At 55.0% G+C, this 138,061-nt stretch overlaps 7 protein-coding genes and 1 long non-coding RNA gene across 10 annotated transcripts in view; 2 read left to right on the top strand and 6 right to left on the bottom strand.

The window, feature by feature from the left end:
- Positions 1 to 1,193, bottom strand: part of Zg16b (zymogen granule protein 16B) — a 2,530-nt gene extending 1,337 nt beyond the window's left edge. Inside the window, exons 1-2 of the mRNA XM_042698143.1 lie at positions 1,139 to 1,193; positions 907 to 1,012 (exon numbers count right to left, since the gene is read on the bottom strand). Of these exons, the coding sequence (XP_042554077.1) occupies positions 907 to 1,012; positions 1,139 to 1,193 (161 nt within the window). The remainder of the gene's footprint in view (positions 1 to 906; positions 1,013 to 1,138) is intronic.
- A 4,907-nt stretch (positions 1,194 to 6,100) lies between these two features.
- On the top strand, positions 6,101 to 7,660 carry LOC122123876. Its single transcript, XR_006150454.1, has 3 exons — positions 6,101 to 6,795; positions 7,176 to 7,301; positions 7,621 to 7,660. It is a non-coding gene; the product is annotated as an uncharacterized LOC122123876 (long non-coding RNA).
- A 3,213-nt stretch (positions 7,661 to 10,873) lies between these two features.
- LOC122123726 (brain-specific serine protease 4-like) lies at positions 10,874 to 16,436 on the bottom strand. Its single transcript, XM_042698144.1, is given in 7 exon segments — positions 10,874 to 11,350; positions 12,258 to 12,415; positions 14,146 to 14,323; positions 14,325 to 14,424; positions 14,586 to 14,757; positions 15,018 to 15,044; positions 16,331 to 16,436. Coding segments are annotated over 7 exon segments (1,002 nt in total). The 3' UTR covers positions 10,874 to 11,089.
- Positions 16,437 to 23,621: 7,185 nt separating this feature from the next.
- On the top strand, positions 23,622 to 28,002 carry Prss27 (serine protease 27). The gene is made up of 7 exons (XM_042698145.1): positions 23,622 to 23,765; positions 24,473 to 24,569; positions 25,562 to 25,588; positions 25,858 to 26,020; positions 26,705 to 26,976; positions 27,395 to 27,564; positions 27,754 to 28,002. The coding sequence occupies exons 1-7, from the start codon at positions 23,622 to 23,624 to the stop codon at positions 28,000 to 28,002; spliced, it is 1,122 nt and encodes a 373-aa protein (XP_042554079.1).
- A 2,232-nt stretch (positions 28,003 to 30,234) lies between these two features.
- Kctd5 (potassium channel tetramerization domain containing 5) lies at positions 30,235 to 48,170 on the bottom strand. Its single transcript, XM_042698461.1, has 6 exons — positions 47,917 to 48,170; positions 39,506 to 39,614; positions 39,099 to 39,190; positions 36,251 to 36,346; positions 35,206 to 35,331; positions 30,235 to 31,773 (listed from the first exon to the last, which is right to left on the bottom strand). The coding sequence occupies exons 1-6, from the start codon at positions 48,166 to 48,168 to the stop codon at positions 31,744 to 31,746; spliced, it is 705 nt and encodes a 234-aa protein (XP_042554395.1). The 5' UTR covers positions 48,169 to 48,170; the 3' UTR covers positions 30,235 to 31,743.
- A 188-nt stretch (positions 48,171 to 48,358) lies between these two features.
- Pdpk1 (3-phosphoinositide dependent protein kinase 1) lies at positions 48,359 to 118,434 on the bottom strand. Of its 3 annotated transcripts, XM_042698459.1 has the most exons (15): positions 118,293 to 118,425; positions 89,034 to 89,093; positions 79,809 to 80,075; positions 74,109 to 74,151; positions 73,736 to 73,873; positions 71,353 to 71,497; positions 70,630 to 70,727; positions 67,026 to 67,101; positions 65,444 to 65,512; positions 65,135 to 65,231; positions 63,347 to 63,520; positions 57,952 to 58,175; positions 54,599 to 54,656; positions 53,835 to 53,987; positions 48,359 to 53,547 (listed from the first exon to the last, which is right to left on the bottom strand). In XM_042698459.1, exons 3-15 carry the CDS (start codon positions 80,016 to 80,018, stop codon positions 53,431 to 53,433), a joined length of 1,602 nt encoding a protein of 533 aa, XP_042554393.1. In that variant the 5' UTR covers positions 80,019 to 80,075; positions 89,034 to 89,093; positions 118,293 to 118,425; the 3' UTR covers positions 48,359 to 53,430. The 3 variants fall into 3 exon arrangements, with proteins under 3 accessions (XP_042554393.1, XP_042554390.1, XP_042554392.1); XM_042698456.1 differs by lacking the exon at positions 89,034 to 89,093 and having other exon boundaries at positions 118,293 to 118,434; XM_042698458.1 differs by lacking the exon at positions 89,034 to 89,093 and having other exon boundaries at positions 79,809 to 80,054.
- Positions 118,435 to 121,748: 3,314 nt separating this feature from the next.
- Positions 121,749 to 130,418, bottom strand: Amdhd2 (amidohydrolase domain containing 2). The gene is made up of 11 exons (XM_042698460.1): positions 130,285 to 130,418; positions 130,048 to 130,184; positions 129,837 to 129,976; positions 124,149 to 124,203; positions 123,819 to 124,031; positions 123,650 to 123,738; positions 123,434 to 123,578; positions 123,248 to 123,355; positions 123,050 to 123,118; positions 122,296 to 122,397; positions 121,749 to 121,977 (listed from the first exon to the last, which is right to left on the bottom strand). Exons 1-11 carry the CDS (start codon positions 130,362 to 130,364, stop codon positions 121,889 to 121,891), a joined length of 1,227 nt encoding a protein of 408 aa, XP_042554394.1. The 5' UTR covers positions 130,365 to 130,418; the 3' UTR covers positions 121,749 to 121,888.
- A 172-nt stretch (positions 130,419 to 130,590) lies between these two features.
- On the bottom strand, positions 130,591 to 135,706 carry Atp6v0c (ATPase H+ transporting V0 subunit c). Its single transcript, XM_042698381.1, has 3 exons — positions 135,487 to 135,706; positions 131,326 to 131,509; positions 130,591 to 131,246 (listed from the first exon to the last, which is right to left on the bottom strand). The coding sequence occupies exons 1-3, from the start codon at positions 135,560 to 135,562 to the stop codon at positions 131,042 to 131,044; spliced, it is 465 nt and encodes a 154-aa protein (XP_042554315.1). The 5' UTR covers positions 135,563 to 135,706; the 3' UTR covers positions 130,591 to 131,041.
- Between the last annotated feature and the right edge of the window lie 2,355 nt (positions 135,707 to 138,061).

Raw genomic sequence — 138,061 nt, forward strand, 5'->3', positions numbered from 1 at the left:
TGGAGCCGAAGACTGCCCTGGGGTGGTCCGGACTGCCGGAGTCCGGCCGTCCCTGCCCTGGCCTGCTAAGACACCCCACGCGGGCTGCCAGATGCCACGCAGGACCTTAGTTCAATTTGAACTTCAGATAAGGAATGATTTTTTATATGAGTGTTACATTAAAAATTAATACAGCTCCAGGCTGGCGCTCTACCTCTTAAGCCACAGCCCTGCTTCTGGCTTTTTGCTGGTTACTTGGAGATAAGAGTCTCACGGACTTTCCTGCCTGGGTTGGCTTTGAACTGCGATCCTCAGATCTCAACCTCCTGAGTCTCTGGGATGACAGATGTGAGTCACAGGCGCCTGGCTACATTTCAGTGTTGTAAGGAGTAAATATGCTCCAAACCCTGCACGCACAGGACACACTCAGATTGAGCGACCACCCCTTGTCGATCTGGGACGCAGAGATGTGGGGTGTCCGGTACTTGTATTTGCTAAATTTAGCACCCACAGTTGGAGCCGCTGTGGATGCTGCGGGCGTGGGCAGGAACTCCCACACTTTAAATCCACACGCAGCCCGGGGGTGATCCATTTCCCCTGCACCCCACACATGGTTTTGGTCACTACCGAGGGACGCTAAGGCCACCAGAGCCACGTCGGGAGGGGACATCAGAGCTTCAGCGGTCCTCTCTGACCAGGGTCCCCTTTCCCGGGGCCTCTCCACCCACCCGCACCGCCCGCCCGCACTGCCGCCCGGGCTGGCATTTCAGCCTGCAGAGGCAGCTTTCAGTCCAGGCGGGGAGCGTTGGATAATCGAGGTCAGGAAGACAGCGTGGCTTTTAAGGGAGCAGCCGCGAGGCCCGGCACATCATGGGCATCGAGGGCTAGGGCAGAGCCTCGTTCACCCCTGGATGGAGCCCCACTCACCCCTTGATGAAGCCCAGGATGCCCACAAAGACGCGGATGGCCCGGATCTCCCCCTGTTCCTCGCCCTGGATGTAGAAGTAGGTGCCGCCTCCCAGGCCCTGCATCTCTGGGAGAAAGCAGCGGACGGTGAGGCAGCGGGAGAGAGCTGGCGCCACGCTGCGGCTTCACACGTGGGCCCAGCTTCCTGGCGGGATGGTGGGGGCCGGGGAGGCCCGGGCGGAGTGGGGCTCACCCTGGGCCTGGCAGGCGGGACTGGCGAGGAGGCCCAGGGTCAGCAGAAACAGCATGGTGGCCAGGCCCGTCACAGCCCCGCAGTCAGGAGCCTCAGGCCGAGGCCAGACTTCAAGGACGTTCTCCTGGGGAGGACACCTCAGAGGTGAGGAACCTGGAAGGGAGAGCCAAGGGTCTTTCAGGAACCTTCCTTTCCCACACAGGCTGTGTGTGTGTGTGTGTGTGTGCGTGTGTGTGTCCGTACTATTGCTTGAACTCAAGGCCTGGTCACTGTTCCTTAGCACCTTCCCTCCAAACTAGATCTCTCTCACTTTTGCCACAGCGCCACTTCTGGCTTTTTTGGTGATCTTATTGGCAATCAGCGTCTTCCAGTCTTTTTGTTGTTGGTGGTGGTTGTGGGGCTTGAACTCTGGGCCTGGGCGCTGTCCCTCAGCTCTTCAGCCCAAGGCGAATGCTCTACTACTTGAGCCACAGCGCCACCTCCGGTTTTCTGGCGGTTTATTGGAGATAAGAGTCTCATGGACTTTCCTGCCCCGGGCTGTCTTTGAACCGCGATCCTCAGATCTCAGCCTCCTGAGTAGCTGGGATTCCACGCGTGAGCCACCTGCGCTGCACTGGCGAAGCCTTTGTGCGCTGACAGGAGAGCCGGTGGCTTTGCTCCCGTGTCGGCGTGGGGAAGGGGAAGTGATCTAACAAGTCTGATCATGGAGCCCCACAGTGTCCTATCCCGGGACCCCCAAAATTGTGGCTGCTCCAGGGAGAGTCCTGAATGGGAAGGGCCCCCTGCTCCCTGACTTAGCTCCTGGCAGTCACCCCACATCCCCCCTTGCCTCTCCTAGATGACAGCCCACCCCTTACCTGCACTGTGTGGCCTGGGCCCTCAGCTGCCCGTTTATATTGGGGTGCCGGGAAGAACCCCCACTACTGTGGCTCCACCCCCAGCAGGGGTACGTGCCGGAGCACAGAACTCCCCATCCTGGGACACTGTTTGCGTTCCCGTCCACAGCCCGGGCACAAACGAGCCCCTCAGGCCAGGCCATGCTTGGCCGGGAGCCGCCACAGGCTGCCCAGGAGCTGGCCGAGGAGGGAGGGGTCACACTTGGTGACATCAAGCAGCCCCGGCCAAGCCAGGGGCCCCGGCCAAGGGGCCGGTGTTGGCTCTGAGTCCAGGCCTAGGCGCGCGGGAGGCAGGAGCGCACATCCCACCCCCGAGGGCCAGGGCCGAGGGCCGGCCTTGGAGACCGGGCAGGGCACCCCCTCATTGGGACAAAGGTGCTGGAAGTCACTTCCAACACCGTCCTCCAAAGGACTCGCCTGCCCACGCCTCCCTGCAGGGACTGCTCACCCCAGCACCCAGGACGCAGGAACCGAGCGCAAACACGGCCAGGACGCTTGCCAAGTTCCCGGGAGCTTCAAGACAGCCTTGAACCTGGCTTCACCCTGGGGCTCGTTTTGTAGCCAAAGACAAGGAAATGCCGAGGGAGACCGAGATTGACTCCAGCTCCACCTGTATTGGTTTTGGTTTGGGAGTCTGATACTGGGGCTTGAACTCGGGGCCTGGGCACTGCCCCTGATCTCTAGGCTCAAGGCTAGCGCTCTACCATCTGAGCCACAGCTCCACTTCCAGATTTTTTTGGGCACTTAATTGAAGAGTCTCTGGAGCTGAGCACCGGTGGCTCATGCCTGTAATCCTAGCTACCAGAAGGCTGAGATCCGAGGATCGCAGTTCAAAGCCAGCCTGGGAGGAAAAGTCCCCAAGAGACTCATCTCCAATTAACCACTGAAAAGAGGGAAGAGTCACTGTGGCTCAAGTAGTAGAGCGCTAGCCTTGAGCACCAAGAGGCTCAAGGACAGCACCCAGGCCCTGAGTTCAAGCCCCACCACCACCAACAGACATGTCTGTGAGATTTGTCTGTCTGGGCTGGCTTCCACTGGCGATCCTCAGATCAGGCAGCTGCTCAGCTTCCTGAGTAGCTAAGATTATAGGCGAGAGCCACTGGCACCTGTGTCCAGGTGTCTGACTTCGGAGCAGCATCTATGGCTCCTGTACCATCCAACTGCTCCTCAGCACCCTCCCTCAGGCATCCAGCACCCCCACACCCTCACCCCGGGGGTCCCCTGACAGCATGCACCCTCTTCCTCTCCCTAGCTCAGGGGCAGCCCTGCCTAGCCCCAGGCCAGCCTGCCCAGGGCCTGGGGAGAGGTGTTCAGTGCTGGGCAGCCCCCCCCCCCCGCCCCACACCTGGCACAGACTCCTGACGGATGCTGCCATGGGAGTGGGGGTGGGGTGAGGCGGAAGAGGAGCTGCGTAGCAGAGCCCTCAGCAAACAGCAAACACCAGGAAAAGGACACGGGAACACCGCACAAAGGGCTGGCGGCCCGGCTACCAGCCTGAGGCGGAAAACCTCATTGCGTTCAGGGCCCTTCCTTCTGCCCAGCCAGGGCAGCTTCCCGGGAGGGGCGGGGGGGGGGCAGGCCTTCTCCCTCCAGCCCCAGCAGGCAGAAGCCACCTGATCTCTGCTGGCCCCGAGGGTCCTGTCTCGGCAGGGAAGCCTCTGCCCAGCCATTCCCGGGCCTGGTCTCCACCAAGAGCTGAAGACCTGCTCTCGGGAGCCGCTAGGCCCAGGGCTGCCAGTTATACCCCATGGCTGCCTTCAAACCTCCATCCTCAGATCTCAGCCTCCTGAGTAGCTAGTGCTTTAGGCTTAACTAGAGAAGACGTGGGGGCGGACGCGCCAGTCTGTGGCACTGAAGCGTCCTGGGCCGGATGGAGTAAGGAGTCAATGTTTGGGTTTTGGTTTTGCTTTTGCTTTTACTTTAGCAATGAGCCATTGAAGTGCCTGTTACATCAGGGTCAGGTAACTGGCTGTGTATGGAGACATTTTGGGGGTCCCACTGGGGGAGGTCCTTGGTCTCCAGAAGACCCCTGGCCTGGGAGGTGGGGTGGGCAAGCAGGCAGGTGCGGAGCTCCAAGCAGAAGTTGGGGGGCTCAGGGCTGGGAAGGTGGCTCAGTGGTAGAGCGCTTGCCTTGCATGCCTGAGGCCCTGGATTCGATTCCTCAGCACCACATAAGCAAAAAGAAAAAAGCCGGAAGTGGTGCTATGGCTCAAGTGGTAGAGCGCTAGCCTTGACCTGAAGAGCTCAGAGACAGTGCCCAGGCCCAGAGTTCAGGACCCATGACTGGACCCCCAAAAAAAAGAAGTTGGGGGGCTCTGAGCCTCTCGGCCTGCCCAGCACCCTGCACGCCCTGCCCCTTCCAGGGCTCTGGTGGGGTGGAGGACGGGCCAGGGACGCAGGACGCTGCGCTCACCCCAACTCGATTAAAAGCACACGGGCATCATGGGGGCTTTGTTGTTGTTTGAGGTTCCCCCCGCCCCTGGTCTCACAGTCCCCTACTGAGAAAGCAGCATCTGACCTTATCTGCCTAACTCCACAGAAAGAAACACCCAGAAACCCAGGGCACAGCAGACTCCTGTGCCCCGGTGACCTCCACGGGGGACGTCGGCCAGGCGACAATGGCAAAGCTGTCACGGGAGAGGGTGAGCCGCCAGCGGCCCGCGAGGGACAACTCTGCGGCCAGGGGCAAGGCCGCGCCTGTGTCTCCGCCGTTGCCCGGTAGCTAGGCCTGAATTCTTTTCCACGTTGGAGGTGAGAATTGTGGGCCCCGAGAATCAAGGCTCCCGCTTTCATGGACCCCTTCAGACAAGGGCAGGTGTTAGGGCAGGGTTTCTTTGGGCCCCAAACCTCAGATTCAGGGATCAGCTTGCCTCCACGGCTTCTCTGTTCTTGGACCCCAATCTCTCTGGGCTGATGCGTGTGACACACACTCTGAGAGATTCCCAAAGACTTTTCCTCCCTGTGGTGGGGATTGAACCTAAGATCTCCTGTTTGCACTGTTCCCTTGAGCCACACTCCCAGCCCTGAAAAGGGAAAAAACAGCTGCAAAACGAGGCCCTGGTGTGGCCCAGGGCCCAGGGCCCCGATTCCAACATTGGCGCATTATTTAGTGCCAGTCTTGGGGCTTGAACTCAGAGCCTAGACACTGGCCCAGAGCTTCTTTTGCTCAAGGCTAGCGCTCTACCACTAAACCACCTTCCCAGCCCTTTTTTGGTTCCTAATTGGAGAATCTCATGGACTTTCTTGTGAGGGCTGGCTGGCTTCGAACTGTGATCCTCAGAACTTAGCTTCCTGAGTAGCCAGGACTACAGGCGTGAGCCACCAGCGCCCAGCTCCATGCTTCTAGCATTGTGTACAAGCAGATCATGTTTTCTGTTGTTAATGAGAGATAGGGATTTTTATTCTGTGTGCAGCCCTGTTTATAGAAATGTCCCTCCGTGCTCACCCGTCCCTCAGCTCCACGGGCGTCCAGTGCCCGCGGTGACTGAGCGAGGGGCACGGGCACGCAGCCCCGGGGGTCAGCAGACCGCCCTGCGATGCAGTCTCAGTGCCAAGATCAAAGGATGTGCGCAGCAGCCCTGGGCCGGCCCAGCAGCTGCCCCGTGCGGCCATACCCCGTCTCCCAGCGCCCCAGCACCAGCCCCAACAACCCTCATTCAGATGTGTGATTTCTGTCTCAGCAGAGCCAAAACCCGAGGCTGAGCTGGGAATGTGAGAGGAGGAGGGAGAGAGGTTCGGACAACAGTGAGAAATTCTGTGCTGCGTGGAGAAATGGGTTTCTACTGGTTGTTTTGGGGTATTTTTGGATGTTTATGCTTGAAATCTGTAGTTTGAATCTTTTTCTTGGAATAAGACGTGTCACTGGGTGGGTGGATGGATGGAGAGATGTGTAGATGGATGATGGATGTGTGGATAGATGGACAGATGAATGGGCGGTTGGATGGATGGGTGGATGGACGGACAGATGGACGTGTGGATGGGTGGGTGGGTGGACAGGTGGATGAACAGAGGAAAGAGTAGGTGGAGGAACACACTAGCATTCATCACACACCTGTGGGGACCGGGCGTGGCGTAACACATTTGCACAATTGTTGCTGGTTTAATTGCCATCAGCCTCGGGCGGCTGTTCTTTTCCAGTGTTTCCAGATGAGGGACGGAGGGCTGGAGGTGGAGTCACTCTCCTGAGTCATTCAGATTTCCACCAAGTCCCACGGCCTTCCCGCTGCCTCGGGCTCCGGTGCCCCTCCCCCGCTTGGCTTTTCTTGCTGTGGAAACCAAGGCCCGGCCCGGGCGCGCCGTGTGACCGTGTGACTCGTGGCCCGCTCTGCGTGCCGAGTGGAGGCGCCCGGCTGGGCCCTGCGCCGCCGGCCGGGGGGAGTCAGGGGCCCGGCGCCCCCTTTGCCTCCCGCCTCTGCCGGTCCTCTCTTCCTGGCCCCATCACCCCTCCACCCCGGTGACAGAAGCCAGCCCGTCTCTCTTCCGGAACATTCGGGTCACCTGTGACCACTTCCTCATCCGTGTTCCGGAGCTCGTCTACGTGCTGGCTGCGGATGGCCTCCTCTTACACAACCTTGCACGCGGCCCGCCCGGCCCGGAACAAACCCGTCACAGTCCAGGGCCTGCAGGGCCGGGTGCCCCAGAGTGCGGCCAGCGGGCGCGGGCGGGGATTGGCTGGACGGGCACCGCTGCTCCGGCTTCCACGCCCTTGATTGGCTCCTGCTGCAGTAGTGAGCTGGGGACGGGTCTTCGTAGGGAGACGGTGTGAGTTCAAGTCCCCCCCCTACCCCGGGTGCCATGTGTACCCCTGTGGGGATCCAGGGTGGGGAAGAGGAGACCAGGAGGCCGGCAAAGGCCGGGTGCTGGCCACGGCTTCGGCCCCCTCCTGTCATCTGAAGGGGGGACAGAGGCGGGGAGGGTGGGTGGGGGAGCCCCCAGGGGGCATCGGTGCCTGCAGTTGTTGGAAAATGGGGTTGGGGGTCTGCCGGGGGCCCGTGGGCCCTGGAACACGCGGTGGCTGGCGTTGGTGCTGGATAGGAGGCTGGGGGTCGAGGCCGGGGAGGAAGACCAGCCGCAGCGTGGCGGCAGAAGCGCAGGGGACGCGAGGAGGAGGCCTGGTGGCTGGAGTCTGCGCGTCCTCTTAGTGTAACAGAGCAGTGGAGAGACGGGCTGGCGGTAGCAAGACAACACTTGGAAGTTACTAGCCAGAGGAAGTCATCAGACAAGGTGGACAAACCGGCAAGCTAGAACCTTCCACAGGCACTCAGAAGGTTGGGGCAGGCCCGTGGGGTGCTGGGAGCCCAGGGGGGAGGGGAGGGCTCGGGGGAGGGAGGGGCCGGGATGGAGGGGAGAGAGGACACAGACCACCCACCGTAAAGGAGAGCCCGCTGGCAAAGCCGTCCTCCTGCGGGAGGCTGGGGGCAGGTGAGATCCTGGCCCGGCCGCACTGCACAGACCCCACGCACAGCCCCAGGGCGGGGACGGCAGGGGGGTGCAGGGGGCGGAGGCTCAGCCCCGGGGGACTCTGTCCTCCCCTGCCCCAAATGAGCAAATACTAGCTGGACAACCACGGCTCCCCCATCATCCTAGCCACTCAGGAGGCTGAGATCTGAGGATCCACAGTTCAAAGCCAGCCCCTGCAAGAAAATCCGTGAGACTCTTCTCTACAGTTAACCACCAAAAAGTCAGCCACGGAGCTGTGGCCTGGAGAGGAGAGTGCCAGCCTTGAGAAAAGGAACACAAAAAAAAAAGCAAAGAAAGGGAAAAGCTCAGGAACAGCGCCTCCCCTATGGCCAATCCCTAGGACCGACTCAGAAACCAGCAACAGGAGCAAATAAAGAAACGCTCGTTGCCATCACCATGATCCGCTCGCGATGCTGTGAATGTTGGGGTCCCGCGGGATTCCTCACGCTGGACTCTCATACTCGAGGTCCTAAGAGGCGGCCAGCTCAAGCGGGCGCCGTGGACGCCCTGCCAGCAGGGGTGCCAGGGGAGGGCGGCTGGGAGGAGGGGAGGGGATGGCTGCCCCAGCTTCCCCAGTGCTGTTTCTGGGCCCCTCGCTGGGCTCCCAGCGCCCTGGGCCCCATGGCTCATAACTGCAACTTCTCAGCCTCCACGCGGCGCCGGCCCGGCTCCCATCAGTGCAGGTGTGCACCGGGACCCGAGCAGAGCACACACCTAGGAAGCTTCCAGAACAAGGCTGCAGGGGCGGGTTGGACCCCGCTGCGCCAGGGGACCCCTCCTGGACAGCACCAGCACCCCGGCCCCATACATGCAGGCCGGGGCACTGGAGGAAGTGCTGGCCGCTCTGGGGGAGGGGCCTCGGCTTCCCACGCCACGGCCCAGCCTGCTTCTCAGGCCTGGGGGCCCCTAAGGCTGAGGTCTCCATCCTGGGGCCCTACCCCTCTACCTGAGATCATTCTGGGCATGGATTCTTCCCCCCACCCCCCCTCAGTCCTGGGGCTTGAACTCAGGGCCTGGGCGCTGTCCCTGAGCCTCTCTGTGTTCAAGGCTAGCACTCTACCACTGGAGCCATAGCACAACTCTGGCTTTTTCTGTGTATGTGGTACTGAGGAATCGAACCCGGGGCTTCATGCATGCTAGGCAAGCACCCTGCCACTGAGCCACCTTCCCAGCCCTCTGGACATGGATTCTCAGGGGCTTCTGCAAAGATCCCTCCTCTGGGAGGGGGGAGAGGAAGGAGGGACCTGGTAAGGAGACTGAGCGATCAAAAACAGAAAATCAATCTGGGACAAGAAAAAACCAGGCACCACAGGAGGGAGACTAGGGGAGGAAGAGAGAGGGGCAGGCCCCGGTGGGAGGAGGCGAGGGCTGGGGGGTTGTTGGGGTGAGAGGCGCAGGTGCTGGAGGAAGCCGCGGTGGAGTGGGGAAGAGGGAGGGAGGGAGGCCAGGAAATGAGGTTTGGAAGAGGAAGGTCAGGGACAGTCACCGGCAGAAAGGGCACTGGGTCACAAGGCCAAGGGCCCGGCACCGCCGCCACCGGTGTGGCCGCCCTGACTCAGGCTCTCCAGCTGCTTCCGCAGCAGCTCGTTTGTTTTTAAAGAAACATTCATTGTTTTCTGAAAATAATCCTAAGGTAATCAAAACAATGTGACTGGGGCCAGGCTGTGACTCCGGGCAGAAGCTCGCTCAGCATGCAAGGCCCCGAGTTCCATCCCGGCTCTGAAGAAATAAAGAGGCCGGGCGGGGCGGCTCACTTCGGCCATCCCCGGGAGAACCACGGCTTGAAGCGCGTGTGGACAAAGCACTCGTGGGACTCCTTCTCCACAAAACAAGCCCGGCGTGCTGGGCCACATTTGCGACCCAGCTCCATCACAGCCCCGCGGTGAGGCCCGCGGCCCTCTATAACTAACCAGAGCAAGCAGGAGCTGGCCGGGCTCCAGCAGGATCTGTCTAGCAAAGGCAAAGTCCTGAACTCAGACCCCAGTATGGGCTGGGAGCTGGCGTCTCGCCCCTGAACTCTGAGCTACTCAGGAGGATGCCATCTGAGGATCTCATTTTGAAGCCAGCCTGGGCATTAATGGCCATGAGATCCTTATCTCCAAAGAACCACCCGAAAGCCGGGAGTGGTCGAGTACCAGCCTTGAGTGGAGAAGCTAAGAGACAGCACCCAGGTTCTGGGTTCAAGACCTAGTTCAGGAACCGGAAACAATAACAACAGAAAAGCAACATCAAAAGTAAATGCGTACATGCATTCATTACATAATGATATATATGAAATACATACGAATCGCATATTGAAATAGACGTAAATTATATATGTGATATACTGTATACGTTTATATATTATATATGTGAAATGCGTGTGAATTCTGTATTATGTATGTATACACGCGGACCGCGAGCCACCCCCAGTCACCCAGGGATTACCCGGGGCCGGGGCGGGGCGCTGAGGCCCCCAGTCACCCAGGGATTACCCGGGGCCGGGGCGGGGCGCTGAGGCCCGGGGGAGGGCATAGCCGGTCCCTGGGCGGGCAGGAAGTCGCACCAGGCTTGACGGAGGCATGGCTGAGGACGGAGGGTGAGGTGAGGGAAGACTGGACCGGCCCTCTGCGGAACTGTTTTGTTCCTTCGTGGTGGGGAGGAACGTGTAAGTCAGGCTGAGTCACTGCATGAATCAGCGCCTGGCAGGGAGGGCACAGGCTCAGATCAGGGAGGGGCTCTGATGGTCCAGACTTGGACCTCTCCATCCAAGCCCCCCTCGCCCCGAGCACTGCCACCAGGAGCGGGTGCCCAGGCCTGGAGAGGGGCACCACCCTTTTCTGCTGGGGCTTCCCGCAGGCATGCCTGCCTCGGTGCCCGAGCCTGGCCTCCAGAGCCTGGCCTCCAGAGCCTGACCTCCAGAGCCTGACCTCCAGAGCCTGGCCTCCAGAGCCTGAACTCCAGAGCCTGGCCTCCAGAGCCTGACCTCCAGAGCTGGACCTCCAGAGCCTGACCTCCAGAGCCTGCCCTCTAGAGCTGGACCTCCAGAGCCTGATCTCTAGAGCCTGGCCTCCAGAGCCTGATCTCCAGTGCCGGGCCTCCAGAGCAGTTTCCAGAGCCCGGTCTCCAGAGCTGGGCCTCTAGAGCTGGACCTCTACAGCTGGACCTCCAGAGCCGGGCCTCCAGAGCTGGATCTCTAGTGCCGGGCCTCCAGGTGGTCACAGCCCCGGCCTCCTCTCCCCTCGGGGACGGAGGGCACCAGGACAAAGGCCTGGTCTGGACGCCTGCAGCCAGGCCACCATGCAACCTCACACGGCCCCCACGGACGCCCCCCCACAGGAAGCACGGGGTCTGGAGCGCATAATTTATTGAAATTGGGAGAATAAATATGGGGCAGGGTCACAAAGCGCTGTAAAAATCAGAGCAACCTATTTACATGGCGGGGACAGCAGCGGCCGGCCAGGGGCGTGGCCAGATCGGGGCGTGGCCAGATCGGGGCGTGGCCGACTCGAAGGGTGTGGCCGGGTCGCTGGGCGGTGGCTCGGTGGGCGTGGCTCTCCCGGTGGGCGTGGCCTCCGCCAGCGCAGCCCGCGCGCGCCCCCCAGAGGCCAACGGCTTACTCACCAGGGAGGAGGCGGCCGCGGTCCCGGGCTCCCGCGCCCCTCCCCGGCCCCCGGGGCCCCGTGGTCCCGCCGCCCCGCGGACGCCCGCGGAGCTGCACCCCCTGCACGACCCTCTGCACCCAGGAGCGGTGCGCCAGGAGGTTGGTGTAGACGCCGGGTCGGTTCCGCTCTGCGCAGCCCTCGCCCCAGCTGATGATGCCCCCGAGCAGCCAGGACCCCTCGACCTGGCACATGAGGGGGCCCCCGGAGTCGCCCTGCGGCCAAGGGAGGAGGTTAGGGCGGGGGGGGGGGGGGTGAGCACAGCGGAGGACGGGGGGGGGGGGGGAGGGAGGACTGGGGAGGGGAGGACTGGGGAGGGGGGACTGGGGAGGGGAGGAAGGGAGGACTGGGGAGGGGAGGACTGGGGAGGGGAGGACTGGGGAGGGGAGGACTGGGGGGAAGACTGCGGAGGGGAGGACTGGGGAGGGGAGGACTGGGGGGACTGGGTGAGGACTGGGGGGAGGACTGTGGAGGGGGGAGGACTGTGGAGGGGGAGACTGGGGAGGGGAGGACTGGGGAGGGGGGGCTTGGGGGGAGGACGGGGCAGCTCAGGACCCCGCACTCCTACAGGACAGGCAGCAGCTGGCCCTCCCCCGCCTGCGGGCGCAGGGATGTGGGAGGAGTAGCTGCTCCAGGGCCCGGCCGGCGCTGGCCAACCCAGGGGCTGACCGCGGGAGCCTCGTGCCATGCCTCGGGACGCCCGGCCTCGGGGGCAAGGGGTTCCCACAGCAGGCCAGCTCCTAACCATGTTGGCAGCCAGGCCAAGGGTGGCTCCTGCCTGCGATCCTAGCCACTCAGGAGGCTGAGACCTGGGAACCGAGGTTCAAAGCCAGCCTGGGCAGGAAGGTATGAGACTCTTGTTGCCAATGAACCAGCAGAGAAGCTGGAGGCTCAAGAAATGGACTGCTAACCTTGAGCAAAAAAACGTTAGGGAACAACACTCAGGGGCCTGAGTTCAAGCCCCAGGGTTGGCACGCACACCCCCCAAAAAAGAATGAGTTGGCGCCTCTGAGCTCTAAGTTGCTTGATGCCCAACGGATAGGCGAACAAGGACCTGGTGTCTGTCACCGGCGACAGGGGAGGGGGAGGGGGTGGCCGGGCAGGGCTGATGCGGGCACTCACCAGGCAGGCATCCCGCTGGCCCTCCAGGTAGCCCGCACACAGCATGTCCTCGGTGATGGCTTCCTGCCCGGCTCCCCGCCAGTACAGGAGGCTGCAGATCCCAGAGTCGATGATGGGCACCCTCAGCTTCTGCAGGGTCTGAGGGTGGGGCAGGGGCACTGGGGAGGGAGGAGGCGGTCAGGCCCCAGCCGTTGCCACAGAAGCAAGCGTTGCTCACAGACCTACGAAGCTCCCACCCCCAGGTGCTTTCATTAAACCCGAATTCCAGGTCTCCATCTCTGGACCCGCTGAATCTGAATCTGAAGGTGCAGCCTGAGATTCGCCATCGTTAATAAGTCCCGGGCTGGGAAGGGCGGTGTGCACTTGGAAACCCAGCGTTTGGAAGGTGGAGGCAGGAGCATTGCAAGTTCAAAGCCAGCGTGGGCTACACAGCGTGAGACGCAGCAGACTCTGTAACTAGTGAGCTGATTTTACAAACAATCTCCTTGGGCTGGGAAGGTGGCTCAGTGGTAGAGCACTCACCTTGTCAAGCATGAGGCCCTGGGTTCGATTCCTCAGCACCATATAAATGGAAAAAGCCGGAAGTGGCGCTGTAGCTCAAGTGGTAGAGCGCTAGCCTTGAGCTGAAGAGCTGAGGGACAGTGCCCAGGCCCAGAGTTCAGGCCCCACAACCATCCAAAATAAAATAATTTTTTTTTTTTTGGGAGGGGGTCCGGTTGTGGGCCTGAACTCTGGGCCTGGGCGCTGTCCCTCAGCTCTTCAGCTCAAGGCTAGCGCTCTACCACTTGAGCCACAGCGCCACTTCCGGCTTTTTTCTTTTTGCTTATGTGGTGCTGAGGAATCGAACCCAGGGCCTCAGGCATGCAAGGCAAGCGCTCTACCACTGAGCCAACTTCCCAGCCCTAAAATAATTTTTTTAAAATCTCCTTTAGGCCCCAAGGGGCTAAGCTGTCAGCCTTTCATTTCCTGTTTCTGACACTACTTTATCCAGCAAAGGATCACGCAGTGTCTTCGATTAATGTCCCATTATGCAACAAATGACACCAGGACCTGGGGGCACCCCCACACCCACAAACTGGTCTGTAGACTCCCCAAGGGGGCTGCAACCTGAGTCCCCACACAACTAAGCAGTTCTAGACCAGGTTAGAGCCCCATTTTCCTTTATCTATATCCAGTCTCCCTCTCCCCCTACTCTGTCTTCCAATCTTCATCATTCCTCTGTTGTAGACTGTTTCTGCCTTTCTTTTGCCCAGCCCAGGTTTGCTCTGCCCATCTTTACCTGCCAATCTGTCTCTTTCTTTTGCTTCTCTCTCTCTCTCTCTTTTTTTTTTTTTGTCGGTGGAGCTTGAACTCTGGGCCTGGGCGCTGCCCCTCAGCTCTTCAGCTCAAGGCGAGCGCTCTACCACTTGAGCCACAGCGCCACTTCCAGTTTTCTGGTGGTTTATTGGAGATCAGACTCTCACGGGCTTGCCTGCCTGGGCTGGCTTTGAACCTTAATACTCAGATCTCAGCCCCCTGAGTAGCTGGGATGACAGGCGTGAGCTACCGGCGCCTGGCTCTTCCGTCTTTTGAACCAGTTTGTGTTTCTAGAACCAAATGTTAATCCGATGCCTGCAATTGTGTCTCGCTGCCTCCAGGGGGTGCTGAGAATCTGCTGATTTCCCTTCCTCCAGGCCCCAGCTTGGCCCACCCAGCCCTCCATGCTTGTCCAGCGGCTGTGGTTACCCCAAACACAGCGGGGCACCTCTGACCTAGAGCGTGCCTCGCTGCCCACCTGGGCTTCTGTGACCCCCCATCTTTGGACCCTGGCCTCTGCCCTCTGGCCTCTGCCCTGCTGGTGGCGGGTGTGTCTGAGGGGCTGGGGCGGCCCTGGCGGTGGGGTCCGCACCTCCGTCACGGATGCTCCCCCAGCCCGCGATCCAGCACTGGGTGTGCGGCGGGAGGCGGACGGAAGCGTCTGGAAGGCAGATGGGCAGGACCCGCTCGGAGAACTGGACGGGGGGATGGAGGCGCAGCAGGGCGATGTCGGCGCCCGCGGCCTCCTTCCAGGAGTAGCGCGGGTGGGGGCAGCACCCAGGCGACGCCCGCCCGCTGCGCGCGGGGCCCGGGGCTCCCCAGCTTCCAGGCCCCCAGCAGCACGGAGAACAGGGAGAGCTGCTCCAGGTAACTGGAAGAGGAGGGGGGGGGTAAGGAAGGGAGGGTGCCGCGAGGGGCGGGGAACACGGGACAATCTCGGCCCGGGGACTCCACGGAGGGGCGGCAGGGTCTGAGGGACGCCTGCGAGCTGAGGGCGGGGACCTCGGCCTCGCTGGGCTGCGCCCCACGTACCCCTTGAAGCAGTGGGCGGCAGTGACCACCCAGCGCCTGGTGAGCAGCGAGCCCGCGCAGTGGTGGGTGCCGTTCTTGCGGATGCTCACCACCCACGGCCACTCGGCGTCGCCGCTGTCCTGGCCGCCCACCACCCTGTCCAGCCGCCGCGGCCGTCCGCACTCCGGGGGCGCTGCGGGGGGGGGGGGCCGGTCAGGCCGCCGGGGCGGCGACGCCCGCCCCTGTGACCCCCCATGACCCCCGGCCCCCGCCCTGCCCGGCACACACGCGCCCTGCCCGGCACACACGCGCCCTGCCCGGCACACACGCGCCCTGCCCGGCACACACGCGCTCCGCTGGCTGCCCCCCCCCCGTCCCTCCCTCCCCCCCCCCCCCTCCAGGGCCCACCGTCTCTGCCCTCTGGTCTTTCCCGCGCCCGCCCGCCCCACTCACCCGAGATGGCGGCTGCACCGAGGGTGGCTGAGGACGAGAGAGGCAGAGTGAGGCGCCCCGTCCCCCCAGCCCCCCCTCCCCCTGACCCCCCTAGCCCCCCAACCCCCCGGCTCCCCAGCCTGCCAACCCCCCCTCCCCCAGTCCCCCCGGCTCCCCCAGCCCCCCCAGCCCCCCCTGCTCCCCCCAGCCCCCCGGAACCCCCCCCAGCCCCCCCCCCCGGCCTCCCAGCCCCCCAATCCCCCACCCCCAGCCCCCCCCCCCCGCTCCCCCAGCCCCCCAACCCCCAACCCCCCGGACCCCCCCAGCTCCCCGGCTCCCCCAACCCCCCCAACCCTCCAGCACCCCCTCCATTCCCCCCAGCCCCCCCCCACTTCCTCAACCCCCCCAGCCCCCCGGCCTCCCCAGCCCCCCCAACCCCAGCCCCCCCTGGCTCCCCCAGCCCCCAACCCCCTGGCTCCCCCAGCCCCCAACCCCCTGGACCCCCCAGCCCCCCGGCTCCCCCCAACCCTCCAGCACCCCCTCCATTCCCCCCAGCCCCCCCCACTTCCTCAACCCCCCCAGCTCCCCCAGCCCCCCGGCCCCCCGGAACCCCCCCAGCCCCCCGGCCTCCCCAGCCCCCCCCAACCCCAGCCCCCCCTGGCTCCCCCAGCCCCAACCCCCTGGACCCCCCAGCCCCCCGGCTCCCCCCAACCCTCCAGCACCCCCTCCACTCCCCCCAGCCCCCCCCACTTCCTCAACCCCCCAGCTCCCCCAGCCCCCCAGCCCTCCAACCCCCCCCCCCCGGACCCCCAGCCCCCCCAGCCCAGCCCGGAGTCCCATTGGGGCAGACAAGCCAAGGCCTGGGGCACCGGGACAGCCGCCACCCCCAGGGCCTCCGCCCCGCCCGTGGCACACCCTGGGATCCCCAACACCGGTCCCAGACGCCGGCCTCCCCGGCCCCGGCCCCGGCTCCGTGTCCACGGGCAGCGGAGGTCAGGGCCTCCGCCTGGGCTCCATGCCGGCGCCGCCCGCAACCCAGGCCCGGCCGAGGCGCTGGCCGCGCGGAGGATGGGGAGAGACCCCAGTGTGCCCCCGAGGAAACTGAGGCAAGGGGTCGTTAGCATGCCAGAGAGAAATCACAGGCGTGCACGCACACGCACAGCGCACGCACGGCACACGCACAGCACACGTACACGCACAGCACACGCACACGCACACGCACGGCACACGCACACGCACGGCACACGCACACGCACGGCACACGCACGGCACACGCACGGCACACGCACGGCACACGCACAGCAGGCCCGGGTTCCAGGCAGGGGGGGGCTCACCTGGGGGAACCAGCAGCAGCAGCAGCAGCAGCAGCAGCCGCCGCCGCGCGGCCAGCGGCCCCCGACGGCCCCCGCCCAGGCCCGGGCGCGCTCCGGAACCCGCCATGCGCGCGAGTGGAGCCGGGGCGGCGCGGCGGGGGCTGAGGTCGGCGGCCGGGCTTTATGCTGGGGGTGGAATGCGGCAGGACCGGTCCCGGCTCGGGCCGGGGGCGGCCGGGGCTGGCGCAGGGCGCAGGCCGCCATGCTAGCTGTGCGTCCACGCGGGGCCGCACCCACGCGGGCCTCGCTCTCGGCCGTGGGGGGCAGGGCTGGCCCTGCGCAGTGTTGGGGTCCCTGAGGCCTGGGGAGGTGGCGGGGGCCAGGGCTCGGTACTGGCCCCAGCCTTCGGGGCTTCGGTGCTGTGACTCGGTCCCGAGCTCCTGCCATGCTGGGGCCCCGGTTCCCCGTTACCCCCCTTCCCGGGACACTGTGACTCAGTGCCGGGCCGCAGCGCTGTCCCTGGGCCGGGGCGCAGGGGGCCCGGCCTGACCGTGCCGGGCTGGGGGTTCTCCATGCAGGGGTCCTGGGGTCGCCCCCGACACCCAGCGCCAGCCTCCGGCCGGAAGCCCCGCCCCACCCGCTCAGCCGGGGGCGGGACCGGCCGAGCCCAGGAAGCGTGCGCGTCCCCTGCGTGGGAGGCGGGCGCGGGGACGGGGCGACCGGCCGCGCAGCGGGGGCCTGGGACCCGCGGACCGGGTGCGTGGCGATCGCTGAGCGGATGGATGGATGGATGAGTGAAGGATGAGTGTGTGAGCGTGGGAGGGGGCGGGCCGCAGCTCTGCGCTCTTCATCCCCCCCCTTCAGCATTTTCTGCCTTTCTTCAGTCCTGGCTCAGGGTGCTGGGGACCCACGGGACAGGCCTGCACCCCACGCGGAGCCGCCCAGCTGACACCAGCAGACGTCCTGAGCGGCCGCCAGACTGGTGGCTCAAGCCCATAATCCACGCTACTCAGGAGGCTGAGATCTGAGGATCCTGGTTCAAAGCCAGCCGGAGGAAGGAAAGGTCTGTGAGACTCGTAGCTCCCATGAATCACCCAAAACACGGAAGTGGAGCTGCGGCTCAGGTGGTTGAGCGCCAGCATGGAGCACAAAAGCTCAAGGACAAAAGTTCAAGCTTTCCTCCCCCCCCACACCCATGCTGGAAAAAATAACGAAGACTTCCTGGCACAGATGCTGGGGGGCCCTGGCTCCCGTTCCCGGGGTGTAAACACTTCTGAGAACGAGGCGGAAACTGGGGTATGACTCAACATCCACTCAGCGAAAAGTATTTGCGGAGTGCACAGCGGGCATCCTGGCCTGGCTTCACCTTTGGGGGGGGGGGAGGGCGGGCCGCTCACAGCTGTTGGGGCTTGATGCCAAAGCCCAGCACCTGACTCACCTGCCGTGGAGGTCCCCCGCAGGCTGGGGTGCAGGGGACTGGGGTTGGAAGTGTTACCCCGCAGCCCAGGCTGTGCTCACTCTTGATTCTCCTGCCCCGGCCGACCGAGTGCTGGCACTACAGGCATGCCGTACCACACCCAGCTGGGACGCACTTTGCACCATCAATCAAAGGCTACAAGCTTCTCCTAGTCCTGTGGAAGGCAATGCTGAGCCCTGGGGTGGAGAAACAAGGCCTGGGGTGGCCTCCTGGAGGCCGTGGACACCGAGCTGGGACTGGACACCTTCCCCAGAGTGCCCACCTACGGTTTATTTACAAACTTGCGGAAAAGTTGGCTGCTGCTGACCGTGGTGGTGCATGCCTGTAATCCCTGCACCGTGTGAGGCCAACCTGAGCTGCACAGCAAGACTCCGGCTCAGAATAATAATAATAATGACCTTAATAAGTTAGCTTTACGCAGATTTGTGTGACATAAAGCACATTTGTCACACTGGTGGTGCTGTTCTCATAAGTAGCACCCCAGTTAGAGAGACCCTGTCTCAAAAACAAAATCCAGCCCAGTGCTGTTGGTTCATACCTCTCATCCTAGCTACTCAGGAGGCTGAGATCTGAGGATCACAGTTCAAAGTCAGCCCAGGCAGGAAAGTCCGTGAGACTCTTAGGTCCAATGAACCACCAGAAAACCAGACTTGGTGCTGTGGGTCAAGTGGTAGAGAGCTGAAGGATGGCACCCAGGCCAGGGCTCAAATGCTAGAGTGCTTACAAGTCCAAGGCCCTGAGCTCAAATCCCAGTATCACAGACAGAAGTAGGTGCTGACCTGCCAACCACCCCCAAGGGAGCAGGCTGTAGATGACCACTCAGGTCAGAGGTCACTCCATGTCTGAGATGTGTGGGTGAGCAAGGGGCTGAGGTTCAGGGCTCCGCTCTCCTGGGGGTGCAGCATTTGGGAGCCCTTCTCGAGCCCCCAGAGTGGCCTGGCCACCAGGGTCACCAGGTCACACCTGCCCTGGAGAGGAAGCTAATGAGGCCCTGCCTGCGGCTCACTTCTCCAGCCAGGAGGCGGAGCTCCGGTGCCGGTGGGTCCCCCCGCCTGTCCCCACCCCCACCCCCACCCCATCTGGACACCAGGGACCCGGATTTCTACCCTGCATCTCCATGGAAACTGGGTCCCCCAAATCCCAGCACCCTTGGACCTGCTGGGTAAGAAAAATGCCTCCCCTCTCTCTCTCTCTCTCTCTCTCTCTCTCACACACACACACACACACACACACACGTGCACACACCCACGTGCACCACGCACAAACCTCAGGCCTGGGAGTCATCGTGACTCATCCTCTTCCTCCCACCCATGCCCAGCCAGCTCACACTCAGGGCACCAAGGCCTAGAACGTTCCAGAAGGTACAGAAACTTCCCTCTCTGTGCACAGATGGGGGGGGAGGGCTGGTGGGCCAGAGGCTGTGAGGGACCCCCGCTGTCCCTCCCCTGCCCCTCCCCCCGGTCCCGCGGCCTCAGCGCTGGGACGCACCCCGGCAGGCGCCGCGGCTCACGCCTGCCCGGAGCTGCTCAGGAGGGTGAGCGCCGAGGAAGCCGCCCAAAGCCAACAGAGCCCGGGAGCCTGACCTCGCTGTGGCTGCGGATCTGTAGACGCAGTTAGAAGCCGAGCGGGTCCGTCCGTCCCTCCGCACGGAGGCTTCCAGCCAGACGCGGTGCGCGGGCCGGGCCCGTGATTCCATCCACGCAGAACCGCGGCTGCTGCGGCCCCACGCCCCTCCAGCCCAGCCTGCACTCTCTCTGGCCTCATTCGCCAATGAATGAAAATCACTGACGCGCACTTGTTCTATATTTACGTGCAGGGCATCTTTTCTTTTTTTTTTTCTGAAAATTACACTTTTCGCAGCAGCTGCACATGCTCGGCGGCCCGCGCCATGCGCTTGCAAGTTTGTCCAATCATGTGACGAACTAGCTGAGTACAAACTCTCCATTTTGCTTAGTGAGACAAACTATGGATCACCTATTATTTGTCAGTCTGGGGCTTGAACTCAGGGCCTGGGCGCTGTCCCTCAGCTCTTTTGCTTGAAGCTAGCGCTCTACCAGTTGAGCCACAGCGCCACTTCGGGTTTTCTGGTGGTTCACTGGAGATAAGAGCCCCACGGCCTTTTCTGCCCAGGCTGGCTTTGAACTGTGATCCTCAGATCTCAGCCTCCTGAGTAGCTAAGATGACAGGCGTGAGCCACTGGCCCTGATACTGCTACATTAAGCCGCTCTTACAGTGTAACACATTCTGACATTCCATTCAGTACTCCATTTATGACCTGATCAATGTGTGTTGTAAGGAAATGGAGAAGCCAACACCTAAGAAGGCAAATTCTGAGTGTTTGTCAGAGAGCTGGGGGACTGCTAGTGGACCCCTGCTCACAGGCCAGCGGCCCCGAGGTCACCAGCACAAAGCTGATGCAGGTCAAAACGGCACAACGTGTGAGGAATCAAACCCGACGACAGTGTTATCCCCGGGCAAAGCAAACCAGATGAGGAAACTTCAAACTAATAGAAAAGCAAACCATCTAGGGAATCACAGGAAATCGAGGGCCAGTTATCCAGAGGAGGCACAGATCCTGTGTTCTTACGTCACGTGCATATAAAATTCCATCGTGTAACTAATTACAATTTACTCAAGCCCGCGACCCTGAAACGGATGTTCACTGTCTTCGCTGTCGTGCATAATGTGTCAATAAAATAACCCTGTTAAGAATCTCTGAAAGGACTTCATTACTTCCTCAGGGGAGATTCTAACAGCAAGGAGAGCGTGAGGAAGTTCGGCTCGGGAAAGGCTGTTTTCTTTCCTCTGCAGTACTGGGGTTTGGTTCAGGGGCTGTGTCTTCTGCGCAGGGACGGAGTCATGCCCCCAGCTCCTTGTTTTTAGGAGGCTTTGCTATTTTTCAGATATTGTCTCACATTTTTTGCCCAGGTCAGCATTGGACCCAAGGTAACCCAACCTCTATCTCCTGTGGAGCTGGGACCGCAGGCTTGAACTGCCACACTCAGCTTGTTTGCTGAAATGGGGTCTGAGTACCTTTTGCCCAGTGTGGCCTAGAAATATGATCCTCAATAGACGCTGGGATTATAGAGGTAAACCACCTGTTTTTTTCCCTTGTCTGTTTGTTGGGTTTGTCTGGAGACAGGATCTTACTATGTAATCCATGATGTCCCTGAAGTTACGTACTAATTAGTCTGATTTTTTTTTTTTTTTGCCAGTCCTGGGGCTTGAACTCAGGGCCTGGGTGCTGTCTCTGAGCTGCTTTTTCAAGGCTAGCACTCTACCACTTGAGCCACAGCGCCACTCCTGGCTGCTTCTGTGTATGTGGTGCTGAGGAATCGAACCCAGGGCCTCATGCATGCAAGGCAAGCGCTCTACCACTGAGCCACCTTCCCAGCCTGACTCTGAACTTTTCCTTTCCTTTCTTGATCACAGGAAAATAGAGGTCAAATATTTCCCCTTACACACCTGTGGGATTTGAAAATTGCTTGTTACCCTTGAGGCAAGAAGTAATTCTTCGTTGGAAACCACTTGGCCCGGCAGGGCTCCGTGTCTGCCCCCAGCATCCGATCCACGCAGCTGCTCTCCGTGCCCGCTTCCACCCAGAGCCCCGGCCACCTCACTAGCCCACGAGGACCATGCAGCTGGCCCCGGCTCACCTGGCCGGCAGGTAGGACCGCCAAGACTCAGACAAGATGCGCTGTATCTGACCCTGCCAAGCCCGGCGCGTCCCCGTATGGTGTCTGCTTCCTCTCTGGGGAAAATGCCTGGCCCTTGATGGTGGGCTTTGAGCTGCCGTTGATGGTGGGGACTGGAAGACCTGGAAGTCCTCCTTGTGAGCCGCACTGTGGTAAGGCTGTGGTACTGCTGTGGGAGCCATGGACTCCAGCATGCCAAGACTCTGGCCTTACTGTGCCGAGTACCGCCCTGCTCCCTGCAGTACCAACCTCCATTTGCCACTGGAGGAAACCAGCACCGGAGGCCCCTGGGTACAGACACCTGAGAAGCCATAGCCTAGTGCAGTGCACACTGGGTGAAGCAGAGTTGTTGGGACTTTACCATTTCAGGAACTCCCTGTCCCGGAAGCCAGAAATCCACCTACAACCACCCCACCAGACTTCTCCACGGCTCACACCAAACACAGCTCCCGCACCTCCTCACCACCCCTACACCAAACTAGTAGTGACCAGCGATCCTGCCTGGTGGACGTGTTTTCCCAGATGGCCCTGGTTCGGGGCTAGCCAGGATACCGCCTTGCAGGTCCCTGGCTGTGACTCACCCCGCGTCTGTCGCCCCCTGCTGGCTGAGTCAAGCACAGCAGCTGGGGAGGGGGTGTGTGGCTGCTCTCTGGTGCCCCCTGCTGACCTGATCAAGAGCCACCAAAACCATCAGAGAAGCCCTAAGTGGTCTCGTGGCTCACGCCTGTCATCCTAGTTACTCAGGGGGCTGAGATCTGAGGACCGTGCTTCAAAGTGAGCCTGGACAAAAAGCTGGAAGTGGGGGGCTGGGAAGATGGCTCAGTGGTAGAGCGGATGCCTTGCATGCCTGAGGCCCTGGGTTCGATTCCTCAGTACCACATGAGCCAAAAGAAAAAAAGCCGGAAGTGGCACTGTGGCTCAAGTGGTAGAGCGCTCGCCTTGAGCTGAAGAGCTGAGGGACAGCGCCCAGGCCCAGAGTTCAGGCCCCACAGCCGGACCAAAAAAAAAAAAAAAAAGCTGGAAGTGGTGCTGTGGCTCAAGTGGTAAAGCACTAGCCGTGAGCAGAAAAGCACAGGGACAGCACCCAGGCCCTGAGTTCAAACCTCAGGACTGGCACACATACAGCAAATATTAGCTGGGTGCCAGGCGCCGGTGGCTCACGCCTGTAATCCTAGTCACTCAGGAGGCTGAGATCTGAGGATCGAGGTTCAAAGCCAGGTTGAAAAATCTGTGAGACTCCGATCTCCAGTTAACCATCAGAAAAAGCTGGAAGTGGCTCTGTGGCTCAAGTGGTAGATTGGCAGCAGTGAACACAAAGCTAAAGGACTGCATCAAGGCCCTGAATACCGGTGCGCACAAACACACACACACACACACACACACACACACACCACAATAAACGAACTTGGGTACCTCATACCCATAATCCTAGCATGCAGGAGGACGGTGGGTTCAAAGCCAGCCTGGGCTGTATAATAAGACCCTGTCTCACAAACAAAAAACAAATCCGCCAAGGACACACGGACTAACAGAAGGGCTGGTCCCATGGGTCCCAGGCCCCCAGCTGACCCACTCATTTCTCCACAGCCCTGACTAGCAGCATTCTTCCCCGCTGTGCTAATAAGCCCATACTACACCTACTAGACAGTTCTGTCTCTGTGCTGTGGCTCTGATTTGCATTTAATTACCACGGCTGCACGTTCACTTCCCAGCAAGTGCATTAGCCAAATTAGTTTCCTTTTTGGCAATTTGTCTATATCCTGCACCCATTCATCTTTAGGATTCAGTGGAAGTTGTGTATTTTGGGATAGTTTTGGGGGTGGGTGCTGGTATTGGGGTTTGAACTCAGGACCCAGGTGCTTTCCCTTAGTTACTTTGTTCAAGGCTGGTACCCTAGTGCTTGAGCCACAGCTCCACTTCTGGCTTTTGGTAAGTGGAGACAGAGCCTCGGGGGCTGGTTTTGAGCCTTGAACCTCAGATCTCCTCGGCCTCCAGTACCTAGGGTTACTGGTGTAATGCCGGGCTTGCATTTGCTAATTTTGAGATAGGGTCTCTCTTTGTGCTCAGGCCGGACTGAACCATGATCCTATTTGTGTTTTTCCCTTTGTTGCTGGGATATCCCGTGTGCCACCATGTCCACATGATCGAGATGGAATCTTTCAGCTTTTATGCCTGGGCTGGCCCCGGGGGCCTGGGAGGCCACAGCCTGGAGCATGTCCAGGATCTGGAACACTGCGGCTCTCACACCACGGGGAAACTGAGGCAGGCCCAGCTGGCCCTGTGGGTGGGAGCGGCCCCGCGTGACATCAGCGCAGTGCCCCAAATAACTTCCTGGCTCCGGGACGGGGACGGTTCAGCCACCGGTCCCCATGGCCTTCCTGGACCCGCAGACCCCGCCCACAGCCTTGCCGCCTCAGGGGGGCCCGGGGCGGGGTCCTGGAGGAGGGGGGACCCACACGCACCCCGCTGTGGTGTACAGCCCCACCCAAGGGCCTTGCAGCCAGGCACACAGCAGGTGTCCCATAAGAACTGAATGAATGAATGAATGAATGGAGTGGGTCAGGGAGGACTCCAGGAAGGCCTCTCGGCCTGAGCAGCTCGTCCCTGGGCAGCTCCTGGCAAGGGGCTGGGGACCCAGAGTCCCCCCACACCCCGCAGCCCCTCCTCAGCCCCGCAGGCCCAGGTGCGGGTGGGGGCTCGGGGGTTCAGGGCTGGGTGGCAGGGCAGCGGAGGAGCGGCGCCTCCTTCCTGCCGGAGGAGCCGGGCGGGCTGGGCTGACAGGTTGGGTGGCATAGCAAGGCGGGCTCACCTCCAGCATAAAACCCCACTTCATGGAGCCCGCACCTGGCTAGCAGCTCCCCGCCGCCTGCCCCCGCCCCGCACCCCTCACCGGCCCACGACCTCAAACGCTCCCCACCGCCTCCCCCACCCCGCCACCTGCCCCCCCCCACCTGCACCCCTTACCGGCCCGTGACCTCGAACTCTCCCCAGCGCCTGCCCCCACCCCCTCACTGGGCCGGGGACATGAGGCGGCCATCGCCACCCACACTGCTGCTGCTGCTGCTGCTGCTGCCGCCGCCGCTGGCTGGTGAGTCCGGGGCCTGGGGTTCCTCCACCTCCAAGGGTCCCCTCTGCCCTTCCTGGGGATCCAACCATACATAGCCCCCCGACTCCCTGCACCTGCCTGGAGCAGCAGAACATGCCCCACCCAATGGCGAAGACCCCCCTCCAACTGTCCAGAAGGTTCTAGAAGTTTCACGGGGGGGGGGGGGTGGAAGTGAGGAGAGCAACGTGGAGTCTGTGGGCCCTGTGCTCAGAGGTCGCCCCTGGCTAAATGTCCCCTGGAACTGTTCCCAGAAAGGACAGGGATTCCATGGGCTGCTAAGCTCTTGGGGTCACCCCGCCTCCTGCTGGGTTAGGGACACCTCCCCCCAACCCCCCGGGGGCTGCTCCCCGACCCTGAGAGCCGCCAGTGGCTGTGGGGGGCAGCGGGGCAGCGGCGGGCGCTGGGTCGGCGGGGTCAGCAGGTTCCTGCAGGTTCCCGCGGGGCAGGAGCCGCTTCACATTCCTGGGCGGCCGGCCGCGCTTCCCGTCCCCAGGCCACCTCCAGCCCTGGCGCTGCCGACCGCAGGCCGGGCAGGGCTCCAGGCCCGGGAGGGGGGGCAGAGAGCACTGGGGCGCCCCTCAGGGAGATGTCCCCAACCCCTCGCAGCCTCCTGGTGCTTGGAAGGGCGCCGCGGTTCCCCAGGGGTGTAATGCCAGGGCGCCCCAGTGGGGGAGCCAGCGAGGTCAAGGCTTGTGTAGTGAGCAGAGGGGGGATCCCTGTGACTGCCCCCCCACCTCAGCTGGGGTAACAGCACCCCACCAGGCAGGCCCTGGCTCTTCACACCTGGGTGTCAGGGGGTGGGCCGCAGCAGGCAGGGCCTCCGACGGCCACTCCCGCAAGCCCCGCAAGCTCAGCCCCAGCCAGAGGCAGCCGAGCACCCACAGAGGCTGCCGGTCTTTATGGGATGTGGGGGGGGGGCTGAGATTACAGGGGTGCAGCGCTACACTCAACAGCTCTCCCTTTCTCATTTCCAGGGGCTCAGGAGGCCAAGTCCCCGAGAGGTGAGTGGCCTTTGCTGAGATGCAGGCCAGGGCCGAGTGCGTGGCCCACGGGAGAAGACTAGAAAGTGCCTGGGGGAAGCAGAGCCAGGAAACGTGGTGGCTTCGTGGAGCTGGAGCCTAGGAAAAGTGGAAGGGGGTGGAGCACTGTCCTGGCAGGACAGGGCCCCGCGGGAGCGCCGGCCGGCATCAGGGGCCACGGGGGCCGGGGTGAGGGTCGGGTCGGGGTGGGGAGCCCAGCGCACCCCGGTGAGGCCTCCCACGCTCCCCAGCCTGCGGACGCCCCAGGATGCGGAGCCGGATGGTGGGCGGGCGGGACGCCCTGGAGCGGGAGTGGCCGTGGCAAGCGAGCATCCAGCGCGACGGCAGCCACTTCTGCGGCGGCAGCCTGCTCTCGCGGCGGTGGGTGCTCACCGCCGCCCACTGCTTCTCCAAGTGAGTCCGCCCCGCCCCGCCCCTTCAGCACCCCGGACAGCGGCCGCGCTCCTGGCCAGGGCGCCCTTTCCACCCCAGCCCAGCCGCTGCCCCAGCCCTGCAGTCCCCCAACCCCGAGGCACAGCGCAGCGGGCTCAGCACCGGGGTGTCCCCTACCCCAGCACTGAAGCCAGCCCTGAGCAAGGGGCCGGCCCCCACAAAGACTCCTGGGGTCCCCACACACCACACCTCCTGCCCCACCACAGAGCTGAAATTCTAAAAAGGACACAGGGGCCGGGAAAGGGGTTCCGTGGTGGAGCGCTCGCCTAGCATGCATGAGGGCCTGGGTTCGATTCCTCAGCACCACACACACAGAAAAAGCCAGGAGTGGCGCTGTGGCTCAAGTGGCAGAGTGTGAGCCCTGAGCAAAAGGAGCTCAGGGACAGCGCCCAGGCCCTGAGTTCAAGCCCCGAGACTTACAAAAACCTTGCACTTTACAGCTAGGGTGGGCGGCCCGTGCAAGGTGCGGCCGGCGGAGCCTCCTGCACCCCGCAGGAGGTCGGTGTCTCCCCAGCTCCTCCCCCCCGCATCCCTTCCCGGCTGGGCTCGAGGTGGCCGGGCAGCGGTGCGAGGCGGTGTGGTGGGCTGGGGGACCCCCCGGCAGCAGGATGGGGTGCCCACACTGCGTTCTGCTCTCCCTGCCAGCACCTCGGACACAGCCCCATACAGAGTCCTGCTCGGGGCCCGCCAGCTGCTGCGGCCAGGGCCCCACGCCGTGTACGCCCGCGTGCGGCGCGTGGAGAGCAACCCGCTGTACCGTGGCATGGCCTCCAGCGCCGACGTGGCCCTGGTGGAGCTGGAGGCGCCCGTGACCTTCTCCGACCACATCCTCCCCGTGTGCCTGCCCGACCCGTCCGTCAGCTTCGCGCCGGGCATGAGCTGCTGGGTCACCGGCTGGGGCAGCCCCAGCGAGCAGGGTGAGGACACGCCGGCAGGCCCGGGGCACAGCCCGGCCCGGCGGCCGCCAGAGGCAAAGGCAGAACTGAGTTCCAGGCCGGCATGGGGAGCAAAGCCCTGTCTCGAAAACAAAACGGGGAGACAGGTGGGGTGGGTGGTCTAGCTCAAGTTGGGGTTGCGCCAGGGGAGCATGGGGCCCTGGGCTCCGCCGCCTGCTGCTGATACATAAATGAGGAAATAAGGCAGGCCCGGGCGGCGAGGACCATCTCTTCCCATGGTTATGGACACAAGCCGTCTTCCTCTCATTCAGACCGGCTGGGGAGGGGGGGAAGGGGCGGCTGCCCAGATGGAAGAGCTGCAGAGATGGGGGGACAGACGGAGCAGGCTGAGGCGGGGCGGAGAGGGGGCTCCGGCTGAGCAGCCCCCCCGACCCCCCAGACCACCTGCCCAGCCCTCGGACCCTGCAAAAGCTCTCGGTGCCCCTCATCGACACGCCCAAGTGCAACCTGCTCTACGGCACAGACGCGGAGCCCGACTGGCAGCCCAAGGCCATCCAGGACGACATGCTATGCGCCGGCTTTGCCGAGGGCAAGAAGGATGCCTGCAAGGTAGGCCAGGCGCCCAGCGTCGGCCGGGCCTGCGCGGGACCCCTTGCAGGAGGCTAGGGGAGCTGCACTTCCACCAACACCGCCAGGGCACGCAGGCGGGCCAGGCGGGCAGCTTAGAGCACCCTGGGTGGAGATGGCCCCGACCCGGGTGTGTCCAGCGCGGGCTGACGGGTTCTGCTGCCCCTGCAGGGCGACTCCGGGGGCCCCCTGGTGTGCCACGTGGACCAGTCGTGGGTGCAGGCCGGGGTGATCAGCTGGGGCGAGGGCTGTGCCCGTCCCAACCGGCCGGGCGTCTACATCCGGGTGACCTCCCACCACCGCTGGATCCGGCGCATCATCCCCGAGCTGCAGTTCCAGGGCCGGGCAGGCGGCCGGCGGCGCGACCCTCAGGTTGAGCGGTCCCCCGGGGACGCGCCCGCGCTGCTCCCCATCTTCTGAGCCTGGAGCCCCTTCCGCAGTGTACATTTGTAAATAGTCCTTCGCGCTCCCTTCAAACACCCAGTTGTTTTTATTTCCATTCACCTCCAATAAAAAGTGCCGGCTAGGGCTGGGAAGGTGGCTCAGTGGTAGAGCACTTGCCTTGCATGCTCGAGGCCCTGGGTTCGATTCCTCAGCACCACATAAGAAAAAAAAGCCGGAAGTGGCGCTGTGTGGCTCAAGTGGTAGAGCGCTAGCCTTGAGCTAAAGAGCTGAGGGACAGCGCCCAGACCCAGAGTTCAGGCCCCACGACAGCGCCCAGACCCAGAGTTCAGGCCCCACGACCGGACCCAAAAAAAAAAAAGTGCCGGCTGCTCAGCGGGGATCACTGGGGAGCTGGCCGAGGGAGGGGGATTTCCCAGCCCGGAGAGGTGGGACACACAGGCGGGAACATCACTAGCCCCAGGGGCTGAGGGCTCCCCACAACCATCCCCCTGTCAGAGCCCGGGGAGGATGCCCAGAGCCATGCGGAGGCCAGCCTCCTCCCCGGCCAACTCCAGGCACCACTCAGCCTTTTCCAGCCAAGTCAGCATAACTTGGGGTGCAGGGCACTGTGCCCCCTCCCTCCAGGGCAACCCGTGGGCTAGGAATCTGAAACAATCGATGGAGAGGGGGGAGCCAGGGACACCTGTGCCCACATGTGCCCCCGGGGAGGCCCGCCCTCGAGGGCTCCGCCGTCCTCTGGCTATTCGGCCATGGCTGTGACGCCGGGTCTTCCCCAGATCAGGGTGGGTGCCGGCCCAGGAGGGGCCCCAGCTTCTTCCTGGCTGGTGGCTGGGCTTCCTAGGGAAGCTGCTCACCACAGGCAGGCAGCTATGGCAGACAGGAAAAGCTCCCCGGAGATCAGGGTGGAGAAGAGAAGTGGGTAGAAGTGGATGTGTGGTTCAAATGGTACAACAGGAAAAAAGGAAAGGAGGGAGGGAGGGAGGGAGGGAGGAAGGAAGGGAAGATGGATTTACTTTGTGCAGTTAACAGGAAACGCAGCTGGGTGCTGGTGGCTCACGCCTGTCATCCTAGCTACTCAGTAGGCTGAGATCTGAGGATCATGGTTCAAAGCCAGCCCAGGCAGGAAAGACTGTAAGACTTTATCTTCAATAAACTACCAGAAAACCAGAAGTAGCACTGTGGCTCAAGTGGTAGAGTGTTGGCCTATGAGCTCAGGGACAGTGCCTGGGCTCAGAGTTTAAACTCCATGACTGCAAAAAAGAAAAAAAAAGAAAAAGAAAAAAAAGCCAACCCTCTTCCTCCCCCCCAGCCTTCCCCCTCCCCTGGAAATTCCCTGTGTTTCCGGCTCCCCACTGTGCCAGACAGGCCAGCAGGCAGCTGAGGGAGCGCGGGGGGGAGCCGGGTGCAGAGCAGGGTGGTGTCCTCCCTGCGGCTCACGGGGAAGTCCACCAAAGTGCTGCTGCCGGTGATGCCAGAATAGCGACGTGCACACACACGCACATTGTAAGGGCTGGCGGAAGCCCCAGAAAGTCCCATGAGGGAAACAGTGGGTGGAGGACCCTCTGCACCCAAGAGCCCATGAGGGTGAGTCCCAGGCCCAGGAGCCTGCCTGGAAGCCGCCGCCTAATACTCAGATGCACGAGGACATGGTGGAGAGAAAAGCAAGAGCGACACCCCAGAAAGCCACATCGACACCTGTGGGCCGCCTGGGAAGCTGGCTCTGCAGAAAGGTGCTGGAGGCGGTGAGGAGGGACCTTTACTCCCCACTGGCATCGGGGCAGGGCCTGGGCCATGTGGCACCCTGCAAGGCGCCAGCAGTGGGAAACCCAACCCCAGACCTGCACGGTCCCGGCCCTGGCCCCGGCCCCAGCCTCTCTCCTGCCGCACCTGTGCACTGGATGCCCTGACGCCGCCCCCAGGCCCTGTCCCTGGCGCCCCTCCGGGCCGGCGGCAGGCAGGTGCCCGGGGCCCGGCCCGTCTGCCTCCTGCAGACGGGACAGGTGTCCGGGACACCCGCTGCACTGAGGCCTCTCCCAAAGGTCCCTGGGAGGCGTCCAGGTGGAAGGGGTGAGCGTGGTTTAACCTTAACCGTGCTACTGAAATCCACTGCAACTGTGGAGGGGAAAGGGGGAAGGGCCAAGCGGAACAATGCGGACGGGGCGAATGTAATCAAAGGACATCATATACACGCACAGCTTGCACAACTACTTTATGACAAAAAAATTTAAAAAATGACAGTTCCTGGACTCATTCATAAATACACAATTTTATTTGCTATTTTCAGGGGAAACTTAGGCATTGAACAGTAAGCTGATAAAATACGGATACCTAAAAAAGTATAAAAGTATAAATATCCCCTTTGAACAAATTTTAGTGAATTAAGTCTTAATATCTTTAAATTAAAAAAAAAAATCCCACAAGCCTATCTAGGATGTCAAGGTCATAAATCAAACAATGCTAAGCACACAGCAGCTCCCCAAAGGGCACCCCCACGGCCGGCAGGGGCCCTGGGGCGCCCCAGCTCCTGCTGGTGGCTGACGCCCCCCACCCCGGTACAACGTTTTCATAAACTTTTTAAGCCAAACATTTAACGACATACAAGAGACCTTACGGAAGGGGGGGGTACACCCGAGGTGCTGGAGAACACGGTTAATCAGGTTACTGGCAAAGGAGAAGAGGAAGAGGGCCCCTGGCGAGGAGCTTCTGGAGGCATTGGAACGGACAGGGTCCCGGCAGCCCCCTCCCGGGACCGGAGGCGAGGCGCAGAGCTCCCGGGGCCCGGGCGGAGCCCACAGGGGTGGGCTGTGGAGCCCAGCTGCTCCACGTCGTGACGGTGGGCAGCCCCGACGGGCGCCGTGTCACCGCTGAGTGCCCAAGGCCCAGAAATAGAGAGAGAACTGCATAGTTGTAGGAGGAGGTGAGGGCCGGTGGAAGAGACGCGATGCACTGTAAACATCCTCAAGTTTCGACGTGACCCCGAGAGCAGGCCCCGGAGCCGGTGGACAGGCCTCCCGCCCCAGCATCCACCCCGGCGCCACGAAGGCACTGGTGGGCGCCAGCCCCCCTCCAAGCCCGCGGGCAGGACAGACAGGGTGCCGCGGCCACCTCTGTGAAGTGAGCTAACAGAGACCCGAAACGCAGCACGTTCAGGCCTTTCTAGAGTATAAACACGGGTGGCCTGTCCACACTGGAAAAAAGGGGATGCAAAGTTCTCTCGCCTGGAAAATACACATCAGAAGCCTTGATACACCGCAGCCCCCGAGGCCAGAGGCAGAGGCCTGGCCCTGTGGGGGGAGTCGTGATCACGCCTGGAGGCTGGGGAGCTCCCTGACCCAAGATCAAGGGCTGGGCGCTCGGCATGAGCCCCGAGCCGGTGTGCCCACAGCAGGCACGGCGGCGCCCCTCCCCGGCCGAGGCCCAGGCTGTGTTTGTAGCACCAAGAACCCTGTCCTTCAAACAGTTTCGGGCCTGCACCAGCGGGCCGGGGCTCCCCGCCTCAGTCCCACGTGGCACTCAGAAAGAACAGCGTGAGCCCCAGAGATGGCCCACACCGGCCCCGGCCTCCTCCCCGCGGGGAAGCCGGGGCTCCGACAGCTGGGCCATCTCTCACCACCCACCTGCGAGGCAAAAAGGATCCGCACCCAGATCTCAAGAGAAATGATCAAAAGCAGGCTTCTCCTCACAGCCACGCCTCCCGACGTGGCGGCTCACGCTCTGTGGGAAAAGGAAATCGTCTCCTCGGCTGTCAGCACCGCCTCACATCCTGGAGCCCCGTTCTTGCAAAATCTGAAACAGGCCAAATGCACAGTGTGAGGACTCGGGGCGCGGGCAAGGAGGCACCTGATTGGAGGGCGGAGCCCGCGCCCCGGGCCCACACCCCTAGTTTCCACTGGAGCTCCCCCCCACCCCACGGCCCCCACGGCCCCCGCGGCAGGCTGCCAAGTGCCGCTGCTTCAGCCCCAGCAAGCCCGGGCCGCTGAAGACAGAAAAGGGAGAAGACGCGGACGCAGGAGCACTTCGCGGCTGGGGATGATGAGTAAGCTGGCGGGTGGCCCCGGCTGTGAGCCCCACGGATGTGGGGGGCCCCCAGGTGCCAGCTGCTCCTACCCATCCAACACCCCGGGCCCTGCCCACCCCAGGTGCCGAGGGGACAACACAGCCCACTTCGTGCGATCCTGGGCGTGAGTGGCTGAAGGCCGGCCCCAGCAGGTGGCACCTGTGCCCCGTGCCCCGGGAACAGCCGGACACGCCAGAGGGGGGTGAAGACAGCCTCGTCCACTCCACCGGAGGCCCAGAAGGACACAGCTCCATCCTGGCGGGACAGAGCCAGGGTGGCTTCCTGCGTACCCCACTGTCCTCCCGTAAGCCAGGCCCTACAGCGGGCGTGACCTCCATGGCTCTGAAAGAAGCTGCCCCCCACTCCCCGCCCCACGCGATGCTGGCCAGCCTCCAGTTGGCCCAGCAGCTGGGGATCCCAGAGGCCGGAGCCAGGCACCCGTCACTGCCCACGCCTCGGGCAGGGGACAGCGCGCCCGCAGCCCAGGAGGCCATGGAGCCCAGACCACAAGCCCACATCAGGATCCACGCTTGCGCCCAGGCTGAGCCTGATGCTGGGACTCTGTATAACATTAATAAGCAGCTGAGCACCAGCGCCTCACATGTGATCCCAGCTACTCAGAAGGCTGAGATCTGAGGATCATGGCTCAAAGCCGGCTTGGGCAGCAAAGTCTGTGAGACTCTTATTTCCAATTATCCACCCAAAAAACCCCCAGAAGTGGTGGCACTGTGGCCCAAGTGGTAGAGCGCTCACCTTGAGCAAAAGAGCTCAGGGACAGTGTCCGAGCCATGAGCGTGCGTTCAAGCCCCATGAGAGATAAAAAAAAATAAAAGTAGCACTTTGTATACCAGTATTATTTACATTTCCTTCTTTATGGGGAGAGTGTTTGAGACAGGGTGGTATATGTAGCCCAGGCTGGCCTTGAACCTGTGATCCTTCTGCCTCCCCAGTGTGGAGGGACAGGTGAGGGCCACCTGGCTGTCTACCGTGGCCTGGTGATGAATTCTCCCGCAGGGACAATGTCCCCTGGCTCCACACAGCGCGTGATAAACACTGCGGGTCCAGAGACAAATCCCATACTCACAGTGACCTCAAGGTACAACTGGTGGAGGGAAAGGCCTCTCGGCGGGAGGGCTGGGCAGGAGGGGACTGGCCCGGGCTGTGGCTGGGTGTGGCGGGGGCAGTGGAGAAGGCACCCAGCCTGTGTGGCCAGCCTGAGAGGCAGGGACCCCGTGGGGTGCCGCCGCCCGCCCTCCCCGGGGCCGCCGCCTCCGGGTCCCCACACACAGACAGACGCCAGGAGGGACGCACACGTGGGACCAGGCCCTGGACGTGGCCAAGGTGGCCCAGGGAGGCGAGCGCACGCGGGAGCCTGAGGCGGCCCCGCTGGAGGGGTGGCAGGTCGCCTGCCAGAGGCCGGCCGCAGCCCGCACTCACTGCCTGGCCCGCGGCTACTCTCGGGTCACCGGGGCCTATGGTCTGACCCCAGCCCTCCTGCCCCAGTGCTGTCCAGGGAAGGCCACTCCGGCAGGCCCCCCTCCCCGCAGGCAGCTCTAGTCACATCTAGGAGGCTCTGTCAGCTACAGGCAGGAGCGAGGGACAGCGGGTCACAGGTCAAGGAGACGGAGGTCGTGGGAGGAGCTCAGGGCCACGGAGCTCACCGTGACACACAACTTAACCTGCGTCACTGCTCTGGCGCCCGTGTCCTCGTCGCCACTCTGGTGTGGCGGGCAGCGAGCCGAAGGGAGAAGAAGACAGGGCCGTCAGCCACGCTCCGAGCGCCGGGTGCCCGACGCGCAGGGCACACGCGGACAGGCTTCAGTGTGAAAAGGTGGCCGTGACCACAGCCCACGGGACACAGCTCTGAGAGGCTTTCTGCCCTAACAAGCGCAGCCCTGGGCAGGGAGGGCAGGGCAGGGCGCGGCGAGCGGCGGAGGACCCGTCCAGCAAGCACGAGGCCCTGAGTTTAAATCCCAGTGTGACCAAATGAAGGAACGAATGAGAACACCCTCTAACCCCGAACTCCTCCCTTCTTTGGTGGGTAACTGGCAGGAACGGAATCTGCAGCCCGTCCCGGCGGGCTGCAGCAGCCGCTCCACCCAGAAGCTTCTGCAGCTGTCCTACTTCAGAGCCAGGTATTTTTGGAAAGGGAAATGGGGCCACATTTTCAACAGCAAAGGGACTGAGGGTCACGTGGGGGCCCTTGGGCAGTTGAAGGGCCACAGAGGGAGACGGGCCCGTTCACTTTCAGCGTGAAAACCATGAATTCAGAAATAGAAGGCTTCTAAAAATAAAGCCATTTGTAAGAGTCCCTCCACTGCTGGCTGCTCGAGGCGCGAGCCCACAGGAACCTCACCCCGGCTGGCACCGCAGCTGCAGCCTGGCTTCCCCCCAGGCGCCCGAGCCCCAGCACAGGAGTGTGGCGTGTGCGTGCACGTGTGTGTGCGTGTGTCACGCACAGGCTCAGTGGTGAGGGCCTCTCGGTGCCCAAGCCCTGGCCTGAGGACCAGGAAAGGCTCCGGGGATGGCTACTGGACACTGCCAGGGCCACTGGACAAGGGCTGGGTCGCCAGAGTCCCTGGTCCCAAGTCCTAGGTTAAACGCCCCGGTCTGGCCTCCACTCAACCCGCGCAACACCCTGGGCCTCCCGAGGGCCAGCAAGCCCCGCCAGCTGCCCAGTGGATGCAGCTCAGAGGTCTGAGGTGGTCCAGTCGGCCTGGAGCCAGGCCCAAGGATGCGTCGGGGAGGAAGGCCGGCGAGGTCAGGCCCCTCTGCGCTCAGCCCAGCGCCCCTCCCCCTCTGCGACACCCAGGACCCCTGTCCCTGGGGTAGGCGGCAGGAGGTCCTTTCCCGCACGCTCCGGCTGAGGCCGGCGGCACGCGGCTCACCGCGGCCGTCCTGAGGCTGAGCCGGCCAGCGGGCTGGAGGACGCCCGCAGCAGCGGCCTGCGCGGAGGACACGGACGGCCGAGGCACGGGAGCCCCGGAACCAGCCGCCAGGAGCTTCAGGGGCCCGCGAGCCACAGAGGCAGGAGGAAGGGAAGGCCTTTCAAGAGCCAAGCGGCGCGTGCACGATGTCGAGGGCTGGGGCACGGGACCCTCCCCCCAGGGGACCCCCACACCCGTGGGCCCTCCCTCCCAGCCGTGGGACCCTCCCCTCACCTTGGCCTTCTCACTGGGCTCACTGGTGGTGCCGTACGGGGTGTTGTGCAGCTCCTTAGAAACCACGCAGAGGAACTCGGCCTGGTCCTCGTTTCCATAGTTGTAGGAGGAGCCGATGCTGACCAGCTGGGGGAGACGCGGCCTGTGACGCGCAGCCCTGGCACCAGAGGCGCACGCGGCGCAGCCCGCAGAGGGAGGCGCGTGGAGAGCACCCCCCCCGCAGGAGCTCCTGCACCTGCCTGCACCTAACTTAACTGCTCGACGTGCCAGGACAGGCCCTCCCGGGGGGCCGGAGGGCTCGAGGCTGGGCTCGGCCCAGGGGACACTGACTGCCCCACCCAGGGAGAAGCCACAGTGTCACCTGCGGACTCACACCTGCACCAGCCGCTCCCGGCTCCCGCAGCTGGGGAGTGGCGGGAGCAGCCAGGACGGCCAGGGAAGGACCGCAGTCTGTATGACCACCAGCTGCTGGCCACGGCGGCACAGCGTGCCAACCCAGCTAGTCTCGCTCGGGAGACCTGCTCCTGGAGGAGGGGGGGGGGCGCCCCGTGACCTGTCCGGGTCACCCACAACAGGACAGAGCTTAGAGGACTTAGAAGAGCGCTTCCCCATCAAGCCAGAAGTCTCAAGACACTAGTGCCAACAAGAACGACCCAGCTCCAAGAGCCAGGATGGCAACAGGGCCCCAGAGAGCCCGGCCGGCAGTGCCACGAGCACCCACACAGCCAGGTGGGCATCAGCGATGCTGAACAGCCTGGCCAGACCCCAGGAGGGCCCAGCCCGCAGGCACCTGCAATCCCATATAACCTCTTCAAGCTGCTGAGAAAACTAGAAAGAAACCCAAATCCCTCACCCCGGGAGGACGCGGTCTCTCAACAGCCACCCCCCCACCCCCAAAACTCCCTACAGCAACTGTGCTGAGGGCCCTGGAACCCAGTCTCTAGGGGCCTCCTCCCGCAGCTAGGGCTGAGCCCCGATGCCCGGCCCTGGAGCTGGGGGTGGGGGGGGCGCTGAGCGCAGGCCCGGACGGGCGCGGGCCTCTCACCTGCTCGAACTTCCAGCCGTCGGACATGGTGGAGACCATCTGCGTGAGCTCCTCCTCCTGGCACTGCAGCACGCGGTACACGTGCTTCACCGGCATCTGCGCGGGTGGACAAGCACACATGAGAGAAAGCCACACCCGCACCCCACCCTAAGCAGTGCTGCGGGTGCCACACAGGGGCGGGCTCCCCGAGACCCCCATGGCTCGGTGCTCTGAGCTGCTGGGCGCCATGGTTTCCCTCCAGATAGGCATCTCCTTCTCAATCCCAACGCACAACAGGCCGCGCCCCTGACCCCCTCGAGCACATTCGGACATCTGTGTCTGCTCCAGGCCAGGCCACGTCAGACTTGCGAGTCTGTCTGGCGGAGGACCTCCCAGGAAAGCCTGGCCGGCAGGGGTGAGGCGCTGCCCCACGCCAGAAGAGCTTTCCACACACAGCCGCCAGACCCGCGGCCGCCCCACAGCGCCCCCTGACACCTCCTGTCCTGAGCTGGGCAGGCCAGGCCCAGGCCCTGCACGGCGCGGGCCTCCTGGCAGCACAGCCGGCACCACCGTGAGGTGAGGCAGAGGGAAGAGGAAGAAGACTGCAAAGCCCAGAGACAGGGAGTGTCCCGGGCTGCCCCACTCCACTAGCAAGGGCTGTGCACAACCCAGGCACGATCCTCCCCTGGCCTGGCCCCTAAGTGCCAGGCCACAGGCGAGCCTCCACCCAGGACACAGAGGGAGGGAGGAGCGGGGCGCCGCGGGCCCAGCGTGGTGTGGCTCGGGGCTCATTTCCCAGCATCCTCCTGGAGGAGAGCCTGCTGGGGGCGCCCCCCCCCCCCCCCGCTCTCAGGGGTGGGATGGCTCCGTGGCAAGCACAACGCTAACACCACGGTGCCTCCTTCCAGAAGGTGCTAGCCCAGCGCAGGTGCCACATGGTCACGTGGGAAGGCCCCAAGGGCGGGAGATGCTCTCCTCCCAGCCTCCCCGCAGCCCTGCTGGCCACGGGCTCTCTGCAGGTGTAGGAGAGGCGTCCTCCCACCCTCTCACAGGGCCTTCCTGCCTGCATGGCATCCCCTAAACCTCTGCACAAATGTCTGGGGGTGGGGAGGGGACGATCTCCTAGGTCAGGGGGAGGAGCTGTAGAGCGTGGCTGGAGGCCACCAGGATGGGGCTGGGGGGGGTCGGTGTGGGTGGGGCTGGGGGGGTCGGTGTGGGTGGGGCTGGGGGGGGTCGGTGTGGGTGGGGCTGGGGGGGGGTCGGTGTGGGTGGGGCTGGGGGGGGTCGGTGTGGGTGGGGCTGGGGGGGGTCGGTGTGGGTGGGGCTGGAGGTGGGGATGGAGGTGGGGTGTGGGAGTGGGTGTGGGGTGGGGATGGAGGGGGGGGTCGGTGTGGGGGTCGGTGTGGGTGGGGCTGGGTGGGGGTCGGTGTGGGTGGAGGTGGGGCTGGAGGTGGGGGTAGGTGTGGGTGGGGCTGGAGGTGGGGAGTGGGTGTGGGTGTGGGTGGGGCTGGAGGTGGGGGTCGGTGTGGGTGTGGGTGGGGATGGAGGTGGGGTGTGGGTGGAGGTGGGGTGTGGGAGTGGGTGTGGGGTGGGGATGGAGGGGGGGGTCGGTGTGGGGGTCGGTGTGGGTGGGGTCGGAGGTGGGGATGGAGGTGGGGTGTGGGGTGGGGATGGAGGGTGTGTGTGGGTGTGGGAGTGGGTGGGGGTGGGGATGGAGGTGGGGATGGAGGGGGGGTGTGGGAGTGGGTGGGGGTGTGGGAGTGGGTGTGGGTGTGGATGGAGGTGGGGTGTGGGTGTGGGAGTGGGTGTGGGTGGGGATGGAGGTGGGGTGTGGGTGTGGGAGTGGGTGTGGATGGAGGTGGGGTGTGGGTGTGGGAGTGGGTGTGGGTGTGGATGGAGGTGGGGTGTGGGTGTGGGAGTGGGTGTGGATGGAGGTGGGGTGTGGGTGTGGGAGTGGGTGTGGGTGGGGATGGAGGTGGGGTGTGGGTGTGGGAGTGGGTGGGGGTGGGGATGGAGGTGGGGTGTGGGTGTGGGAGTGGGTGTGGGTGGGGATGGAGGTGGGGTGTGGGTGTGGGTGTGGGTGGGGATGGAGGTGGGGTGTGGGTGTGGGAGTGGGTGGGGATGGAGGTGGGGTGTGGGAGTGGGGTGGGGATGGAGGGGGGGGTCGGTGTGGGGGTCTGTGTGGGTGGGGGTGGGGATGGAGGTGGCGATGGAGGTGGGGATGGAGGGGGGTGTGGGAGTGGGTGGGGGTGGGGATGGAGGGGGGATGGAGGGGGGTGTGGGAGTGGGTGGGGGTGGGGATGGAGGGGGGGATGGAGGGGGGTGTGGGAGTGGGTGGGGGTGGGGATGGAGGGGGGGATGGAGGGGGGTGTGGGAGTGGGTGGGGGTGGGGATGGAGGGGGGGATGGAGGGGGGTGTGGGGGTGGGGATGGAGGGGGGGATGGAGGGGGGGATGGAGGGGGGTGTGGGAGTAGGTGGGGGTGGGGATGGAGGGGGGGATGGAGGAGGGGTGTGGGAGTGGGTGGGGATGGAGGTGGGGAGGTGTGGGTGGGGATGGAGGGGCGATGGAGGGGGGAGTCGGGTGGGAGGGGGTGTGGGTGTGGATGGAGGAGGGGATGTGGGTGGGGATGGAAGGGGTGTGGGAGAGGTGTGGGTGTGGATGGAGGAGGGGATGTAGGTGGGAGTGGGGATGGAGGTAGGGATGGAGGGGGGTTCGGTATGGGAGTGGGTGTGGGGGGGATGGAGGAGGGGATGGAGGAAGGGTCGGTGTGGGAGGGGATGGGACAGCTGTGGTCAAAAGCCTCCCAGGGATGGAGGGTGAGCAGTGTTTACGGGGAGAAGGCACCAACGCTTTGGTCATCTGACTTACCTGTGATGTTTTGCTGTCTCGTTCTCTAATTTTGTCCTTTACAAGTTTTATTAGTGAGGTGATATTGTAAAATTCCGCTTCCTCCAACACTCCTGAAACAGAGGAACAACTGATCTTCACTTCACCTGCTCCGGCCTGCCAGCTCTGGCGGGGGGGGGGGGGGGGGGGGGGGGGGAGGGATGTGGAGCACAGGGCACCCTCATGCCCAGTAAGGTGTGGCACCACAACTGCTCCGAGCTGGGACTCGGGGACGTAACTGGGATTTCCCTCCAGCCGGAGGCCACCTGTCACCCTGGGCCACCAGCCCTTCCCCTGAGACCCGCAGCTCAGGAAGGTGCTGGCTAGTCCGTTTAGCACACCAGGACTGCCCCCAAGATCAAGTGTCTGGGCAAAAAACCACCACTTGCCTTCTTCTGCAAGGTCCTTGTTGATAACCAGCTTCCCGTGCCTCAGGTAGTTCAGCACAGGCCCGAAGTAGGTGGGGTCTCTGTCGATGAGATAGGCACCGGTTTCATCCTGCGAAGAATGAAGGCCGCGCTGTCAGTCCTGCAGTAGTTCTAGTCAGAGCAAGGCCAGGCCAGACCCACAGCTCAACTGCACAATACGTGGGCCCCCACGAGGGCCAGGCGGGCCCGTGCCAGCCTGCGCCCTGCCCCTGACACCAGGGCAGCAGTGCCAAGACCTCCACAGAGGGGTGGCCGCTTCCCGCCCTCAGCAAGGGGGCAGCCAGGCCCCCGGCCAGTGGCTGGGGAAGGCGATTTCACATATCCACGGTGGGTGCGGCTCCCTTGGGCCTCTGCAGGCGCTGGCCACGGCGGGTGGACAGGCCTGCGTGGGAGCTGCAGGGCCCGAAGGCCCGCCAGGCCTGGAGCCAGCCACGAAGCAGGATGTCCTGCCAGGGCCTTGCTTCCTCACAGCCCTCCCAGACCCAGGGCAGCGGCCCCGCTGAGTGCGGGGTTTCCTCCACCGCCCGCAGCTGCACACCCATAGAAACCTGCCTGTCCCGGGCCGGAGGGACAGGCTGGGGGGTCGGGCGGCCCATTCTCTCTCCTGGTGGTTTCTCGTGACTTCACCCTCATCCTCCTGGAGGCTTCCAGAAAAACGAGACCCAGGGAGCCCAGGGCGTTTGCAGTCACCTAACCGCGGCCACGGCGGGAGGGCGGCGAGAGTGAGAGCCCACGAACCCAGGAGCCACGCATGCGCCACGCGAGCCTGCGGCTGCTCGGCTCCGCAGGCCACTCAGCACCCCAGCCGCCGAGGAGGCGTGGCGGGGGCGGCAGGAACACCTCTCCAACCCCAGCCCCTCACACTGCCACTCGGTCCAGGACAGCACTTCACCATCCCCGGCAGCTTGACGCGCATCTTAAAACCCACGCGAATTTCCCGCTGGAATTCCTGTACTTCTATTACTATTACTTTTTTGTTTTTGTTTTGTCGGTCGTGGGGCTTGAACTCGGCCTGGCACTGTCCCCGAGCTCTTCTGCTCAAGGCGAGTGCTCTACCACTTGAGCCACAGCACCATTTCCAGTTTTCTGGTGGATCATTGATGATAAGAATCTCAGAGATATTCCTAGCCTGGCTGGCTTTGAATCACAATCCTCAGATCTCAGCCTCCTGAGTGGCTGGGATTACAGGCGTGAGCCACCAGCACCTGGCTACTGTTTTAAGAGACAGGGGCTTCACTACGGCCTCCAAACTTATGATCCTCCTTGGCTGCTGAGTGCTACGATTACAGGCGTGCACTACCACAGCTGGCCATCCTGTTCTTCTCTGACTATGAACGTGTCTTCCCACGCTGGGCACCGGCGGCTGTAGCCCCAGCTACTGAGGAGGGCTGAGATCTGAGGATCAAGGTTTAAAGCCAGCCCAGGCACACAAGTCCAAGAGACTGCTATCGCTAACTAACCAACAAAAAGCCAGACGCAGAGTCTACCTGTGGTAGAACACTAGCCTTGACAAAAAAGCCAAGTAAGCATGCTTGGCCCTGCTTAGTCCAGTCCAGCATGAGCACGCACACAGTTTCCCAAGAATCTCACAGGAAGCCACAAGCACGGGTCGCTCAGGCAGGAGCACCTCTGGAAACCATGCTCGGGACCAGACCCTCAGATCTGGGTGGAGGGCTGTCCGTCGCTGGCCGCTGCCTGAGGGAGCAGCGCCAGCGGGGGGGGGGGGGGGGGGGGGGGGGGGGGGGCAGGGCGCTCCAGACACACCGCTGCCCCGCTGGTGTCGTGGTTGGCAGGACCGGAGCCCCAGCAGGGCAAAGGCCCATGTGGCGCTGCGCAGGCAGGGCAGGCAAGGACACTTCGTCGGTGGATCACTGAGGGCGCTCTCGTCTGCTTCCTCTGGGTGGAGGTGAGCTCCAGGCACAGGGCTGGGGAGGGGCAAGACCTCCCCACCCCCCCCCCCGCCCACCCCCTTCTGCAGGATCTGTTGGTGGGAGATGGCAGCCTCTACAGAAAGGGCCAGGGTCTTAAGCTCAGGGCCTCCATTCCTCTACCCTCCATTCCACGGGCTGGGCTGCCAGTGGGCGCACAGGCTGTCAGGAGACGGTGATGATGGGTCTAGCCATCATCTCCGCAGGACTGCCGGCACCGCGCGCTCCTCCTGGAAGCCCTCGACCCTTGGGTGCCACACGCCTGACACCTAAGGCACTAAGGGGAAGTGGTTGGGAGGCAGGCCAAGGCTGGACACCGCGGATGGCCGTGCGTGGCGGATGGCCGTGCATAGCCGTTCTTCCTCTTTTCTGACCATCTCTAATTTTTTTTGTTGTTGTTTTTTTGGGTCCGCTCCTGGGGCCTGAACTCTGGGCCTGGGCGCTGTCCCTCAGCTCTTCAGCTCAAGGCTAGCACTCTACCACTTGAGCCACAGCGCCACTTCCAACTTTTTTCTTTTTGCTTATGTGGTGCTGAGGAATCAAACTCAGGGCCTCAGGCATGCAAGGCAAGCGCTCTACCACTGAGCCACCTTCCCAGCCCCATCCCTATAACAGGCACGGGCTACCTGAACATGGTGGGGAGGTTTGCCTTGTGTTTTATAGAAGAGCTAGAATTAGGACTGCTCGCTCAGCTGAGTGGGAGCCCAAGGGGCGGGCCGCGAGTTCAAGTTCTGAGAGTAGCTCAGGAGAGGAGCGACAGCGTCCGGGAGGGTGGGCTGTGGGGAGCGTGTTGTAGAGCAAATGCAGCGAGCACTCTAGCAACCCCCCCCCATCTAACCCACACCAATACCCCCACCAGCCTGGGAGACACACTTGGCTTTCTTCCTCTGAAATCACAAGTCACGTTTCAAGTGACTCCACGTTCACATGCAAACCCTCGCCTGTACCCTTCTGACTTGTCCCCCACAAGCCTCAACCCCAGAGAGGCCTTTGACACCACCGGTGACCGATGAGGACCGCCAGCGACCAATCTGCACCCTGCGCCTGCCACCTCCACACCAGCACCCCTGCGGTGGCCCCAACTCCTAACAGCTTGCGAGGGTCCGGGAGACCCTCCCGCTCAACTTGCTTCTGCCACACGGTCCTGCGCTGCCTGTGAGCACCGGGGAACAGCAGCTTCGGGTGAGGCAGGGAGGGGCGAGCGGCCGGCTCCCCTGGGAGGAGCCCCTCACATCTCAGGCCTTGGCCTCCCAGCTCCAGAGGGCAGCAGCCCCGCCACACCGCTGGAACCGAGAATGGAGGACGCTGACATTCCCGAGTGCGAGTCACGGGAAGCTCGAAGCAGATGTGATGGGGGCTCGCCCTCCCCCCACGAGGCTCTCGTGGCTTCTTGTGGAACAAGCCTGCTCCTGATTCCCGGGTGGGCAGGTGCACGGCCGCGGTGCGGGCTCTGTGCTCTGGGCTGGGGTCGCCCACCCTGGTGGTTTCCTAACTTAGGACAGTCCACAGCAGACACGCGCTGCCACCGCTTTGAGTGTGTGGATCTGTCACGCCACCAGTGGCAGCAGGCGGGAGGTAGCAACGGGGACTGCGGCGATGAGCAGGGACCGGGCTGCACAAACCAAGCCTGGTGGGTCTGTGGGACTGGGGTGCGGCCGCCCCAGCCCGAGTCTCCCCACTCTGTGCAGAACACTGCGCCCCGGACAGCCCGGCCAAACATTCACCCCTCAGCTGTGGGGCCCGAAGCGGTCCCCTCCGCAGTCCCCAGCAGCTTCAAGATGGCCTCTGCGGGACAGACAAGGCAGAGAGTTCTTGATTTCCTGCTGGGACCCAAGGGCACCCCTGGCTCCTTTTCCTCCCCACCGTGGCCTGCCCAGTCCCCAGTGGCACCTGCGCCTCCCTCAGTCCGCACAGGCCCGACCTGCAAAACCAGGCCGCGGAGCGCAGAGGTGCCACAGCCGCCAAGGACCTGAGAGCCATGGCCGCGGGGGAAGCCGGGCGGGGCGGGCTCGCTGCCCTCTGGGGCTGGAGCCCAGGGTCGGCGAGTGCACACAGAGCACAGGGCCGGGCAGCATACTGGAACCCTGGCGCTGTGCTTCACAGGCTCGCTGCTGCCCAGGCAGCCCGGCCCCGGCCCCTCGGCAAGGCTCCTGACCGGCACCCATGAGCCTCGGGGCCGCCCAGCCCCACTCTGGAAGGTTCACAGCAATGACTATGCACAAGACAAACATTAAGAAATCTCTGTGGGGAGAAAGCATCTGGATGCGTTCTTTTAAGAAATGAAGTACAGGGGCTGGGAAGGTGGCTCAGTGGTAGAGCGTTTACCTTGCATGCATGAGGCCCTGAGTTTGATTCCTCAGCACCACATAAGCAAAAAAAAAAAAAAAAGCTGGAAGTGGTGATGTGGCTCAAGTGGTAGAGCGCTAGCCTTGAGCTGAAGAGCTGAGGGACAGCGCCCAGGCCCAAATGAAGTACAGGCTGGGTGCCGGTGGCTCACGCCTGTCATCCTAGCTACTCAGGAGTCTGAGACCTGAGGATCGCGGTTCAAAGCCAGCCCGGGGATGGAAACTCTGTGAGACTCTTATCTCCAATTAACCACCAGAAAACCAGAAGCGGTGCTGTGTCTCCAGTGGTAGAGCTCTAGCCTTGAGCTGAAGAGCTGAGGGACAGCGCCCAGGCCCAGAGTTCAGGCCCCACGACCAACCAAAAAATAAATAAATGAAATTGAAGCACAAGAATAAAGCAATGACCACTACGTGCGTCCATCACTACACCACCCCAGTGCCAGGTGGCAGCTCCTGCCACCTCCCATGACTGAGCAAGTGAGCCTCTGGTCAGCGAGGAAGTCACCGTAACGCCAGTCACAGTCACCACCACCACACACAGTCAAAGCCAGGCTCCTTCCCAACTTCAAAGGCTGTGGCGGGGGCCTGGTGTGCAGAGGGACCACCGCAGGAGCGGAGCGCACGCTGAGCTCTGGAAGGGAGTCGGGGTGACACCTGGCCTGGCGTAAGGACACCAGAGAGGGGGCAGCGCGCTGCCCCGCCTCCGCCTCCACCTCCGCCTCTGTGCTCACTGGGCAGCAGCTTCATGGGCCCCGCCCTTTTGGAGACAGAGCGGCCACACCCATCCGGAGGCTGAGGCACATCTGTGGGTTCCGGGAACACTCCGTGGAAAACCTGGCAAGTGCTGTCAGACTCCTGGGCTAACCTGAGACCAGGCACTGCCTACTGGAAAGAGGGCCAGCCTTGCAGCAGATGGCCATGGGGCCTAGGCCTGGGAGGAAGGGTCCAACTTCCCATGAAAGGACAGGTCCATCCTTCCCAACACTGGCCTGCTCACAGCCAACGGGCTATGTGCCTTGCATCAGGTGATCACAGACTCAGAGAGGTCAAGCACCTGTGGTAGAGGAGGTGGGAGATGCAGCCCAGGCTCCACAGCTAGGACCACAAGCATCAAAACGAAACCTGCTTCATGCCTCCTCCATGTCCAGCACACAGGCCATTTGCAGGACTCTGCCAGGCCACTGCTTCTCTGACTTAAGTTCTGCAGAGCATAATCGACCATTTCCACTCTAAGCAATCCCTACTTCTCCTGCCAAGCCAGTAGCCGATCCAAAGATGGCACTCCCGCCCTTCCCTAACCCTTCCTACCCTTCTAACCCTAAAACTCACCAGGACCAAGTGCCCTCGGAGTGGGCACCGGAAAGGACTGCAGGGCCTGATCACAGGGCACACCATGACCACCCCCCAAGATCCACCAGGTGCCACCCTGTCTGCCCCTTCAAGCTGGGACAGCGGCCCTGTGCCAGTGGCAAAAGCTCATGTCCTACTTTGAGTTTTCTGGAGGCCTGGCAAAGGAACCCATGTCAGTCAGGATAGCTTCCAACTCCAGCGTCTAGGTGTCCCTGGCCTCCTGAAGTGTCTCCACGCTAAGTCAGGGGCCAGTGAAGGGACACACAAGCTGTGTTTACGGCAATGCCTCCGGAATACAACAGCTGGGAATACAGACAGACACAGCCAAAGGGGAGCAAACCCTCCCCACAGGCAGCTCGGGAAGGAGTATGAGTTTGGCCTGCCCCAGGGACAACATGGGGAAGAAAAAAGACAGGACAGCAGACGGCCAACACCAGCACAGTCCCGCTGGACTGTGTCTATACAGAGAACTTCACACCAGCGGTGACAGGAGACCAGAGGGCGAGGGTCTGGGGACACAAGCATGGCCAGAAGTGGGTCCCAATTTAGGCTCTAAGAACTGGGGGGGATGGAGGGGTGCAGTAGATGGAAGTCTTCATGCCAGCCCCTGCAGAACCCCAGAAGGTTTTGATTTGAAGGGTCCTCACCCAACTCCCATCCCACCACGGCACCTGGCAAGCGCAGGAGCTCCACAATCACTACTGGTGGGCCCGATGCCAAATGCCCAACACTAGGCCCCGTCCCTGGAAGGGGTCTTGTAGCAGGTTCCCGCTGAAGTCCAACTCTAGGAACAGCTATCAGCTATTCTTTCCTCAATCTCTAATGAGGTCAGTTTGGAGATCCTCACAAGTGAATCAACATCCTGTTTGTCTTCAATATGTAATTAATGGCCTCCCACTGCTAATACCCCTATCCTCCACCCTCCGCCCTCAGATTCCTTACCCTAGGAGGTATCTCCTTGGACATTCTTTCATCAGAAGCTTGGGAGGGGGCCGAGAAGACCCTCCTGTTATACATTTTCTCACGTGAAATATCAGTTTAGTGACATGACTAGTGAGAAACACTCTTTCTGGCAACTTATCTGTGACTAGAACTAACCCTTATCTATTGCTACCAACTGTATGAGAGACTGTATCTGCTAGATTACCTGTATGTTCTGAATTTCACTTTGACATTTCTGAAACAGAATACGATTTTTAAAAACCAACTACAACAAAGATACATTCTGATAGATAAGATTGCACACACATACACAAGGATCACAACTGCAGTAAAGCCTAATTCTTAAAAGTAGCTGTAAAAATAAAATGATGGGATGAATCAACTTGACTAGTCTACAGTCATTGGGCTCTGAATCTACTGTTTCAGTGCTGCACAGGCTGCCACTGCCTCAAAAGAACCCAATGGACAGAACAATTCAAAATCGAGTTAAGCAAAGCGGGGGATATTGCTGGAGTAGAAAGTCAAGTAAAGGATCAGAAAAAGATTAAGAACAACAGTAAACACTACAAGAGAGAAACCACAGCTGACAAAAGCCTATTTCTATCCTGGAGATGGCAGTCATTTTCCAGAGGTCAAGTCTCTAAGTAAGAGTAGGGAGCTTGATCAAATGAGAACTGGGAACAGCTGGAGAAGGGGAGGGGGTGGGGGAGACAAAGGGAGAGGAGGGAGGAGAGTTCAGAGAGCGTGCGTTCAAGGCCCTAATTTCTGCCCACTATGGGTGTTTTTGTGGCGACCCGAGTTCTCATGTCCTGACACCGAGAACTGTCTCCGTCAGGATTTTCTAAGTGGAGAGAGCTCCTCGTCTTTTTGGAAAGCCTCCTGCAAATATGGCAAGCTGGCAAGGAACACTGCCAAGCGCAGTCGTATAGGTTCTACTGGGAAATCCAGTCAAGTTTAGTGGCTCGTGACTGCCACACCGGAGAAGTCCACGCACCCTCCCCGAGCCTGCATCCCGCGGCTCCCGCGTTCACCTTCCTGACCACGCTCTCCTCGGCGTACGCAGCAAGTTAGGTTCGTTACTATCTGCACAACAACGCGCACGCAGTCTCGGTCGGAGACTCGGCCGTGAGCCTGGACACTGCCGTTCTTTTGCAAGGCTGGCAGGAAACGACGCCTAGAAATCAAGGTAGAACAAAAAAGGCTCCCCGCCGCTCCCCTCTCCCGCGAAGGAAGCCATCTTCCGCGGAGGGGCTGGCGGCCCCGCGCGCGGCCGGGACGGAGGGAGCCCGTCCCCGGAGGCCCCCGCCCCCCGAGCTGCGCCGATTCAAACGTCGGCCCCGGGCAGCCGAGGGGACCGCCACGGCGCCCCGCGCGCGCACGCGCACACGCCCGGCCACGCCAGGCGAGGGAAGAAATAAAGTAGGTCCGAAACAAAGTCCAGGGTCTGGGGCGCCTCGGCCTCCGCCTCCTCCGCCGCCGCCGCCGCCGGCCTCCCCGGCCCCGCCGCCGGCCTCCCCGGCCCCGCCGCCGCCGCCGCCGGCCTCCCCGGCCCCGCCGCCGGCCTCCCCGGCCCCGCCGCCGGCCTCCCCGGCCCCGCTGGCCCCGCCGCCGGCCTCCCCGGCCCCGCCGCCGGCCTCCCCGGCCCCGCCGCCGGCCTCCCCGGCCCCGCCGCCGGCCTCCCCGGCCTCCCCGGCCCCGCCGCCGGCCTCCCCGGCCTCCCCGGCCCCGCCGCCGGCCTCCCCGGCCCCGCCGGCCCCGTCGCCGAGGAGGGCGGGCCGAGGCGCCCGCCGGCCCGCGAGGCCCTCACCTTGTCCGAGTCCAGGTCGGGGTCGGCCTGGCACAGGCGGTACAGGAAGGACTTGGGGTCCCGGCACAGCGTCTGCCGGGTGGTGAGGAAGTAGGTGCCGCCGACGTTCAGCCGGACCCACTTGGACACGCCGCCCGGGCGCTGCGCCAGGGCGCCGAGCCCCGCGCTGCAGCGGCGGCACAGGCCGCCCCCCGGCCCCGCCCCGAGGCCGCCGGGGGCCGGCGACAGCAGCTCGCAGTGGTTCTCCGCCATGATCCCAGCAAGCCCTGCCACAGTGCTGCCCGGCCGGAAGCGTCCGGTCCTTAAGAGTGTCCTCCGGAGCAAAGCGCCCGCCCCGGCGTCACGCGGAAGTTCCGGCCCGGAACGCCGGCCGGCAGCGCCCCCTTCCGCCCGCCGGCCCCGCCCCCGGCCCCGCCCAAGGAGGAGCCAGGCCGCGAAGCAGTACACACTACATGCTTTTATTACAAGACTACTGAGCATACGAGGGAAATTCATCATTCAGTAACTACATCGAAAGCACAGATACTTGAAAAAAGGGAAAAAAAGATTCATTAAATTATGATATGATTAAACTATGACCAAATAGAAAATTTATATAATAAAGCCAGAAAAAAAGTTGTAAAATATAGTTTACAATAATTATTCACATTCAAGGCTGTACATCAATACATACAACAACGGTGGCCCCGAACATGAATTCAATCCAAATAATTCATATATTAGAATTTAAATAACACAGACTGAACTAGAGGCCAACCTTAGCCAGCAAATAACCTTATATAAGAATAAAAATACAAAAGTGTATATCCTAGTATCATTGCATTATTTGTTTTCATAAGTTTTTTTTTTTTAAATTTTTGCTTTGCCTGTACATCACAGTTACAGCTACAGACCAGGTAGAAAATATTACACACGTTCTAACTGACTGCCACCAACCTGAACGACAGCAACATACTATTGATTCGTCCTATTTCAGTTACGGACAAGCTGCAGCAGCTCAAAAATACTGTTAAGTTTAATTTGTCCACATCCAATCAAACTATTGTCATGACAAGAGTTTGTCACTGACACAATAAACTACTTGTAGTCATTATGCCGGACAGCTAGACTAGGGAGGGGGCTGCACTGGTAAAAAAAAAAGTAAAATTAAAAATAAAGCTTGCCCTTTGTAAAAAGTCTTACTTTTTACAGATGTTTGGTTTCTTCATACTAAAGAAACGAGTTACAGGGAAATTCCAGGTACACCAGCTAATTCATTTGCCCACCATCATCATCTCAGCGACAGATAAAACTGCTTGTTGCTAAACACAGTTTCCTCCCTAGAGCCTGATTTAGAGTCCTGCAGGCTGGGCCAGAAGCTAGTGCCCCTCAGAGGTGTGAAGGGGCTCCAGACATATTCTGCCTAAAAAGAACCACAGCGACCTAGGTCACCACCAGTTAATATTGCACCTGCAGAGAAACAACACACAAACAGTGTATGGCGACCTCTCCCAGAAAGGGGACCTCTGTGTTGCTCTCCTGGCAGCTTCCCATCTCAGCAGGAAGCACCCTAGGTCTTTGGGCTGGTCAAGGAGGAGTCTCCAGGCATCAGAGGACAAGAGGCCATAAGCTCTGGTAGAGTCAAGTGGCACTGAGTCGGGTGCCTGGAAGAATCCTGTTTCCTACCTAAATCAATGGACCACCGCCCAACCTGAAGAAACAAGAATCAAATCTGGGTAGTCTCAAGACCAGTCAATCTACAGCACTATGGGCAGAGGGGAGAAAGAAGGTGGCCTTACCTCCATACCAGCCGGGGCATGCACCACACTGTACAAGAAAAAGGCCAGACCTCCTGAGGGTCACACAAAGGAGCTTTTATAAAACCCAATCATTTACATGGTTTCTTTTTCAAAGCAGAGCTTTTACTCCACTATTGATCCCAAATAGCCCAATGAACTTTGAGTCTATAAACGTAATTACGAATCACCCACTAAGCATGTGGCAAAGGTCAGTACAACACTTTTATCTCTGCTAACTGCAGAAACAGATTCAGTACCATTGTGGTCACAAATGACAAGATTGTGAAAACATCACCAAGCACTTGGAAGCCATAGCAGCAGGAATGGAAGAGACTAACATGCAAGCATGACCAGATTCTTGCAATGAAAATAAGGAAGCTGGTTCTCAGGGGGAGAAAAAAAAAATCCGTTGAAAAGGGATGGGGGAAGGAGAGTCATATTCAAACATCGCTTGGAACACACAGCGTAGCAGGACTGTTACTGGAACACAGAGCATCTGAATATGAGACCAAAGGGAATCTGTGCCATGAAAAAAGTCGTCTGACACAAACATACCACTTGCAGGTATCTGAGGGGGAAAATGTCTAAGGTAAAAAACCAAAAACTGATTAGGATATTCATCACAGCATTAAATAATGAAAACCAAGAACTCATCTACAAAAAGGAAATGGTCAGATAAATTGATAAAATGTACAACCATTGGACTCTACCATCACTAAATACTTGCTTCAACTGTCCATGGCACAGGGAAATGCTTGGATATCAAATGAAAAAGCTGGATGTAAAAGTATGTGCATGTTGTATGTTCCCAGTTTAGTTAGGAAAGCAAAAAAAAAAAAAAAGGGGGGGGGGGGAGGTGTAGCTCAGTGGTAGAGCACTTCCTGCATCTTGAGTCCCTGGGCTCAATTTCCAACACTGCAAAAAGGAGGAAGGGGGGGGTGAGGAAAGGGGGGGGATTAGGGAAGAGAAAAAGGAAAAAGGGAGGGAGGAGGAAGGAAATAATATTGGGGGGCAGGTAGGGGCAGGATCTAGGTCAAAATGCTCATAGTAGCCCCTGGTTGGTGAGTTCGTCGTTGATCTTTTACCAGGTGCTCCTCTGCTGGCATCTAAGACTGTACCACAAGGCCATCCTCAGGCATGGACCACAGACACCAGAGGCCTAGAGGTGAATTTCCGCCAGCGCTGGCCTGACAAGTTTCTCAAAGCAAACTTTCCGCAAGCCTCCAGGAGGTTAGGGCTCAGCACGGCAGCCATGCCACGGCGCCACCGCCTGCAGTGGATGGCAGCCACACCACAGTGCCGCTCCCTGAAGCGGAGGGGCTCAGAGCTCCACACAGGGATGCCACTTCTCTAGCTGAGGGCACAGACAAAGGGGTAGGACCCACCCGTCCAAGTCCGCTTTTCCATGTCCTACGGTAGGGTACAGTGGACAGGAGTTACGACTACAGCCTCAGGTCCTCCCATACTGGTGGGAGGGACCAAGAGGGTGTGCTTCCAACCTTCACACCCACCCTGCTTCGTAGGCCACAGGGCCACCAGGGCTTCGGGACAGCAGGTTCCCCTCGTTCCCCTTGGCAGATCCCAAGTGTGCTGCTGGGCAGGCTAGCACCCACACACCTGTCCTACAGGGCAAGGCGCCGGCCTGCATGCCGTGGGTGGCTCTGATGGAAGGGAGGTATGGCCTTTAACAAAAGGCCAGGAAAGAGGGAGTGGGAGGATGGAGCTGCGGCAGGCAGGGCCGGGTCGCCAGCTCAGCTGCCCCAGAGCGGTGGCTGCCGGCAGGACGGTTGGGTGGAGCGAGGAGGTAGTGGCACTCTCCAGCCGGAGGCAGCGACCAAGCCTAGCTTCAGCCTCACTCTCTCCTCTGCAGCCAAAATGATGCCTTGTTTGTGTATGCAAGAGCCGGGAGCCCCCACCACACAGGTACAGGCTGTTCTCCAGAGGGCTGAAAAGGCTAACCAGTTACAAGGGAAAGGAGCCGATCAGGAACTCGAACAAATTCCAAGCTGGCTCCACACAGGCAAGCCTCTTCAGCAGCTGGGAGAGGGGCCCGCAGGCCGAGAGCTGCAAGCCAGGCAGTGTCACGCTCCCCAGGGACAGGCACGGCCCTGACCCTGGCTGCTGACCCCCTGGAAAGCCCAGGGAACATTTCTGCTCTTCTCCAGCACTCCACACTAGCACAAACAGCAGGACCTGCATCAGCACTTTGCCCCCGGCTTAAAAGGAGCCACTTGGCACACAGGCGGTCAGCGGGGACGGGAGGGGCAGGGGCTTTTCTGCGGAAGCCATTTACTGGGGCCTCTGTGAGTCTACAGGAATGGAAGTGTTCCTGCCCTGGGGACAGGGCGTCCGAGGTGTACCTGCAAGCAGACTGTCTGTTCCTCTCCTTCCCAGAGCGTCCCCACCAGGGACAGCTTGGGCAGCGAGGCACGGAGGAGCCTCTCAGGGGCGCTCTGCCTGAGCAGAGAAGGGAGCCAGGCTGGTGTGTGCCAGGCACCCCCACTGCAGAGCAGACCACCACCGCGGGGCATCCACAGCAGCGCCCTGGAATGGCAGGGGACAGACAGGGAGGCAGGCGTTGGGTTTAAGTGGGCTGTTCTCATGGCCTGGGCATCAGTGAATAACATTTTTTGGTAGAAATCCACTCTTTATGGACCAAATAGGCTTTAAAATTTTCAATGTAGAGACACAAAAGCTGAGCTAGCTGAGAAGTGTTTACCCATAATACAAACGGGGCATGTGCGGATGGGCCAGAAACTGACAGAGCCTGAGACCACTGGCCCCAGGGTTCTCTCAGACCCTCCTTGTGCGGCAGCAGCCGGCACACTGAGACCTTTCCAAGACTCTCAGGAGGTCTGTGGCCCTACTTGCCCCCTGGAGGCTGACAGCCTAAGCTGTTCTGGCTGGTGCCTCCAGGGGGCCTCCTGGCCTGGCCCAGGTGCAGTGATCCAGCTGGGTGCTAACCGTTCCTTGGCTGATGGCATTCCTCCTGGACATACATTTGGCATGGTGTCCACTGCACTGACGGACACTGCTAGGAGGTGGGCTGCAGAAGTGGAGCCTGGCGGGACTCCCTGCAACCGTAGCTGCCTGCGCTGCATGTCGCCTCCAGCGCAGGGAGCGCAAACATCACAGGCAGCGAGGCCCTGCTAGAGGCGCCGAGGGCCAGCCACACGTCCGGGTCGGGCACGACAGACCCAGGGAAGGCAGTGCGCACCCAGAGCCAAGACCCTGGTGCCCACAGCCAGCTGGCGGCAGCTCAGCCCAGCAAAGGGGTGTAGAGGCTCCCTGGTGAAGGGCTCTGTGACAATGAGGGTGGGCACAAAGAGCCAAAATACATCCAGCCCCTCAGCCGCAGCAGAAGCTGGGGCAGGTGGGAGGAGTGGTAGCGGGTACAAAGTTCCCCTGGATGCTAGGAGGGGCTGGTGATGCCGAAGGTGGCCACTGGTCTGGGCAGGAGCTGGGTCTCCACGGGCACAACAGCATGTGGAAGCCTCCACAGAGCACAGAGAGCAAGCAAAGCAACCCTGAATTCCTGTTTGCTATTGGTTTTGTTCTTTGTGTAGTTGGGTGTTTTTTTTTCTTCTTTTCTTTTAAATAAAAAAGCTGCAAGGTTCCCGCCATCTGCGTTCTTTGAGGTGGCCGGCGGCAGGTGGTCTGGAAGCGTCCTGGTGGCGGCCGAGCCGCGCCAAGAGAGGTGTCCTGGCAGCGAAGGGCAGCCCGGCCGCAGGACATGTCACTGCACAGAGGCATCTGGGTGGCTCTGGTATCGCTGCCTCCAAACCTCCTGGATCTTCCTGCACCACTTGTGAGCGTTCCCACTTGGATCCATCAAGTAGTACGTCCTGTTAGGCTGCAAAGACAGAGCACCTGATGTCCTCCAGGGAGTCCCCTAACCCACCCCAGAGAGCACCTAATGTCCTCCTGTAGCACCTTCACCAGGTCTTCCACACGCGCAGAAACTAAACATGCAGGTGAGTGACCCACCCTAAATGGACAGCCAGCTCAGAGTGGCCCACTCAGGCCTGAGGGCTTAATGCAGGGCCCTAATGGCCCAAGGCCAAAGCAAGGGAGGCTCTCCTCAGAGGCACAGAGGTCTTCCCAGAACACTGCCAGCCAGAGTCCTCAGGACAGACTCACCGTGTGGACAAAGAAAGTTTTAAAATTCTTGGCCTCTGGTCGGAGTTCTTGTGACCATGGAATTTCACCTTTCAGGACTTTGTTGACAGGATCAACATAATATAAATGTGGTCCTTCTGTGAGCAACAACTGCCGTCTCCGTGCAAATAAACCCTGAGCAAAAACCAAACACTGTGTTACTAATGCACTGAGAGGAAGGATCTACACTGGAAGAACCCCAGTCACTCATTACTCATCTGAGACAGCTCCTCCCCTAGTCTCATAGGCCCTACTGTTGGACTCACAAAGACTCGCCGCTGCCGGCAGCTACTGTCCTAGGCCCCTTGACTCCTTCAAGGCAGCGTTCTCTTCCTTACAGGACACGCTGCAGCCCACTTTTGTGATGATTCTTGCAGCTCTGAAGGGATGCCAGGAGTCATGTGAGTATGGTCCAGTATGTGCTGCTCATGTCAGCACAGTCCGATATGTGCTGCTCATGTTAGTGTGGTCTGATCCATGCTGCACAATCATAATAAGTAGGACCAGACATGGCCTCAAAGTAACAGAAATTTTGGCCTGGTGAACTCTGCGTCCTGCAGCAATGGGAAACTGAGCTGCAAAGTACGGACATGGCAGTGGCTTTCCAGCTGCCCAGTTCCCACTCCTCCACCTGTAAGACTCTAAAGAGCATGCCAGGACAAGAGACACTGTTTCCTGCAGGTCATGAGCTGACCCAAGCTTAGAAGCCTGAGGTGGCTGAGCACAGCTGCAAGGGCCCGACTCACCTTTCGCTTATCTACCGGACCCATTTTTAGTATTAGATTATTTTCTACAAACTGGTGCCTATAAAAAAAGAAAACAAGAATGAGACACAGCAATTCTCCACATGCCTCCCTTCGAATAAATTCCCCAGGACCTCCACGGGCAGGCCTTGCTTTAGCCATGCCGACCTCTCACAGAGCCAGCCTCTCTTTAGGACCAGGAAGTAACTCCAAAATGCACTGGACAGAGGCCCATCACATCCAGCCCCAAATCTACATCTTTTTTTCTTTTTTTTGGGGGGGGGTAGAGGAAGTGAGGTGGAGGGGGTCGGTCATGGGGCTTGAACTCTGGGCCTGAGCACTGTCCCTTAGCTCTTTCACCCAAAGCTAGCGCTCTACCACTTGAGCCATAGCACCACTTCCAGCTTTTTTCTTTTTGCCTATGTGGTACTGAGGAATCGAACCCAGGGCCTCATGCATGCAAGGCAAGCGCTCTACCACTGAGCTACCTTCCCAGTCCCAGAATCTACATTCTTATAATCACCTCTCTGCACCAACTACCTAGTAACAGAGCTGGTGAGGGGAAACAATGGCACAAAATCAAAAGACAACACACACACATCATAATCACATTACAAAGGCAATTGATCGTATAAAAACAAAACAAAACAGAACAAAAAACCTGGGGAGACAGCCTCTTCCCTAAGGGTAGATCCTTCTGGGAGTCAACTTTAAGATAAGATATTGCCCCTAGGGCTGGGAAGGTGGCTCAGTGGTAGAGCACTTGCCTTGCATGCATGAGGCCCTAGGTTCGATTCCTCAGCACCACATAAACAAAAAAAAGAAAAAAGCCGGAAGTGGTGCTGTGGCACTAGCCTTGAGCTGTGCTGTGCCCAGAGTTCAGGCCCCACGACTGGACCCAAAAAAAAAACAAAAATAAAAACAAAAAAAAACAAGATATTGTCCCTAGCCAGGCACTGGTGGCTCACGCCTATAATCCTAGCTACTCAGAAGGCTGAGATCTGAGGATCGAGGTTCAAAGCCAGCCTGGGCAGGAAAGACTGTGAGACTCCTACCACAGAAAACCGGAAGTGGCGCTGTAGCTCAAGTGGTAGAGCGCTTGCCTTGAGCTAAGGAGCTGAGGGACGGCACCCAAGCCTAGAGTTCAAGCTCCACAACCAACCAAAAAAAAAAAAAAAAAGATATTGTCCCTAAGTATGTCCTAGGCTGGAACTTTTAGGGGCTAGAATTGAGTCAGTACAATCCCAAATCCTTGAAAGATCCAAGTTTAGATCTGATTTAAGACCCTATTTTCTGGCTGGGTTGCAGTTGAGTGTCAGACTGTATACTTAGTAGCATGCACCAGGCCCTAGGTCCCTGGGTTCACTTCCCAAGATGGGGAGGAAGGATATTTTCTGCCACAGTAATAAACACATTTTTGTTTTTTAAAATATAGCAGAAGGGGCTGGGGGTTTAGCTCAGCGGAAGGGCGCCCGCCTGGCGAGCGCAAGGCCCTAGGTTCGGTCCTCAGCCCTGGAAAATAAAAAATAAAAAAATAAAATATGGCAGGAGAGCTGGGAAGGTGGCTCAGTGGTAGAGCGCTTGCCTTGCATGCCTGAGGCCCTGGGTTTGATTCCTCAGCACCACATAAGCAGAAAAGGCCGGAAGTGGCACTGTGGCTCAAGTGGTAGAGCACTAATCTTGAGCTGAAGAGCTGAGGGATAGTGCCCAAGTCCAGAGTTCAGGGCCCACAACCGGACCCCCCACACCCCTCCAAAATAAAAACTTAACACATAGTCGCCAGTTTTTTTATATTTCAACAAACATTTGAAACACATAGTGACCAGTTTTTCTATATTTCAGCAAACATTTGAAACAGAAAACCTGGAAATGTCATCTTCTTTTTCTTTCTTTCTTTTTTTTTTTTTTTTGCCTGGGCACTGTCCCTGAGCTTCTTTTGCTCAAGGCTAGCACTCTACCACTTGAGCCACAGCACCACTTTCATGCTTTTTCTGTGTATGTGGTACTGAGGAATCGAACCCAGGGCTTCATGGATGCTAGGCAAGCACTCTACCACTGAGCCACATTCCCAGCCCCTGGAGATTTCTTCTTCTTCTTCTTTTTTTTTTTTGCCAGTCATGGTGCCTGAACTCTGGGCCTGGGCGCTGTCCCTCAGCTCTTCAGCTCAAGGCTAGCGCTCCACCACTTGAGCCACAGCACCACTTCCAGCTTTTTTCTTTTTGCTTATGTAGTGCTGAGGAATCGAACCCAGGGCATCAGGCATGCAAGGCATGCGCTCTACCACTGAGCCACCTTCCCAGCCCCACCTTGGAGATTTCTTAAAAGGACGTGTAGTTCCCTGATAAGTGTATGCTAAATCCAAAATGTTAGGCGATATGACAAAACTAACAGGACTTAAGAAACAAAGAACTCCCACTCATCTGGTTGAACCACTACTAAATATCCCCATGCTGCTGATCACATATATGGTATATAACATGTGAGCACCGTTATATATTACAGACTGTGATAGACAATTTGCTCCAGGAAAGTTAGAATGAACTTGTGATTTTAAATGAGCATCATTATTCCACAATACTGTGAAATTCCAGAAATTATGTAATCACTTAATCACAATAAAAAAAAAAAAGAACCTCGGGGAAGGGAGGGAGGGGATGGTAGGGGGAAAACAATGGAGGGGGTAACAATGTTCAAGAGGAAGTGTACTCATTACCTCACTCATGTAACTGTAACCCTCTGTATAGTAGCTTTACAATAAAAAAATTAAAAAAAAAAAAAAAAAAAGGACATGTAGTGACAAGGACATTGTGAGTGACATGGAAAGTACAAAGCACAGACACGTGTAACACCATAGAATTCAACAGATGAAAGAAAAATGAGAGTGTGAAGACCTGAGTTCAGGTCCCGGAAGCAGCATAAAACAAGTGGCACTCCTGTGCATGTTATAAATCCAATGTCTGACTTAGGAGAAGGGAACTGGACTCTAGTGTCTGCCAGTGCCTTACTCTGCCATGTCCTGTCATTTAGTAAAATGTCTGCCTTAATACCAATAAAAATCAAAGCAGAGTGGAGGCACACAGACCTGCCTAGCAAGACCCTACGTTCAAACCCTGAACCTAGAATGTCCAGATGCCAAAAGGGAGCCATTTTCAGTCTTTCCCATTGAAGGTGGGGCACCCAAAGGTACAAACCCACTCAACCCCTAGCCTCATCATCTCCTGACACCCCTGGGAGGCACTTCTCTGCAGAGTACTCAAGGTAGTGGGGTGTCACAAGGCTAAGCAGCCCAACTGCAATGCCTGCACTCTACATTCACTTGTTTCTAGAAGAATGTTGCTTATGGCTACAGTTCTTACCAAGGATTTCCACAGGCCTGCTTCTCCAATAGTAACTTCTTCTCATCTTCAGAAAACTGTAAGTCCAGTTCAAAAGAATTAGTGTCCAGACCGTGGATGTACTGCTCTATGTTGCTGCCCGACCTGTGGGGCAGGCTTGTGTCCACTGCAGACAGGGAGTGGGAGGAGGAGGAGGAGGAGGAGGACACTTGCATGCAGCCAAACTGGCTCAGAAGGTTGTCGTACTGCAGGGAAGGAGAAAGGAGAAAGGTACCTCAAGTTGTTGCTAGGGTCAAAACCCCCTACATACTGCCCCAGCCATAGCTCTCTAACACGTGGTGAGTTTACACACACTCTCTGCTCTGATTCTCCACTGGCCATCTTGCTGCTAAGGCCAAGGCAAGGCTGTACCTTTGTGCTCTGAGTCTCTCTTCTGATAGGAACAGGAGTCAGAGAGGATCTATAACTCAGCCACCATTTCCAGGGAGGGAAGACCTGGAACCTTCCCCCGACACAGCACTAACAAAGGGTGGTAAGTGAAATGAGATGCAAACCTGGTACCAATGGCTCACGCCCATAATCCTAGCTACTCAGGAGGCTGAGACTGGAAGATGGCAGTTCAAAGCCAGCCTGGGCAAGAGAGTCTGTAAAACTCTTATCTCCAATTAACCACCAAAAGAGCTGGAAGTGGCTCTGTGGCTCAAGTGGTAGAGTTCTAGCCTTGAGCAGAAAAGCTAAGGGACAGTGCCTAGAGGTCAAGTTTAAACCAGAGGACTAGCACTTGGCTTGCATGTTCAACTGGTTCTCTACTTGAGCCATGCTTCCAACCCAAAAATATTCCTTTCTAATCTCAGTAGAGATTAATCAGATTTGACATAAAGTTGCTTATAGTTTGAGAAAACTACAATTGTATTAACACACACACACACAAAAAAAAAAAAACAGAACTGCCAGGTGCCAGGTGGCTCACGCCTGTAATCCTAGCCACTCAGGAGGCTGAGATCTGAGAATCTCGGTTCAAAGCGAACCCTGGCAGTAAAGTCCATGAGACTCTTATCTCCAATAAACCACTCAAAAACTGGAAGTGGCTCTGTGGCTCAAGCTGTAGAGCGTTCAACCTTGAGCTAAAGAGCTGAAGGACAGCACCCAGGCCCAGAGTTCAAGCCCCACAACCAACCAAAAACAAAAACAAAAAACACAGTACTACTCACAAACATGCCACATGAGCAGAACCCAGGCACTCACACACTTCCAAGGCAGTGACAGGACGAAGCAGCTTCGGCACAGAGCTAGGCAGTATAAATAATGCGGTCTTACAGCTTTCTTTTCTTTTTGCAGGTCCTGGGACTTGAACTCAGGGCCTGGGATCTGTCTATGAGCCTCTCTGTGCTTAAGGCTAATGTTCTACCACTTGAGCCACAGAGCCACTTCGGGCTTTTTCTGAGTAGTTTACTGGAGATGAGAATCTCATGGACTTTGCTGCTCAGGCTGGCTTCAAACCATCATCCTCAGATCTCAGCCTCCTGAGTGGCTAGGATTACAGGCATAAGCCCCTGGTGCCCAGCTTTGGCCTTTCATCTTGAGCCCTGCCAGAGACCAATGACTATTGGTTCTCATCAGACCTTATGGACCCTCACACAGAGCACACAACCTCACAGCAGACTTAGTGGCCCTGTGCTGTGTCCACAATCTTGTCCTCTCCTAGGGCTCTCAATATGAGGATGCCTGGGCATGAGGTTCACAGAGGTGACCACAGGACCCCACCCAGGGGCACAAGAACCTTCTAAGCCATAAAGGTGGTGGCTACTGTGGTATTACTTTGCACAAGGAAACTGACTAACTCCCTTAGCCAAAACTGAACTCGCATATCATAGAGCTGCTCACTGACTGCCAGGACTACACACACTGGACTATTTCCTGCCCTGGGCCCCATGAACTGTTTCAAAGATGTTCCTGAGGTTCTTCTAGCCAATCTCCCTGCCATCCCTCCCACTCCTCCCACCCACCCCTCCAGCAGCCAAGCTCAGGGGTAGGCCAGGCAGAACTAGTGGGGAAGGGCAGCCATGGGGCACCAAGCAGCAGGAAATATCCAATTCTTCTGGCCCAGTGCCGACCTTCTACAAAAAACCCAGCCTTGGGCTGGCCCACTACGATGCCACAGAGGCCAGCATGCAGCAGGGAGTCAGGAACTGGCTCTTGCTTCCTTATGCCCTGACTTCAGAATGGACAACAGCTATCATCATCCGCCCCAGGCAAGGCCCTCTCTACTGGGGGAGGTCACACCCAGAGGTACAGGCACCCCACTCTCAGAGAGGGGGTGACTTGCCTCTGGAGCAGGGTTTCCCAGAGTTTGCTCTCTCAAGGCCAAATCTCTTCGGAGAATCTCTCCTCTCTACCCAGAACTTCCCAAGGCCCTCAACTCTGGAATGAAGAGTTCAGAAGTGGCTACCTAATCAAACCAAGTTGCTAATGCTGCTCACAAGCCAGATATTACAGGTGGCAGCCAAAGCTTGTCATCTAGAAGCCAGTGCCTTCCCTAGCACAAATGAGGCCTGCAGAGATATACACACTCACACATTCATGCACTTGCACACGCAGGGTGAAGAGAGGATTCTGGGTGTAGTCTATGCAGGATCAGCTCGGCTGCCCCTGGGAGTGAGGAGGAGAAGTGATGGGAACGGCAAAAGGCCGCCCCTGGGCAGGACTTCTCCAGGAATGACGGCCATCAGAAGGGCGGCCGTGAAGCCCCACCGCTCCTGCTGTGTGAAGAGGTGTCACCAACTGGCAGCACGTAGGCAGCATGTAGGAGTGGCTGAGGGACTGCCGGCTCTTGGGCAGAGTTCTCAGCAGTGGACACAGCTGTGAGAGCGGAGGCAGATATATACTCTTGAGCTCAGCTCTATTCAAGTCCCGGCACAAAGGGTGTTTTAGGACAAACGGGGAGTATGCTGTATAGTAGTAAGAGATAAAGTGAACCTCTGATCTTTAAGAAGTGAAAGCATTGTTGATAGATCTACAAATCTTGTCTAGCAGCCTTACTAAATGAAAATGTGCATAACTTATAATTAAGGATTTCCACTCCAGAAATGAATAAATGATCCAGAAACAAGTTCAAGAATAGGCATAAAAATTATCTTTTTAAGTTGCCAGAACAATGAGTCTTTACCCTCAGTTCCTGAATGGGGAGCAAGTAATCTTTCTCTTTTTAAATTTCTCTCTACTTTATCATTGATTTTAAATTTAAAAAAAGATAAATTGCCAAAATGAAAAGCAATATGAAATTCCCAACCACAACAGAGTGGATAAATTGTGGCATAATTCATACAAAGGAATACTGTGTGTTAATGTAAACAAATGAAAAGACATAACACTGTAGATGACTTTCACAAAAATATTAGGTGACAGGCCAGGTATAAAAATTACCTATTGAAGCCGAGCACCGTCGGCTCACGCATGTAATCCCAGATACTGAGATCTGAGGATCATGGTTCAAAGCCAGCCCCGGCAGGAAAGTCCATGAGATTCTTATCTCCAAAAAAAAACCACTAGAAAACAGGAAGTGGCACTGTGGCTCAAGCGGTAGAGCACTGGCCTTGAGCTGAAGAGCTGAGGGGCAGCACCCAGACCCAGAGTTCAAGCCCCACAACCGACCAAAAAAAAAAAAATTACCTATTGTAGGCTTCCACTTATGGAAGAAGAAGAGGAAGAAGGAAGAAGGAAGAAGGAAGAAGGAAGAAGGAGGAGAAGGAGAAGGAGAAGGAGGAGGAGGAGAAGAAGAAGAAGAAGAAGAAGAAGAAGAAGAAGAAGAAGAAGAAGAAACACAGGTTGCCAGTGGCTCACGCCTGTAATCCTAGCTACTCAGATGGCTAAAATCTGAGGATCATGGTTCAAAGCCAGTCTGGCCAGGAAATCCATGAGACTCTTATCTCTAATCACCGAAGAAAAGCGGGAAGCAAAGTTGTGGTCAAGTGGTAGATCACTGTTTTTGAGCTGAAAAAAACAAAACAAAACTGAGGGAGAATGCCCAGACCCTGAGTTCAAGTTCAGGACTGGGGAAAAGAAGAGGAGGAGGAAGTTGGGAGAGGGGGGGAAAGGGAGAATAACTGGGAAAGGTAAGATATTCTAGGAAGTGGCGCTGTAGCTCAAGCGGAAGAGCGCTCGCCTTGAGCTGAAGAGCACAGGGACAGTGCCCAGGCCCAGAGTTCAAGCCCCATGAGTGACCAAAAAATTAAAAAAAAAGTACTCTAGCTATGGAAATATTTTTTTATTTAAAAAAAAAAAAAGTGAAAATAGTGATTTCTAATTAGCTTTGGAAAACTAGCCAAAGCTAGAATTCTTCAAATGGACTTCGATGCATGATAATTAGTTATAATAATAGTAACTCACAAAGACAGATCAAATCAGAAAAATGGACTATCAAAGATAATAAAGTTTCAGAATCACATTTAAATATGGGGGCCACAGTGGAAGATGGTAAGAAGAGCTTGGGTGAGGAAGACTGGAGGTAATGGCAGGCTCCATGACTTTTCTGTCCCTTTTGTGCATGTTTCTCAGCTTCTAGGAGAAAGGTTTTAAGAATAAAGTATGCGGGCTGGGAAGGTGGCTCAGTGGTAGAGTGTTTGCCTTGAGTGCACGAGGCCTTGGATTCAACTCCTCAGCACTACATAAGCAGAAAAGGCCGGAAGTGGCACTGTGGCTCAAGTGGTAGAGCGCTAGCCTTGAGCTGAAGAGCTGAGGCACAGTGCCCAGGCCCAGAGTTCAGGCCCCCCGATGGACAAACAAACAAACAAACACAAAGAATAAAGTATGCTTCAGGCCCTGTGACTAGGGTCAACCTTGAAACACAAGGGCCTTCAGGACAGTGATGGCAGGTGCTCACAGACACCGGGGTCTGCACCACTCAGGACTAGGACTAGGCACTGGGCCCTCTCCTGCTGAATATTAAGTTGCTGGGATCAGGGCCTACCGTCTAAAACCACATCTCTTGGAAGGTCAGAGCAGCCGTACTCCTGGTTTTGCTTGGAAAGGAACATTCCAGAATGCCTTAGAAGCAATTATAAAGGCACTGTGCTAAAAGCCACCAATGATGAGTCACCAGGGAGTCCCCGCACCAAGAGCCAAGGGACAAGAGCATGACCCAACGAACGAGGACAAAACACTTCTCCCTTACCCAGACCCCCACCCCACCAGGCCCTTTCTCACTGGAGGGAATAGAAAGGGAGGAATCTTCCCAAGGTTTGTGGGTACTGCTGCAAGGCAGCAAAGTAAATCACCAATGGATCCACAATATTGGCTCACGTATTTCAGTCACTAGTCATATCCATTGGGGCCCTGTGGCACACAGGCATGAAGCTCCTGTACACATAGCGTGGCAAGCAAAGCGCTGCCCAAGCCACCTCCACAGGTACCAGCTTACATTGCCATAGCAGTCCTCGTCGTCCTCTGACATGGCTGGCAAGTAAGCCGTGAGCTTCGGAGGTGTCTGCTGGTGCAGATTCGCCCACAGGATGGACTCAAAGAATGGATGCGCTTTGAGAGGTTCGTACCCTTCCATCTCTTCACAGCCTAACCGCTTTGTGGCATCTAAAACCTTAAATGACAGTCAACACAAACCACTGTCAGGGTTAAAATGAAATTTGGACCAAAAAGATCTTTCTGAACAACTATTTCCAATACTCAGAACCTACTAGGCAGAGCAAGGGTGCTATAGCCTACTCCCTGCCCATCTGCTCCATCAAGGGTAGACTGCTTGAGGTTCCTGACTCACCCCAAGACCCACTCCTCTCCTCCCACAGATAAAAACCAAATCTCAAACTCAAAATACAGACAGCAACCAGATGCCAGTGCCTCACATCTATAATCCTGAGTTGCCAGGATGTGGGAGTCTGAGGACTGTAGTTCAAAGCCAGCCTGTCCTTCAATTAACCAGAAAAAAAAATTGGAAGTGGAGGTGTAGCTCAGATGGCAGAGTACCAACCATGAATGAAAAAGCCAAGCAAGAGCTTGAAGCCAAGTTCAAGTCCCAATACAGGAAGGAAGGAAGGAAGGAAGGAAGGAAGGAAGGAAGGAAGGAAGGAAGGAAGGGAGGAAGGGAGGGAGGGAGGGAGGAAGGGAGGGAAAGGAGAAGAGAAGAGAAGAGAAGAGAAGAGAAGAGAAGAGAAGAGAAGAGAAGAGAAGAGAAGAGAAGAGAAGAGAAGAGAAGAGAGAAGGAAGATTCCTTTTTAAAAAGCATGAAGTCAAAAATACTAAACCAGCTGGGCACTGGTGGCTCCTATCTGTTATCCTAGCTATTCCTAGCTATTCTGAAGACTAAGATCTAAGCACTGCAGTTCACAGCCAGCCAGGGCAGTAAACTCCATGAAATTCTTATTCCCAATAAACTATCAAAAAGTGGAAAATGGAGCTGTGGCTCAGGTAGGAGAGCACTAGCCTTGAGAGGGGGCAAAGGGGGGCAGAGCAGCTTAGGGACAGTAACCAGGCCCTGAGTTCAAGCCCTAGGATGCACACTAAATAAATAAATCCTAAAACAAGGGTGAAATGAACTGATGACGCTAGCCACAAAGAAGGGAGAAACATTCAGTCTGGGAAGACGCTCTCACAGATGCAGTGGAACACCGTCTCACCCAGGGATGAGCTTGAGCCTCCCAGGTTCCCAAGTGGATCATCAAGCCTACTCTCACTGAGGGGTGAAGTGGGGGAAAGAGGCCAGGAGGATGGCTAGGAGTAGCTGATCCTGGTCTTGCCTCTGGAGGTAAAACAGACCTATTCCTAAAGAATTAGAAAGGAGGCCTGTTTCTCTCTGCCTCACTACCTGGGTTGATCTTTATAAAGCTTGCATGCAGCTTACTCTAAAGGTGGTATCAGCAGATGTCAGAGTAGAATTTACAGCCATCTGCCACTGCAATAAATCCCAGTTGCTCTAGCAGCAGTAACTTAAAATGCCATGTGATGATGAGCACATGTAGAATGATACAGTAACTTCCTGTCTTATTAAAGTCAAGAGTCAGGCATTTGGAAAGTGAAAGGGATGATAATGAGAGGAGATGATATGATATAAAGATATGTGTCTGTCTATAATCACTGTCCTCCCTAAATACGTCTTTCCTTCAGCAGGAGGGCCTCTTGGCTGCTTCTCTGAACATGGGGTCAGAGGATTTGCTGAGTGGCTGTGGGACCCCTCATATAGAAAATTCAAAATGCTTACCAAGAGTTTTTCCACAAGGTCTCTTGCCTTAGGGAAGAATTTTTCTGGGAAGTCATATTCCAATTTAATGATCTTCTGAAATATAAGATATTCATTTCTGTGAATTTAAAAAAAAAAGAGGAAGTCACTTGAGCAGGACTTTGAACCTCTAGTGCCAGCCAGTGCCCTCTCTTGGCACATCTCAGTCTGCTCTTTCTCAAGCACTCACAAGCCAACAAGCCCTGCACAGCTGCACCTCCTCAGCTGGGTGTGAGCCCTGGTGTTACCCTCCTACTTGCTGTCGGTTGACAAGTGCAGGCTCCTTCTTACCCGGCTCGGAAAGGTGGAAGTCCTGCCACAAGTTGGTATATTATGCATCCAAGAGCCCAAAGGTCTGAACTTTAAGATAAGAAAAAGACAAAGAAAAATGGTATTGGCAAAAGTAATAAGCAAGGTTCATTTCCCACTCAATCTACACACCCCAGTTTCAGCCTCCAGCGCCCTCCCGTCCCTTAAAACCAGGTATGTGTATGATTTAATCTTACTACATGGTATGAGTACAGTTCAGAAAATGGCATGACTTGTTTCAACTGAGCATTTAAAAAATTCTTATCCAAGCTGGGCACTAAGATCTAAGGATCATGATTCAAAGCCAGCCCAGGCAGGAAAGTCTTATTTCCAATTAACCACCAGAAAACTAGAAGCGGAAATGTGGCTCAAAGTGGTAGAGCACTAGCCTTGAGCAAAGAGCACAGGGACAGCGCCCAGGCCCCCCAGTCCAAGTACTAACTGACCAAAAAAAAAAAAAAAAAAAGTCTTATACACGCCTGTCATCCTAGCTACTCAGGAGGCTGAGATCTGATGATCTCAGTTCAAAGCCAGCCTGGGCAGGAAAGCCCATGGGACTCTTATCTCCAATTAACCCAGAAAACTGCAAGAGGCACTGTGGCTGGAAGTGTTGTAAAGCACTAGCCTTGAGCAAAAGAGCTCAAGGACAGTGCCCAGGCCCTGAATTCAAGTCCCACAACAACTGAGACACACACATACACACACACACACACACACACACACACACACACACACACACACACAATTCTTGGAAGTGGCGCTGTGGCTCAAATGGTAGAACGCCAGCCTTGAGCTGAAGAGCTGAGGGACAGTGCCCTGGCCCAGAGTTCAGGCCCCATGACCGACCAAAAAAACCAAAAAATTCTTGTACAGATGGGTGCCAATGGCTTATACTGTAATCCTAGTTACTCAAGAGGCTGAGATCCAGAGGATCATGATTAAAAGCCAGTCCAGATAGAGACTTTTCCAAAATGGACTGGCAGTGTGGCCCAAAGGTAGCACTGATGCTTGGGCAGCTGGTAATGGAAGGTAGAACACAAGAGTGGTGAAGATTGTGGGGTCATCTCAGTGTATGGAGGGGGACAGGAGAGCTGCACGTGCCAGGAAACATCATGATGGCAGGAAAGGTGACAGCTTCAGTTCTCTCCTATGTGGGGTTCGGGACATGTTGTGTTCATAACTGTACTGCTTTCTTTCTCCTTCCTTTCCTTCCTTCACTTACTTATTTTCTTACTTATTTTTGTGCTGGAGCCGGGGCTTGAACTTAGGTTAGGGCCACAAGTTCTTGCTTTAGCTTTTTTGCTCATGGCTGGTATTCTACCAGCATGAACTGATCAAGAGTGTATTGAAGTGTCCTGGACAGTTCTCCCAGCTCCACTCCTCAGGAAGATGCTTCTCTGTTAGACTTTTCCTAAAGTTGGAATTGGAAGATGCCGCCCTTCCACCTGCCTGGTCTGAAGTAACTCGATGTGGCACACAGCACATCAGCAGTGAATTCTGCTCTTCCTTCATGAAGAACCCTAATAGCTGACATGGAGAGGAGGACAGATGGATAAGTGATTACCTCTTACAGGCCGACTTCTCTGTGAGCAGCTCTGGAGAAACATACTGCGCTGTTCCTACAAATGAGTTGGCCCTAGCTGAGAAGAAGAAAAAGAGAAAGGATCACACTCCAAAGCATACTCCTTGACTTCTACCAAAGTGGCTCCCTGGCCCATTCATCAGGACAGCACGGTAGCCGAGCTCATGATGAGCTTGGCACTGGTCACCAGTGTGAACTGAGAAGTCCTAGGAATCCAACTGTCCAGACCCGACCTGATGATACCTGCTGACCCCCAGAACATGTGTCCCCATCCCTGGAACCCCTCTCCTCTGACACCTGAGTGCAGAAGGCACTTGTCCTGTCCACTCATCACCCCGCCACCACAGAGGGGCAGCACGAAGAAAGAGATCTTGTGTGTTGTGCTGGACAACAGGCAGCTGCTAACAGATAGCTGCTGCCAGGAAGCACCTCTTCTCAGTCACCAACAGCTCAGGAAGAAAGATTCGGGCCTCCATCCCAGGAACCCTCCCCATTCTGGTGCCTCCAGTCCTAGCCTGTGTGACACTTACCTGTAGGCCACAGGGTTGGCACCTAGACACTCTGGAGCCACCCCTCACTGGAGACCCCTTGGTAACCCCAAGACCAAGAGGACCTGCTGCCATGCGGGCAGACAGCCCCGTTTCTGAGCCCCTCCAGCCATAGCTCCACTACATGGACCAGCCTGTTGGTCCCGCAGCCCTGTAAATGGTCCCTTCAGTACATGGTTTTCTATGACAATTTCATGGCTTCCTGTGTGTCCTGCCAGGATCCTGAAAGTTACTGGAAGGAAAACGAAGAAGGCTCAAGAGGAAACTAAACCAAACCAAGAGCCAAAACCAAAAGGAGGGCATTCAACTAAGTAACAAACCAAAGAAGCACAAATGAAAACATGAAAGCCTATCAAATTGGCCATGCTAAAATGACAGCAAGGCCAAGATGGCTGGCTCTAAGGCCTGGCTTCTGAACCCACAGGCCAGCAGGTGGTCTGAGGTTCCAGTCAATGGGCATCCTCAGGTAGCCCTGTGGAGCCACTGCAGCGAAGGAAGCTTCTTGTCCACACTCTAGCCACTTTCTGACATCTGCTGGCCTCTTCCCTTCTTTTTGCTGACCCTCCACGCTTGGAAGAATACCAGAAAGGCCTTCGTAGAACAGAATATAGGTTTCCAGAAACAAACCCCATGTCTAAACCTCCAGGATATCGTGAGCTCCTCAAGGCTTCTGGAAAGAGGGCAAAAGCCAGGGGCAGATGAGGGTCTTACTCCAAGTAATTTAGCTGCTCTCACCAGGACACAGCTACTTGGTGAGGACAACTAAGAAGTCCTCATGGGCCTTCCTGGCCCTCAACAACTGCCCGGCTCATCACACGCCACCTGCCCTTGTGGCTAGAGCCCCCAACCCACCTATGGGCTCCCTCTAAATGCAAGTCTGTGGTGAACAAGCAGACTTAGGGAGACAGAACATGCCCGCTGAACAGATGAGGAGCCTAGGACCTGGCTCCCACCAGCACTTTATTTAGAAGCTTTCAAGATGTTTTAGGGAAACTACCTCCCCGCAAATGAAAAAGAATCCAATCAGAAAGAGAGTCTAAGATTATGAACAACTTCAAACAGAAGGTGAGAATAAGTTACTAAAACAAACCATGCGTTATTCTCTTTTTCTCTAAGGAGCAAGAAAACCACCTCTGCCACCTCCTCCATATGCAAAAGCGATTGTCCCTTGCTGATAACAACCTAAGGGTTTTTTGGCTTCCTGCTTCCAAAAAGATTTATTTCACCAAAGAATTTAAATTTTTATGTATTTTTAAGAAGCCTTGTGGCATGCTGGGAAGGTGGCTCAGTGGTAGAGTGCCTGCATTGCATGTGTGAGGCCCTGGGTTCGATTCTTCAGCACCACAAATGCAGAAAAAGCCAGAAGTGGCACTATGGCTCAAGCGGTAGAGCACTAACTAGCCTTGAGCTGAAGAGCTGAGGGACAGCGCCCACGCCCAGAGTTCAGGTCCCACGACTGACCAAAAAAAAAAAAATTTTAAAGAGTAGCCCTGTGCTAAATTATCAAACTGTGAAGAAAATTTGCATGAAGAAAGAAATGCCTTAAAGCATAGCGCAGCTGGGAGGTTCCCACGATTGAACAGAGTGGGTTTGTCTCAGCTGAGACGAGTTTGCACAAGTATGACAAGGGATTGACAGATCCCCACAAGAAAACCTGACTTAACTGTCATGGACACTTAATTCTATGAGGTTACACCAAGTCCATAAAAATAAGATTACCTGCCAGTAAGATGGGCACTATTTGCTAGGAACCAGTCAAACAGACCCAGTTCTGAGGGCATCTCAAAAGTATCAGAAGGAGAAAAGGGGCACCAGGCTATCCCATCTGAGCAAACAAGAGCATCTTCCTCAATTCCAAGCCTTGTATCACTCCCCAAGGACGGCACTTTAGAACGTGTAGAACTCCCCAACCCAGGAGGAAGCCTCAGGACCTATCCCCTCAGGACCTACACAGAGGTCAAGCACGGAGTCTGAACATAAATTCGCCAAATGAACTCTACCAGGAGTAAATGTAAGGTTTGCTGTGGGGGAAGCCTGTCAGCTCCTTCCAGCAGCACTGTGTGAACACAATACGCATCTCCTCCATCTGGCTGTCATCATCTCAAACTCCCAAGAACCAGTTTGCTGTTGGTGGAGAGGCTGAAGCACCACCACCTTTCACTACTGCATCCCTTCTCAGAAAGCAATCAGGGCACCATGATGCTTCTGTCAGAACCTTCTCCTATACCATATGTACACGTACACATACACGTACAAACGTGTACCCACACTCCAAGCCTGTGGCCAGCATGCATCCCCCAGCATTGCCCTTCAGGGTCTTTCTCTCACAGGGACCCTAAGTGCAGGAAGAGACAGGTCACCCTCCTGACCACAGGTCACATGCTTTAGGGCCAAGACTCCTTCATGAGATTAATTAACCTACAAGTCAACACCCTTCCTCTCAGACCACATCCTCTCTACCAAGGTTGCAGCAGTCCACAGTTCAATTGCATTTCTTTACACCTCTAGAGCATGTGGTTTCTATCCAGTCCGCATAAGAAAGTCAGTCAGCCATTCCCTGGCAGCTAGAGGCTTGTGTAGAACCTCCTCTGGTCCTGGTGGCCAAACGCTAACTCAAAGGGACAGGACTTGAAAGGTCAGCCAGTACACCAGCCGCAAAATCAGCCACCATTCCTGTAATTTTGTAGATTCTACAATCAGAATGCCTGAGCTACCATAGACATCTGCACACAGCAGACGGGGCACACAGAGGGATGGGCAGGCAGAAGGCATCCGAGTCCAGGAGCACGCTCCCTGAGACACTTGCTGCAGCATCCACAGGAGTCAACCTCATGCCTGGTCCACTGGCACTGTGCAGAATCATGTACCACCAGAGCCTCCCTCCACGACTAGACACACAAGCGCTGCCTAAGACCTTATGGCAGGCCTCAGGCACAGGCACCATTAACGATCAAGAGGACATAATGTAACACATTTCTTGGAGTTGCTCTCAGCTTTCAGCTCAGTCAGGTTCTACTGGAAATCAAGCTCACACATACCTTGTTTGCTCTCTGGAGATAATACTTTCGCTGTTCCAAAATCTGTGATCTGGATGTGCATATCTTCATTTAATAAAATGTTTTCTGGTTTAAGGTCCCTGTAAAAGTAGATTTCTACATTTGAAATAGTTAAAAGAGCAGCATTTTCATTGTGCATTGTAATAAAACATAACTGATGAGTAATTATCATATTTACAGATTAAGAACCAAGAATCTAACCCCTGAAGTTCACACCAAACAGAAAATGCATATAATAAGGACAATCAAATTATATCAATTATAACTACATATGTCACTTTTAATAAACTTTTTAAGGAAAAATAACCTATCATTTTTCAATGCATAAAGAGCTTATGAGTACTTTCAATTTGAGTTTATCAGAATAAACTCTTGGGAAATGAGATCAGAAATAAGAAGACACAAAAGCTACAAGTAACAAAATGAAAGTATCAGGTGATACAAGTGGCTGCCTTGCAGGAAGACACACAGCCATGGTGACCGGTGATGGATGGTGTAAGACTGTAAGGGCGGGGACTGCAGATTCTTCCACCACCAGCCTTTTCTCAACTCTCAGTGAGCTGCCACAAAGTAAGTCAGAGCTAACCCCAGAGGGCTGGTCTGGGTGTCAGTCGTAGCTTATAGGCCACATGGCCACTAACCCTAATCACTAAAGTGAGGGTCCTGTGAGCACTGCCCCTGGGGGGGAGGGGGGAGCTCTCTTACCTGTGAATGATGCCCTTGCCGTGCAAGTACTCTAGAGCCGACACAATCTCAGCTGTGTAAAATCGGGTACAGGTCTCATCAAATGAACCAATTTTGCGGATGTATTTAAGCAATTCTCCATTTTTGGCATAACTAAGGCCAAAATCTGAACATCATACAGTTAAGGAAGAATGGGGAAGATTTTTTTTTTTAATAGACTTAACAATCCAGTAAGAGATGTTTATTAAATGCAAGCTGAAGGTACCTGTGCACTCCCAAGACAGCTGTTCTTTTTTGAGTCAGATCCAAGCCCGGCTCCAGGACCAGGCTTCGGTGTAGGGTTCCTTCTAAGATATAATGACACAGTCCCTGGAAAAGTACAGATGCCACCTCAGTGCAGACTGCACTTCTGGTCACATAATCCCCAGAGGCATCCGTGGCCTATGAGCGGGAACCACTAGGTGGCTGGCAGGCCTGCCTGTAACCCCTGGCCAAGGCACAAACAACAAACACATGGTGGCTTCAAATACAGAGGTACAGCTCAGGGAGATGGGATCCAACTGAACCTACAGGGCAGTGCACGGTTCTGAGCCTTGCCTCAACCTCTGTGCACGGTGTGTGGTACCAACAATCCATACATGCAGCCATTCCTCCTATGCATAAAAGTGACATGCTCTCAAAGAGAACCATTTTCTAAAATTCTTGATTCATTTGATCTATTTGTGAGATGTGTGCTGGAGAGAGACTCAAAGGAAACAAAGCTAAAGACAGGACCAAAACTAAGCTGAGGTCAATGGCAATGTTCTTGTTTTCATGCTATGACCCTATATCATGAGAAAAAAATAGGTACAGACCAGCCTGGCAAGAGCTGGAGATAGCAGCATTCAAGCCCCCTTCAGTCTTAATCTGTACCTGAGAAAGGTTCTTTTTTTTTTCTTTGGTCGGTCATGGAGTTTGAACTCTGGGCCGGGGCGCTGTCCCTCAGCTCTTCAGCTCAAGGCAAGTGCTCTACCACTTGAGCCACAGCGCCACTTCCAGTTTTCTGAGTGGTTTATTGGAGATAAGAGTCTCACAGACTTTTCTACCCAGGCTGGCTTTGAACCGTGATCCTCAGATCTCAGCCTCCTGAGTAGCTAGGACGACAGGCATGAGCCACCAGTGCCCGGCATGAGAAAGATTCTTTATTGTTGAGGCTGTGGTCCAGCCAGAGCTGCATGTGGGGGGGAGACCTTGTCTCCGACAGGCTTCTTCTGAACTCATTCTCCTCCTCCCCCTCATTGTATCTGGTGAAGAGCCTCAATGGTTCCTCTGTAGCTCCATCTGCCTACTGTCGGTCTGTGGGAAGGATGTCCTCAGACGCCTTCTCTCTGCAGGTATGTGGGTATATCTTGCAGTCACTTCTCAACACAATGAACATCAAGGATTTGCAGTGGGGGCAGAATTCATTGTTTGATCTCATGTTTATGGAAGGTAAGTATACTAGGACTCTGGAATTTGCCTAAATGATCAAGAACATATATACCACCAAAGACCTTGAGTCATGTCCACCTGTTCTAGCCAGCGCCATCTGGAAATCAGACTACAAGAGCACCCTCATCTGGGCTACAATGGTGGGAGAATACCAAGTCAAGTGTGATGCCAGAGCTGCCAGAGTTTGGGTATCTCCCAAGAGTACATGTGATTAGAAGTTTGGTCCACAGGGTGGCAGTACTGAAAGGTGGTAGAACCTGTAAGAGGCAGGACCTGTGGATAGTCTTTGAGTCATTAAATAGGAGACAGACTCTCACTCCTTGTTAACTGGTAATTCTCCCCACTCTACCACTCTTTCAGCTTCCCGGCCTAAGATGTGATCACTCCTTCAGACATATGCACTATCCACCATCCACCACAGGGCCACGGCCTGCACAGTATTGTTTGGCCATTCAGCCTCCAAACTGTGAGCTACACAAGCTCCTTCCCTGATAAAGAGGGCTGTCTCAGGTAATTCTGGAAGTGACACAGCTGGCTGACTAATAACAGTGCTTCGTAACCAATAGTGTTGCTCCAGGAAAGCCCAGGCCTGGACTGCTGGGCGTCTAACAGCCAGAACCCACCAGCTCAGAGAGAGAAGGGGTCCAGGGGACCCAAGGGATCAAAGGGAGGGATCAAGGCAGCCACACGAGAGACAGAGTCTAAAAAGTTGAAAAGGCTGCTGTATGAGCAGTGGCCGCAGAGATGGAGGGAGAAGAAGAGAGATGTTGGAGGGCAGAGGGAACCACCAAGACAGCAACATCCTACCAACCCCTGAGGGTCCGGGAGGAGGAGGGTCCACCCTTCCCCTTCCAGGGAAGGGGACACTCAGGAGGAAAAACTATGACGTGGCAGGTGATGGGACTTCAGGTAGCACTGATCACACAAAGGATACACAACTTTTCATCGTCCTGAAATGTGAAGTAAAGCTTAACAAAGAAGGGGTGATCCAGGCGTGACATCACATCTCGCTCTCTGGTTACATATGGGACCTTGTTCTCTTTTATAATATGACGTTTCTCTAGAATTTTAACTTAAGGTAGAGAGAAGTAGTTATTACAGTTGGAAAAGGTAAAAAAAAAAAAATACTGAAGATACAATTTAATTGTAGTTTTTCTAAAATCACTCACTTATACCAGCTTCATGGTCTCTAAGACTAGTCAGGCCTTGGACTCCAAATGAAGAATACACGCCCTCTCCCCACCCCTCCCCGCACTGCCACCCAGCCTGCCTCGAATCCCACGTACACAGCTCACGGTAGTACTCACTGGCATATTCCCTGGAGGTAGCCAGTTCTCGAGCCAGGACAACCTGGTTTGGGAAGAAAAATAAAAAGAAACACACTGTAAAACACACTGTAAAGGTAAAGGAAAACATACCAGGAAACAGAGTCTGACAAATACTTCCCCATTCCTATACAATGCTTGAAATATTTAAATACTTTGAGCTCTGTACCAACAAACCGCAGACCATGTTAATGTGCTTTCAGAAGGGTCAACTTTTGGTAGTCTTCATAGTGTAGTGAAAGTATAAATTCAAGAACCTTCTAGACTAACATTTCTAAATACTATCAACAACTGGGTACCGGAGACTTCGTCAGGTGCTGGTGGCTCATCCTCAAAAAATTCTAGCTACTAGGGAGGCAGAGGTGAAGAGGCCAACCTAAGCAAAGATCAAGGCCCTGTCTCAAAAACATCACCAGATGCCGGGCGCCGGTGGCTCACACCTGTAATCCTAGCTACTCAGGAGGCTGAGATCTGAGAATCGCAGTTCAAAGCCAGCCCGGGCAGGAAAGACCGTGAGACTCCTATCTCCAATAAACCACTAGAAAACTGGAAGTGGCGCTGTAGCTAAAGTAGTAGAGCACTTGCCTTGAGCTGAAGAGCTGAGGGACAGTGCCCAGGCCCAGAGTTCAAGCCCCACGACCGACAAAAAAAAAAAAAAACAAAAAAACATAACCAGAGGCTCAGTGTCGGTGACTATGCATGTAATCCTAGCTACTCTGAGGATTTTGGTTCAAAGCCAGCCCAGGCAGGAAAGCCTGTAAGATTATCTCCAATTAACTATTGAAAAGCCAGATATGGCATTGTGGCTCAAAGTGGTAGAATGCTCACCTTGAACACAAAAGTTCAGGGAGTTCAAGCCCCAGAACCAGTACAAAAACAAAACAAAAAAGAATAGGCTGGAGGCTTATCACTACCAAAAATAAAAAACAACAAAACAAACAAACCTTGAAAGATATGTCCTTTCAGGATATATTCACTGCAAGCTCACATTTCATTTGATAACTCAGTGTGATCATGGGCATAAAAGGCAAAGGGGAGGAAACAGCACAGGATACCCCCATGCAAGGACAGGGCATCCAACGCAGCTGCCCTGACATGGAAAAGACCAATCCGCACTAGCAAACTCTAGGCACACCTGAGGCAAAATGGAAGCAACTGATGGGTACAACATTTGGCTACAGCGTGCCAGCGACAGCTCTGCTATGGGAGCATTGGCCTTTCCATGGTCAGAATGAGCACGTGTGTCTTATAAAATGCCTGTAGAAGGACAGTCTGGGCCTGGTACAAAGACCTTGAGGCAGACACAGGGTTGTGGGAACACTGTGACTCAGAGTCCCAGTCTGTGACAAGCTCCTCAGACATGGTCCTAGAAGAGCACTGAGATGCCTGCTGTTATCGAGAACATCAGGCTAAATGTACTTACGTGGAAAAACCTGAAACGGTCTTTCTTGAAGAATATGTCACAAGCACAAGTGCTAGCTTCGTACTCGGGAAAAGGGAAGAAGAAGCTGTCATAGAACACTATCACTCAGTAGAATCCTTTCTAAGGAGATACTTATGTAATCTTTCTATTGTCTAGAATTTCATAAGCAGGTTTCCCACAGGAACAGAAGGATCTTCTAGAAAAATCACGTGTGATTTGCGATTTCCTCCATGGCAGCAGAAGTGTCCCCAGGGGCCTGCCCACTGTCTAGCACTAGGCTCTGCCATGTCAAGATTCTGCTCTGCTGGTAACTACACTGCTTCACATGCATACTCACCCTTCCCTGGAAGTCTAATTCTAAGCGCTGTTTCAGAAATGGTGAGGCAGATTGGCAGGAAACCCTAATCTGAGGTGGAGGCTGCAGGTTCCAAGTAGGCCTGCAGTTGTCCCCAAGCAGCTCAGCACTGGCCAAGACAGCTGCAGCACCCAGAAAGGATGGTGCATCTCTTGCACACCCAGAACAACCCAGGGTCAACGGTGATACCACAAGTAAGTCCTCACTCTTAGTCAAGATAAAAGAGAGGGCTGGGAAGGTGGCTCAGTGGTAGAGCGCTTGCCTTGCATGCATGAGACTCTGGGTTCGATTCCTCAGCACCACATAAGCAAAAAGAAAAAAGCCAGAAGTGGCACTGTGGCTCAAGTGGTAGAGCGCTAGCCTTGAGCTGAAGAGCTGAGGGACAGCGCCCAGGCCCAGAGTTCAGGCCCTACGACCGGCCCCCCCGCCCAAAAAGAAAAAAAAAGATAAAGGAGGAAAGCTGCGGGCGAGAGGAAACTTCACTGACCTGTCATAGTGGTGAAAGGGGTCTCTTCCTGCAAGGAGCAGTAAGAGCCAGAACCCTTGGAGCTATTTTCATGGTTGGGAGTTGAGGGTTTTTTTTCCCACAAGGGCAACACAATCCTTCTAAAAACAGTTATTTCACAAAGATTGCTAATGAAAATAATCCAAATTAAAAGTGTAAGGGCAAAGAAACCAGTAAGGGAAGGGGTGATGTCCAAAAAAGAAATGTCCTCGTTATCTGGCTTATGAAATGGCAACGCCTCTGCACAATACCTTATAATAACAGTAAAATTACATTTTTATAAAAATACAGAGCCAGCTAGCTGGGCGCTGGTGGCTCACACCTGTCATCCTAGCTACTCATAAGGCTGAGATCTGAGGATCACAGTTCAAAGCCAGCCCTGGCAAGAAAGTCTCTGACATTCTTTTTTTTTTTTTTTTGGGGGGGGGGGGGTCCAGTCGTGGGGCCTGAACTCTGAGCCTGGGTGCTGTCCCTCAGCTCTTCAGCTCAAGGCTAGCGCTCTACCACTTGAGCCACACAGCCACTTTCGGCTTTTTTTCTTTTTGCTTATGTGGTGCTGGGGAATCGAACCCAGGGCTTCATGCATGCAAGGCAAGCACTCTACCACTGAGCCACCTTCCCAGCCCGTCTCTGACATTCTTATCTCCAATTAACCACCAGAAAACCAGAAGTGGCACTGTGGCTCAAGTGGCAGAGCACAATCCTTGAGCTGAAGAGCTGAAGGACAGCATCCAGACCCAGAGTTCAAGCCCCACCACCTACAAAAACTATGTGTGTGTGTGTGTGTGTGTGAGAGAGAGAGAGAACGCATACCAGCCAAGCAAAGGTGGTTCACACCCATAATCCTAACTACTCAGGAGGCTGAGATCTGAGGATTGCAGTTCAAAGCCAGCCCCGGCAAGAAAGCCCATGAGACTCTTATCTCTGATAAACCACCAGAAAACCAGAAGTGGCATTATTATGGAGCAAAAGAGCTCAGGGACAGTGCCTAGGCCCTGAGTTCAAGCTCCACAACTAATAATAATAGTAACAACAACAACAATAATAATCACTGATGATGGTGGTGGTGGTGATAAGAGAGAGAGCCAGGCGCCAGTGGCTCGCACCTGTAGCCCCAGCTACTCAGGACTGAGATCTGAGGATCCTGTTTTGAAGCCAGCCCTGGCAAGAAAGTCCCTGAGGCTCCAATCGCCAATTAATCACAAAAAAGCTGGAGGTGGTGCTGTGGCTCAAGTGGTAGAGCACTAGCTTTGAACAAAAACAGCTCATGGACGATGCTCAGATCCAGAGTTCAAGCCCCAGGGCCAGCACACAATAAATAAATAAACACACACACATATATATGGAAGGAGAGAGATGGGGAGGGGGAAGAAGTGTACAGGCTACAGAAGTTTAGCATTAATTTAAACCAGATGTTCTTGTTCTTTGTATTTTAGAATCTTTATAAATGTAAAAAAAGAGACAGGAAAATAAAAAGAAAATAAATTTCATATATGGATTCTTTCATAAGGGCCATGCCAGAAAGACAGATTCAGGAACTCTCAAAAGTGAGGCGCCTCCAGTGCCCATGTGAGAATGGAGACCACAAAATGAGGCTGCCCAGTGCCGGAATCTCTTTTTGTGGGGGCTTTGAATTGACAGTATACACCCCGATACTTGCTTAGTACACACAGCACCCTGGGTTTGATCTCTAGCACTGAAAGACCAAAAAAAAAAAAGTTTTTTGGCGGTATTTTAGAATGAACCCAGGATCTACCTCGTTAAGTCCTCAGTTCTTTTTGCTTCATTTTGTTTGTGGGACAGAGTCTCACTGCCTTTGTGACTGGGCTGTTCTTTTTTTTCTTTGTCAGTCATGGAGCTTGAACTCTGGGCTTGGGCGCTATCCCTCAATTCTTCAGCTCAAGGTAAGCCCTCTACCGCTTGAGCCACAGCACTACTTCCGGTTTTCTAGTGGTTTATTGGAGATAAGAGTCTCATGGACTTTCCTGCCTGAGCTGGCTTTGAACTGTGATCCTCAGATCTCAGCCTTGTGAGTTGCTAGGATTATAGGTGAGCCACTGGCACCTGGAAAACTTTTTTTTTTTTTTGTCAGTCGTGGAGCCTGAACTCTGGGTCTGGGCAACATCCCTGAGCTCTTCAGCTCAAGGTTAGCGCTCTACCACTTGAGACACAGTGACACTTCCGGCTTTTTCTGCTTATGTGGTGCTGAGGAATCGAACCCAGGGCCTCATGCATGCAAGGCAAGCATTCTTACCACTGAGCCACCTTCCCAGCCCTGGAAAACTTTTTTTGAGGTTGCCAGTTTCAGAGGAAAAACCACTAGAAAATGTAAATCTCATGAATGTGATGATTGAGGGTACCAACCAAGGTAATATCTATGTTTATGAAACTGAAAACAAATGTCCAAGGCATACTACTTTACATATTAAAGCAAGCAAAACACAAACCAACCACCAACACACAAAAAAGATACAAAAAAGGTAGTTAAGGGGCTGGGAAGGTGGCTCAGTGGTAGAGCGCTTGCCTTATATGCATGAGGCCCTGGGTTCGATTCCTCAGCACCACATAAGCAAAAAGAAAAAAGCTAGAAGTGGTGCTGTGGCTCAAGTGGTAAAGCACTAGCCTTGAGCTGAAGAGCTGAGGGACAGCGCCCAGACCCAGAGTTCAGGCCCCATGACCACCCCCCCCCAAAAAAAAGAAATGTACTAAAAAAAAAAAAAAAAAAAGGTAGTTAAATGTAACCAAAAATCTCTGATGAGATAATAACATTAATACTAACTTTCAACCTAAGGAACTGAAAAGCTTGTAGGGAGGGCAGCCTGACAACAGGTGGGGAGATATAGAACAAGATAAACGGCTAGCACTGTAGTAGAATGAAATTTTAACTGTGTTTTAACACACACACACACACACACAAATTGAGCTAGAGGCATGGCTCAAGCAGCACAGTACCTGCCTAGCAAATGGAAATTGCTGAGTGTTCAAACCCCAACATTGCCAAAAACCACAAATTTTACTTAAAACAAAAATCAATTAATCAATCAATCAATCAAGGGATGCTTTTTTAAATTTTTTCTGAAACGCGGTCTCACAATGCTGCCAAGCCAGCCTTAAACACCTGGATTTAAGCAGTCACCCTGCCTCAGCTTCCCAAGTACTAGTACTGCATGTACATGTCACCCGTATAAAACAATGCTTTGTACAGCTTCCAAATGGAAGTCAGGTTTAGATGGTTTAGCCACACTCCTCGGGGGTCTACTAGGGGAAATCCACCCTCTCCCCAGACTCCAGTGGCCTGGCCGGTGGCGTGGAGTCAGGTATGCTAGCTCCAAGGCCCACTACGACCCGCCAAGGAGAGGGATACAAGCTTGTTTAACAAGCAGTACAACACATACTCACGGTTGAAAAAGAGCCCTCGCCAAGAATTTTCCCAAACTTGAAGTCTTCAGGCCGCTTCTTACGAGGCTGTGGAGGCGGCTGGGCAGCGTGCTGCAGGGGGTTGGTATTTGGCCGGGACTCAGCTGTGGTACCGTCCATGGTAGATCCCTGCCTGCTGACACTGCTGGAAATGCCAGAGGCTGCGCCAGACTCGGTCTGGGCCCTCACCATTGATGGGGACGGACAGGCACATAACACCACGCTGGACTGAATGGGAACAGCATCATACTGTGGGCACAGAGGAGAGAGGTAAGACTTACGCAGCTCACTTGCCCTAAACAGACAGACTGCCCACAGTGTAACTCCACACCTTGTCTCAACACTGCTGAGGGCAGGAAAGCCCATTTGCCTTGCGACTAGGGCCGAAGCCCTCCCCTCTCTCTTCCCCGCTCACATCCTGATGTGTGTGGCAGGCCAGCCTCACCTCTCCTTCAGCACTGCAGTCTTTAACCAACCCCTCAAGGCCAAGCTAAGGCAACCACAGATAGCGCTGTGCACTTTTAATGAGGAGAGAAGAGTAGATAAGAGCAATGATTGAATAGGTTTACAATATACAGAGACACTCAATAATGACTTTGATAAAGCAAGCATATTCATACAACTGTGGCTGGCACCCAAAACCGGTATTGCTGTTCAAAGGTTTTTGGAAAGCAATTTGCCAATTGTTAACAAAATGACTACTCATAGAAATAGGAAAGATACATATAATTAAAAAACAGAAATGGAAGCCCGTGGTTGTGCACACTGGTTATTCTAGTATACAGGAGGCTGAGACAGGAAGATTCTGAGTTCCAGGCCAGGCTAAGCTACAAAGGAGGCTACATATAAATAAACAAATAACAAAACAGAAGTGGGAAAGAGAAAGGATCAGATAATGCTTAAAGCCAAACTGACACTACACAAAATTGTACCCGAATCATCAAAGATGTTTTTTCCAGCTCTGCCCATGGTGTGTCCTCACAGAAGTGACACTGGCTCAACTATAAAAGGACTGGGAAGGTGGCTTAGTGGTATAGTGCTTGCCTAGCATGCATGAAGCCCTGGGTTCGATTCCTCAGTACCACTACAAAGAAAAAGCCAGAAATAGCGCTGTGGCTCCAGTGGTAGAGTGCTAGCCTTGAGCAAAAGAAGCTCAGGGACAGTGCCCAGGCCCTGAGTGCAAGCCCCAGGACTGGCAAAAAATAAAAAAATAAAAATAAAACATGCAATCAGGACATCCAGGTATTAGTCTCTAACAGACCTTCTCACTACAGAACCCAGGAGAGCACTGGATTTATCTCAGTGTGGTCCTGGAACCCACATTGTATCTGAAAAACAGGGGCCTTCCCACTGGTTCCCACAGGAGGGAAGGACAGGGCAGTATCCTGCCAAAACTTTTACTGGCCAAGATGAGACCCATTCAAATAAAAAACCATACTGAGAAAAGCCATAGGACTACAAGGATATTAAAAATGTGGTTTAAAAAAAAAAAAAAGGAGGAGGTAACAATGCTCAACAGGAAAGGTACTCATTAACTTACTCGTGTAAATGTAACCCCTCTGTACTGTATCTTTACAATAAAAAATATACACTAAAAAAATGCAATTAAAAAAACTGAAAAAAAATGTGGGAAAAGTCTATCAATATGATAATATAAAAGGCTAAGGAAGTACAGACATGGCCCAAAAGTACAGCACCAGCCTTGAGTAAAAAAGATAAGGGAAGCTGGGTGCTGGTGGCTCATGTCTGTAACCCTAGCTACTCAGGAGACTGAGACCTGAGGATTGGGGTTCAAAGACAGCCTGGGCAGGAAAGTCCGTGAAACTCTTATTTCTAATTAACTACTAGAAAACTGGAAATGCCTGGCATGATGGCTCATGTCTGTTAATCCTAGCTACTCAGGAGGCTGAGATCTGAGAATCACAGTTCAAAGCCAGCCTGGGCAGAAAAGGCCATGAGACTCTTATCTCCAATAAACCACTCAGACAAACAGAAGTGGCACTGTGGCTCAAGTGGTAGAGCGCTAGCCTTGATCTGAAGAGCTGAGGGACAATGCCCAGGCCAGGACCAGAGCTCAAGCCCCATGACCACCACCACCACCACCACCACTACCACCACCACCACCAACAACAACAACAACAACAACAAAAACAAGCTAGAAGTGCACCATGGCTCAAAGTGGTAGAGCACTAGCCTTGCCCAGGCTCCAAGTTCAAGTGCCCACAACACACAGACACAGACACACAGACACACAAGACACAGACAGACACAGAGACACAAATACACACACACACACACACACACACACACACACACACACACACACACACACACACACACAGATAAGAGAAACCTAGAGACCCAGAATTCAAGCCCCAGTACCAGCACAAAATAAATGAATAGCTGAAAAGACTGGTTAATATGAATTCATGAGAACAAAGGAGTATGGACACATAGTTTTTCCCTTGAATTGTCTGAATGTTTCTTTATACTCCTCCAGGTAAATAGGAAAGGTACACAGTGAGAATCATGAAGAAGCAAAAGCTCTGAAAACCAGTAACTGTATCAAGTATGGGAAAGGTAAGTGAGCCCACAATAGGCAAGAGTGAGCCTAGATGGCAACTAAGCCACCATGGAGAAGAGCTACCGGAGATGCTCATCTGAAAATCATAGAGAAGAGCTACTGGAGATGCTCATCTGAAAAACACAAAATGCCTAACGAGGACAAAAACAAATCTAGAAGGAACATCCTGTGACCCAAACATGATGAGCGTGGAGGTGGAGAAGGGAAGCAGCAGATGGTGATGACAGGCAGGCACCTGGGCTGTCCTGGGGTATGGTGGGAGCGCCTTGGCTCCCCACAGGAGGCCAGAAGCATACCGCCATGGACTCTTGCCAAATGGTAGCATCAGGAAATCTGCACTTGCTCCATAGCTCAGGAGAGACAGAGTTCTCCTTCTATGGTCTGCTATGGCCACCATTCACTGCAAGGTGAAGACACAGATTCACTCCAAGATGTGCCACTGTTTAAAAATGAGGGGCCTACCAAACACTTTATCAATGATAGAGGAACAGCTGACTTTGTCGTAAGTATTTAAAAATCTGATCAATGGGTTTCATTTTCCAGTGTAGCAAAGGGTATTTATAAAGTCCCACTGAAATCCTCAGCAGATGTAGAGTGTTAGTAAATTGAAGAAAAGCCCAAATACTAGAAGGTATTTTCTTTTTTTTGGGGGGGGGGGGGGTCCGGTCATGGGGCCTGAACTCTGGGCGCCTGGGCGCTGTCCCTCAGCTCTTCAGCTCAAAGCGAGCAGTCTACCACTTGAGCCACAGCACCACTTCCGGCTTTTTCTGCTTATGTGGTGCTGAAGAATCAAACCCAGGGCCTCATGCATGTGAGGCGAGCACTTGGCCACTGAGCTACCTTCCCAGCCCCCTCTGGCAACTTTTTGTAAGTTTGGAATTCATTCTAAGTAAAAGTGAAATATATGTGTAAGAGAATGCAAAATTAGATGACTACGAACATTGCAAAATGTTAATATTCTCTATAGAAGACATTGACAGAATGGAAAATAGTTGTTAAAATAGTGAGGTTATATATTTTTATTTATTTTATTTTTTTGTAATAAAGCCAGGTCAAATATAACTGAAACCAAGGGGTTTGTGCTAAGGAAAAGGAAGGCTGGCAGTCCAGAATCTCTGACATGTCTAGAAACAGTCCTCGACACTGCTGGAATCACTGAACACACTCTTAACTTTCTCCGCCAGAGTCAGTGACTTCATGATTAGGTTCTATCAATACCATAATGATTTTTCCCTATCACTGAACTTACAGCACAAATCTAAACAGATTCTCACAACTCTCCCTTTGGAGATGACAAAAATTATCTACTTTCAGGAGCAATGATAAATAGGAAAAAGTGGTCACCAGGCTCAAGACCGGCAAGGACTGTGATCTACCAGGACTGGGTTCACAGAGGAATTGTGCAGAATGCCACTCTAAGTGCACTTTGCAAGGTTCCTGGACCCAGCAAAGGGTCTCCCCAGCCGCCCTGTAAGCAAACCCTTAGATTAGACTTTGGAACAGTGGGAGAAGGCTAACCTGCCAGGACATATGATGGGAGAGGAAGAAGGAGCTAGTACTTTACAGCTCACAGTGTTGGGCACACTCCATCACTGGAAACTGACCTGGCCAAGCCTTGGTTATCATCACTGTCCTACTCAATGTTCAGTTCAGATTGGAGTCTCAGACTTTCCTGCCCGGGGCTGGCTTGAACTACAATCTTCAGATCTCAACCTTCTGAGTAGCTAAGAGTATAGGAATGAGCTACCAGCAGCTGGCACATTCAACAGTATTTTACAGACTGCATGCATGTGCATGTGCATGCATGCACATGTACGTGCGCGTGCACACACACACACAGAGGATGTTGGGTTAAAGAAAGAGCAAGATTGGGCTGGGAAGGTGGCTCAGTGGTAGAGCACTTACCTTGCATGCATGAGGCCCTGAGTTCGATTCCTCAGCACCACATAAGCAAAAAGAAAAAAGCCGGAAGTGGTGCTGTGGCTCAAGTGGTAGAGCGCTCGCCTTGAGCTGAAGAGCTGAAGGACAGCGCCCAGGCCCAGGGTTCAGGCCCACGACCGGACAAAAAAAAAAAAAAAAAGAGCAAGATGCTGTCCAGTCTGCAAGGCACATTAAAAATCCTAATGTGATGTTTAGGAAATGATAAAAAAAATTTTTTTTTTTGGGTCAGGGCTTGAGCTGTCTGTCCCTCAGCTCTTCAGATCAAGGCTAGCACTCTAACACTTGAGAGCTACAGCGCCACTTCCAGTTTTCTGAGTGGTTTATTGGAGATAAGAGTTTCACAGACTTTCCTGCCAGGGCTGGCTTTGAACTGCGATCCTCAGATTCAGCCTCCTAAGTAGCTAGGATTACAGGCGTGAGCCACCGGTGCCGGCTTAAAAGCTTAGTTTTGTGATATAAACTGTATAAAATCAGAATCACAGGTGTGACTTTAAATCCAGGAACACTGAATTGGAGCAGAGTGGGGAAGGAAGGAGCGCACAGAGCTGCGGCTCAAGCGGTAGAGCACCAGCCTTGAACAGCGCCCAAGCCCTGAATCCAAGCATTTACAAGCCTGAACCTAAGTTCTGTGTGTTCAAGTCTCCTGCCAAGCAAGGCCCAAGGAGGCGATGGTAACACTATCCTTCAGCAAGATGGGTCCAGCTGCTTTTCGACCAGGTGAGGGGGTTTCCAGCCAGCAACAAGCAAACCTAACAGGATCTTCAGAGCTAGCCGTCAACCCGTGGCTAGTGAGTGACACAGCAAGTCAAAAATGCCTTAATTCAGAGATTTGGGAGAATGTGTTGTTTCCTAAAAACAGACAATTGCAAATGGAGTGAAATCTTGGACATAAATTCAGATTGTGACTGTCACAGTTAGGATAGAAGACCTAACTCTGCATTCACAAGCCTTTTGATCCAACAAGCAGTCTGGAAAAAATTGCTAAGATTGATACTGGGGACCAAACTCTGGGTCTCACACATTAGTCAAGCACTCCACCAACCAAGCTATTTCCTCTGACAAGAAAGTTCTTATTCTGGTGCTGGTGGCTCATGCTTTAATTGTAGCAACTCAAGAGCTAAGCTCTGAGGATTATAGCTCAAAGCTAGTCTGAGCAGAAAAGTCTGTAAGACTTATTTCTAACTAACCAGCAAAAAGCTAGAAGCGGATCAGGACACCAGTGGCTCATGCCTGTAATCCTGGTTACTTAAGATGCTGAGATTTGAGAATTCCATTTTGAAGCCAGTCTGGACAGACAAAAATGAAAGTGTCTTATCTCTAATCAACTAGCAAAAAAGCCAAAAGTGAAGGTGTAGTTCAAGTGATAGAGAGGTCCGTCCTTGAGCAAAAAAGCCAAGTGACAGCATGAAGCCCTGAGTTCAAGCCCAGTGCAGCAGAGGAGAAAAGAAAGGAGGGAGGGAGGGAGAGTTAGTTCTTGGTCAAGGTGGAGAGCAGTACTGCTTCCTTATGGTAGTCAGGACCTCAGCCCCACCTTATGCTATAAGTGACATCCAAGAAGTAAGGTTCCAGCCTGCCACAATGGCTGAGAAGATGGTACTGAAGGCAGCATGTGGAGCACATGGACAAAAGGCCAGGTGTTACTGAAGAACTGGTCCTGACGTCATTCCATCAAACTGGCTATTCTTGGACAGACGACCCTGGTATCAAACACCCTTTTGAGGGACAAAAAACAACAAAGAATGCTTTTGCTGACCTTAGGATCACTTACCAAGAAAAACTATCTTCAGCTCAAAACTTCCTGACTGCAAATTTTAACAAGAGTTCTGACTCTTGGGTAGTCTCCTGAAACATATAGACCCCTGGAAGCAGATCCCTGGGCCTCTGGTTTATGGGCAAATGTATAGGGAACCTTTTCTTTCTTTCTTTGTCTTCCCTCCCTCACTCCTTCCTTCCTTTCCTCCCTTTTCTCTCCCTTCCTCCCTCCCTCCCTCTTTCTTTTCAGTTATAGGGCTTAAACTCAGGGCCTGGGTGCTGTCCCCAAGCTACTTTTGCTCAAGGCTAGTGCTCTACCACTTTGAGCCACAGTGCCACTTCTGGTTTTCTGGTGAATAATTGGAGTTAAGAGTCTCACAACTGGGCTGGGAAGGTGGCTCAGTGGTAGAGCGCTTGCCTTGCATGCATGAGGTCCTGGGTTCGATTCCTCAGCAGCACATAAGCAAAAAGAAAAAAGCCGAAGTGGCGCTGTGACTCAAGTGTTAGAGTTCTATCCTTGAGCTGAAGAGCTGAGGGACAGCGCCCAGGGCCAGAGTTCAGGCCCCATGACCGGACCCAAAAAAAAAAAGAGTCTCACAACTTTCCTGCCCAGGCTGATTCTGAACCCTGATCCCCTGATTGCAGCTTCCTCAGTAGCTAGGATTTACAGGTGTGAACTATTGGTGCCTGGCTCTTCTTTTCTAGCTGTAGTTTCCATGGTTACAATGAAGACCTCCAGAACAGATCCTTACAGGACAGCAATGCCCTCATTAGGGTATGTCTGCACTTGTCCTGGACTCTGCTGATCCCTCAATCTAGGTGCCAACCAGGCCACGTGGCCAAGGCTCTTATAGTCCATCGCACTTGCCAGCCAGATCATGGGGGCTTGCTAGAAACGCTAATGTTGTGGACAGCTCAACCTACTCCAGCAGAGCCTAGGACACCAGGCAGCACTGACTCAAGAAAAAGCAAAGCATCACTGGGCACAAAGCCTGCCTGCTTCCTCTCCAACACTAGTCTACAAATGAGACAGTAAGTGCCCCGGGAAACCTCAAGCCACTTGAGCGGGTGTGGAGAAGACAGAGGGTGCCGTGGGAAGCTGAGATATAAAGGACAGGAAGGATGTGTTCTGTTGTCACTAGTGCTGTTTATCATGGAGCAGCAAAGATCCACTTCAGCCAGCCCCAGACATGTCATTTCCCCACCCCCAACCCACCCCCGGTCGTGGGGCCTGAACTCTGTCCCTCAGCTCTTCAGCTCAAGGCGAGCACTCTACCACTTGAGCCACAGTGCCACTTCCAGCTTTTTTCTGCTTATGTGGTGCTGAGGAATCAAACCCAGGCAGGGCCTCATGCATGCGAGGCAAGCGCTCTACCACTGAGCCACCTTCCCAGCCCGACATTCCTGAGCAGCCACTCTCACTGCACAGAACTCAGGCATCAGAAGAGAAGTCACTTGGTCCTGGCCAGTTTCAGTGCAGGAGACTGAGTTCTGCCACTAAAACTACCTGGTCATCCAAACAGACCATTAAATAAGCCCTTTCCCCCAGGGACTGTAGATGTCCAGGCTATAAGCAGTGGTCACAGATGCAGTCCCACAGCAACCTCTTAGGGGCGTGGCCATGCCTAATGCCTCCAGCTCAGATGCCCTGACCTATTCTATCTCAGGGGTAGGCTATCAGTCAGGGTGCTTTTGTCCCCTAGATGAAACTTATCAATGAGTGGAGACGTTTTGGAGAAAGCATTATTGGTAGCTGGAGACACCCCACAACAAAGAATGACTGGGCCCATGGGTCAACAGTTCCTACTAAGAACTTGTTCTGGCCTCACAGATTCTGCTCTCTCAGCAGGTCTTCAGTGGCTTCTCCAGAGCTCAGGACTGTGCAGCCATCTCTCAGAGCAGACAGCACACGCACAGGCTGCTGGGGCTAGAGAAAGGGCAGGGTGCTGACCAGTCTGTGGGGCACACTAAAAATCCTAATGTGACGTTTAGAAAATGATAAAAACTTAGTTTTGTGGTATAAACTGTATAAAATCAGGGGTGTGACTAAGTCCAGGAACACTGAGTTGGAGCAGAGTGGGGAAGAAGCAGCACACAGAGCATACTTCTGGCACCAAGAGCCTACTAGGAGTCCAAGGAAGGGAGAATGGGAGCAGTTTAAGGCGCTGCACAAGTGGTGGGAAGAAAACTGCAAGGATAAGGCCATATGGAGGCTGGGAAGAGGGAAGCAGGCATACCCCCTTCAGGCGAAGGTGACACAGCCACTTCCTCAGCAGCAGCAAAGGGGTATGTCATGCCAACCCAGGGAAGATGGCACAACTCCAAACGCTTGGGTGAAGATACCCTCCTATTGGCAGCCAGCCTGCCATCCCCCTCCCCCTCCTCACCTAACAGTGATTTTCCAACAGCAAATGGCGGGGGGGGGGGGGGGGGGGAGACGGGACACCCAGGGCCAGTGTCCAAGCACCATCCCTTGCCTTCTAATCCAAGTTCTCTTGGACTTCTGGCTCAGCTGGTCACAGCTCAGGCTCTGGCTGGAACTCTGCTTAACAATGCTGCTTCCAAATGCCAGCCTTTGACATTTCACTTGCTATAAGGTCACACCCAGTAACTTCTCTGATTTAATTTTTTTTTTAACGTACAAAGTAAACCAGGCACTGGCAGCCCATGCCTGTGATCCTAAGAGGCTTAGCTCTGAGGACTGCAGTTTGAATCCAACCCAGGCAGAAAAGTGTGTGAGACTTATCTCCAATTAACCAACAAAAAGCCGTAAGTGGAGATGTGGCTCAATTGGTAGAGAATCACTAGGCAAAAAAGCCAAGGGAGAGTGCAAGAGGCCTTGGGTTCAAACCCCAGTACCAGTACAAAAAATAAAAATAAGCCAACTTACAAAGTAAATTCTCAGCACAAGACAGGGATAAAAGACATACCTAAGGCCCAAGTCTGTTGCTATGAAGAACACCCTGTTTCTTCCATGGCTCAGCAAACCACTGCAGAACACAAACACAATCAAAAGCCTGAATGGAAGAAGTCCTGGTTGAGCCTGCCCAACCCACAGACGCTCTTTTCTGAGGGTGCTTTCACAGTGTTCCGTGACTCCCATTCTACTCAGCAATAGATAAAGAACTAAGCTCCCTTTTCTCCCGTTCTGAGTCCAATCTTAGCACTGTTCCCTACGGGTGACCAATGAGCTGGGACTGAGACAGCTAAAGAAACCACATTCCGTATCCCTCTCAGAGCTGTCATCAGAGGAGGCTTCAGCTCAGGTCTTTCCCCTCTGTGAACACTAAGGCATCTAATACTAACTTTTTCTTTTAAGATGTCAGGCAAAAGACTCAGCACAAAGAGAAATTCCAATAAAAGGTTTGAAGGCAGCAATAAGCCTCTCTTTGACAGTACCATAGCATAAATTAGTGTAAATTGTCTTTCTTTGCTGTTGGTACCGCACATCATGGCAAGCCTTACTGGGCTTGACCCCCTGAGCCGGAGGTAAGCCAAACTTGCTTTGGTTTGCTCAGCCCAAAGTAAGAGGCACAAGCAGTTTCGGGGATGCAGCCTAGGAGCAGGGACCTGCCAGCAGCAGGGACCACCTCTCCCCAACTAAATGGCCAGAGCACGGGTGCGCTCATCTCAGGAGCCCCGCGCGCCTGCCCTCCAGCCTGCTAAGCAGGCACACTTCACTGCACAGCTCACACATCTCCACAGTCCTGAAAGACCGAAACAGGGGGATCTGCCCTCCAGCCTGCTAAGCAGGCACACTTCACTGAACAGCTCACACATCTCCACAGTCCTGAAAGACCGAAACAGGGGGATCTGGGGCCTTCAAACAAACCTACTCTGCTGGCTGCAAACAGTCCAGGACATGGAGTGACTTCTTCAAGTACACCACACTCGCCAAAGGCATTTCTGTTATTTCCTCAATTTATGTTCACTCAGTTTGTTCATCAGTTTCTCAATAAGGTAAATTAACTGCATTATTCACCCTATTACTCAGCAAATATAGCTGCTGTGTTAGCAAAGCTCTGGGGACATGCTCCCCATCCTCCTGGTTCCAAAACCATGCAACTCAAAGGTGGGGTGGTTCTACCGATGTGGAAAGTTCTAGATGGGAGCAGGGGAAGACTTTGGCTCTGACACCTGGACCCTGGGGCCAGAGCATGGACTGGTCCAGGGTTTGGACTGCAGCAGCAGAGAGCATATGGACATATTCAGAACATAACATGCAAAACAAGGTAAGGCACTGTTGGCTCACGCCTGTCATCCTAGCCACTCAGGAGGCTGAGAACTGAGGACTGCAGTACAAAGCCAGCCTGGGCAGAAAAGTCTGTGACACTCTTATCTCCAATTAACTAGAAAGTTACTTCCAATTAACTAAAAAGCTGGAAGCTGAGCTATGGCTCAAGCCATAGCCTTGAGCCCAGACCCTGAGTTCAAGCCCCAGGACTGTCACACACATTAAAAAAAAAAAAAAAAGTAGGGCTGGGAAGGTGGCTCAGTGGTAGAGCACTTGCCTTGCATGCCTGAGGCCCTGGGTTCGATTCCTCAGCACCACATAAGCAAAAAGAAAAAAGCCAGAAAGTGGTGCTGTGGCTCAAGTGGTAGAGCGCTAGCCTTGAGCTGAAGAGCTGAGGGACAGCACCCAGGCCAGAGTTCAGGCCCCACGACCGGAACCAAAAACAAACAAACAAAAAAGTAAAAGCAGGTAAACATGTATCACACTTTGTTGTTGTTGTTGTTGTTGCTGTTGGTCATGGGGCCTGAACTCTGGGTCTGGGCGCTGTTCCTCAACTCCTCAGCTCAAAGCTAGCGCTCTACCACTTGAGCCACAGTGCCACTTCAGGCTTTTTCTGCTTATGTGGTGCCAAGGAATCGAACCCAGGGCCTTATGCATGCAAGGCAAGCACTCTACCACTGAGCCACCTTCCCAGCCCTGTATCACACATTTTTAAAGTTTTAACTTTCCCTAAGATTTCAAATTCAAAATAGGGCAGTCTGCATCAATCAGAAAGAAAACCATTCATTTTAAAATTAAGGTCTAGCTGGGCGCCGATGGCTCACACCTGTCATCCTAGCTACTCAGGAGGCTGAGATCTAAGGATTGTGGTTCAAAGCCAGCCTGGGCAGGAAAGTCCATGAGACTCTTATCTCCAATAAACCACTCGAAAACCAGAAGTGGCGCTGTGGCTCAAGCAGTAGAGCACTCGCCTTGAGCTGAAGAATGCAGGGACAGCTGCTCAGGCCCTGAGTTCAAGCCCCACAACCAACCAAAAATAAATAAATAAATAAATAAATAAAATTAAGGTCTAAGTGATAAGTAGAAAACAGTCTATGATAAAAGGGGTGAGTCTGATCAGGATACAATGTGTGCATGTATGGAATTGTCACAACTAATACAGGCTAACAAAAATCACAAAGAAAAGACTCTAGACTTTTTAGGTAACAATAATATCTGGTATAGACTTTCACTCCTGTTGGATCAACCCACGCTCTGTGTGAAAGAGCACAGCCCACAGAGTACCTAACAAAGGCTTCAAGCAGGCCCACAATGTCCACTTGGCACTCGCCACATGCACTGCATTGCCAAGGCATTGATCCTCAAGAAGCTACACTGAAGATGGACTTCTCTTCAGTCAGAGAAACCCATCCTGTGAGGGTGACCTGTGAGCAAACGCTCAGGAGGCAGGGAAAGCCTCAAACACAACGGTAGAACTTCCAGACCACTGCCCTTCTTATGGACTAGTCTTCTGCAAGTTTCTGACCTTCTTGGAATTCTGCAATTTCCTTTCTGCCTCAGGCACAACACACCAGCCAAACACTTCTCAGAGCTGCTCCTTGATGGGACAATGTTTACAAAGTCAACATGGTGATGTTCCTGTCTTCCCTCAAGGCCCTACTAACTTGCTGCCAATGGCTATCTCTCTCTCTCTATATATATATCTATATACACACACATATATACATGTATATACATATATATATATATCTATATACACACACATATATACATATATATATATAAAATTTGATTTTATTTTTGTTGGTCATGGGGCTTGAACTCTGGGCCTGGGCGCTGTCCTTCAGCTCTTCAGCTCAAGACAAGCGCTCTACCACTTGAGCCACAGCGCCACTTCCAGTTTTCTGTGGTTTACTGGAGTTAGGAGTCTCACGGACTTTCCTCCCTGGACCGGTTTTGAACCGCAATCCTCAGATCTCAGCCTCCTGAGTAGCTAGGATTACAGGCGTGAGGAACTGGCACCTGGCCAATAGCTATATTCTTAAAAATTGTTTTACTTCTTCAGTAAAATGAAATAATAGCTCACTGTTACCTTTAAAAGCATCTCTGAGCATCAACTTTGGGATGAAAAGTCTTTTTGAGTGTTAAGTCTAAATGTTTATTTGGACCAGGCAAGAGCAAACTCTGTAGCATTTTAAGGTGGGGATTAAGCAGCACACAGGGCCCTCTGAGAGCATCTTGACGTTTTCCAGAACAGGCTACCCAAAGGCCTGTGTGCGAGGAGGGGCATCCTTTCTTAGCCCTTGGCCTGCGGAGACCTCACAGCTGGGAATTCCAGCCAACTCAGGCATAGAGATGAGTCAAGTCCTCCTGGCACAGCCCTATCAGTTTGCCACCCATCTGGTGACCCAAATGATGACACTTTAATCCTAGTTAATAACTTCCAAAATTTAAATCTCCGGTGTGGCTCGGTGCTGGTGGCTCTCATCTGTAATCCTAGCTACTCAGGAGGAGGCTGAGATCTGAGGATCCCAGTTTGAAGCCAGCCCTCTCAGGCAGGAAAGTCCATGAGATGCTTATCTTCAATTAGCCATCAGAAAAACAGAAATGCTGCTATGGCTCAAAGTGGTAGAGGCTGGCTTCGAACCACAATCCTCAGATCTGAGCCTCCTAAGTAGCTAGGATTACAGGCCTGAGTCACCAGTCCCTGATAAAATACTTTGTCTATGATGGCTCTCGGTACTGTGTAAGGGTAGGAGAATCACCAGTGGTTTTCCCACCACTATTTTGAAACATAATTGAAAACACTCTCTTTTTTTCTTTTTTGGGTCCGGTCATGGGGCCTGAACTCTGGGCCTGGGCGCTGTCCCTCAGCCTTTCAGCTCAAGGCTAGCTAGCGCTCTACCACTTGAGCCACAGTGCCACTTCTGGCTTTTTTTTCTTTTTGCTTATGTGGTGCTGAGGAATCGAACTCAGAGCCTCAGGCATGCAAGGCAAGCGCTCTACCACTGAGCCACCTTCTCAGCCCTGAAAACACTTCGTAGTGAAAATGATTAACCCATGAATCCCCCTAACAGTCACCAATATCCCCCCTCCCCTATAGACCCAGCACAATCTGAGCCTAGGTCTAAAAAGAGAAGACTTGGGGGTCCATTATCATGCAGATGAGGGGTTGAAATGAGGAAGAGGATTGAATGACTGATGTTCCTCAGATCCCTCTGTACCTTCCTTTCTTTAAGAAGGACAAAATGAAGCTGGGTGCCTAGTGGCTCACCCCTGTAACCCTAGCAACTCAGGAGGTTGAGATCTGAGGCTCCCAGTTCAAAGCCAGCCCAGGCAGGAAATCTCCAATTAACCACCAGAAAACTGGAAGTGGTGTTGTGGTTCAAAGTGGTAGAGTGCTTGCCTTAAGCAAAAAGACCTCATGGACTGCATCTAGACCTGGAGTTCGAGCCCTGTGAACAAACAAAACAAAACAAAAAAAAAAGCAGGGGCTGGGAAGGTGACTCAGTGGTAGAGTGCATGCTTCTCATGCATGAGGTTCTGGGTTCCATTCCTCAGCACCACCTAAGCAGAAAAAGCCGGAAGTGGTGCTGTGTCTCAAGTAGTAGAACACTAACCTTGGGCTGAAGAGCTCAGGGATGGCACCCAGACCCAGAGTTCAGGCCCCACAACCGACAAAAAAAAAAAAAGCACAAAATGCAGCCAGGGACTGGGAAGGTGGCTGGCTCAGTGGTAGAGTGCTTGCCTTGCATGCATGAGGCCCTAGATTCAATTCCTCAGCACTACATAAGCAGAAAAGGCCAGAAGTAGAGGTGTGGCTCAAGTGGCAGAGCCCTAGCCTTGAGCTGAAGAGCCGAGGGACAGCACCCAGGCCCAAAGTTCAGGCCCCATGACCAACAAAAAAAAAAGGGGGGGGGGGGGGCTGGGAAGGTGGCTCAGTAGTAGAGTGCTTGCCTTGCATGCATGAGGCCCTGGATTGGATTCCTCAGCACCACATAAGCAAAAAGAAAAAAAAAGCCAGAAGTGGCACTGTGGCTCAAGTTATGGTAGAGCATTAGCCTTGAGCTGAAGAGCTGAGGGACAGCACCCAGGCCCGGAGTTCAGGCCCACGACCGGACCCAAAAAAAAGAAAAGAAAATTGCAGCCAGACGTGGTATATACCTATAATACTGGCACTCATCAGGTTAAGTTAGGAAGACCTCAAATTTCAGATCAACTTGAGAGATACATAGCAAGTCTGAGGCCAGCCTGTGCAACACTGTAAGACTCTGTCTAAAAACAAAAACAAAGACAAGATGCAAATCAGACAGGGAGCTTGTATAAAGAATGAAGTCTGGGCTAAGTGCTAGCTACTCAGGATACTGAGATCTGAGAACTGATGTTTGGAGCCAATTTTGGCAGAAAAGCCTGGAGATGCACTTCCAATTAACTAGCAAAAAGCTGGAACTGAAGGTATGGCTCTAGTGTTAGAACCTAGCCATAAGCCAAAAAAGCTGCATGAGAGCTTGAGGCTGAGTTCAAGTACCAATACCTTCCTCCACACACACACAGAAGTTTTACAGCTGAAGGCAGGCTAGAGACATTGGGCTGGTGCCATGAAAAATAGTCTCAGCCAAAGGGCCATAGTTTTCTTTACACCTGATGTTTGAGTAATCACAACTAGATTACTTTAACACCATGGGTTTCTAGAAGTTTGGTTTATTTGTTTCCCCTCAACACACACCCTTTACAAATCTGCTGAAAAGAATCTAAGTCCTCCAGAATAAACAGATCCAACAGGGTTAGGGGCATGGCTCAGGTGGTAGAGTGCCCACCGAGCAAGAGCCAGGTCCTTCCAACCCCACAACTGCCAAGCAGAGAAAAAGAATGATGGAGAATGATGACAGAGATAATTAAAGAGAATGATGAGAGAGAAGCACAACCTCCAATACCTTCATTCTTAATTTATATCTTAATCTTATATAGCTACTATATGATTAATCACATGTATTTTCTTAGAGGTTATATTTAATATGTAAAATTAGATATATCTAGATTTGTATCTAAATCTGCCTATGAACTCTGGATCTGAAAATGGACAGACTCAGTAGGGCTCCCATTCTGCACAGGCTATTCACTAGCCACTGGCCACCTCTCTGTGGCCCCAATTCTTCATCTGAAAATCAGGCAGTCAATGTCCCAGGCTTGTTATGAGGATTTAGAAAGTTAATCAACCTATAGACAAGCCAAGAGAGCAGACTATGAGTACTTTTATAATTAAATGGCATCAAAAGCATATATACAAAATTTTCCCAAACAAGACTTTCAGTTCATAAAAATAATCCTTAAGACTAAATGAAGCTTGTCCCATCCAAGTACTTCTAGTTTATCTGAGTAAAACTACATTAAATACCAAATACCTACTATACTGGGCCTGACTTTAAGTTGAGAAAAGCATCTTAAAAAAAAAAGAATGGCTGAGGGGCTGGGAAGTTGGCTCAATGGTAGAGCGCTTGCCTTGCATGCCTGAGGCCCTGGGTTCGATTCCTCAGCACCACATAAGCAAAAAGAAAAAAGCTGGAAGTGGTGCTGTGGCTCAAGTGGTAGAGCGCTAGCCTTGAGCTGAAGAGCTGAGGGACAGCGCCCAGGCCCAGAGTTCAGGCCCCACGGCTGGACCCAAAAAAAAAAAAAAATGGCTGAGCTCCCTAATATACACATAGAAATCAGGACTGAAATAAAAGCCTTCTATGGTCACACAGCCTCCTAACACTTCAGTCAGCAAGAGAAAGAATCCCAAAGTCAAAATGCCAACTTGTCTTTAAATGCCGGCATGTGATCTGGAGCCCTGAGTGCACTGCAACAGGTGCAGTGCGCACACGCGCGCGCACACACACACACACACACACACACACACAGAGCAAGTGGTAGGTAGCACTTCTCTCTAGGTCCCTATTTGTGGGGAGGCTAACGATGTACGTCATGATAGGACTCTGCCTAGCAAGAGTTTGGTCCCCAGCACGGAGGCGGGGAACTGTGTGAAGCTGCGACAAAGTCCATTCAGCTCACGCCCAAAGGGATACAGTTCCTAAGCAGGCTGTGCTACTAGCAGAAAACATTCTGGAAGAACTTCCTCTTAGCCCAGGAAATTCCACAAAGCTAGACACAGTCTAGAAGGCCAGCAGGAGGTAGGGGTCTTCAGGACATAATCCTCACTGCTTCCTCCTCTACACAGGGTAACTGGTAAAGTAGCAAAATCAAGAACCCAATTCACCTTCTAGATTCCAACTGTCTTCTAAGCAAGCTGCTTGCCTCTCGCTCCCTCCTCTGTCCCCCCTACCTCTCTGAACCATAATTACACTTCCATAAAATGAGGTTGTTAGCATGGACACACACACACCCTCAACCCATACAAGAGCTGCTTGGTGCCTCACCAAACAGGAGCAGAAGCACTTTGTAGACTCAGGTACATTAACTCACACAACAAACTCCATGGCAGGAGGGGATCAGCAATCTTTCTGTACTCATAGCACTGACCACTTCTTCCCCATAATGGCACGTTTGTGGGGAGCTAGCTCTCCTGAGATAAGCAGTCCCCAATGGTCTTGTGCAATGTAATACACAGCAAAATGCAGTGCATCTTAATCAATGTGGAACCATGTCCACTGAGTGAAGCACTGACAATAAGACTGTTTCTGTCTGCAAAGGAGGGAAGGAAAAGCATGAGATAAGTGAACCTCAAAGACCCACTTGCCTCCACCAGAACTTTTCACAGAGCCAGGGCAGACAGAAGGCCTAAGGCCTAGTACTAAAGGCTCAACTCTGAATTTCACTTACATCTTTTCAGTATCAACTTCCAATACCTGTCATTACAAAATAGCAGAAAACAATAAAATATAAGATTTCTAAGTATGAATGTGAAACTATTACTAGTACTTATTGCACCTTGGACTCGACTGAAGTAATAATTTAAACAACACTAGATTCATTAATATAAAAATCAGGAAGCCAGCGCCAGTGGCTCACACTTGTAATCCTAGCTACTCAGGAGGCTGAGATCTGAGGGTTGTGATTCAAAGCCAGCCCAGGCAGGAAAGTCCATAAGACTTTTATCTCCAATAAACCACTAGAAAACCAGAAGTGATGCTGTGGCTCAAGCAGTAGAGTGCTCGCCTTGAGCTGAAGAGGTGAGGGATAGTGCCCAAACCCAGAGTTCAAGCTCCACAACCGACCAAAAAAAAAAAAAAAAATCAGGATGGGGTGGGAATGTGGTTTAGTGGTAGAGTGCATGCAGAGTATGCATGAAGCCCTGGGTTTGATTCCTCAGTACCATATACACAGAAAAGGCTGGAAGTGGTGCTGTGGCAAGTGGTAGAGTGCTACTTTGAGCAAAAGCAGCTCAGGGACAGTGCCCAGGCCCTGAGTGCAAGCCCCAGGACTGGCCAAAAAAAAAAAAAACAAATCAGGATAGAAACTGGGAAATGCTAGGCATGGAAGGAACACCTGTAATCTCAACACTAGGGAGGCAGAGGTAGGAGGATCAGTGAGTTTAAGTCCAGCCTGGGCTACAGAGTCAGATCAGGAACAGCTTAAGCTACCCAGCAAGACCCTGGAGCTCTTGCTCGCTTGCTCTGCTCTTATTCTCATTAGGAAAGTGGGCAGTCAGGGAATTGTGGCTTATACAACTTGCAGATGACAGGATAGGCAAAGTCAAAACTTGTTTGATAACAAAATGGGGACAACAAAAGGAGGAGAAAGTAAGAGGAACAAAAGAATGAAGAGATAAGGGCAGTACAGCGAATCTTTGGCATCTCCACCAAACTTTATAGGAAGCAGAAAGAAGAGCCATCAGCCGGAAGGCCATCTTCAAGGACTCAAATTTTCCCTACTTATTAACCCAAGGCCACACTCCAACAAGGAAGATGAGAGCAATGCGGCTGAGATGGGCGAGGCGCTGCCTCCTCATGGTCTGTCTATGTCATGTGCTTTCTTTCTCTTCACTTTCTTCCCCAATCAACTTTCCTATCATTTTTTACAATGTTCACTTCTTACCTGAATTCTCTTGCCAAACCCAAGGGTCAAGCTCAATTTAGGGGCTGGGAAGGTGGCTCAGTGGTAGAGTGCTTGCCTTGAGTGCATGAGGCCCTGGGTTCCATTCCTCAGCACCACATAAGCAGAAAAAGCCAGAAGTGGTGCTGTGGCTCAAGTGTTGAGCGCTAGCCTTGAGCTGAAGAGCTGAGGGACAGCGCCCAGGCCCAAAGTTTAGGCCCCATGACCGACAAAAATGAAAATAAAAATTTTAAAAAATCAACTTAGCTGTCCTAAATTTCTGGTAACGTGTCTGGTGCACTGGCCAGGAAGTATGTCTGTTTCTGATATGGACAGAGTACTATGGCCTCATTCTTCTTACAGCTGTGGACAGTGAGGCATACAACAAACAGATGGCTGTGCAGTTGCACACCCGGCAGTGAGACTATATCCAATTCTGCAACAGAATTCAACTGCAGAATCAACACTCTCAACCCTCCCGGCTATCAGAAGGACCATCCATCTACCTGAGACTTACTCTGTGCTAAACAGGAGGGAACAGGAGATGGGAAACTGGCAAACAAGTAGTCATTAGCATCTTTTTAAAGTAGCTCAAGTCTTGCCCATATGACCTAGCCAATGACTTCAAAGAATCTAGTCAGAAATTCGGAGGAAGAGCTATATTTTAGAGAACAGGATAAAGGGTGAGGGGAGAATGATTGAGGGAGTTACACTGATCAAGATTCACTGTACAAAAAAAAAAAAAAAAGATTCACTGTACACATAATTTGATGTATTAAATGAAATTCCCCCCTTCGTACAAACATTTGAAGAAAACAATTTTAAAAAAAAAGAGTAAAAGAAAAAGCAGAGAGGCTGGGAGGTAGCTCAGTGGTAGAGCGCTCGCCTCACATGTACAAGGCCCTGGGTTCAATTCCTTAGCACCACATAAGCAGAAAAAGCTGGAAGTGGCATTATGACTCAAGTGGTAGAGCGCTAGCCTTGAGCAAAAGCAGCTCAGGGACAGCGCCCAGGCCCTGAGTTCAAGCCCCAGGACTGGCAAAAAAAAAAAAAAAAAGAAAGAAAAAAGAAAAAGCAGAGAGTTTAAATATTTTTTTATTTGTGCCGTATCAGAGCCTAAACTTAGGGCCTTATGCTCTCATTCAGCTTTCTTGCTCACAGCTGGCACTCTACCAGTTGAACCAAGCCTCTAGTGCAGCATTTTGCTGATTAACTGGAGATGGAGTCTGGCACACTTTTCTGCCCACACTAGCCTGAAACTATGATCCTCCAGGTCTCATTCTCCTGAGAAGGATACAGACATGAGCCACCAGCACACAGCAAAGAAGATTTATATTATCAATACACACATTCAATCTGCTGTGGTGGTGAACACATGTAGTCCAAGGTACTTAGGAGGCTAAGGCCAGAAGACAGAATCGCTTGAGCCTCAGAATGTGAGGCCAGCCTGGGCTGTACAACAAGACCCTGTTTCTAAAAATCAAAAGAGTGGAATGTTATAAAGCCGCCACAAGAGAATTTTACAGAAATGTAAAATATTAAGGGAAAACAGCAAAAGACAAAAATGTCTGGTATATAATGAGGATCCCAATTTGGGAGCAATGAGTTAGCTAGCAGTGATGACCTCTGAGCTAGGAAGAGACAGATCTGATCACTTCTTTGTAACTGTTAACCTAGACAGCTGCTAATGACAGAGTGGCCTGGGCACACTCAGAAGGAACAGCCCCCAGTGCATTGTCTGGGGAGGAGAAAGCAAGGGAGGAAGTTAATGACTCATGCCTGAGGCTCAGCTAAGTCCTGACTGGATACTGGTCATGCAGTTTGGGGCTGGTAAGCCTTTTGAACTTAGAGGTTCATTTGTTCTGCCAAAGGATAAATGAACTTACATTCAGGACAAATATGCATGTAGCAGGACAGAAATTATTAACTACTACAGTTGTGTCTATCACAACCGCACTTCAAAAAACCAATTAATCTAGGGCTGGGAAGGTGGCTCAGGGGTAGAGTGATTGCCTTGCATGAATGAAGCCCTGGGCTCGATTCCTCGGCACCACATAAGCAGAAAAAGCCAGAGTGGCGCTGTGGCTCAAGTAGTAGAGTGCTAGCCTTGAGCTGAAGAGCTGAGGGACAGCGCCCAGGCCGAGTTCAGGCCACACGACTGACAAAAAAAAAAAAACTTTACTCATGAATTAACATGCTGGACATCTCCTGAATTGTGTATTGTGTACACCACCTGGGTTTGAATCCTAGTTCTGCTACTTACTGTGTCACCACTTAAGATAGGTGGTTTACTTTATGTATTTGGCCCTTTGCAAAAGCAATCTTGGAACCTCATGGTGTAGTTATTGGTAATTATAAAAATATAAATTAGGTAACATTAAAGACCTTTCGGCAGTAAAGGAAAAAAACCTTTACTCCTGAAATCTATTCCTAGTCAGAAAATAGTCTCAATAGGCTCTTATTTTCTGTTGTGCTAAAATTAATGGCAGGGCTAGGAATGTGACTAGTGGTATAGTACTTGCGTAGCATGCATGAAGCCCTGGGTTCCATTCCTCAGTAACACATAAACAGAAAAAAGCCAGAAGTGGTGCTGTGGCTCAAGTGGTAGAGTGCCAGCCTTGAGCAAAAAGCTCAGGAACAGTGCCCAGGCCCTGAGTTCAAGCCCAGGACCGAGGGCAGTGGTAGGGGGGCGGGGAGGGGGAATTCCATTTCAACACATGTATAGGAGTTTTTCCTTGGGAATTAAATTCACTCAGCAAATGTTTCCCTACAATCTGGTGTGGGGATCAGAATGCCTCAGGATCAGCAGGTACCGAGCAAGTCCCCTCTTTCCCCCGGAGTCCTACTCTGGTGCCTCGTCCTCATCCTGAGTTCTGCCTCCACACAGCACCTCCTCAGCCTCCCAAGACCCACTGAGATGAACTCTGGCACACAAGGACACCTGTCACGCAGCAGGAACCTTCTTCCCAGGAGTTCCCGACTTCCCAACCCTCTCTGTCCGCACTGACTGCCCCGCCTCGCACCTCTACCAGCCCTGTCACTGCAGCAGAGCCCCGTCGCCTGTCCACACTTGCCTCACCCTCCCCTTCCTCTCCATCCATCACTGTCCCCACAGGCCACGGCCCGGGCAGTACCCACGTGAACATCTTCCAAGGAAGGTACAAAATGCCTGCCCTCTGCCGAGGGGCCTGCACAAAGTCTCCATTTGAAGGTGCCCTGAGTTTTGTTTTCCCTCTTACACCTACAAATCACTAGAATACAGATGGCCATTCTAGTCAAGTGATCCTGGGGAAAAAATTTTTGTGTTGTTTTCTTTTTCAGAGCTGAGGAATGAACTCAGGACCTTGCACGTAGCAGGCAATGCTCTTCCACTGAGCTCAATGCCCAACCCCTGGAAAGTTTTTGTTTTTGATCCTCAAACTATTATCTGGCCCTTAGAATACCACTAACTAATGTGAGTAAAGGAATGTCTTCCAGCAGGGTAACCTGCATAAACAAGAGACTGGGAAAACCTACCTAACACTCCAAAATGCCCCAGAAATATGTATTCCTCATTTTGGGATCCTTACCTACAAATTCTGAGTAAAAAGCTCTTGTTGGGATCAATAATGGCTATGATCATAACTACTCAAGAAGCTAAGATCTAAGGATCACAGTTAAAGGCCAGCCTGGACAGGAAAAACCAAGACTTTTTTTTTTTTTTTTGCCAGTCCTGGGCTTGAACTCAGGGCCTGGGGGCCTCCCTGAGCTTCTTTTGCTCAAGGTAGCACTCTACCACTTGAGCCACAGCGCCACTTCCAGCTTTTCTATTGTGTGGTACTTAAGAGTCAAATCCAGGGCTTCATGAATGTTAGGCAAGCACTCTACCACTAATCCACATTCTAAGCCTCTCCATGAGACTCTTATCTCCAATAAACTACCCAGAAAATAGCGAAAGAGGCACTGTGGCTAAGTGGTAGAATGCTAGCCTTGAGCACAAAAAGGCTCAAGGACAGTGCCCAGGCCCTCAGTTCAAACCCCAGGACTGGCCAAAAAGGAAAAAGAAAAGAAAAAGGCCAAGTAAGCTGTGTATGATGGTACCCTATAATCCCATCACTTATGAAACAGATGCAAGATCCCAAAGTTCAGGGTCAGCCTAAACTATATAGTGAGATTCTGGCTGTAAAAAGAAGGTACAAGCCAGACAGCAGTGGCTCACGCCTGTCATCCTAGCTACTCACCAGCCTGAGATCTGAGAATCGAGGTTCAAAGTCAGCCCAGGCAGGAAAGTCCGTGAGACTCTTACCTCCAATTAACCACCAGAAAACCAGAACTGGTGCTGTGGCTCAAGTGGTAGATCACTCATCTTGAGCTGAAGAGCTCAGGGACAGCACCTGGGCCCTAAGTTCAAGCCTCATGACCGACAGAAAAAAAAAAAAAAAAAAAGGTACAGTAAAACACAGAGTAAGTACTTCATTGTACAGAAAGATCTATTTGCTTAAGCATGACATTCATCTATACCTCCCCTAAACACCATTTTAGAGTTTAGTCATTAAAAACTAGAATGAAAGAGAGGGCAGCATACTACTTTGGGGTTCCAACTGCTCACAGTCAACTCTTAGTACCTAACCTCAGTCCTCAACTGGCCAAAGGCCCTGGGGCCCCTTCCAACCCCTTGGAAGCCTACTAGACCACTACCAGCATAGATCTGTTACCATCAGACAGGAAACAAAGTCACCATTTTCCTCAAAGTACTTTCCCTTTATAGCTAAGATCTGTGGCTATCTTCCTACCCACTCCTCCCTTCCTACCATCCTGTCTCTACTGTCACTATGTGGAGAGGAGGCTGGAGGGGAGACAGCAGAGGAAACAAGCAAATAACCAGCAAACAAATGAGCCCTGTCTCAAATGCCAGTCTTCCAAGTTCTACACTAGAAGAAACATCACCCTAGGTTCATTCTAAAAGTCTTAAACAAGGCTGGGTGTGGTAGTACACACCTCTAATTCAGGCTTCACGGGAAACTGAGGCAGCAGGGCCACAAATTCAAGGCTAGCCTAGGCAACACAAAAGCAAACCATCCAACTACTCTAAAAGCCTCAAGTAGCAGCCTTCACATTCAATTGTGACTGGAGGCAAAGGACTCTGTACAATATACCCTGCAGCTTCAGCTAAAAGAAAACAAGCTTGAAAAGGTGTCAAAGCCAATCCCAAGATGCAACCTCAGTTCTCACTATCAAGAAAACAGCAAGAGACTGAGCAAGCAGTAACAGGGCAGACGTGATCCAACAGCCGCCTCCAGCTCGAGGACACGAGCTTGACTCCAAACAGAAAGCAGATGTTGTGAGCTCAGCTTTACTGTACTGCTGGAACACTTCTGTCTGTAGAGCATTCTGGAGGCAACCACACCTGCATTAAGTGGTCATCAATGAAAAGCCTGGACTTCAAGCCAACTCTGCCCTAAGTCAGAAGCCTTCCACATGGCCCAAGTTCTCAATGTTCTCCACAGGAAGGATAAGACTGGGTGACCAGGAAGGTTCCTTCAAAATTAAAACACCTTTGGTGAATGACAACATATACTCCAAGCATCAGAGAGCAGACCAGGGCTAGGTTTATTTTTTTAAGTAAAACTAATTTTATTTAACACCATCAGTGATGACATCATGTACAGGATGTAGAAGGCACTTTTTTGGGGGGCGGGGGGGAGAGTTTGGTTCTGGCACTTGAACTCAGAACCTGGACGCTGTCCCTAAGCTTTTTTGCTCAAGGCCAGTGCTCTACCACTTTGAGCTATAGCGTCACTTCCAGTTTTTGCCCTCGTGGGTCTTCTCCTGCTCCCTTATTCCTCCACTTCTTCCTTCCTTCCTTCCTTTCTTTTTTTTTGCTGGTCCTGGGGCTTGAACTCTGGGTCTGGCACTGCCTCTATGCTCAAGGCTAGCTCTTTGGTACCTAATTCTTTCTAAACCCATAATCTGTCTAGTCACAAGAAAACATCAGATAAGCCTAAATTGTGGAGCATTCTACAAACTTCTAACCAGTATCAGTATCAAGGTCATGAAAAACAAAGGTCATAGACCAGGGGAGATTGAGGAGACATGATGACTAAATGCAATGTGGTAATCTGGATGGGATCTGGAACAAAGAGAACACAGTAGGGAGAACTACTGAAATTTCAAACCAGCCTGTGGTTTCAGCTGTAGCGAGGTCCTGTAAACGTCAGGGCTTTGTAAGCGGCTAACATTAGGGAAAGGCAAGAAGTCAAGTAGGGTTGAAGATGATGTTATGGGAAAAGTATTCCAAAATAAACTTTATTTTTTTGAAGCTATCTTGATAGCTTCACATAAATTTAAAGGATCTGAAAATACTCTGGGGACAAATAAACAACATTAATTTGAAGAATGTAGGGCTACTGAAGAAAAATGATTAAAAGGGGGAAGCCCTAATGTAAAAAGGTTGGCATGAATTCTTTTCCTTTCACGCACGCACGCACGTGTGTGTGTGCGTGTGCGTGCGTGCGTGCGTGCGTGCGTGCGTGTGTGTGTGTGTGTGTCCTGGGGCTTGAACTCAGGGCCTTAAGTTTTGTTCAAGGGTAGCGCTCTACCACTTAAGCACAGCTCTACTTCCAGCTTTTTGGTAATTAATTGGGAGATAAGACTCCCACAGACTTGCCTACCAGGGCTGGCTTCAATCCAGGATCCTCAGATCCCAGCCCCCTAAGCAGCTAGAATTACAAGCATGAGCCAGTGGAGCCCTTTTGTTTGAGACAAGGTTTTGCTATCCTCCAACTTATGAACTTGGCTCAACCTCCAAGGAGGTTGAAGAATGCACAGTGGGAGACTCAGAATGTACCCCTTACTATCACAAACTTCTTGGGTTTATATTGTCCAAAGATCTTGAAAACAAATCCACTCTTCATGCAAAACCAGCTGTAACAAACAAGTAGGGCCTATTCAGCCCTCCTTGCCTGCATAAAACCACACCTCATCCTGGGAACTGTCTTCACTCCGGGCCATGTCCCTTCTTCTTGCTGTATCTATCTGTTCCACCTTAAGCATGGACCCTTCCTGCACACCCCTCTAGAGCAGCCCCACAAAGGCTGGCCACCTTCCTGGCAGGGTACCATCACTGCACCTGAAACAGGCATGCTGTTGACCATTTCCCTCAGGCCCTGGGGCAGGGTTCCGGTTGGCAGGCTCACAGGACAGAATGCCAAGTCAGCTGTTCCCGAGGCGGTCATCATCTTTTTCACTCAAGAATTTCTTCAGCCAGGCTTGGCACCAGTAACTCACCCCTGTAAGGACTTAGACTTGAGGACTGAGGTTTTTTTTTTTTTGTTTTTTTTTTTTTTTTGCCGGTCGTGGACCTGAACTCCGGGCCTAGGCGCTGTCCCTCAGCTCTTCAGCTCAAGGTGAGCGTTCTACCGCTTGAGCCACAGCGCCACTTCCGGCTTTTTCTGTTTATGTGGTGCTGAGGAATCGAACCCAGGGCCTCAGGCATGCAAGGCAAGCACTCTACCACTGAGCCACCTTCCCAGCCCCGAGGACTGAGGTTTGAAGCCATCAGGGGAAGAAAAGTCCCTGAGGCTCTTATCTCCAGTCAACCACCAGAAGCTAGAAGTGGAGCTGAGGCGAGTGGTAGAATGCCAGCCTTGAGCAAAGCTAAGGAAGCGCACCCTAGCCCTGAATTCAAGCTCCTATACTGTCCAAAAAACAAAACATAAAAGTGGAGTTTATTTTGGGTTCTTTAAAACTTTTTCTTTTTTTTCTTCTTTGCTATGCCAGTACCAGAATCTGAATTCAGGGCCTTGCACTTTCGTTCGGCTTTCTTCACTCACAGGTGGTACTCTACCACTAAGTGGCACCTCCTCCAGTTCCCCTCTCTTCAATTGGAGCTAAGAGTTTCTCAGATTTGTCTGTCCAGACTGGCTTCAAACCTCAATCCTCTATCTCAGCCTCCTGCGTAGCTACGATTATAGATGTGAGCCATAGGGATCTGTCCACGAGCCCATTTTGTTTCTAACTTTTTCTAATCCAACCACTAGCTTCTTTGCCCCTTGGCCCCAGATGCAGTGCCCATGCCAGCTGCATCCGCACAACTGTCTGGTAAGCCTTAAAACCAAAACAAAGCCACTTAGATCAGTTTTTTCCCCTGCATTTTGTTTTTCTTTGTTGTTTTTAGAAGAATAAAATGCATTCACAAATAAAATCTATATTTAGATGTACACTTTTAAAATTGTGTATCTGATAATAACCAGCTATAACATACAATCACTAAAAGACTGTAATTTTGACCAATGGAAAAAAACATGAAAGAGAAATACCAAAATGCAGCAAGAAAAAAAAATGAGTGGACAATAGGAAAAGCAAGCAGTAAACGTCGTGATGGCACATGGGGTGTGAGCAGTGCATTCTGGGAGCCCAGGCCCAGGGTAAGCTACACACCCACTGTTTGCCAGGGTGAAGGACAGCCAAGTGCTCGTCCTCAAGGAAGTCAGGAACAGCAGCCAGCCCAGGAATGCATGCGTCTCAGATTCTAGAATGCCTGCTTCCCAGCATCTGGCAGGTAGAGCTCTGCAAAGCAGTCTAGTCTATCGAAGAAAAGCCTAAAACCAAAGCCAAAGCTCGGGCAATCCTCCCAAGGGTGATCTGTCCTCACCACTGCTCAAAGGAAAAATCAGTTAAGCACTACCCCAGCTCAGGTCAACACACTGGCTCCGACTTAGGATACAGCTGTACTCCCTTAGGATGGCAGGGCTCTCATCCACTCATGAAGCACTGTGCATAGGCACGTGACAAGAATTTGAGCTGCGGCGGGCTGCTCAGACAGATTGCAGGATCCACCCCACCCAGGATCACCAGCCACACAAATGACCCTGGGAGCTGTTGCTGTGGCTAAGTGGCCATATCCATCCACACAGATCATAGGCACATACTACCACACCAAGTGACAGGCTGAGAAGGGGCTCTCATGCTGGCCTTGGACTGCAATCCTCCCATTCCCAGCCCACCAGGTAGCTAGACTACAAACAATTAGCACCCAGCTAGCACATATTTTTTAAATTAACAAGCAAAGCAGGGTGCTGGTGGCCCATATCTATAATCCTAGCTACTCGGGAGGCTGAGATCTGAGGATGCAGGCTAAAAGCCAACCCAGGCAGGAAAGTCCATGAGCCTCTTATCGCCAATAAACCACCAGAAAACCAGAAGTGGCGCTATGGCTTAAGAGGTACAGCTTGAGCTGAAGAGCTGAGGGACAGCACCCAGGTCCAGAGTTCAAGCCGAACGACAGAGGGGGGGAGGGAGGGAAGAAGAGAGGGAAGGAGGGAGGGAGGGAGGGAGGAAGGAAGGAAGGAAGGAAGGAAGGAAGGAAGGAAAGAAAAAGCTGGAAGTGGAGCTGTGACTCAAGTGGTAGAGTGCTAGCCTTGAGCACAAATGCTCAGGCACAGTGCTCAGGCCTAAAGTTCAAGCCCCAGGACCCGCCAAAAAATAAAAAAATACAAAGCTAAGGGAAAGTTCAAGAGGTCCTTTGTTAAAGCCCCAATATTGGCACACACAAGATTAAAAAATAATAATAATGCAAATTGACAGCATATACAAGCAAATAAGGGAAACTAACCACTGGCAAAATCCAGCTAAAGACAATTGGCTACACTAATCTTTAAAAACTTTTTTTTTTTTGGGGGGGGTCCAGACATAGGGCCTGAACTCTGGGCCTGGGCGCTGTCCCTCAGCTCTTCAGCTCAAGGCTAGCGCTCTACCACTTTAGCCACAGCACCACTTCCGGCTTTTTTTCTTTTTGCTTATGTGGTGCTGAGGAATCAAATCCAGGGCCTCAGGCATGCAAAGCAAGCACTCTACCACTGAGCCACCTTCCCAGCCCTTTAAAAACTTTTGTTTGTGATCATTCTAAAAGAAAGTTGGGGAGAAAAGGATTCTGTGGGCTGGGTAAGCTTCAAAAGAACAGGTCCAAGACCACCTGATTCTCACTGTGTCCCCACTCCCACCAGCCAAGCAAATCACCACTCACACTATGTGAAAGCCTCCCCCACCTCCCAAGCTGCTTTCTGGGCTTTTACAAAATTCTCTTAGGCATACTGCTCTATAATCAGATCTTCTAAAACACACTGTAACCATCTCTCAGGAAAACAGACTTGGACTCTCCACTGTGTTCTTAAGCTATCTCCCACAAAGGGGAATTCAGGATATTCGCAATTCTCCCCTTTTAAAGTTGTGATAAAGATAAGAAATAAGAGTTCTGTACACAACTCAATTCTTCCCTGATTTTAAATTTCTAGAAACTAGCTAGGTGCCAGTGGATCACGACTATCAGCCTAGCTACTCAAGTGGCTGAGATCTGAGGCTCAAGGTTCAAAGCCAGCTTGGAAGACAAATCCAAGAGACTCTTGTGTTTAACTAACCAACAAAAGCCAGAACTGGAGGTTTTGCTCAAGACTGTCAGTGGTAAGTGAAAAAGCTGAGAATGAGAGACCTTGAGTTCAAGACCCAATGTTGGTATGCGCACAGACACACACACACACACACCATCCCAAAACTGAATCATACAATTCACCTCTCTAAATACACACGGAGGACTTACCCCTTCCATAGACATGCATGCACAGCTTGGCAAACTTATTTACTTATTTATTTTTTATTTTTGTCGGTAGTGGGGCTTGAACTCTGGGCCTGGACATTGTCCCTCAGCTCTTCAGCTCAAGGCTAGCACTCTACCACTGGAGCCACAGCACCACTTCTAGCTTTTTCTGTGTATGTGGTGCTGAGGAATGGAACCCAGGGCCTCATGCATGCAAGACAAGCACTCTACCACTGAGCCACCTTCCCAGCCCCAACCGACATTTTTATGAGACTTTTTACTCCTAGTCTCATTCCTCTAACTCTCCTTACTGCATTCTTATTTATATTAATATGGCAAAGTGGTTTTCCTTAATTGTAATGAAGTATAGATAACAAGATTTACCATGTAACCATTACTAAGTAAACATCACAATTCAATGGCATTGAGCAACATAACAGATTATACAACCTAACGATGAGGACTTTTTATTGACATATACTAATTATACAAAAGGATTTCTTTGTGATCAAAGGGTTTTTAGTTATTTTGTAAAAACTTTTTTGTTAGCCAGGCACCAGTGACCTAGCTAGTTAGGAGGCTGAGATCTGAGTTCACAGCTAGCCCTGGCAGGAAGTCTGTGATACTTTTATCTCCAATTAAGCACCAAAAAGCAGAAGTGGAGCCCAGATTCAAGTGATAGAGCCCTAACCTCCAGCAAAAAAGCTCAAGGACAGCACCCAGGCACCAAGTTCAAGTCTCAGGACAGATACAAAAAAAATAAATAACAACCCTTTTAATATACATAGAAAAAAAAAGGCAGGCTGGGGACCAGTGGCTCACGCCTGTTATCCTAAATACTCGGGAGGCTGAGATCTGAGAACTGCAGTTGGAAGCCAGCCAGGGCAGAAAAATCTGTGAGATTCTTATCTCCAACAAACCATCAGAAAACTAGAAGTGGCGCAGAGGCTCAAAGTGGTAGAACACTAGCCCTTGAGCACAAATGCTCAGAGACAGTGCCCAAGCCCTAAGCTCAAGCCCCACAACCAACACATACACACACATATACAAAGTAGACTTGAGTCTGCTTTTTTTCTTCTTATTTTTTGGCGCTGGGTAAGACCTCTACCACTTAGCCACACTCCCAGCACCAGGTCATTTTCTTAGCTATCTAACCTTATTATGGGCAGAACACATCTTCTTCACACTGGGCATCAAATAGGCAACCATTTATGATGATACTCTCTCTGTCTCATATGTTTAATGCTCTGATCCAGGAAAAGTCAAGACCGCCTGCAGGATTTAGACATGTTTTTGTTCATATAAAGACCTGTAGCCAATACAATGCAGTGCTCAGGTATGAGAACAATGAGAAGTGAGGAAAGTACAGGAGGAACTATTAGAGGCTCTGAAAGCGAAGGCCACAGTAAGTGCAAAGCAGACCTGAATCACAGAGCAGAACCTGGTAAAGCCCCAAAGGCCTGGGGAAGAGGCAGGTGGTCATACAAGGCTGTACAGCCAGGGGATTCCAGAGGGGAATTGCTTCAGGCAGAGGAAGAACCTGGAGAAGACAAGCTTTCCACTGAGGAAAGCTGGATGCTGGTGGCTCATGCCTGTTATCCTAGCTTCTTAGGAGGCTGAGATCTAGAAGTGTTCAGATTGAAGCCAGCTCAAGCAGAAAGGTTGAGTCTATCTCCAAAATAACCAGCAAAAAGTCAGGGTGGTGGTGTGGGTCAAGTGGTAGAGCACCAATAGTGTAAGAAAGCCAAGCAAAGGCTGGGAAGATGGCTCAGTGGTAGAGCGCTTGCCTTGCATGCCTGAGGCCCTGGGTTCGATTCCTCAGCTCCACATAAGCAAAAAGAAAAAAGCCGGAAGTGGTGCTGTGACTTAAGTGGTAGAGCGCTAGCCTTGAGCTGAAGAGCTGAGGGACAGCACCCAGGCCCAGAGTTCAGGCCCCACGATCGGACCCCCAAAAAAAAAAAAAAAAAAAAAAAAAAAGCCAAGCAAGTGTGACGCTTTGAGTTCATATTGATATAGAAAAAGAAAACACTGCCAGGCACTGATGGATTATGCCCGTAATTCTAGCTACTTAGGTGGCTGAGATCTGAGGATTGAGGTTCAAAGCCAGCCTGGGCAGGAAAGAGACTATTATCTCTAATAAACCACCAGAAAACCTGAAGTGGGGCTGTGGCTCAAGTGATAGAGTGCTCACTTTGAGCTGAAGAGCTGAGGGACAGCGCCCAGGCCCAGAGTTCAAGCCCCACGACTGATGAGAGAGGGGGAGGGGAAGGAAGGAAGGAAGGAAGGAAGGGAGGGAAAGAGGGAGGGAGGGAGGGAGGGAGGGAAGGGAGGGAAGGAAGGGAGGGAGGGAAGGGAGGGGAGGGAAGGGGAGGGGAGGGAGGGAGGGAAGGGAGGCAGGCGGGCAGGCAGGCGGGCAAGCCCAAGAAGGCAATCATGAACACCCCAGGGATGCAGACCAGACGTCTGAGACAGGACCTCTGGAAGAAGGTGCAGTGACAGATGAGGAAGAGGGGATGTGTAGGCGCACTGGCTCCCAGACAACCACCCCGAAAGTCCTTAGAATGCTGTCTCACCAGACAAGGGGGAAGAAGGAGAGGGCAATGGCCATAGTGTAGTGAAAAGAGAAAGCAAAAGGCACTGCATCTTATCTTCCCTGAAGGGAGCCCCAAGTCCAGCAAGGTGGTGATCAGGAACACCTAGGACTCAGGCTCCAAGCAAAGCTGGAAAGCTACAAATGCTGCAGTGGTACTCACTAGACACTACGTTGAAAATAAACTATACAACTTGTGGGTGGGGATAGGAGGGAAAAACTAGGAGCAAGCAAGGGAAGGGTGACATTGTCCAAAAAGAAATGTGCTCATTACTTGACTTAGGTTAACTGTAACCCCTCTGTACATCATCCTTTATAAATAAAAAAAAAAAAAAAATTAAAAGCCAGGTGGTGGTGGCTCACGCCTGTCATCCTAACTATTCAGGAAGCTGAGATCTGAGGATCACAGTTGGAAGCCGGGGCAGAAAGATCTGTGAGACTCTTACCTCCAATTAACCACCAAAAAACTAGAAGTGAAGCTGTGGCTCAAATGATAGAGCACTAGCCTTGTACACAAAAGCTCAAGGACAGTGCCCAGGCCCTAAGTTCAAGCCCCAGGACTGGCAAAAAAAAAAAAAAAAGTTTTACAGCTAGGAAAGAGCAATAGATATTTCAGATCCTGTCTCCCTGCACCCACTCCTCCTGCCCCCCCCCCAGGTCTCCTCTGTACCCACTCCTCACGGCAGGTCTTCTCCATACCTACTCCCCCCTCAGGTCTCCACACACACTAAGGAAAAACAGAAAAGTTAGCTCAAGTCCCTGTCCACAAGTTTGAACTGCAGGTCAAACCAAGTACTTGGTGAGAATTTTGAGAGCTTCAAGACTTTCCTGAAAATCTACCCAGCCTTCTCGGACAGCATCCAATACACAGCCTGTCAGCTAGAGCTACAAGTCCTTCTCACTGGAGCGAAGTCCCTTTCAAAAGAACAACAAGCGGACGAACAGGACTTTCACAAGGAATTCACTGCAAAGTTATGCCTGTAGCTGGGTGAATGATGGCCAGAGCCTTCCCTTAAGTGGGCAGACCTGACCTCACCGCCCAGACACACAGAAGACATGCACTCCAGAACCAAGATCCTGGCATCTGCACAGAGCTTCAAACCACATCTCTACATATTTCGATTCCGCAGGTAATAAGCTGATTCAAAAAGGACTGAGTCAGTCTCTAGCACAGAGCTGGCCCAGAGGACACTGATCCAACCTACAGAACGAAGAAAGTCACTGGGCCAGCCCAGAACCGTGTGCCCACCTTTATCAGAGCTCTTTGAAAACACCCAGTGAAAGAAACCACGCACCTGCACAATCAGGACTGGGCTGCCAAAGTCTGGACTGTCCATTTTCTCAACATACAGGATCTGCCACACAAGCAGCTCTCGCTTCTGTGGGCCCTCATAATCCAACTAAACACAATCCTGCTCACGGCTGAATCAGGCGCTCTGATAAGGGATGTGAAGCCCATATAAAAATCAATTCCCCTGTAATCCTAGCTACTCAGGAGGCTGAGATCTGAGGATCGCGGTTCAAAGCCAGCCCAGGCAGGAGAGACCGTGAGACTCCTATCTCCAATAAACCACCAGAAAACCGGAAGTGGCGCTGTGGCTCAAGTGGTAGAGTGCTCGCCTTGAGCTGAAGAGCTGAGGGACAGTGCCAAGGCCCAGAGTTCAAGCCCCACGGCCGACCAATAAAAAAAAAAAAAAAAAAAAAAAACAATTCCCAGCCAGCACTAGTGTAATCCTAGCTGAGATCTGAGGATCGCAGTGCAAAGCCAGCCTGGGCAGGTAAGTCCTGAGACTCTTATCTCCCATTAACCACCAGAAAACTGGAAGTGGACTTAGGGATCAAAGTAGTAGGGCACTATCCTTGAAGGAAAAAGCTCAGGGCCGTGCCCAGGCCCTGAGTTCAAGCCCCAAGACCAATTTAAAAAAAATTCAAAGCCGGGCGCTGGTGGCTCACGCCTGTCATCCTAGCTACTCAGGAGGCTGAGATCTGAGGATCTCGGTTCAAAGCCAGCCCGAGCAGGAGAGACCGTGAGAATCCTATCTCCAATAAACCACCAGAAAACTGGAAGTGGCGCTGTAGCTCAAGTGGTAGAGCGCTCGCCTTGAGCTGAAGAGCTGAGGGACAGCGCCCAGGCCCAGAGTTCAAGCCCCACGACCGACAAAAAAAAAAAAAATTCAGAGCCAGGGGCTGGTGGCTCATGTCTGTAATCCTAGCTACTCAGGAGGCTGAGATCTGCAGATGGCAGTTCAAAGCCAGCCCAGGCAGAAAAATCCATGAGACTCTTAACTCCAATTAACCACAGAAAATCAGAAGTGGTGCTATGGCTCAAGTGGTAGAGCCCTGGGCTTGAGCTGAAGATCTGAGGGACAGCGCCCAGGCCATGACCCACAACTGACCCAATAAATAAATAAATAACAGTTAAAACAACTTTCTGGACTAATACAGTGAAAAAAGATTTTATACACGTATATAAATGCAACCAATGTCAGGTACAGCAGACCCTAACAGCAACCACAAGACCAAGCTGGCCTTTCTCCTCTCAGAGAACACATTCCCCCATGACTCTGAGAACATGCACTTTGCCTACAATCTAGCAGCTGAAGACTGAACACACAACCTGTTCACAACATTCAAATAGCTTTTTTTTTTTTTTTTAAAGTCCTGGCACCACACCAAACAAATGAAGAATATGATCCAGTCACAGAAGAATGCATGGCTAAGACCTGAGCAATATATGTCCAAAAGTTACAGTTTCCAAGCCAGCACCCCCCACACCGTACTGCCCTTTGAACCTGCCTTCAGACAACTGCATTGTGCACCCCAGCACCACCTGTCCCCCGCGGGCAGGCCTGGAGCACACCTCATGGCTTGGGCCTCACACCTGCTAAGGGAGTCAAGCCTGCACCCAGTGTTCCTCAACACCAACCTGACCTCAGAGAGCTGAAAAACACAGGGGCTCTGTCCAAATCCCTCCACAAAAGGCCCTCCATGAGAAGAGCAAAGCACAGCCGGGGACCACTCTCCTCCATCATCCCAACACATCACCTAGATGAGACCGGCCACGCTCATCCTGAATCTGCAGCACGGACCAGTGTCACACAGCCTTCCCAACTCCATTCTCTATGAGGGACGATCAGCTGCTCAGAACCACCCCAACCCTGGCTCCGGTGGCTCAGACCATAAGAACACAGATTTAAAAAGGTACACATAGAGGCTGGGAAGGTGGCTCAGTGGTAGAGCGCTTGCCTTGCATGCCTGAGGCCCATAAGCAAAAAAAAAAAAAAATCCGGAAGTGGCGATGTGACTCAAGTGGTAGAGCGTTAGCCTTGAGCTGAAGAGCTGAGGGACAGCGCCCAGTGGCGATGTGACTCAAGTGGTAGAGTGCTAGCCTTGGGCTGAAGAGCTGAGGGACAGCGCCCAGGCCCATAGTTCAGCCCCAGGACTGGACCCAAAAAAAAAAAAGGTACACATAGTCAGGTGCCAATGGTTCATGCCTCATTCGTGAGGCTGAGATCTGAGGATCAGAGTTCAAAGCCAGGGCAGTCAGAAAAGTCCATGATACTCTGATCTCCAATTAACCACCAAAAGGCCAGGTGGAGCTATGGCAAGTGGTAGGATGCTAGCCCTGGCAGGTGGGGCGAGGGAGCTCAGAGACCAGAGAACAGGACCTGAGTTCAAGCCCCAGGACCAGCAGGAAAAAAGGGGGGAGGGGCACATGTCCAGGAACCACCTGCTCCTCCTCCACAAAACTGTGCTACAGGCAGCTTAGAGGCCAAGAAGGGCCCTGAAGACACAAGGTATCTTTCAGGCTGACTTCTACACAGGCTTCTGGTAAAACACAGAACATATGAGACCCTTCTCTTGCCAGCTTAGTACCTACTATTGGGGTGGGTGTCACTGGGGACAGAAATGTATCATGCTCCATGCTAGGCAAGCATGCAGGGAAAAGCTAGTCAAGAAGGTGTGACAATCGTGAGACACTTCATCCTCTGACTTTCCTTTCAGATGCAGCACCCTTGAAAAAGAAGGTACAGGGTACCTAGAAGGTACAGGGAGTTGCTCTGACAGCACCCCATTTCTCCTTCTGCTTGTTTCCTTTTTCCAAAAGAAGGGTTCTAAACCAGATAATCAGCCCACAATGAGGACAAACCACAGTTTCTTTCCAAACAGCTGTTCTCTGACAGCACAGAGCTGAAATAGGCTCCATGGGTCAAAGAATGCAACCATCTGCCCAAAGATATGCGTGTGCTGTCCTTCCATGTGAAGACGCGCCTCCTGTCCCAGTGTAGTGAAGATATTCAAGCGCAACTCCAAAGAAGCTGGAGTTGAAGTGGGCAGTAGCACTGAGGACGTCTTTATGCCAAGTGCTGGGCTGAACTGCCTGGGAAGACCTTCCCTTGGGTGACATTGGAGTTTCTGTCAAATCACACTCAGCTATTGTGAAACAGGGATTTAACCTCTCCCTTCAGGTTCCCCGCCTATAAAATGGGTCTCCCTCACAATATGGTATGAATGAATTACATAGCAAAGCGTTTGACGTAAATGAGGCTTAATAAATAGGACATGCAGCCTCCAACTCTTGGGAAAGATCAGACTAGACCATTTCCTACCTTCCCAGCTCATACTGCCCTCTCTGTTGGTTGGGACTGGCTGGGAATGTAGCTTAGAGGTAAAGCGCTTGCCTAGCATGCATGAAGCCCCTGGGTTCAATTCCTCAGTACCATATACACAGAAAAGGCAGGAAGTGGTGCTGTGGCTCAAGTGGTAGAGTACTAGACTTAGGTAAAAGAAGCTCAGGGACAGTGGCTCAAGCCCTGAGTTCAAGCCCCAAGATGCAAAATACACACACACATACACACACACAACTCATGGGAAAGTGCATTGGAATGGGGGTTTATACAGTGGCAGCATTCCAGAGTACACTCCACTGGAACTGTGCATACTTCAGGTGAAAATCTAATTGGGGGCCCACGTCTGCATTACTGACGGGAATATGGCATGCTCTCACCCATGTGCAGGTGACTAAGTCCCTGGCGCTTCCTTACCCCAAGTCTCTCCTTTACCCTCTCTTTTGTTCACTGGAGTTCAAGTGTTTTTATGCAAAAAAAGCTAATAGAAAGCAGACTGCACATGACAAATGTCCATAATGTTCAAGAACCTAAGGCCCTGAGAAGGAAAGTATGCTCTTCCCACTTCCCTTTGCATCAAAGGCACACCTTGCAGTGCAACAGCATCATTATGTGCGAGTGTACATAGACACATTCACCTCAGCCTCCAGGAGCTAGCCAGCAGCCTGATTTGTGTTTCTATGTGCTAACCCCAGGCATCCCAGGGGGTCTGCCTCACACACACTGCACATTCCAATAGTCAAAGGACATCTCCTCTGCCTTTCACTGTATTTTGTTCAACTGGATAGGACCGCCTTTAAGACCCTGGATTAATTATCACCCACCTCTACAACATGGGGTTGTAACCTGAAGTCCATGGCAGAGCTACAGATGGCTCAAGAGCCTCCAGAAGTAATAACGAACACTCAGTGTGGTGGGACCCTGGGGTCTCAGTGTAGCCAGTAGCCTGGGGCAGGGAAATCCAGAGACTTATCTCCACTTAACCACCAAAAAGCTGAAAGTAGACCTGTGGCTCAGGTGGTAGAGCGCCAGCCCGTTGTGAAAAGGCTAAGGGACAGCACCTGACCCTGAGTCCAAGCCTCAGTACCAGCACACATGCGCACACCTATACACACGCAAGAAAACTCATTGTAACTGACTGGAGACTTCTGAGGAGGAACCCGACACCCCCTCAGATTCTCAACAAGGCTCATGACCCTCCAAAAACATGAAGAACTGCCACCACAAAGCCGCATCCTGGAAGATAATAGCCCAAGTGAGCTTCTTGGGTTCTTCCTTCAAAGCAGAGATTTGCCTCCCTGCCCTCTCCCTGCCCTCCCCCCGCCCCCCCCCGCCCCCCCCAGTCCCCCAGAGCTGGGTAGGGAACCCCAGTGCATGCTAGACAAACACTACCGCTGAACATCAATCACGCCCAGAGCTTTTGAACCCAATTTTGCTTGTTGCCTCACGTTTTTCTGCCATCCATCCACTTCACAACGCACAAGGGGGATAATTCGTGCTTAACCCAGACTCCAGGACTTAACAGGAGAAAAACAAACATTAAATTAAACAACAACAACACTGAGGATACTTTTGGCAACGCAGAGAAAACATGGAAACATTTCACCCAACAAGTGGTTGGTGTTGTTTTCCTCCCCGAAACCCCTCCTCCCTGTCAAACTCACACTCCCTTCGGCTGGGCCTCCGAGCCCGGCCGCGGGCGGGAGGGGCTCCCGCACGGCCGGGCGGACCGACGGCGGCCCCCGCCCCGCAGACCACCCCCATCGAGTCTCGACGCGGGGCCGCCCGCCACCCCGCGAGGCCCCCGGGGCCGCGGCTCCGTCAGCGGGCGGGACCGCAAGGTGCGCCCCGAGGCCCGGCTCCCGGCTGCGCAGGGCCGAAAACAAACTTTCCAGGCGCTTCCACCCCGCCCGGCCGGGTGACACCTCCCGGCCTCCCCCGCCCCGCGCGCCTGTCAGCGGCCCCGGCCGCCCGGCGCCCGCCGCGGCCCGGCCGCGCCCCGGGCCGGCGCCCGCCGCCCGACCCGCCGGCCCCGCCACAGGTGCGGCGCCGCCCGGCCCGCGGCCCCGGGCCGGACCCCGGCGGCCGCCGCGCTCTCAGGTAACGGGCCGGCGAGCCCCGCCGCCGCCGCGCGCTCACCAGCTGGCTGGTGGTCCTGGCCATGGGCCTCGCTTTCGCGCGGGCGCCTCCCCCGCAGCGCTGCGCGGCTCGGCGCCTCCTCAGCGTCCTCCTCCCCGCGGCGGAGCCCCAGCAATGGCCGCCCTCATCCTGCGCCCGCCCCGCCGCCCGCCGCCCGCCGCCCCCGGCGCCGCCCCGCCCCCGCGCGACGCAGGGCGGGACTTCCGCACGAGTGCCGCCACGCCCAGCGCCTATTGGCCAGGCCTACCGTCGCTCGCCACGGTCCCTGCGGGCCACGCCCTCGCCTCCGAGCTGCATTTCCGGGTTGGGGCCCGGCCCGCCTGGAGAGGGGGGAACGCGGCCAGAGCCTATCCCGAGCCCCGGGGCGGGGCCGGGCGGGGCCGGGCGGGGCCGCGCCGAGCTGTCATCTGGGCTCGCAGGCCTGGAAACTGAGGCTCCCGCGAGCGTGCGCGCCCCCGCCCGCCAAGGTCACAGCCGCCACGGCGGCGGGGCTGCGCTCGAACTCGCGGAGGGCTCTGAGTGAGCGGCCGACGCTCAGGACCGCGGCGGGGGGCTGAGCGCCTCCGCCCGGCCTGAACGCTTCTCCCACCTCCTTCCCTTGCGGGTGTTGTCCTGGTTACTGACGTCTGAAAGCATCCGCGATATTGTTGCCCAGTTTTCAGATGAAGAAACTGAGGCAGGAGCGGGCAGCGCTGCAGCTTGTAGGGGACTGAGGCCTGGACAGCTGCCAGGCGGGGCCCCTGAGGCCGCCAGTGGTGCACTAGCCGGGGGCAGCCATAGCCTTGTCCTGCGATGGCCACGGCTGTCCGAGTCACACTCTGCACGTAGCCGGGGGTGGGCCTGCAGCCAGGCCTCGGGCTTTGGCTCCCTCCACCTTTTCTGCATAAGGCTCAGCCATGCCACTTGATCTGTGCCACCAGTCCGGGCTTTTTGCTGACGACTGGAGATGTGTGGGTCTAGGCTGCCTTTGGACCTCTGTTTTCAGATCTCAGCCTCCTAAATGGCACGAACCGCTAGCACCTGACTCTCCTGACATTCGCTTGCTCGCTTCCTCAGCTGTGAAGGGTGCAGAAGAGTGATAGTCCATTTGTGGATGGGATAAATGTTTGTGGATTCGTGTGGGTCAGTCTCTTTCCTAACAGACACAAAAAGAATTCCCAGTTTTGTTTATGCACATACACAAATATATTGCATATATACAGTAAATATATATACACACACACAAGAGAACCAAGCACTCAAAGGGGCTAATGCAGGAAGGTCACAAATTCCAGGCCAGCCCGGGCTACAAAGACCCTGAACCCAACAATACCAAGAAAAGTAACAGCCCCTGATGATTTTCCTCCTAGAAACGTAAGCACGTGTACAACTTGCTGAGGACGGAACCCAGGACCTTGCGCGTACTGGGGAGAGTTCTACCTGTGATCTACATTTCCAGACTCCGGTGTAAGTAAAGCAAGTGCAAAAGAACAAGAACCAAACACAGGCAACCACAGTGGGGGCTGACTTCGACTGGAGAGTGATCTGGGTTCTTTTGCTTTTTTTTCTTGCTTAAGCCCATTGCTGCGACACAGTCACATGGTTCTTGAGCAATCTCAGAGACACAGAGAGTGTGAGTAGATGAGGAGAGCCCGGGAGCAGCAGAAGCCAGTGCCCTGGAGGAGGCAGCAGAGGGGCAAGGGAGGGGCAGGCGGAGGGAGGCCGGCGCTCAGCCCTCCTGGGCCCTGAAGACTGCCAGCAGGCAAGGCCGGGCGAGGCCCCACCAGGCAGCTCCTCCTCCTACACCTGGAGAGGCAGGCGGATCCCAGGATGCAGGATGCTAGGGAAGATGGTCTCACCCGGCCTGGCGCAGGTCATAGCACCTCGGCTAGAGGGAGCTGCGAGATTTCCTTCTCTGTCCTTTCTCAGCCCCAGTCTCTGTGATGGCTGAAGGGTCACCTTCAAGGACGGTGTGAGATCACAGAGGCGCCGGTGGCACCCGCCTGCCATCCTCGCTACTCGGGAGACTGAGATCTGAGGATCACAGTCCAAAGCCAGCCGGGGCAGCACCGCCTCTGCGGTGGCCCGCACTCCCCACTCCACCCCCAGCCGGGCCTCCAGCCGGGGGCCCTGGGAGCCAAGGGCTCCTGGGGAAAAGGACCCGAACCGCTCGGCGTGGCGGCCGCTGTTTCCCCGGGCGGCCGCCAGGGCGCGCGCGGGCCGGCTCGGCCACCGGGGATCGCCGCGCGCCCAGCCCAGGCCCAGGCCCCGCGCGGACCTGCGCCCTCCGCGCCGCCCCAGGGCCAGGAAAGGCGGCGGGGTGGGGGTGGGGGTGGGGGTGGGGAAGCTGGGGAAGGGGAGGGGCGCCACGACGCGGAACACTTCCAGCGCTTGGGCCGGGCTTGGTGGCTCCCGCCTGCCATCCAGCTACTCAGGAGGCTGAGATCTGAGGATCCAGGCTCGAAGCCAGCCCCGGCAGGAAAGTCCCTGAGACTCATTACTCCAATAAACCACCAGAAAAAACGGAAGTGGCGCTGTGGCGCTCGCCCTGAGCTGAGCGAGGCGCGCGGGGGGCGGCCCCTGGATGGGGACGGGGGTGACCCAGCTTCGGGTTCTTGCAGGACAGGACGCGCACGCAGCACTGGGGTGCAGGCTCGGGGGCCGCCCAGGCGCTCTGCACCGGCACCGCCGTCCTGGGCTGACAGCGGGCCCACAGCCCCGCAGACGCCCCGCGCCCCAGGCCTCCCTGGCTCCACCCGCACCGAGGCCCAATTCTTAATCACTGCGCACCCCGGGACCGTTTGTTCAAAGGGGCCGCACACAGCCGCGTCAGGCCGTCTGTCTGTAACCCTGCATCCAGACAGTCCTCCTGAAACCACCCATGAGCCCCGTGCCCCAGATGAAGAAGTCAGGGTGACCGCCCCACCCCCACCCCCCACCCCGGGCCAGGGTGCAGCTAAGCGGGGAGAACAGTCTGGTGCTGGCCCGAGTGACCCCGGCCGAGCAGCACCCCAGCCCGCGTCACCCCAGCCCGGCCAGTCAGGAGCCCGGCTGCAGAGCGAAGGTCCCCTGGGAGTGGCATCTTGTTCGCCAGCCCGCTGGACGCTGGGGGCCGGCAGGTCAGGGGGCAGGGCGAGAGGCCCAGGGGTCCCCAGGCCACCACCCCCAGTCCTTGCTGCTGAGTGACCCCAGTGCCAGGGCTGGGAGGCCCACCCAGCCCAGGGGCAGCGAATACACATCGCACACCATCCCTTGTCCTCCGGCCCCTTCCCACGGTCCTCCGACAGTATGCTCTCCCTCTTCCCCGCCTGGCATCTTCCTGTGGCTCAGAAAGCAGTAGACAGCCCCCCGCCCCCCCAACCCCAGGGCCCCCTCAACCCCAGGGCCCCGGCCCGACACCTCCCCGGAGGCCCCAGGCTGCCATGAAAGCAGCCAGTAGCCCAGCACCAGATGCAAACACGACTCAGACAAGGCAAGTCCTGCTGGCTGCATGTTTATCCACGCCGCTGCCCCCCGGGGGTGGCTGCAGACCAGGGCAGGGCTGGAGACCAGCTCCCCGGCACCCACCCTGCCAGCTGCCAGCATCCAACTGGTGCCACACCAGCCAGGGCCCTCTGTCACGGCCTGGCGTCTTCCGCCTGCCACACCAGCTCTCCTGAGATGTACGTGGCCTGGACACGGAGGGCCTCATCGAGCACCACAAAGTCTGCGATGGAGCCAGAGGAGGGGAGACGGTGAGGGGGGCCTGTTCCCACAAAGTCATGCCCCGATGTGTGCCCGATGGGGAGCCAGGGCCCAGGACTACCACCGGTGCCTGGTGCATCAGCCCTCCAGAGGTCTGGAACCAAGAGCTGCAGCTCCTCCCGCTGGAATCCCAGGACAGTGCTCCCTGCCACCCACCGCCCTCACTCAGACAACAGAAAGTGTGGCTGTTGGGAAAGGGGCCCAAGAGGCGGTGGCAGCAGGCTGGCCAGGAGCCTGGGGAGGAACTGCCCCCCCCCCCCCCGCTTGCGTGGGGCCTCACCTGCATCAGCACCGAACTCCAGGCTCCCCTTGTGCTTGTCCAGGCCCAGCAGCTGGGCAGGGTGCAGGGATGCGGCCTCCAGCGCTGTCTCCACGCTGCAGCCTGCTCAGGGACGTGGGGCAGGTGACCATATGAGCTCCCGGGCTCAGGACTGGGGCGAGAGGGTGGCCCAGGGCTCCCGCAGCAGGTTAGCAAGGCCCACCCTTGCCCGCCAAGAACATGGCTCTGCTCTTCCCTGACAAACCACTTCCTATTCCCTCTGCCTCCTCCTGGCCCTGGGAAGCCTGCCCCCCGCCAATGCCAAGAAGTGATCCCTAGACCAACCTACCACCACCAGCCTGGTGGCGGCACTCTCCCCCAATCTAGAGGTGGTGACCATGCCACCCCTGTCACCTGTCTCCTGATGCCCAGGTGGTCCTCCCGCGGCCCTGTGTCCCCAGCCTGTCTGCTCTGAGACCTGATGCCGCAGCCTCCGGGACCTGCCAGGGCGCCACCCTCCTCGCCACCCCCAGAAGGCCCCTGCATGGCTGCCCTGGAGCCTTGGAAAAGCAACTTGCACCTGCTCTACTGCCCCCAGCCCTGCCCCTGGAGTGGCCACAACAGCACTGGGCCGTGGCCCTCCCGTGCACAACTTGAGGGCTGCCGCTCTTCCCGAGGCCAGGGCTTCGCTGCCATCACCCAGCTCTAGCAGCCGGCTACTGGCCCCACGGAGCCTCCCCTCTGGACTCCACGGGTGGCAGAGCTGGCCACGTACCTGTGGCCTGCAGGAAATAGCGGACACACACGTCCATGGGGGCGATGCTGCCACACAGGGTCTTGGTACCTTGAGAGCAAAGGGACCAGACTCAGTGGGGGGGCTGCAGAGTACGGGAGCAGCAGGCAAGGGGTACAAAGGTCTCCCGCACCGCAGCAGAGGCCTCGGGCTGTCCTCGCGGGCACACCGCTCGCTCACCTGCCACGTGGGCCATCAGCCCATCCACCTCCACCTCCTGCTGCCCCAGTGTGTGGCGGCCATTGCCCAGGCCCAAGGCAGGGACGGCGTCGGTGACCAGCACCAGCCCTGGAGGAGAGGTACGCTCAGGACCTGGCTGTCCTGTCCTGCCCCACCCCCCCCTCCGCAAGGACGTGCGCTGCTCACCCTGGGGGTGCGCCCGGTGGGCAATGCGCAGGGCGGCCGCGTTCGTGTGGATGCCGTCGGCAATCATCCCGTAGAAGATGCAGCGGCCAGGGGGCAGCTGATCACTGGTCAGGAGCCCCACAATGCCGGGGTCCCGGTGGTGGAACTGGCAGGGGGAGGGCAGGGTGAGCCGGGAGAGGGGGGAGAGGGGGAGCCCTGCCCCGGGGCAGCACTCACAGGCAGCATGGCGTTGAAGAGGTGAGTGATGAAGGAGGCCCCGCTGCGCACCGCCTGCTCCGCGGCCTGCAGGTCGGCCACCGAGTGCCCTGTGTGGGGGTGTTTGGGTGAGGGGCCCTGCGGCGTCCCGTGCCAGCCTCACCCGCAGGCCCCAGCACCCCCCCCTCACCTACGGACACGCAGATGCCCCGGGCGGTGAGGGCCTGGATGACCTCATGGCTGCGGCCCAGCTCTGGGGCCAGCGTCACGATTCGGACATTGTCCAGGGGCCCATAGGTGGCCAGGACATCGTGGAAAGCGTTCGCCTCAAACGAGCGGAGGTGGGCCTCGGGGTGTGCCCCTCGCTTCTCCCGGCTGATGAAGGGGCCCTCCAGGTGCACCCCTGCTGAAGGGGACAGGGCGGCTCAGCAGACACCCCCGCCTGCCCGGCGCGGGTCCTGGACCCTCAGGCCTGCCCGCCTCCCTGCCGTCCTCTGAGGGGGAGGGGCCCGCCACTCACCGAGGACGCCGGCCCCATGGGGGCCTCCGCTCTTCACGGGGATCTGAGGAAGGACCTGGGGGGAAACCAGCTGTTACCACTCTGTCCCCCACAGCCCAGCCAGCAGCAGAGCCCCCAGGTCACAGGCCCGGGACCCCGCCCGGCCCGGCCCCACAGGCCGTTCCCCTCTGGTGTTCCATGACAGCCATGGGGCCGTCAAGAGCAGGAAGGGAGGATGGGGACAGACAGACGCAGATGGGGCGGCAGCAGGCATGGGGCGCCTGCATGGCGGGGGCGGGGGGGGGAAGGAGAGTGAGACCCCGCAGTGACAATGGCTTCCCTGAGCTACAGATCACAAAGCAGGGGTGAAGGCGGGAGAGGGCAGGGCGTGAGCAGGGGTGAAGGCCAGAGAAATCAGCACAGATGGCTAAGGCTAGACCCCACCCCTTCACACCAGACACGGCATCAGGGTGGTCCCGGGGGACCCCGCGCACATGTCCCTCCAGCGGGGTTAGGGCATGGAGACATCCTGGAACCCATGGCTCTGGCAGGCCCTGGGCAAGGATGGTGGCTGGGCCAGGCCCCTTCCTGGAACCCCCCCCCTAACTAAAGTGAGAGGCGGTTAAGATACTTAACCTAGGGACAGAGAAAGGAACGGGGGCGGGACAGTCAGAATGTGGGAGCTAGACAGGCAGACACTAGGCAGATGGGGACCCAGCCCTTGCAGCCTGAGGTACCCTGAGCAGTGGACGAGGGAAGGACAATGGAGCCTTGTCAGACAGCAGCTGAAGCTCAGGAGCTCCTGCTCCCACGGCGCCCCGCCGAAGGAAGCCACAAGGCAGCCAGCGTGAGGCATGCTGGGAAGCAGGTGATGGAGAGGTAGTCACCAGGCAGGCCTGGTGACCATCCTCCCAGGGGACAGGACCCAGGGGAGCTGACCTGCAACCCCATCCTCTGGTCTGGATGTTCCCAGTGGCCAGCCAGAACCCGCCCTCACACACAGCACACAGCACACAGCCAGGCCGGACGGAAAGAAACAGCCCGATAAGAGAAACAGACACCCAGAGGCTGCTGACAGAGCCATCATGAACAGTCTTACCCCTGTGAAGCAAGAATCTGGGGTTGGGGATACGTCTCAATGGTAGACCACTTGCCCAGCATATACAAGGCTCTGGGATAGATCCCCAGCACTGATTTAAATAAAAGGAGGAACTGGGAAGGTGGCTTAGTGGTAGAGTGCTTGCCCAGCATCATGAAGCCCTGGCTTCCATTCCTCAGTACCACATACACAGAAAAAGCTGGAAGTGGTGCTGTGGCTCAAGTGGTAGAGCACTAGCCTTGAACAAAAGAAGTTCAGGGACACTGCCCAGGCCCTGAGTTCAAGCCCCTGGACTGACAAAAAAAAAAAAAAGGAAAGAAAAGCATGCCTCTACCCACAGACATTCAGGAAGCGTTAGTAAGAAGATCTCTGAGGTTGATCCAGGGCAAAAGACTCAAGATCCTATCTGAAAAATAAAACAAAGGGCTGGGAAGGTGGCTCAGTGGTAGAGCGCTTGCCTTGCATGCATGAGGCCCTGGGTTCGATTCCTCAGCACCACGTAAGCAAAAAGAAAAAAGCCGGAAGTGGCGCTGTGGCTCAAGTGGTAGAGTGCTAGCCTTGAGCTGAAGAGCTGAGGGACAGCACCCAGGCCCAGAGTTCAAGCCCCATGACCGGACCCAAAATAAATAAATAAATAAATAAATAAATAAAACAAAAAAGTGGCTCAAAAAGCTGGCTCAAGTGGTTCATACCTATCACACACAAGTACTGAGTTCAAGTCCCAGTACTATGCCCAGAAAAAGAAAAAAAAACACAAAACATTGTTTGATAAGGGAGAGAGGAAAAGAAAACAAGCTTTTTACAGTTAAAAAAAAAAAATGCAAGTGAGAAACCCAAGAACTGATCTGGAAGATAAAAAGCTTGGAAAAATGACTAGAAAGTGGGAGCCAACAAGAAAGACAGCGGGGTGGGGGGGGGGGGGCATGCCTGCCAGAGGCCCAACCATAAACCATGGGGGCCCCCCCAGAGGACAACTGTCACAGAGGAAAAAAAGCTCAAGGGACACACAGCCAGGCAGGCTAGCAGGACCCCAGCTCAGTGGTCCAGAGTCCAGCACTGGCCCAGAATAGAAAACCAAGCCAAAGGCCAAAAGCAACACACACACACAGACATCCCTATCCTTAAAGCGCCCAGCCCTGAAACTTCTAGAAAAAAGAGTCTACAGGTTTTCAGAAAGCAAGGTGATCCGTGGAGGATCAAAGTCCTGGATTTCACAAGCCTAAAGACTTGGAGATACAGCTTATCTCAGTAATAGGTAAGGGTGTGTGTGTGTGTGTGTGTGTGTGTGTGTACACTTTGTGTGTGTACAGTGTGTGTGTGTGTGTGTGTGTGTGTGTGTACACTTTGTATACCCAGGGACTGAACTTAGAGCCTTGCGCTTTCTAGCAATGTGCTCTATTACTCGAACCATGCTCTAGTCCAAGCAACTCCTCTGGGCTAGTGTAGCAAGCAGGTGAGAGAGGCATCATTCTGACCTTCCCCTGAGAGAAACAAATAGGGCCTGAAACAGAAAGACTGGCTAGGTGTGGCTCACACCAGTAATCCTAGCTACTCGAGAGGCTGAGATCTGAGAACTAGGGTCAAAGCCAGCCTAGGCAAGAAAGTCCATGAGACTCTTCACTCCAATTAACAATTCAGAGTCTTGACATGGGGGTGTAGCTCAAGTGCAGTGCCAGGCTTAAGAGAAAAAAACCAAGAGACAATGCCCAGGCCCTGAGTTCAAACCCCAGTACCAGTATAAAAAAATAAACCGGGCTAAATTTTCCTGGAACAAAACTTCAAAGTCAGAGTAAGAACACGAAGCACAGAGAACAGCTGGAGGCATGGCTCCAGTGGTAGAGCACCTGCCTAGCAAGCATGATGCTCTGGGTTCAAATGCTAGGATCAGCAAGAGGGAGGGGGAGCAAGAGAGCGAGGGCGAGGGAGCGAGAGAAAAAAGCAGGATAAACCATAGGCTGGAAGCAGAGGGAATGGCCTGGGGCACATTTAAGGCAGGAAAGCAGCTGGGATAATAAAAAAGCAGAGGGACAGTGGGGTCCGATCTTGATTCCACAAATAAGGGACTCTGAAACAGATGAATTGGTTCAAACTGTGCATGTATAGAAATATCACCATGAAACCCGTACACTGTACACATGTGTATTAATTATAAAAGTGAAATAGGCTTGAAGAAGAGAATACAGGTGGACAGGACTCCTGGGAGGATAGCAAAGGGCAGGGCTGGGGAGTGGGGAAGGAGGCGGATCAAGACCAACAGCAAGTGCTGTCATCCAACCACTCTGGGACCACAGAACAAAGTAACTTCTGACAAAGTAGCAGAGCACATCTGCCCAGTGTGAAGGGGAACTAATCGAGGGACACAGTCTCTGGATTTGTTTTGCTCTTGGTGGTACTGGAGTTTGAATCCAGGACCTTGTACTTGCTAGGCAGGCACTCTACCACTTGAGCCATGGCACCAGCCTCCAAATAGGTTTTTTTGTTTTTTTGTCAATCATGGGGCTTGAACTCTGGGCCTGGGCGCTGTCCCTCAGCTCTTCAGCTCAAGGCGAGCGCTCTACCACTTGAGCTATAGCGCCACTTCCGGTTTTCTAGTGGTTTATTGGAGATAGGAGTTTCCTGCCCCGGCTGGCTTTGAATCGAGATCCTCAGATCTCATCCTCCTGAGTAGCTAGGATTACAAGTGTGAGCCACCATTGCCCGGCTAAATTGTTTGTTAGTTTGTTTGTTTTTAAAAAAAAAGCTCTTGCTTTTTGGCCTGGGTAAGATGGAGACCTGCCTGCCAATGCCTCACTCAGCTGGGATAAGCATACTCTACCACACCTGCTCAGTGTCCTCTGGTTCTAAAATGGCTTGACAATAAGCTTTCACATCAAAGCCCTCCATGATCTCCACCATCAGTAGTCTGCTGCCTGCCTTCTGCCGCCTTTCTCCTAGTCTGTGGAGTCTGTGGAGAGTCTGTCAGGAGAGTCTGTCAGGTACCTGGACCCCAGTGGAAGAAAATTTAAGGAAGAATCAACAGGCTGCCTGCACGGTGCAGGTCAGACCCACTGCAGGAGCATGCTTAGCTGCGGTGCAGGAGGAAAGGGGGCAGGAGAGAGGACACCCAGTTTGCTGGAGTGTGCCTGCGGAGTATGGAGGAAATGTTGGAGGGGAGAGACACAGAATCTTATCTTGGAATCACACTGACGTAAGCCAGAGACTAGGAGAAGCAGCTCACTTGCAGCAAAACAAGAGGTACAGTTTTTTGACATTTGACTGTGAGGCAAGAAGTTCTCAGGAAGACATCTCTAACATCTTCTAAGTGTTTAGTATGTACCATGCATCGGACTTTGAGCCCCATGAAACTAATTATTCTCCTTTCAGGCCTGAGGAAACCGAGACTCAGAAAGGAGTAAGGTGGTCCCAAGTCTTCCTGCTGACACAAGAAGTCAGAAGAGCAGGACCAAGCCCAGAGCCCACACACCCACATCTCCCAGCCAGAGCTCCACAGGTAGCACCCAGAGCCTACACTGCTCCTGCACTGAGGAAAAAGTGGCTAGGGTACGAATGAGACACGAATGAGCAGGATCTGTTAAAATCACCTAACAGCATTAAGTTCTGCATCTTGCCAGCCACACTGCGGGCATGAGTGAGAATATCTGTGTCCTACAAAAAAAAAAAACACTGAGGGTAAGGACGCCGGGTGCATATCACCCACTGTCACAACACAAGTTCTTCTGGAGAGGATCAGGGCGAGGGTGGCCAAGAACTCCAGGGAGCAGCTCTGTCCCCAAGGTGTGTTCACCTGAGTCACAAGCCACAGACAGGTTAGGGAGGAAGAACCAGACCAGAGACAATGGTTGTCTCAAGCAAGAGTCCCTGGAGAGGCTGGGTGCTGGTGGCTCACCTCTGTAATCCCAGCTGCTCAGGAGGCTGAGATTTGAGGATTGAAGTTTGAAGCCAGACCAGGTAGGAAAGTCTGGGAGCCTCTTACCTCTTGATGAATCACCGAAGAGGGGAGAAGAGGAGTGGTGCTACGGCTCAAATGGTAGGCCAGCCTTGAGCAAAAAAGCTAAGGAGAGGCTGGGAAGGTGGCTCAGTGGTAGAGCGCTTGCCTTGCATGCATGAGGCCCTGGGTTCGATTCCTCAGCACCACATAAGCAGAAAAGAAAAGCCAGAAGTGAGGCTGTGGCTCAAGTGGTAGAGCGCTAGCCTTGAGCTGAAGAGCTGAGGGGCAGCGCTCAGGCCCAGAGTTCAGGCCCCACGACCGGACCCAAAAAAAAAAAAAAAAAAGCTAAGGGACGGTGCCCAGGCCCTGAGTTCAAGCCTCAATACAGGCCAAAAAAAGGCAGAAAGTCAGCGACCTTGCTATCCCAGGCAGCCCGGAAGCACCAGCCAGCAGTGGCGAGGTGTGACAGGAATGCGAACAGCAAGTGCGGGACAGCTACAGACACCAGGGGCCCACGGTGGATGGAGGAAGCCAAGGGGAGGCGGGCGGAGGCGAGGCCGGGGGAAAGGCCAGGCCAGGGGGAAGGCCGGGCCGGAGCGCGCAGGGGCCGCGCCGGGGGGGGCCTGAGCGAGGAGCTGGGGTCCCGGCGCCCCGCGGGCCGGGGCGGGCAGCCTGACCTCACCTTGTGGTAAATCTCTGGCGGGGACGTGATCAGCGTGGGGCAGAAGGACGTGACGCCGTGGGACAGGAGCCTCCGGGCCACCAGGGCGACCCCGGAGCCCACGTCCTCCGTGGCCTTGGAGAAGTCCACACCAAATCCACCTGTGGCCACAGAAAAGAGGGTCGGAGGGAGCCCGGCGCGCGCCCCGGCCCGCGGCCCGGCCCAGCCGCACCGTTGATCTGCACGTCGATGAAGCCGGGCGCCAGGATGCGGCCTCCGCAGTCCCGCTGCTCGTCGGCCACGCGCCGCTCGTCAAAGAACAGCTTCTCGGGGTCCACGACGCGGCCCCCGCGCACCCACAGGTCCTCCCTGCGGACAGAGCGGCCGGGGCCGGCCGGCGGGTTGCCGGGGCGTCGGGGGCGGCCCCGGGCCCGGCCCCCGCGCCCCCGCCCGCCCGCCCGGCCCGCACCTGAGCAGCTCGCCGCCGCGCAGGATGCGGCAGTTGGTGAACTGGAGCACCGGGGCCGGCGCCGACTCCCCGCCGCGCATGGTGAGGGGGACCCGGCCGCGCCGCTGCACCTCGGACGCGGCCCGAGGCGGAGCCGCCCCGCGCCACGTGACCGCCAGCTGGAGAGCCGCCGTCACATGACCCGCCCCGCGTGACCGCAGGAACACGTGACCCGCCCCGCCCGCGCGGCGCTGCCGAGCGCCCGCCCCGCCCCGCCCCGCCCGCCGCCTGCGCGCGCAGCACACAGCAGACCGCACGCACACCGCGTCACATCCGAGAACTTTATTGGACACAGCGTGGCGCGGGCCGGCGGCCGGGACGGGACGCGGCCCCGCCGGCTCCGCCCAAGCAGTCCGGGGCGCGGGAACCACGGGACACGGTACTAAGGGGGCTGCGGAGCGGGCGCCGCGCCGGCGGGCGGGCGGGGACGGGGCGGGCGGGTCTTCATAAATAACATCCAGTGAAGAATGACAACCCTAACACTTTATACACAGCACTCTAGGTGGCGCGGAGGGACCTGGGTGGGAGGAGTGGGCCCAGATGTCCACAGCACGGGGCGGCGGGGGCCAGGCGGGGCGACGGACGATGGGCACTAGGACACTGCGCATTTACAAGACCAACTACGGAGGGGCGGCGGCCCGTGCATGTCAGGCTGTTCGTTCTGGAATGAGGAGGGGTGGTCTTTACATCGGACTCGGTGGCCAGTGGCTCCGCGCGGCTACTTTGTGGAGAGGATGAGGGCCACGATGAGACCGTAGAGGCCCAGCACCTCCGCGAAGATGAGGATCAGGATCATGCCCACGAACAGCCGGGGCTGCTGGGCAGTGCCCCTCACGCCCGCGTCCCCCACGATGCCGATGGCGAAGCCGGCCGCCAGGCCGCTCAGACCCACGCTCAGGCCCGCACCCAGCTGGAGGAAACTCCTGTGGAGAAAAGACACACGAGGCCCTCAGCCCGGCCCCTGCCAAAGAACAGCCAGCTGGCGGCCGGGCCCACACTCACCTGTACAGGGTGATGCCATCATTCAGGGAGTTGGCAATGAGGACCGCCACCACCAGGCCGTAGATGGCGATGATGCCAGCCATGACCACGGGGATGATGGACTTCATGATCAGCTCCGGCCGCATGACAGACATGGCGGCGATGCCGGTGCCGCTCTTGGCTGTGCCATAGGCAGCACCCAGGGCTGTGGAAGGGAGGCGAGCCCAGATCAGCGTGCAGCCCCAGGAGGGCTCCCCCAGTTCCCACTCAGAAGGAGCCGAATACCCTGCAGAGCAGGAGGGTCATAGGCAGACCCAGCCCAGCCCAGCTCTCCTTTCCAAAAGCGCCTCATCCGCACAGGGCTCTTGCCCTGCTCCCTAGGACACACTCCCAGGCTGCTGCCAGGACTTTAGGCAGCTCCAAGAAGACAGCTGGGGTTCCAGACACTTTTGTGAGATTCTGAGCACCTTCTGTTGTACCCCAAGTCCTCAGCACTCTCAGCCTCTCAGTGGTCTAGATGTGGGCTCAGAGTGCCCTGGCTACAAGAGCCACCGGGACATAGCCCCTCCTCACCTCAGGGTCAGCTGACCTTGTAAGTCCTGTCCTACAGGCCAGCACTTCTAAAGTCATCCAAGTTCCCACTACGCCCTGAACTGGGTGCTCAGAGGGGCATGCTCCTAGCCACCTCTACACAGCAGACCCCAGGGCCTGCACAGGTCCAACATCCTCTTCAAGTATAACCAGGGAGGGAGAAGGGCAAGCTGGAGGGGACAGTGCCCAGCCAGGAGGCTTCAAGAAACCTTCCAGAGGCAGCCCCTGCCTGCACTGGGCCCTCAAGGTTCCAGCCTGACAGGGAGGCAGGACTCCAGGGAATGATGCTTTCCTTCCAGAAATCCATTTCCCTGTCTCAGTTCTTAAAATGCAGCTGTTCTCACTCGCTACTTGCCCTCCAGGGCACCCATGCCATCATCATCCGGGATTTTTACACAGAAAACAGGCAGCGGCAGAAGGGACAAGGACAATCCTAGCCATGCCTCCTCTTCATTTTTATTCATCTCTGGGCTAGCAAAGATGCCCACTTGGGCAGGCACTGAGCAGTGGATCTTGCCTTTTCAGGGCTCATAGCCCAGCGACAGAAGCACTTACAGAACAGGGTGAGGGCACAGTATGAGGGTCTGGGAAGGACCACAGACCAAGTGGCTGGGGTGGAAGAGCCGGGCGACTAGATCAGTGATCCTTCGGCCTATGTGGGGTGACAAGCAAGATGGAGGGTCCTCACTGAGGCATGGGCGGAGGGCGGTGCCAAGCTACCCCAACACAGCCGCAGTGAGACTTGCAGCACTTCCAGCTCGTGCTTGGCTCCGTCTTCAAGAGAGCATTATAGCCTAATGACCTGGTTATGACTCCAAGTCACATATTATGGTTAGCAGTACATTTTCTCAGCTCCCAGTCCTGTCAGGCTGCATGGCAGATGTGTAGGGGCAGTGCTGGCACTCACCCCAGGCCATGTTTCAGGCAGGCCTGGTGGGACTGAACATAGGGAACTCAGCACACCGATAGTGGGGCCAAGAGAGGCAGGAAGTGAGCAGGGGGCCTTCCTCAGAGGCAGGCAAGGAGGTCATGTGGCTGGGGGATGGGTAGGGAAGAAAGCAACAAAGAGAAATAGGGACGAGCCCCCACCCCTACCCCAAGCAAAAGGGGATAAAACCAGCTCAGGCCTGAGCAGCAGCAGGTAGTAAAAAGGCCAAGCATGCAGAACTGCAGGAGGCAGTGCTGCCAACAACGCCAAATGCACTGGAGCAGAGAGAGCAGGGTCAGAAGGCAGTTCCAGGAACTCACCAAGAGAGGAAGTCACAGAAAATACGGAAAAGGAGCAACTGCCAGCTTTCATGGAAGACATGATGAAGAAAGAATCAACAGGATATTTGTCACACACACAAGAAAAAAAAAAAGGAAGCTGGAAGGCCAGATGGAGAGTGGAGGGCTTGCAAGATGTGTGTCAACTTCATTTAGATGAAAAGATTGGTGGAGCCGGGCGCTGCGGCTCACGCCTGGAACCCCAGCTACTCAGGAGGCTGAGATGTGAGAATCACTGAAGCCAGCCCAGGCAGGAAAGTCTGTGAGACCCTCATCTCCAGTTAACCACCAGAAAACCAGAAGTGAAGCTGTGGCTCAAAGTGGAATAGGGCTAGCCCTGAGCAGAAAAGAACAGGGACAGTGCCCAAGTCCAGAGTTCAAGCCCCCCCCCCAAAAAAAAAATCAGTCAAGTGCAAGGCATGCAGGTGAGTTTGGAATTGGCCCAGCGGCAACACCAGAGGCTGCCAGAGGGACTTTTTCAAGTAGAAGACTGACGTGCTTGCAGAAAGTCGTGCTTCACTGAAAGAAACGAAGTCAGTGACTCAACTGGCCATGAAAAAGGCTGCGGACAGGGTGAGTATGTATGGAGGAGCAGGGGGGGCGGGGCGCAGGAAGGACACAGAGACCAAAGAAAATGTGCAGATTTCAATCCACAGGAGCCAGTGCCAGGCAGGTAAGACCTAAGCCAATAGTACTGCTCAGCAGTGTGCAGTGACCCGCCAGCCAGGCCTAATGGGAAGCACACTCAGGTACCTGACAAGGGGACAGGGAGCTGGATGCAGTAAAAGGACTTAGTGGGCAAACTCAAGGTGGCAGGAATCATTATGATAGAACATGGGCAGGGATCTTGTTTGTCCACCAAATGTTTCCCTAATATGGGGCACATAGTAAAAATTCAGCCAAGATATGCTAATGAGTGACAGGCACAAACAATAACCACAGGTGGCCCCAGCAGTGGAACCTCTGGGGAAGGGAATGCATGGCAGTCTGCTCCAAGAAGCCCAAAGGTGTGGGAAGTGCAGGCCAGTCTTGGGAGGAATGGAGAAGTCTAAACCACATCTCCCACCACAAATGACCCCTTACTTAAAGAGAGTGGGAAGGGCAGAGCTCACTCAGCAGCGCATGACTGGCAAGACAGGCCCAAGCAGGGGAGGCCTCCAAGAGACCAGAACCCCAAAGCCCCCACCCTACAGGTGTTTACAGTCAGCAGGCACTGTTTGGAGTTCAAACCCTCCACATACCTGCAAGAGGAGCCTCCCCAGTCCACCAGGTAGGGTGGGGCAGGGCGGGGCCCTTTAAACCGTGGACTAGACCTACAGAGGAGGCCCGGACCAGGCCAGACCAGTCCCGGGGAGCTGGGACTTACCTGCTTCCATCCCTCGGTCTTGGGTCTGACCCACGCTCTTTCCTCCCAGGAAGGCCTTTTTTTTTTTTCCACTGAATTTAACACCCCAGGACTGTCCAAGGCCCAACTTCAGAAGCAGGTGCCATCAAGAACTCTTGTTTCTCTTCATCCAGCGCAGCCCCTCCCTGGTCAGCCCCCCTCAAGGTCATTCATTCATTCACCCATTCATTCACTCATTCCTAAGGCTGGAATTGAAGCCTTTCCTCAAGAACAAAGACCCAATCCTATAAATGCTGGCACCCCACGTTACTCTTGCACCCCCTCGAAGCACAGACCCTCAAGCAAGCGTCTCCCTCCCAGACCCCCCCCCCCCCCGGCCCCCGCCAGCTTTCCCAACCAATCAGTTCGCCAGGACACAACTATTGGGAAATCGCGGCCAGCTCCGACCGGAAGCACCTGTCTTATTTGGGGTGCGGACCCCTCGACTCCGGCCGGCCAGGCGGCCCCGGAGGCGCAGGCTGCGACCTCTGGCGGGGACGCGGGCTCGGGGGCTCGGGCGGCGGGCACCCCCGGGCCGCCGCCGCCGCCCGCGGACCCGGCCTTCCGAGGTGATGTCACTCACACCTGGCCGCAGCACGCGGGGTGCGGAGCAGGCGCAGGCCGGCGCGCCGCCCGCCGCTCCCGCGCCCCCAGCCCAGCCCCCCCCCCCCCCCGCCTCACCGGGCTAAGATGGCAGCGGCGGCGCCGCCCCACCCCCGCCCCGGCGCGGCGGCGGGCGGGACGAGGCCGCGGCCCGGGACCCCCGGGGCCGCCCCCCGCCGCCCCCCGCCCCGGCCCGCCCCCGCCCGCGGCCGCGCGGCCCGCACCGACGGCGAGGCCCGCGCCCGCGTGACGTCACGCCGGGCCCCGCCGAGCCGCGGCCCCGGGCCCCGCGCCGCCCGGGCGGCCCCGGCCCCGGGCCCTCCGGCCGCGGCGCTCACCGCTGAAGATCATGGCGCACGAGGCGCCCATGACGCCGAAGAACGAAGCGTACTCGGGGTTCTTGGCCTCGGACATGCCTGCGGGAGGGGCGGGGGCGAGCTGGGCGGCGGCGGCGGCGGCGGGCCGGGAGCGGCGGCGAGGCGGGCGCGGAGGCGAGCGGCGCGGAAGGCGAAGGCGACCCGGCTCCTCCGCCGCTGCGCTCTAAATACCAACACCGCAGAGCAAAATGGCGGCCGGGGCCGCGTCACATGACCCTGGCCCCGCCCCCGCGGGCCGTACCACCTCGCGCCGGCGGGGGCGCGCAGCCCGGACGCCCGCCGCGCCCGCCGGCGTGCCCGGCCCGTGCCACCCGCGCGCCGCCCGGCCCCAGGCGCGGCGCCCCGACTCTGGCTCCGGGGGGGGGGGGGCCCGGCTCAGCCCCGCCGCCCTCCCGCCCCGCCGCGTTGGGCGCGTCCCGTCCCCGGAGGGGCGGGGCTGGACGCGCTCATTAGCATACGGGGCGGGGCCGGGTGCCCCGCCCTCTCTGCGGCTGCGCGGCGCCCGGGGCGTTCGATTCCGGGCGCCGCGGGCGCTGGGGTTCCGGGCCGCGAGCCCGAGGCCCTCCCGCTCCCCCCGCCGCGCCTGGCCCTCCCTGCCCCACGAGGCAGCGCGCGCCGGCCGGGCCCCGGCCCCGGGGCGCCTCCGGACCGGCGCTCTGCCCGACGGGGCCGTGTCGGGAGCGGAGCTGGCCCCGGACTCCCGCCGTCAGGGCGGCGGTGGCTGGGCGGTGGGCCGGGAGGCTGCCTGGGGGGAGAGGCCCGGTCTGGAGGCCTCGCCGGCCTCCGGGCGCCGCGAGGTCCCGGAACGGCCGCGCCGGTCCCGCGCTCCCGCCGGCCTCGCCCGCGGCTCCCGCCCGCCATCCCGTCGCCCGTCATTCCCAAAGCCTCTCATGGGGGTGGGGGCCTGGGGCTGAGCTCTGGCCTGGGCGCTGTCCACAGCGGCACTGCCGGCTTTTTGGTATTTAGCTGTCTGATTTGAACTTGGATCCTCTCGCCCAGCCTCCTGCCGAGCTCGGGTGACCGGCAGGAGCCCCCGGCGCCCGGCTCTGCCGGCACCGTCCCCCGGGCAGGACTCTTCCGGCGTGCCCATCAGCAGTGGCACCAACTTTCTCCTCCGCACATAAGGGGCGCGCCTCAATCCCTAGGACTGGCCTCCGGGAAGCCCTCCAGCTCTTCCCTTCCTTCTTCCTATTCTTCGGATGCCCCTCTGTTCCTGCCCTTTTCCACTCAGTGGCTCCCACAGAGAGAGGCTCTTTTCCTGTACTCTAGATCCGGGTAGGCAGGCCGATAGTGTCGAGCACTGAGGGGCTGTGGTCACATCTAGCTCTTACCAGTTCTCCCGTTTGTTTTGTGGACATGGAAGCAGGCCTGCGAAGGTTAAGAGCCTCCCCTGGGCCATCGGCAAGCCCCCCCAGGCTGCGGCCTGCCTCCGTCCAGCCAGAGCTCAGCCGGGGTCTCTTGTGGCCAGCGAAGGGGCCTGGGGAGGACCCAAGCCCACTCCCCTGCGGCTCCCGGGCCTGAGTGGGGGCTGTAGGTGGAGCTGCGTTTGGAGTGGGCAGGAAGGGAACGGTGAGGGTGCACCGCAGCCTCCTGCTTCACTGCGACTTCCTCGTGACTCGCAATCACGGTCACGAGTCCCGGCCCATCACTGTCCCCGTGGCTGAGATGTGGGGATTCCCAGACACGGAGAAGAGCTTTTAGATGTGCAAGTCAGAGACCCCATAGGAAAAGGAATGAGTGCAGAGAAGGGGTCGGGAGAGGGCCCTGGGAGCTTACATAAGTCCCAGGGAAAGATGGGGAGCAGAGAAGTAAAAATCCCCAATAAGCCCAAATGATTAGAAAGGAAGACTTATTCAAAGAAGAGGGAAGGGCTGGCCCCCCACCTGTAATCCTAGCACTTGGTAGGTAAAAGGCAGGATTGTGAGTTCTAGACCAACCTGGGCTACGTAGCAAGACCCTGTCTAAAAATTTAAAATAGGGCTGGGAAGGTGGCTCAGTGGTAGAGCACTTGCCTTGCATGCTTGAGCCCCTGGGTTCAATTCCTCAGCACCACATAAGCAGAAAAAGCTGGAAGTGGCGCTGTGGCTTCAGTGGTAGAGCGCTAGCCTTGAGCTGAAGAGCTGAGGGACAGCGCCCAGCCCAGAGTTCAGGCCCCATGACTGACCAAAAAAAAAAGAGGAAGAGAGAGTGGGAAGTCTGAAGTGTGTCCCGTAGCCTCCAAGAGAACATCAGGAAGTGTAGAAAAAGAATGTCCCTGCGCAAGCCTTCCACACACCTCCTCCTCCTCCACGCTGTCATGAAGGCACAGAGCGGGACACACAGTGCCTGTCTCTCACTGTGGTTAGATAGAGCTACCTGTGGCCTGGACATGGCCAGAAGTGATTGCAAGTGCAGTGCACCGCTTGGGGAACCACCACACAATCACAGGTGGCTTTGTGTGTGCTTTTGCCAGGGTGTTCTTTTTCACTCGAGGCTCCTTGAGCCACAGCTCTACTTCTGGCTTTCTGCTGGTCAGCTGGAGATGGAGACTCAGACT

This window comes from Dipodomys spectabilis, unplaced genomic scaffold, assembly GCF_019054845.1.
Source record: "Dipodomys spectabilis isolate Male_0828 unplaced genomic scaffold, ASM1905484v1 ptg000231l, whole genome shotgun sequence".
Lineage (NCBI taxonomy): Eukaryota > Metazoa > Chordata > Mammalia > Rodentia > Heteromyidae > Dipodomys > Dipodomys spectabilis.

Excerpts from the sequence above, each read along its gene's own strand:
- Prss27 (XM_042698145.1), top strand. The coding sequence starts at position 23,622 with ATGATCGAGATGGAATCTTTCAGCTTTTATGCCTGGGCTGGCCCCGGG. Across the intron at positions 24,570-25,561 it reads GCTGCCGCCGCCGCTGGCTG|GGGCTCAGGAGGCCAAGTCC; the intron begins GTGAGTCCGGGG and ends TCTCATTTCCAG. Across the intron at positions 26,977-27,394 it reads GGGCAGCCCCAGCGAGCAGG|ACCACCTGCCCAGCCCTCGG; the intron begins GTGAGGACACGC and ends CCGACCCCCCAG.
- Kctd5 (XM_042698461.1), bottom strand. The coding sequence starts at position 48,168 with ATGGCGGAGAACCACTGCGAGCTGCTGTCGCCGGCCCCCGGCGGCCTC. Across the intron at positions 39,615-47,916 it reads CCGACCTGGACTCGGACAAG|GATGAAACCGGTGCCTATCT; the intron begins GTGAGGGCCTCG and ends CATTCTTCGCAG. Across the intron at positions 35,332-36,250 it reads ACGGCTGGAAGTTCGAGCAG|CTGGTCAGCATCGGCTCCTC; the intron begins GTGAGAGGCCCG and ends CGTCTCCCCCAG.
- Atp6v0c (XM_042698381.1), bottom strand. The coding sequence starts at position 135,562 with ATGTCCGAGGCCAAGAACCCCGAGTACGCTTCGTTCTTCGGCGTCATG. Across the intron at positions 131,510-135,486 it reads GTGCGCCATGATCTTCAGCG|CCCTGGGTGCTGCCTATGGC; the intron begins GTGAGCGCCGCG and ends TCCCTTCCACAG. Across the intron at positions 131,247-131,325 it reads GATGGCATCACCCTGTACAG|GAGTTTCCTCCAGCTGGGTG; the intron begins GTGAGTGTGGGC and ends TTTTCTCCACAG.
- Pdpk1 (XM_042698456.1), bottom strand. The coding sequence starts at position 118,316 with ATGGCCAGGACCACCAGCCAGCTG. Across the intron at positions 74,152-79,808 it reads GCGAGGGCTCTTTTTCAACC|GTTGTCCTGGCTCGAGAACT; the intron begins GTGAGTATGTGT and ends TTCCCAAACCAG. Across the intron at positions 54,657-57,951 it reads CAGGCCTGTGGAAATCCTTG|GCACCAGTTTGTAGAAAATA; the intron begins GTAAGAACTGTA and ends CTTTTTTTATAG.
- Amdhd2 (XM_042698460.1), bottom strand. The coding sequence starts at position 130,364 with ATGCGCGGCGGGGAGTCGGCGCCGGCCCCGGTGCTCCAGTTCACCAAC. Across the intron at positions 124,032-124,148 it reads CCATGGGGCCGGCGTCCTCG|GGGTGCACCTGGAGGGCCCC; the intron begins GTGAGTGGCGGG and ends CCCCTTCAGCAG. Across the intron at positions 121,978-122,295 it reads GGAGTTCGGTGCTGATGCAG|ACTTTGTGGTGCTCGATGAG; the intron begins GTGAGGCCCCAC and ends GCTCCATCGCAG.